Source organism: Dermacentor silvarum, chromosome 10 (assembly GCF_013339745.2).
Source record: "Dermacentor silvarum isolate Dsil-2018 chromosome 10, BIME_Dsil_1.4, whole genome shotgun sequence".
Taxonomy (NCBI): Eukaryota; Metazoa; Arthropoda; class Arachnida; order Ixodida; family Ixodidae; genus Dermacentor; species Dermacentor silvarum.
In genome coordinates, this window is record NC_051163.1 from 581,882 (window position 1) to 719,851 (window position 137,970).

Consider the following 137,970-nt stretch of genomic DNA (forward strand, 5'->3'; position numbering starts at 1 on the left):
TAGGAGTGATGGCTGTCGCCGTCATCCTCTTTACCTTATGCTAAAGTGACTGTCCACTTTTCTGCAATACGGCAGGTCTGCTTTCGTGTGAATTCTGAGGCGCAGAATTTTCACTCTGTTCATCATTTCGAGCACCCATATCGAGCGCCCCCGCGGTTATCCTCAACATCATACCTGCTCCTCCGTAAGTCCCTCCAGTATGTAGTCGTGGTGCGGTTCGTAGTGGCCTCCGGGTCCGTAGGAGTTGTACTGCCCGCCGCGAACAACGTGCGGGAAAAACGAAAGAAAGGCGAGATTGAGAACATGAAGCGAGCGAGGCAGAGCGTACAGCTTGCGAAGTTCGAAGGGATATATACAGCCGGAACAGCATACAGGACCCCGCGTCGGATACAGAAGAGTGTATATAGAAGTAGGAAAGATCGAGGAAGCCGTAAAATATGGACGCAGAATGCAATCTGTGAGAATAAAATTTGGCATAGGACAAGGCAAGATATATGCACTGAAACATAAGCAGGGTAATATCAACAGCAATTTTGATGACATAGTAAAAGCAGCGGAAGAATTCCATACTGACCTGTGCAGTTCCCAGAGCAGCCAAGCTACTTTCATTCGAAGTAGTTATGAACACTGTATAGAGGCTCCTTCTATAACTAGCGATGAAGTTAGAAGGGCCTTGCAAGACATGACCCGGGAAAAAGCTGATGAAAAGATGGAATAACCGTCGATTTAATAAAAGACAGAGGAGATATCATGCTTCAAAAGCTGGCGACCCTTTATGCCAAATGATGATGATGTGTGGTGTTTTATGGCGCAAGGGCCAGGTATGGCCAAAGAGCGCCATGACAAATGGTAATGTTATCGATGAATTGTAGATGGCGTGGACAATAAGTTCCTCAAAGTAGATCTGACATGGCTGTAGAAGGGCCTAAAAACTGTCGCTGTAAATGGCGTAAAACATGTAAGTGGTAAAATAATGACACTACCTAGTTAGTGATGTGGACTATGGCAAATGGGTTTCGTTAAAAACGTATGATGTAACACATATAACAGTAATAGTAGGGCTTGATGGGAGCCCTTGAATACAAGGGCCGTTAATCACTTGCTAAAATTACCTGGCCAAATGATTTTCAGGGTGTTTACTTCATTTAAGAATTCTAAAACTATTTTCAGGTTAAAAAGCGGTTCATGGCTAAGAAAATATGATGGGTGAAGAGGTATGTTTTCACGATATGCAGAAGGGAAATACCTTTTCCTCTCTGCTTCTATAGCAGGGCACTGAATAAGAACATGGACAACTGTCAGAATATTGCCGCACTTACTACAAATCGGAGGATCATTCCCAGTCAAGAGGTAAGAGTGAGTACTGTAAGTGTGTCCTATTCTTAATCGACAAACAAGCACTTCTTTATATCGTGCCGTTTTCCCAGTTATCCAGTTCCCTAGTTTTGGTTTTATCATGTGTAACTTATTTAGTACCTGGGTATCCGACTCTCCTTGCCAATGCTTCCTCAGCTTACGGCGTAGAAAATACTTTAGGTCTGTGACAGGGATGGGGATATTTGGGTCTATATCGCTAAAGGTTACTGACGTAGCATTTTTGTCAGCAGCTTCATTGCCTTTTATACCTTTGTGGCCAGGTACCCAGCATACGACAATCATTTGGTTGCACATATATGCGGAACACAATAAGCTGTAGAGTTCATTAAAAACGGGGTTCTTGTGTTTCCGTAGATTGCTTAGGGCTTTGACCACACTTAATGAGTCTGTGAAGACAATAGCCCTAGCGACGTTTGTGAGCCTTATGTGTTGAACAGCCGAGAGTATAGCATATGCTTCCGATGTAAAGATGGATGTGTGTGGATTTAGTGCCCCAGATGTAGAAAATGAGTCTCCGAGAGCTGCGTAAGAAACGCCAGCAGTGGACTTCGAAGCATCTGTGTAGTATTCTGTGCAGGAGTACTTGTCCTGGAGTTCAAGAAAATGGGAATGTATATGTGCCTCCGGTGCTTGTTTGGATATTTCTACGAAAGAGATGTCACACTGAATAGTGTGCCATTCCCAAGGCGGTGGAAGCAAGGTAGGGCCATTAGTACATCCCCTAGAAGTGGGACCTCTGTTTTTTCTGACAGTGCTTCTAACCGGAGAGACAGAGGAGGCCGGTTGGCTGGGCGGTTACGGAACAGCCTGACAGTGGACATGTCGCGAATGGTAGAATGACATGGATGTTGGATGTCTGATGTAACTTTCAGGGCGTAGGAGAGACTTAAATATGTCCTTTAGAGATCCAGAGACCACTCATTGGACTCAACATACAGGCTTTCAACAGGACTAGTCCTGAAGGCACATGTAGCAATACGGATACCCAAGTGGTGCACAGAATCTAGCATCTTCAAAGCACTAGGCGTAGCAGAGTTATAGACTACAGCTGCGTAGTCAAGGCGCGACCGTACGAGACTTTTGTACAAGTTTAAGAGGCACCTCCTGTCACTTCCCCAAGATGTACGGGACAAGATCTTCAGTAGATTCATTGTCTTCAGGCACTTCGCTTTCAGATACTTCAAGTGGGGGATAAATGTTAATTTAGAGTCTAAAATGAGGCCTAAAAATTTATGTTCATGGCTCACAGGTAGCTGTTGTCGATTAAGATAAATAGTGGGGTCCGGTAATATACCTCGCTTGTTCGAGAAGAGAACACATGTGCTTTTTCGTGGGTTTAGTTTAAATCCATTCTCGTCAGCCCACTTAGATAATTTGTTTAGCCCAAGCTGTACATGTCGCTCGCAGATAGAAATGCTACATGATTTGAAACCTATTTGTACGTCATCCACATATACAGAATAAAACATTGTACGTGGTAGGACAGTTTGGAGCGAGTTCATTTTGACAACAAATAGTGTACAGCTCAGCACACCACCTTGTGGTACACCAGCTTCCTGTGTGAATTGTCGAGACATGACGTTACCAACTCTGACGCGAAACGTGCGATCAGAGAGGTAGCTCTGAATCACATTTAATAAGTTGCCTCGGATTCCCATTCCAGCCAGGTCACGGAGAATTCCAAAACGCCAAGTTGTGTCGTATGCCTTTTCCAAGTCTAAAAATACTGATAAGAAAAACTGTTTGTGTATAAAGGCATCACGGATATTTGTCTCGATGCGGACAAGGTGATCTGTTGTGGATCTACCTTCCCTGAAACCGCACTGTAGGGGATCGAGTATTTTGTTGCTTTCAAGAAAATGGATGAGGCGCCGGTTAATGATTTTCTCAAAGAGTTTGCATATACAACTTGTCAGGGCTATAGGCCTATAGCTACTGGCTGAGGAAGGGTCCTTGCCTTCTTTGAGAATAGGAATGACGATTGCTTCTTTCCATGCGGACGCAATGTAACCGGCAGAGAACGCGGAATTAAAGAGTGATAGTAGTGTTTTGTGGGTTTCGGGGTTTAGGTGTTTGATCATCTCGTACAAGACTCTATCACTTCCTGGAGCCGACTTGTTGCAACCATTTAGTGCAGCCTGAAATTCCGCCATATTAAATGGACGATTGTAGGGTTCATTTCTATTACCTTTACGATCCAGAGGCAGTCGCTCCGCTTGTTTCTGATATCTCAGAAATGTATCTGAGTAGTGGGACGAACTTGAAATCTTTTCAAAATGTGCGCCTAGAGAATCAGCTTGGTCAATGAGTGTGTCTCCTTGTGTATTTACTAATGGTAGAGGATGGGTTTCGTGGCCTTTTATTTTATTTACCCTGTTCCAGGCTTTTCTTTCATCTGTATATGAAATAATGCTGCAGATGAATCTCTGCCAGCTTTCCCTTTTAGCACGGCGGCGCGTTCTTCTACCTTCCGACTTTATTTTCTTGAAGTTGATTAAGTTCTCGAAAGTTGGAGAGTCGCGAAGGTGGCTCCAAGCCTTATTTTGATTTTTGCGAGCTTCCTTACACTCCTCATTCCACCAGGGAATACGTCGTTTAAAAGGCGATCCGTTCGTTTGAGGGATACAGAGTGACGCAGCATCAGTTATAATTGCCGTCAAATACGACACTGCATCATCGATAGGAAATGTACAGATGTCATCCCAGGCCACATATGTCAGCTCTCTATATCGTTTCCAGTCGGCACCTTCGACTTTCCAACGGGGCAGATGTGGAGCACACTCATCGGCTTTTGTTAATTTTAGGATGATTGGGAAATGGTCACTCCCGTATGAATTTTCGATGACGTTCCACTCTAGGTATGGCACAAGTGTACTTGATGCGATACTTAAATCTATAGATGAGTATGTTTTGTGTGCTACACTGTAGTATGTTGGCTCTTTTTTATTGAGCAAGCATGCATCCGTGGAGAAAAGAAAATTTTCAATTAAGCGCCCTCTTGCATCACAACGAGAGTCTCCCCAGAGGTGGTTATGTGCATTTAAATCGCCTACTATGATGTAAGGTTCAGGAAGTTCTGTTATAAAGCTTTGGAATTCTGTTTTGGAGAGTTGGTAGCTAGGAGGGATGTATAGAGAACTAATTGTTACTAGTTTATGAAACAGCACAGCTCTGATTGCAACTGCCTCAAGGGTAGTTTGCAGCTTCAGATGCTGGCAGGCGACACCTTTATCTACTAGTATGGCCACACCACCCGAAGATGCGAGGCCATCGTTGCGATCTTTGCGATAGATCGCATATTGTCGGAGAAAGTTAGTGTGTGAAGATTTAAGGTGTGTTTCTTGGACACACAGCACCCTTGGATTGTACTTATTTAGGAGTTCCTTAATGTCATCAAGATTGTGTAATAGACCTCTGACATTCCAGTGTAGTATCTGTGTATCCATTTTATATTTGTCTTGTGCTGTGTGTCTAAGAGTGATAGATTAGGCTAGCTCACGAGGCCTTTCCTGGCCCCGTGATGGGGGTTTTCCCTTTTTTCCCGGCACGCTCCACGGAGCTGCGCCGTTCCTTTGGCGTCTGAGACGCCGGAATAGTGCTACTTGCATCCATCGCCTCTTCAGAGGTGTTGGATGACGCCCGCGCTGCGGGGACACTCGGGGTTTTTTCGGGCCTGTCTGCATGAGCAGTGGCCCTGGGACCGGCAGGCCCGGAGGCCTGGTGGCCCTTCGTGGCAAGGGGCGGAGCAGTACTGGCTGCTCCTGCCAGGGGGGCTGATGGAGGAACCACAGTCACACTCCGTGTGACACGGCCTGCCGCCGAAGGATGTGGCGCTGCCCCCTGGCGCGTCACATCACTGTAGGACGGATTCGATTGATTATGTGCAGAGAAACGCTTGCGCGCTTCCGGGAAGGAAATGTTTAGTTTGACCTTGAGTTGAATTATTTCTTTTTCTTTTTTCCATGACGGGCACGATCGCGAATATGCGGGGTGGTCTCCGTCACAGTTTGCACAGTGGGTTGCGGAAGTACAGATGTCTGAGGTGTGTTCTTTTGATGCACATTTTGCACAAGTAGAGTGCCCTCGGCAGCTCTGAGATCCATGCCCAAAACGCTGACACTTGAAGCATCGACGCGGATTGGGAATGTACGGTCGTACGCGGAGTTTACAATATCCGGTCTCTATTGAATCAGGGAGGTCACTTGTTCCAAATGTAATTATTACATGCTTTGTGGGAATTTCCTTGTCGTCGCGCCTTAACTTAATTCGTTGCACCTTTACCACGTTCTGGTCTTGCCATCCATCCAACAGCTCGCTTTCACTTAGTTCGAGGAGGTCGTCATCGAAAATGACACCGCGCACAGTGTTCATTGATCTGTGGGGGCCCACAGAGACGGGGATATCACCAAACGCAATAAGTTTTGTCAGCTTGTTGTATTGGAGCTTGTCACGAACTTCCAGAAGAAGGTCGCCGCTTCCCATTTTTGTCACTTTGTAACCCGTGCCGATTGCCTCTGTCAGACTTTTTGCAACAACAAATGGTGATATCGTACGGACTTTCTTAGTTTCATGTTGACTGTGTATCACGTGGTACTTGGGAAAGGTTTCTTTAGGTTTCAAAAAGAAGTTGAAGCTTTCGTCGGTGCGCCCCCTCTTCAGGGAGCGATCATGTAGTGGGGGGAAACTGGAAGCCATATATAGCAGTACTGTATTCGGTAGGTATGCCCGCCGCCCACCTCGGAGCCCAACCTGGGGACGTTACAGGAATAGAAATATTCCACCCTGCGCACGCCAGCGGTACATTCCCACTATAACCTAATATATATATACCCAAGACTGGATATATTACACAAGGTTAACCCTTGCCACCTGGAAAATGGGAAGTTAAAGGAAGTGAATAGAAGACAGTAAAGATGGAAAGTGAGAAAGAAAGACAAAAGATTGGAGAGGGGGACAGGAAAAGGCGACTACCGATTTCCTCCAGGTGGGTCAGTCTGGAGGTGCCGTCTATGTGAAGCAGAGGCCGAAGAGGTGTGTTGCCTCCGCCGGGGGGCCTTAGAGGTCCGAACACCCGGCATCGGCTCAACCCCAGGATCCCCCTTTCCCCAGACACGGCTAAGCCGCGCAAGGTACACGCGGGAGGGTCCAACCCCCATGTGCTCGGGTCCGTGGTGTCGCCACACACCAAACGCCTGCTTACACAGACGCCCCTGCGGGGCTTTATGCGAAATGTCTCACGACTTCAAGTGTACCAGAGAACTGGAAGAATGCCAACATTATACTAATCCATAGGAAGGGAGACGTTAGAGAACTGAAAAATTATAGGCCCATTAGCTTGCTTTCAGTAATGTATAAAATATTCACCAAGATAATGTTCAATAGAATCAGGGCAACACTTGACTGCAATCAACGAAGAGAACAACTTGGCTTCAGGAAGTGATATTCTACAATGGATAACATCCAGGTCATCGACTAGGTAATCGAGAAATATGCGGAGTACAATAAACCTCTCTTTATGGCTTTCATAGATTATGAAAATGCGTTTGATTCAGTAGAGATACCAGGAGTCATAGAGGCATTCTTTAAGAAGTACTGGAGGCATACGTGAATATCTTGACAAATATCTACAAAGATTCCACAGGTACTTTGGTTCTCCAAAAGACAAGTAGAAAGTTACCTATCAAGAAACGGGTCAGGCAAGGAGACACAATCTCTCCAATGCTATTCACTGCATGCTTAGAAGTATTCAAGCTCTTAGACTGGGAAGGCTTAGGAGTGAGGATCAACGGCGAATATCTCAGTAACCTTCGGTTTGCAGATGACATTCAGCAACAATGGGGACAAATTACAACAATTTGATTGAGGACCTTAACCGAGAAAGTTTAAGAGTGGGGGTGAAGTTTAATATGCAGAAGGTAACGGTAATGTTCAATAGCCTGGCAAGGGAACAAGAATTCAAGATCGCCAGTCAGCCTCTAGAGTCTGTAAAGGAGTAAGTTTATCTAAGTAAATTACTCACACGGGACCCTGATCCTGTGAAAGAAATTTACAGAAGAATAAAATTGGGTTGGAGTGCGTACGGCAGGCATCGCCAAATCCTGACTGGGAGCTCACCACTGTCGTTGAAAAGTAAAGTGTACAATCATTGCATTCTACCGGTGCTAACATATGGGGCAGAAACTTGGAGGTTAACAAAGAAGCTCGAGAACACGTTAAGGACCACACAAAGAGCGATGGAACGAAAAATGTTAGGCCTAACGGTAAGAGACAGGAAGAGAGTGGTGTGGATCAAAAAACAAGCGGGGATAGCCGATATTCTAATTGACATTAGGAGAAAGAAATTGAGCTGGGCAGGCAATGTAATGTTTAGGACGGATAACCGGCGGACCATTAGAGTTACAGAATGGATACCAAGAAAAGGGAAGCGCAGTCGAGGATGGCAGCAAACAAGGTGGCGTGATGAACTTAAGAAATTCGCAGGTGCAAGTTGCGATCAACTACCACAAGAAAAGGGTAATTGGAGATCGCAGGGAGAGGCCTTCGTCCGGCAGTGGACATAAATATAGGCTGATGATGATGATGATGATGATGATATAGAATTACTGAGCGCAGATAGAGAGATGCCAGAGAAATGTACCAGATATACTGCATATAAGTGAACATAAATATAGGCTGATGATGATGATGATGTTGACTGCTAATGTTTTTGAACACTAAGATTTTATTGATAAGCGGGTGCCACGCTAGGCTGATGAGTGCAGTTGTTGCGCTCTCTGCATGTCATATTTGTCTCTATATTCCTACCTGTTACCTTGAATAAATCAGTTGATAGTTACCGCCCATGTCGTCGTTTTGTGCTTTTCTTTCTCTGACTTAGTCTTTTTAAGCGGTCAGCACGACACGCAGGAAACACCAGCTTGGCCAAACTCACGTTCTTCTGTACCAGATACAGTTAAGCGTTTTTAAAGTCTTGGTTAGATAAACTGCGATAAACCAGACCTTAAGGATTTGCGAAGGGTTTCGAGAAATTCCTTACGCAGCTTCACTGCCTTTGATGTACCTGTGGCTCAGATTCGCACATACATGCAGAAGTGTTTGTTTTTCTTTTTAGGAGCGAAGCTCCTTAGGATGTCACGATGTCCGTTGTCGCCGTCGTCGTCGTAGCTCCCCGTCGCGCACGCAGCGCGCATACCGAGCGCGCACAAGTGTTGCGCTGCGCCGGCGCCGCTCCGAAACCCCTTTCCGAGCAAGCGCACGACGTCATGCGCAGAACCGTTCGCAGAGCGCACGCAGCGCGCATACCGACCGCGCGCAGGTGTTACAGCACTATGGGGGAGCGCGAACGTAAGCGCCAACATCGTGACTCTGATCCTACAATTCGAGAACGAGACGCGGCAGCCCAACGGCAACGCCGCTAAGCTAACCCCGAGTTACGAGCACGAGAAGCAGCAGCACGCCGGCAACGGCAGCAAGACCCCGAAGCGAAAGCTCGAGCAGCAGCCGTAATCGTCCAAGGAGCTTCGCTCCATCATCAGCATTCACTTCGTGGATCGGCTGCCAATTTTTTTTTTGTAATGAATGCTCACCTGTAGGATCTCGGAGTCGCCACCCTCGTAGTCTGTGGACAGTCCGGTGAGCATGGCCACCCGTTCGTTGACCCTTTCTAGCAGCGGGTCGGTGTCTGGTCTCAACCACGCCACCTGACTGATGCGGCCGTGGGACACCATTTGCTCGACCGCCTCGCGGACTGTGGCGCGGGAGAGCTGCGCAGGAAGAAACCCGATTTCACAGCGCTGTGAAAGTCCGCCACGGTTTTCGCTTGGTGGTGAAGGCCCGGAGTGAGGTGGCGTGATCGGTATCGATTGTGAGTGCAATGAAAACGGGCGTGTCGAAGCCCCCGAATTTGCCTTCAAACGTAAGTCATCCTCGTCTACCGTTTCGCAGGCGTCCTCGAAACTCAAAACAACGTCGTCCTCAATGCCGTCAAATGCGTTGGTTATGCAGCATTCTTTAAAGCTAGTCTGGAGATGATCCAGACTAGCGCAGATTATCCAGGCTATTCAGATTCCAGACTATCCAGACTATACACATTATACAGAGTAGTTTAGAGATTATTCAGTCAGTCTAGATAATCTTTGGACGGACGTAATGGTGTTCGCTACGAAGGAACCTTATCAGCTCCGTATAGTACTGTGCGCTTTTTTACGAATATAGATTAAGAGCTGAATTTCGCTAACATAAACGCGGTAATATCTTACTTCCTTTCTTTAGTGTACTTTGCAGATATCCCTTCTTGCACAGTGTATAATTATTATTAAATGGTAGTACATTAAACTTCGAATGCTAGTAATATCTTGTGTACATGTCTAAGGTGCCAATTCTCCAATTAGGTCAACGTCTATGACAAATACTGGTCAGTAAATTTAACACGCGTGACATCCCTCCCAGTGTTTTGTTGACAAGAAAGATCCCGCGGGCATTTCTTAGTCAAATCTACAAACTTCACGGCAGCGACAGACCGCAAATTTGCAAGCTCTGGTCCACTTGGAGAGCCCGACATTCAAACATATCGGTGAAACATACAGGTGTATATGACCGGGGTTTGCTTTACAAGCAATGTTATTGAACAGCTCTGACACAGTGATGTATCAAATGCGCAAAGAGTCTTACACAACTGTCTTGTCAATAAAAAAAAGTCGAAATAGCTCATGCACGCGCAGTATATGGCTCTCAAGTGCAGTGCAACTCTATAGCGTTGACCTTAGTGGCCATAAAATTTTCTTAAAGTTTCTTAAAGGGGTTAACAGCGTCTATAGAAGAGCCTGGCATCAGGCGTCCCAGTTTGCAGGTGGTTTTTAAGGGCGTGCTCATTATTTCCTGCCACGCAAGAGAGCGGATTTTTAATATGCAGAAGAAAGAAAATCCTGGAAATTGGTGCCTAAATATTCACTATGAATTATGCAGCAGTTACGCATGAGTACATGTGCTGCTCGCTTCCGCCAGTTTGAGAATGACAGTCTACGAACCCGTCGATTTGGTTTCAGAGCTTAATTAAATAATGCGCTTGAGGAGCACGGCTGACAGCCGTACCAAGGAATGTTAATTTCCGAGATTTATAGAAGCAAGCAGCGAGTGGGATTACTTATGCCGTCTGGCATCACTGATGTATCAGCAAGATCGCCTATAGTGCGCTTTCTAATAATTTCTTTCCGTCCGTAGTGGGGAAGTAATAGCCTTCGCAAGTCAACTCCAGAACGTACTCTTTCTTTGGGGAACACTGCGCAAAATAACATAGGGACTGGTGATAATGGCAGGTTTGAGTTACACATTGGCGACACAATCATGGTCAACTGGTGAACTATGATACAGACGATGGACACGAAACGTTTGCAGTAGTATAGAAATGTTCTCGTCTGCTTTACCGACAAAACGCTGTGCATGGCACTGCAGTGACAAAGTGTCTTTCAGTAATGAGATGAACAGACGGTTAATTAAATTATGGGGTCTTAAGTGCCAAAACCACGACCCGATTATGAGGCACGCCGTAGAGGGGGATTCCGGAATAATTTGGGCGACCTGAGGCTCTTTGACGTGCACCTAAATCTAAGTACAAGGGTGTTTTCGCATTCCGCCCCTATTGGAAGGCGGCCGCCGTGGCCGGGATTTCGTCCCGCGACTTCTTGCTCAGTAGCCATACACCTTAGCCACTTAGCAATCGCCATGGTTGCTAAGTGTCCTGATCGTGTCACTAAGCGTCCTGATCGTGTCACTAAGCGTCCTGAAACTAAGCGTCCTGATCGTGTCATGGCACGATCAGGACGCTTAGATGGAAAAACTTTTCCTCCACTGGTCTTTGTTGAGAAAACGAAAGAGTTCGTCACAAGCGGGCGTAATGCTAACTCCGCGGAATATCAGAAACTGACTCACCATGGGCTCTCCTAGGTTGCGGATTGCTCTTATCTCCTCAGGCCAGATGACGTCGTAGAACTGGACAATGTAGGGGTCTAGGCTCATGACCTCCATTTTGACCGGACCGATTCGGAAGTATGGGTGCGGAACGCTCAGGTAACAGCGCAGGTCCTTCTCTTCGGTAGCATTCTGTGCACAGGGTCGGAGTGACGTATATACAATACATAATAAGTATAAGCTCCGTTGCCCGCATTCATGGAACGCCTGCTGTTGCCTATGACTGGGCTCTAGCTGTGTGCAATGTATGCTGTGGAGGTTTGTTTATTCCGGTTCAATAGCATACCACTACACACCTTTCTAAAAGTTACACATGATAATCATTGCACGAGATTACACATGATAATCAACAGAAAGTATACTGAAAGCTACGAATAGTAATCAGAAAGGCAACAAAATTTTAGTAAGAAATTTTGTAAGGGCGAGATGAACGGTGCCAAGTGTAATCTTATAATATGCATTTGCTACACAAAACACCGGGCAGCGCCCGTCCTGTGTGGTCCTCATGCTCTCCGTCTTTCGCGCATTTTAGAGCACAGCTCTTAGGCGCCCGTTTTTGCGGCGAGCGTCGGCGTTGTCCCTCATAACCGAGCGAACGAACACAGCGAAGGATGAAAGAGAACGCGGAGAGCAGCGGGAGGTGAAAGACGGCGATAGCGAAGAGAGCGGGAAGAGTAAAGTGGGGGAGGAGGGTGTGGCGAAAGCGTGAAAAGAAAAGTGTAGTGCCGCGCAAGACGGGCTTTGCGGCGACGATGGCTACGAGATGGCGCCATAGTAGCGCATCGTCGTCTGTTCGCCGATTGCATGCAGCGAGCGCGTCCAACGATACCATATATGGAAACAAAGCTCTGCATGAGCAGAGGTCTGTCTGCGGCGGCTGCTTTGAATCGCGCCCACGTGTCACCCTCGCGCTGCCTCTGGCGATCTCCCGATTGGCGGGGCAGTCGTGCCACACTTCGCTCTGTTTGAAACGTGCCGCTAGAGACAGACTGTCCGCTCCAGTTTGCCAATATATCGCGAAATGAAAACCCGTATAGAGTTTTCCTCAAATTTCTGATTGGAAGCTGTCGTAATCGTTGGTGATTTTTTTAACTACAAATACCACACTATGGTGGCCGGCGCTGGTGCACCACGTCATGAACGTGCTGGGCCAGGAGGCATATGAGCCTATGAGGAGGCCTGGATCTGGGGCCTTAGTTCATTTGGGTATAATAAATGTTATTATCCCTCTCTCTGTGTGTGTATAATGAATGGCGTCTAACGCGATTACTCTGTTCGCAAAAGCTAATAGTTATTGAGAAGAGAGTGATCGCGTTAGACTTATCACAGTTATCAGCTTAGGTAAGTTCTACCATAGTTGGCTGTAGTAAATTGGCAAGAAAATTTTGTTTGGCTTTCGTGGTTTGTCACTCAGGTACGATCCTTACTGGGAAACGTATTTACAAAACTTCATGGCGTATTCGCTAAAAAAAGTTAGTAAAAGCCGAAACAATATAAAAAGGCTCACAGAAGAAATGGAGACTTGAATAACGTACTGAAGAATTCTTGGCTGGACAAGGCCACTTGTATATATCAGGACAGCAATTTATTGGAACCTTGGCTACGAGGCTAAGGCTTCCTTTGTTCAGCCGCCGCTGATCACGAGTAAAAGTTGGTCGCATTAATTGCTTATTTGTTTTTCAGCTAGTAACTTTACCTAGCAAAGCTAACACAGGAAAATAGAGCGAACTGAGAGAGTTAGACAGACAAAAGTCTTGTTTTCCTTGTCAGCAACAATAAGTTTCAGTGGTTTAGCAGGAGTGCTCAGAGTTGCTCAAGAGGTGCTCTCAAGAGGGCGCGTGTACCAGTGTGTGTACGTATACGGTTGCCGTATAGGCTCATCTGCATGGTTCAGTCGAGGCCGACACAAGGTCCTTGCACTTTTGGTGCACCGAGAAGTGCTACTGTGACCCGCCGTGGTGGTTCAGTCAGCTAAGGCGTTGCGCTGCTCAGCACGAGGTCGCGGGATCGAATCCCGGTCGCGGCGGCCGCATTTCTATGAAGGCGAAATGCAACAATGTCCGCGTGCTTGCGTTGTAGTGCACGTTAAAGAACCCCAGGTGGTCAAAATTAATGCAGACCACTCCACCACGGCGTGCCTCATAATCAGACCTGGTTTTGGCACGTAAAACCTGAGAAAGAAGAAGTGCTACTGTGCGCACACTGGGGAGTGCCTATAATCTGTCCCCCAACATTAGTTATGCCGTACGAATCACCAGGCGCTGAAACAGACTGCAGCACGAAGAACAGACTTTGTATTCGCATATACTACATTATTTAAACGGTGCATTCGAGCAATCGTAAGAGGCTGTTGTTGACATCGTAGCTTTGAAAGCATAGAATATGTCTAGGACTATATGCCATTGCAGCTGCCGTTAAAACATTACAGCCAACGGAGCAGCTTATGATATAAACGTTTCCTACCTTTGTACAAGTCGTACGAAATTTTGGTTAAAGAATGTACTCAAATAACCTGAGCAACTGGCATCAGTAGCTCCTTTCTCTGCGTTTTTACATCTTGTCATTCGCGTGATCATAACGCGCTGTCGCTTGCTTAGGTGTGCTTTATTCCGAAGTCATCCGTTTCAGCCTTTCTTATTCGCTGTCGCGAATTGTTTCATTTGGTTTTACTTCGCGAATAGATGATACAGCTCCGGCCGGAGTAAGTTCAGAGGGGCAATGCCACGGTGCTGATCATTATGACAGAAAGACGCAGCAAGCGCGAATACCAAGGAAACCTCGAAAAAAAAAAAAAAAACACTCACGCAGCAAGAAAGTTTCTAAGCGGCTCACCCGGATTTTTTCTCCGCGGCAGAGGCCGTTGAACGTCTCCTGGAAACCTTCGGCGAAGGGCATTGCAAGGGTGGGCACCTTCGGGTTGACTTCAGCGTGAGGTTCTTCATTGCACCAAAGCATATACCCGCGAGAACAGAAGCAACACAAACGGCCTAAGTTCAAAAAACAACCAGACAAGTTATTGGAGCCATGCAACACTTATGTTAGCCTTTCCTTTCCGGGATTTACCGCGGTTCGTTTTTTTTTTCGTTCACATTGCCACTTAGTAAATCGCTGCTTCTTACATTGCTCCGCGCTCTATTGTAGTTAATCTGTTGGACACCAGAATTATTTTTCGTAGTTTCGTATTGCATGCAGGTGACATAAGTTAGTCAGGGCCCTTTTGTTGTACAGTTTTGATGGTTTTATAGCGGGCAACCAAAGTTTTTGAAGATTAGCCTCATTGTTTCTCGCTTTATAATACTGCTTCGAGGAAAACAAACATACTGCGCAAGATTCAAACAAGGACGATGTGAGGGACAAGGACTAGCGCTAACTTTTAACTAGCTTTATTCTTTGTCGTTCGTCATTATATAACCGTGTTTGCACATGCGCAAAAGCATGTAGTCACAGTAACACAACCGCCGATTATAGGAAGCCACGCAAAAAAACAAAACAAAAAACACTTCTCACTATCCATTAAAGATATGGATGTGTCACTAACGCAAGTTTTCCCTCTCAGAGGCACGTAGAAGGCTTCCATAAACATCCGGGCTGTTGTATCTCGGCTTTTACCCAAGATCTTGATTTTTCTGAAATTCGGAACGCACATGCAAGCTTGACAATGCGCAGGCAAAAGCGCATTTCCTGTATTGATAGTTGAAAGCTCATGTTCCCTTGCCAGTTCATTAACACAGCGTCCAGTTTGCCCTACATACGCAGTTCCACAAGGTAGCCGTATCTCGTATACCACGCCTACCACGCACTTCACGTACTCCCCCCCCCCCCCCCCCCCCCTCCGTCCCCTCCCCCGCCCAGAGCGTGTTGATATCCGTAACCTCCAGGTTCTTTCTTCTTTATATATACCGAAGAGATCCTGGGACAGAGTCCGGCCAGCTTGCGCGGGGTGGAAAAAACGATCGGCTCATTCTGCCTGCTTGCTACCTTTTTCAGGTGGGCTAACCTCCCTGTCTTTCTGTCTATTCCTCCTTCCTTCCTTGTGTGATACGCGATGCAGATATGGCAGCACTTCTGGACGCTTCCTACTTAGCTGCCCAGTGCATGCTCGGGACGTATCTGTTTTTGTTCCACGCAGAAGAACTTCTGCTATTGCCGGTACGACCGCGCAAGGGAAAACGGCATTATCCAATCGCCATACCTGCTCATTAAAGCTATATTGCATTGCATGTGGGCGTGATTTTCTGTGAGCAGAACCTAGGCAAAGCTTTGCCATGCCCCTCTTAACTAACTTGGGCTGCGCAGAGTCATATGGCAACAGTGCCTTACGTGCCCTGCGACTATATGCTCAACATACGGGTTCTCTTAAAACCAGGCATAAATCTAAAAACTGCATTGAGTCATCGGAAGGTAACTCATGGGTCAAAGACAAGCCCTTCCCACATTGCCGAAAAGCGTCCAGGATCGAATCAACTGACTTGTCTAGGGCCACATGGAACTTCTTCAAAACAAATAAAAATAATACAGAATATACGGCTGTCGTCTTTATTGTGTTCGAAACCGCATGTTATCTTTCTAAAGTACAGCATACGACCTATAGTGTTATTAGTGTAACCTTATTATGTGATAACTTCTATCACTGTACCTCCCTGCCCCTTCCTCTACGTAGCATCGAGACGTGAGGGCCTATAAATTTGAATAACAAATATTTCTACGCTTGATGCGCCGTATTCACTGCTGTGAATGTATGAATGAGTGGATGTGGGAATGACTGACACTATGAATAGAATGGATGTAGTACAAACGCCCTCTTTGAAGTAGGGCGGCACCGAACTTGTTGTTGTCATTCTATTGCGTATATTTTCTTTCTTTTTAAACCGGACTAAATGAAGAATACCATTTATGGTTGATAGCGTTTCCTTCCTGCGTTTGCACCTCCAGTGATCCTAGGCGGTGACGACCTGCTGCTTGAACAGTACCGTCCCTCCACAAGTGCGCACTGACGTCAGCAGTGATGCGCATTGCGCTTGCTTCGCCCGAGCCGGTGCATCGACCAGTGAAACTGCCAGTGATGCCACCACTGAAGACACGCTCGAAACCACAATCAGTGAATCGACGAGTATTGAGTATGTCAACTGATGTACACTGTTCAGTCAGTCAAACGCGGCACTTGGAGCGCATGTCTGCGGGTGCTTTTCCAGCAGTCGATGGGCTCTGGGTACAGCGAGCTCATGAATTATGGTATGCGATAAAATAGAGAGCATTTTGGGTGCAATGTGACTGTATTTGGCCCCACAGAAATTGCCCAGCGTTCATCGGTGGTTCAAAACCGCCGGCCGCCACGCGGCCCGGGTATCGCGCTTGAATCTCTGATCAATGTACATATTGTGACATGCTGATCAAGGAGACGTTTACGATTACTCCGATGAAGACGACGCTCTTAACTTCGCGAGCTAGGTAACACGAACAACAACCACCATCTTGTCAGCCGCTACAGTTATTGCAAATATTCTGTAAATGTATTTCTTACGTCTTTTTTCGCCGTAATGTATTTGGTGGATGGTTGCGGGCTCAAGAACAGGCAAGCGACACTCAGGCACAGCCACGTGACCCAGGAACCTTTTCCGGCATCGACAACACTGATAATGAAGATTGGCTTCAATTGTATAAGCCGGTGAGCGCAAGCAACCACTGCGACTAGACCATCATGCTAGCTAACTCATATTTCATCTCACAGGAATGGCACGTTTCTGGTTCGAGACCCACGAGGAGGAACTTAACTCGTGGGTCTTACCGTGGGTTGCGGCTCGAGGACCTACCTTTTACCCGTAAAGATGTCTTTAATTGTACGTACTCTAACAATGCAATATTGTAAAATTGTACATAATTATCATATCTAACAATTAAACAGCATATAAACACTCCATCTTCCCGACCTGTGGTGTATGTTTCGCTTCAGCAAATTACCACGATTCGTGAGTGCCATTATATATACTATACAAAACAGCAATGCTTCGCATTGCGTAGCGCTGGCTGCCATTTTTTTTACCGAGCACAATGTTATCGAGTTTCGCCGTTGCTTTGTCTGAAAAACGTCATGGAGGCCGGACCTTAGGTATGGACGAAGGTCGTTAACACAGTTATGAATGCAGGGTTCAGTCGTTCGCGACTTTCGGTGTACGCGTTTTAAGCTGGGTCCGTGCAGGCATTCTTTCGAAAATAGGCACTACCAAGCGCATATACATCTTTTACCTCTATGTAATGCAGGGGGGATGGATGGAAGAGGGGGGGGGGGGGGTGCGGTATGGAGGAGGTCAGAACACCTTCGGAAGAGCGTCGGCAATAACATTGAAAACTGAGGAGTTCCCACAGTATGGTACGTGTTAGCTGGCACCTTTACTAATAAAAAGTAAATTTCTTCCGCTTCTCTTAATGAGTAGGCCCGTTGCCTTATTCACAACCTCTGCGCTAGGACAGACTTTGGTGTTAGACATGGAGATCTGTCTGTTCTTCACTTCTTTTTTTTTTTGTTCTGTTTTGTTAATATGGAATGCAGGTAGAGAGACACATCAGCTACTCTATCCCGCTCTCTCTTCTACAGCTAAATATATATAATGAAAACTCTTCTATTCATATAAAGTTGCTACAGGGCGGATACATTAATTACAATATGGTGCGCAAATTTATTCCATTCAGTTGTTGACTGAAGGCCGTTCTGAAGACTAAACCGGAAAGCGAAGACAAATGCGGATCTGCATCAGTGAGAAGTGTTGCAAGGCTCCGCTTTCCGACAATAAAATGATGACGTAACAGTGCCACTTACCCGTGCTGTTGCGCTCTTCTTCCTGCTGCCGCTGCTGTTCCTCCAGCTAGACGAGACTGAATATATCAGACTCACGGCAGGATTTAAATAATTGCGCTATGCGCTGTTGTGTGCGTCAACGAAAGCGAATTATACCCTAAAATGTTTGCACGCGGCTTTCAAATCAGTTCATACCTACATGGCGCACATTTTTCTTGTGACTCTCGATGAATTTTCTACAAGAGTAGAGCATAAATTTCGTATACTTGTATGGAGAACGCAAGAACTATTCAGACTGCATACAGACCCCTTTAGTGGAGATACCTCGTGTCGTACTTCGTGCTCGAAAGTAAGTGTCTCTCTGGTGAGTGATCAAAATAAACTTTAGGTCGAAATCGCAGGTGTTGCCGCTTCCGTGACGACGACGTATGCTGTCTACTGAGTTGCAAAGAAGGAACCCGCCGGGATTAAGATACATCGACTAGCTTTTCAATTCGTGCATGACCACACGCAAACCTTTGTTTCTTATAGCGCGTTACCTGACCAGATGAAGTTCGTCTCACTGTTGGCTTGCTCACTTACGATCAGAGGCGAAAGCGATAAGAAAAAAATGCTAATCATGGCCGAGAAAATATGGCTAGTTGTTCACAGAATACAATGAGAGGTTCAGATTTTGCGTACGCAAACGGGGTTTGGTACCGAAAGGAATTTTCGCGTACGCAAAGCACCCCGACCGGCTTGCGTCCTTTTAGACTCCTTCGGTGCTATTTTGTATACCTGCGTGCGTTCTTTCTTAAGCCCGGTGCACTGTAAAATAATTTACACAATTAAAAGTGAAAAGGGTATAAATTATTTTACAGTGGGGTTGGCGTCCCTTAACTTTGCGTACGCAATATCGAATATGTAGCGACAATGGAAGAAGCACTAAAAATATCTAGGCCATAAAACAATTACTTAAAGTTGTAATTAATCGCGCACAAACAGCTTTTATTGCTTCGGTTTTACATGAAGTGTTTCTTTCTATTTATATTACATCCAGAATAAGGCGTGTTGCCTTGACTTCGAACTAGGGATCTATTTTTAGTTACGGAGGTCATGGACGGTTAGTTGCGTCAAGAGCGATCTAAATGAACGCAGCTAATGCTGGATGACACGCTAGCTATGACAGAGCTGTGAAACATATTTGCCAGAGCAGACTAACAATGTAAAGATACTTGAAACACATGCCACGAACACTTAGCTACAAATCCAAGCGGCTACACATAGTAAAAAACATGCCAAGCTACTTTTTTTAATCAACCACGCATGTCACGATCGTCTAAGATAATAAGCTTATTATTATTATTTTTTTTGCAAGATGCCTACGTCGTTCGCAGTCCTAAACGAATGCATACGCGCAATACGGCCGCAGGAGCGAACAAGTAAAGGTAACAATGCATCCAGGCATAAGGTTCATAGCACTGGCTATATAATGCGTGTTAAGGATCAGTTGCACAGTAACAGAATCCGTTGGAAGAAGATAAAATAAGAAACAATGCTAATTCTCTGGCCGCATGGTTATTACATCAGTACTCCAAGGATAAAAAAAGGTCACAGTTGTCGCCCTAAGGGCGAAGCAAGAATGCGATAGCAACACAGCAATGTAATACGAAGTAAGGTGAGCGGCTTTGGTAGCAACAACACGCAGACTGTTGTCGACGCCATCGGCGTTTTGCCCGCGTTAGCTCAAAATGCGTGCGGCGTTGGTGACTGTTGCTGGAGCCTCTGATATAAATAGGCACTTGGTGCGCAGCTAAACGTCGCCTCCCTTCCCTCCCCCTCCCCCACGGCCTCTCGCGCGTCTGAAGAAGGCGCGTTTGCTCTACATATATGGTGATTGTAAAGGAGAAAAGAGACGCCTACTTCTGCAGCCCTTAAGCGAGCATGGCGCAGAACGCGCGTTTGTTCTCCGCCGTGCGTTCACCTCCCCGTGAAAGACGCGCCCCTCGCACCCTTTCACTCGCACATACAGCGTTCGGCGCGCGGCGACGTTGGCGCTGAGCCGTGCTCCCTCAAGGGCTGCAGAAGATAGCGTCAACCTTTCCCTTTCCCTCAAGAACCACTTATCATCGGCGACGATTTCATCTCCAAATGACGTCATACGGAACCTCACGGCGACGGCGACGGCGACGGCGACTGCGACGGCGACGGCGACGCCGACGGCAGAAATCTGCTTTTGAGTGTCCATATAATTGCTATCGCAATAAAAAGCGTCCACAACCCTGCAGAAACGGTGTCGGAGGCTAGAAATGCGTTTCAAATCATCGATTTCTTTACCCATTCTACACTTTCTTATACATTTAATCTTGTAGCACATAGATTGCGCTAAGTAGAACATATTTTTAAGAATGTTCCACACACTAAATAAATGTTTGGGTGTAATTAATGTCGTTGAACATAGGCTCTTCGTCTATCTTCTTGCTACTGCTAATGTGTATCACTTTTAACATTGCTCCCATAATTTTCCCTAAGTGAAACATATTTGCAAAAATGTTGAATTAGTGAAAATAATGCGGAACGATATTGGGAGTGTCTTGCTGGGAGCAATTTCCTTCGCGAGAAACGAATGAACGCTTTAACTCCGACCGCAGAACAGTGTGATGTAAAACGGCTTTCTTTTAAAGAAAAAGTTTTTCTTGGTGAGTCAGCCTTTGTCTTCTGTATCGGGTATATGCTTCTAGCTTCTTTCATGGGCCTATCCCAGAGATAGTGCAGTCTAAAAATGTGCGGCGATCCCAATAGATCTGGTACCAGTAGTCCTGGTGGTAGAGGTGCGGAACGTTCTCGCATTTTTTTCTCTCGTGACAGCTAGTGCATTGAGACGCTGTCGTTGAGAAACTGCGGGCCTCTCAGAATGAATTGATACGGTTCATGCACCCCATCCTTAACCCAAACTAGCTAACGAAGACTTTGTCCTTTATCGACTTCAACGGGAGGTTGAATCGCATTCCAATTTTCTTTTTGTGTGTGCATGTTTATCTCTATATTTAACATTATTTTTTTGCCACAGGTTCCTTCACGAGATAATGGCGTTATGTTCCTTGCGAATGCGGGCACAGCCAGAGTCACGTATTGAATGGGGCCTACCTGCAGGAGACTGCTGTCGAGGTAACCGTGCACCATCTCTGGCGTGACGGACGGTTGCTTCTCGAGGCTCAGCCTCGTGAGTGCCTCTTCGAACCACTTGATGGCGGGCTCGAAGTCATACTGGTTGTACAGCAGCTGGCCGAAGTACAGACAGTCTCGCGCTGTGCATCGGGGGTAAAAAAAAAGGGTAAGGCAACGCTTTGGCAAACAGAACCTATGTGTACGGAGTATAAGCACGTTTATTGCGTCAACTTGCATTTATACTACGCACTCATCTTATTTGGTGCTTCGTACCGGCCCTTCTCCCTTCTAAAGTTAGTGTAAGAAAGCGCAATCTTGATACACTCGCTGGAGAAGTATAATCTGGTCACGTAAAAAAATAATAAAAGAGATGATGCGGTGTTTGAAGATAATCGGTCTGATAAAGCGATAAAATGTTAAGTGACGCATCCACTGGTTCCATTTCCTGTCGTTAATTCCCTTAGTTTTCATCTCTTGCGTATAATTATTCAACATAGCATAGCTAACCAGGCTTAGTCCTTGATAAGCTCTTTATATTTGCTAAGCATGTCCTCTCTCCGGTGAGAATGAAAAGAAATCTAAATGTGCTGTCAAGACCATGCAAAATTGGATGCGCACAAATGTTGCAAAGAATATGCTCCATAGTAGAACTCTGTTAGTTCTGAGACGTCTGCATTTAGAAGTTCTGTAACTCAACGAGCACATTTCTTAACTGAGAAATGCTTACCCTGTACTGAAGAGCAAAAATTCGGAGACGCTTAAGCTTCGACTTTAAGAGTAGAACGCAATAGCATTCAAAGATTCCCGACTGCTTCTTACGCTTCATGGCAACTGCAGCTCATGTAGCCGTAATGTTTACCGGGAAACGCTGGCGGCGAACGCTATGCACGAAGGCGGCCGTTCTGGCTCTTTTTTAATTTTTCCCCGCCGGCCCGCCAGCCGTTCGGCCCGCCGCTGCCGCGGATGCCGTGATACCGCGCTATGATTGGTAGAAAGCATGGGCGCGTGCCGCTTTGTGATTGGTAGAAACGCGGCAGGCGCCATGCTTGGATTGCTAGCAAGTTTCGCTCACGCTCAACGGCGTTGGCACGGTGCTCATTGCGGAACGGGGCGCTTAAAGCTATCGCTTTATAATGAGAATATATAATTTCATCCACCTCAACCGGAACCCAGCAACTGGTCAGCGAAACCAAAAGACTATCGTTTATGGCACGCGTACCTGTCAACTGCGCCTTCGCCTTGTGGCCCTTGATTACTCCCTTGGCCATGTCGGTGATGTTGAGACGGTACGTCTTCTGGATGACAGTGAGCGCCTCGCCGGCGTCCACCAGGTCGCTCGGACGCGGGAACGTGTCGTTCGACTCCACCATCAGCTTCTCGATCTCTGCCATTTTAGAGGGACGAAACTCGATGAGTTAAGCGCACAAACTCTGACACTTGTTGCAGCACGGCGAAGCGGACATGCTTTGGGAAGATTGCAGAGAAGGGCGAATAACACGTCGCACCAGTAACCCCTTGAGTCATTAGTTAAGCTCGACTGTCGATAATTGTGTCGAAGTTTTGTGATATTACTCTGAGGCACTCACACTCAATTCAAAAAAGTTAAGGTAATAGGAAGATGCTTCGTGCATATTCTACTGAGGTTTAATGATTAAGAAGAATTAAGTACCGTCCTATTGTACAGCCAGACATGCTGTGTTTCTTTATAGGAAGAATTCAATCACTGGTGTAAAACACCTGCACAGGTTGGCGCAATAATGAGTGCAGGTGTTGCAATTAAGAAAGGGGAAAGTATATACTTTCGCCATTTCTGACGGAACGCGGAACGCTGAACAACTCGTCATCCATAGTTGTGCCGTCAGCACAGTGGTCGTGTGTAGCACTAATTAAAGCATTGAAATATAGCGGACCCACATCACTACACAGAGGGTTGAATTTGCACGAATCCTAATATCCGTTGTTTTGTTCTGGCCACCACTAGAAAAATGTCAAAAAAAATTCGTGTACACGTGTGTCTACACCGCGACTCAATGGGGCTAATGTTGGGCACTTCAGTACCACAAGAATACAGACGTATAATTCGTTGTCCTTTATGCAGCTTGCTGTCAGCAGGCTCCTTATCGGTGGGTATGCGCGCACCGGGCTCTTGCCGGATACAATCTGCGTAACTCATACCAAAACACCAGTTTTTACGTGCCAGATGATTCCAGCACTTTCTGTGCTGGGACAAGTGGCCACGTGGTTCGGCGACCAACGCGCCCTGCTGGACACATAACTAAAGTCCCATATAAGAAAAGTACCGCCATCCTTGATCAACGCCGCTTCTCTCTCTCCTGTATCTCCGATTGGATGATGATAGCGCGCGCTTTGAATTTTTTATGTTTTTTTTTCCCCGCCTTACAGCTACGTTGAATGTACCTCTGCGCAGCCGCAGTCTCCGGCGGTGGCGGCGGCGCGCGCCCGGCCTGAAAGTTTCAACGTGGACTTTCTAGGGCCGCCACCGTCGACTTGCTTTCGCAAGCAAAAAATAAAGAAAAAGGAAGCGGTTTAGGAGAGGAGACGACGGAGGAAAGAGTAGATGGCGGTACTTTTCTTATATAGGGACTTTAGACATAACCGGCATCGAGCGCCACCTATTCTACCGGCTATATATGGTGTTCCTTCGCTTCCCGGAGCCATTGGGCATGAAAGTACCACAACAATGCAGACGGCTAATCCGCTGTCCTTCTTCATGCAGGTGACGAGGCGACAGGTACATTCGAGGGTAGTGACCGGACGCGTCGAACGTTTCACGAACAACCTATGTGCAGTAGAGACTATGTCAGACTACATTTGGCTTAGTTCTTCAAGGTATGTACTCTAGCACCTACCCTCGTCTGAGACCTCGGAACACCAGTGAAAATGCCCTGTTCCTGACTTGCTCCGACTCGTGGCGCACTGAGACCATACAGGGGAACAATCATAGATGTGCCATTTAGATGCCATCGGTATTACTGACATACAGGATGATCACGACGCCAACATGCATCCAGCGCTAATAAACTTCCGGAGCGCAGTGCACAAGAGCACAGGACGCTACATAGTACCGCTGATGATCAGGACATCAGTTCTCACGTCATACACGAACCGGATTGTATCTGAAGGTAGGCCAAAGCGTCAGCTTCAGCGGTTTGAGCATCAGCCAGAACTTCTACGGGAATACGATGCCGTCATCTGCGAGTATTTTAAGGAAGGCCATACGGAGAGAGTAGTGCCTTCTGGATGGCTCGGACAGACTGTTTAATACTTACCTCATCACGTGACGCCATGACTTCGTGACGCCATGGCTACCAATGTGCGCGTGGTCTTCGATGCCTCACCTCATGAATGCGGTGAACCGTATTTGAACGACATGCTCGATAAAGGCGTCAAGCTTTGTCCGGAACAACTGCAGCTGCTCTTGCAGTTTAGGTGCAACAAATTTGTTCTCACCGCTGACATCTGGAAGGCATTCCTCCTGATATACATCCGCTCGGAAGATAGAGACGCTCTTCGTTTTCTGTGGATCGACCGACTACCGACATGTGAGCATCCCGTACCGACAATCGTCGAGTGGCGCATGACGGGTTCCTTTCGGCGCATCTTCTAGCCCGTTATTGCTGTCAGCAACCCTGCAGTACCACCTCGAAAAATGGAAGACGAACACCCAGACATTGCAGCTCGCCTACAATGGTCATTCTATACGTGGACGACTTTGTCATCGGCGCGTCTTCCGAAGAGGAGGCTCTGAAGATTTACCGGGAAGCGAATGCCATTATTACCGACGCAGGGATGGAACTCAGAAAATGGTGCACAAACTCCCGCTTACTCTGCACTCAGTTCTGAATGACGGCCTTTTACTTGAGAATGTTAGTGCGAAGGGCTCCAAGTTCAAGGTACTTGGTCTGCTTTGGGACCACTCATCGGATGAGATCATCTTTACCACGCAAGCCGTCCTCTCGTGTCATTCAACTCAGTCATCAACGAAGCTGACCATTTTACAAGCCTTCGCCACGCTATTCAACCCATTGGGCTTCGTTGCTCCATTTCATGTGAGAGCTCGACACCTATTTCAACGGCTATGGCGGCAGCGCATCCAGTGGGACGAGCCTCTCCCACCGGACGTTGAGGATTTCTGGCAGAACTGGGTATCGGAACTGCCTGTGCTGTCTACCGTTGCATTCAACGTTGCATCTCACCGGCATCGCTAAACCAATGAGGCATGGCAATACATTTCTTCACTTACACCAGCCATCATGCATACGGAGTCGCAGTGTTTGTACGTCAACAACTAGCCGAAGAAGGTTTTATCGTCCGGCTCCTTATTAGCAAGTCTCGCCTCGCACCACTAAAGACGATTTCTCTACCGCGTTTAGAGCTGCTTGATTGTCCTTTGGCGGTGAGATTATGGCATTACATCTAGAAAATGCCTGGGGTTTCATCATGTTTCCTTCCTTCTGGACTGATTCAACGCTAGCGTTGCATTGGATCTGGCGACGCCAGCCACTTGTAGACCTTCGTAAGTAACCATATTCGCGAGATTCCGACTTTGACCCAAGGTTACACTTGGCGCCATTGCGTGAGCGCAGACAACCCGGCAGACCTTTTGACGCGCGTAGTATCAGCAGCGCTCCTAACACGAGAGACAAAGTGGTGGATCAGGCCTCTGTGGTTGTCCGAACCAGACAGTAACTGGCCTTTGAGCACTTGCGCTACGCTTACGGTGCAGGACCTGAACAGCGAACTTGCGCCCGTGTGCCCAGCCGCAGTGTCACCGCAAGCCGCACATAAACCGACACCACTGCTGGACCTCGAAAACTACAGCTCACTCTCCAGAGTTCTCCGAGTAACCGCCTGAATATTGAGGTTGTTTGCAACGCTTCCAGGAACCAGCCATCTTTCTCTGAACCGCTGACGTCAGGGGAAATAAAGCACGCGGAGCAGTTCTGGTTCAAGTTGGTTCCAAAAATGGCCTTCCCAGCCGAGGTCACCACACTTCAGGCTGGCCAGCCGTTTCATTAGGTTCCAGCGTTCTGACCCTACGACTGGATATAGGCCAGGACGGGTTGCTAAGAGTTGGAGGACGTTACAGGAACTGGATGGGCTAGAGGATTGAAACACCCAATCATATTACCAAGTGACCACTTGTATACGCGGCTCTTGGTATCTGCCGAATTAATCCGTCTTCTACATGCCGGATATTTTTTGCTTAACGCCTAATTGCATAATTAGTCTTAAGTATTTATTCAACTTCTCAATCATAATAATTAGATGAAAAGTTTCAATGAGAAAATTGTAGAGCACATGAAGGCTCCTGATACAGTTTTTGTTGCTCAATACGAGCTGCATAAAAGTGTTTTTCCGAGCGGGAAAGAAGCCCGTGAATACACGCAAAATTGCCGCGCGACTGACCGATCGAGGTACTTTGCGTGTATTCGAGGGCTTCTTCACGCCGGAAAAACACTTCTTGTGTTTATTCGTTTTATCCTTATATCGTACTGCCAGCCTGAATACCAGGCCAGAGCAGGAGTGGGCAGTACAAATACTGGTGCAAAGAGTAGTACAAAGGTACAAAAATAGGGGGTATACAATACAAAATATGTATAAAAAAAATAAAAGTATGGGAAAATTGAGAAAAAAGATGTATCTCAATAATTAGGTAGGATATCGCAAGTAGAAGTAACCGAAATTGTAAAAGCAGAAGCAGAAACAATAGCATGGTAGAAAGCACCACGGCACGTATAAAAACAACGGCAAGTAGAAAACACTTCATCACAAAGGAGCGCTAAAAGCACAAAGAACAAAAGTACAAGCACAAAGAGCGTATCACGGGAAGTACATGTGCATGTCTGCATTATTTATGTTTATCTACACTATCGATTATATAGCAGATACTCTGGGAAACAGTTTAGTTCATAGCTTCGCTAGTGAGTGCACGAATGAAGATGTGGTTTTTGCGAGCGTGAAAGAAACCCACGAAAACACGCAAAATTGCCGCGCGACTGGCCGCTCGAGGCCCGTAGCGTGTATTCGCGGGCTTCTTTGACGCTCGGAAAAACTTTTAGCACGTATTGAGAAACAGAAAGCTGTATCGGGAGTTTTCATGTTGATGTACAATTTACTCATTGACACTTTATATATAATTTTAATATTTGAGAAGTTGATAAATTAATTAAGACTAATTATGTAATTAGACCGAATGCAAAAATTATCTATCGCCAAGCGATGGCAAACAGCATTACCTTGCTTCTGCCCAGCTACGAGGCATTTGCATATTTTTAAAACTTGGTGCATGATAGTTGGGTGAACCTATATAGTTTTGCTTCCTCAGTTTCCAATTTTGTCACAATAAGTGTGACTCGTCGCCCACTACCGTAAAAGGTTTCATGTAAAGCTAGTATAGTCACCCCTGTAAAGAAATACAATAAACTGAATACTCACCCATCCAGTCGGGCTCCTGAAGTGGTGCACTATCTTGTTCCAGTCAACCGACAGCCGCTTAATGATGTTGTACGCCTCGATGGGGCTGGCCCTGCGCGGTGCCGTACTCATGCTCAGCTGAAGAGTGCGTCAGCTGCCGGTCTTGGTACGCCTTGGTCTCGTAGTAGTCGTTCAGAAAGCTGGAGTCGATAGAGACTAATATTACGCTGATATCTATAGATTCAAGAAACCCGCTTTTATGAAAATTTCAATTTACAGGGGCCCTGAATCAACCCTCGGGCTTGGTGAAATAACATAGTCTGGGGGTATCCTCCGCTGCGGTGAACACCTCAGCCAAGTTGTGCAGTCGTACGCGGTGCGAGGAGCTCGCAAACACAGCGCGAAGTCACCTTTCTCTCAAACGCTCATTTCAACAAAAGCCGTGATCCTGACTCCTTTCTGTGTGCTTTATTTCGTAATAAAGCACATTCCAATACGCGGCTGCTATTTGTCGCTGCGGTAGGCCACACCGCGGCCACCGCGGGGTGCCGCCACGAGTCCACTGGATAAGCGCACTGCGGCTCGCTAAGGACAACCGCGTTTGGGTTACGTTTAGCGCGTCGTCGGCACCAAAATCGGAAGTCGTGGCGTCTACGTTAACATCCGAAATTAAATTTGAACTGCTGGACACGGTGACATTTCGAAGGCGGGGCGTTGCGGCCACGGCGCTCCTCGCCGTAGCCTTCGCAGTGAAGGGTATTCAAAGAGGAACGGGTTCAAAACACAGGCCGTGTTTGATTGCCAATAACTCCGCTTCTGCTGAACGCACTGAAGTACTTTTTGCGGCAAAGTATTTCTGAAATGGCCTATTTTAACTTCAAGTGTCGGTCTCCATTTTGATAAAAGTGGTTCAGGGCCCCTTTAACGTCAGCCCTGCTTAACAAATTGTGGATGGGAAACAGGGGTTGAAGAAATTGATCAGGGGAAGGGCACTGTGTCAATATGCCTCGAAATTATGGTAAAAGCATTACCACGGCAGTTTCAGACGGGCCGTTCTCCGTTTACGAAACTGCCCGTTGCAAGGTCTCAGCATCAGCAAACAGTTGAGCTGCAGGAGGAGAATGCTTTATGAAGAGAAAGGGAGGAGGTCGACCCAGAGAGCGTGTCTCTGGCCTACCACTCTTTTTATCAGCGCCGCCGGGTATGTCACCTGAGATCCCTCTGACATCGCCCGACTCTAGCGGAGAACGCGTAAGACTCCGCCGCCGCTCCCGTTTTAGAGCTCAGCTCTTAGACACCCATTGATGCGTTTAGCGTCGGCGTTGTCCCTCGGTGTAACCGAGAGAACGAGCCCAGCGAAGAATAAAAGAGAGAACGCGCGGCGCAGCGGGCGATGAAAAACGGCTATAGCCAAGACAGCGCGAGGAGGAAAACAGAGGAGGAGGGTATGGAGAATGCGGGAGAAGGTGTACTGCCGCGCAAGATGGGCGACGACCGCTACGAGATGGCGCCAGGGTAGCGCGCCGTCGTCTGTTCCCCGATGGCATGCGGGGAGCGCGTCCAGCGATACCATATATGGAAACAAAGCGCTGAATGAGTGGAGGTCTGTCTGCGGCGGCTACTGTCAATTGCGCCCACGAGTTATCCAGGCGCGGCATGTCGCGACCTCCCGATTAGCGAGGCAGCGCGCGACACTTCGCTCCGTTTGCAAAGTTCCGCGTGAGACAGACTGCCGCGCCAGCCAATATATCCCGAAATGAAAACACGCATACAGCTGCGCTCAAATTTCGCATTGGGAGTGTTGTAATCGTCGATGAATATTTTCCTGTACAAATATCGGCACACTCTCGCAACCCATTCGCTTTCTTTCATATTCCTTAGTCGTTCTTCTGAAACTTCCGGAATAGCTGCGTCACCTATTGACGAAGTTGGGGGATAGACGTGACGGCATATGGCCTCTGAGATCAGGACATCTCGGAGGCTATGGTCGACAGTTTGTACTGCTTGTACTGATTTCACCGCGTAGAAATAAAACGCGCTCCCACCTTTCATTGCGCTGCCTCTCGCACTTTTCGAACGCAAACGCAAAGAATGACGAATACATGGAATCACTTAGCTGCACTCTGTATGCGAAATTTAAAGCGTGCTCGTAAAGCGTCCAGCACGTAAACTACGCTATCAAGGTATACTAAAACTCGCTTTCTGCAAGTTAGTCTGCGGAACGTTAGCGCCATTTCTCTTAAACCCGCTATTACGCTAACGTTAAACTAAAGCTGTCTTGTCCGTCCCGTGAAGTGCCCCTGTAGTTGTATAAGTAAAGCTAGTTGACCGCGCACCGGACGCGCATCTTTCAGGTCAAGTGAAAAATAGTATAAACACCCTCGTAGCGCCAGAGCACAGAAGACAGTAGCGCCACAGCAAACAGCCTAGCGCTATATTCGAAATACGCTGAGCTGAGATTTGCGATGGCGCTTAGGAAACGCCCTTACCGTCATAAGGGTCGTTCCGAAGCTTGAGCTATGGACGAACATGGGTTCTGGAGGAGCACAAGAGATTCCAAGTCGCGCTGTGGACAAGGCAGCAGTCAGTATGTAACGGTCAGACAAGCGTGTCTTGGCGTCTGGAAGGTAGTTTCATTTTCTTCGCAGCCCTGAAGCGACTGACGTCGGCGACATTGCTGCTGTAAGTGAAACAATCACAGTGTCTTCTGGCCAGTGCAGGGTTCCTATGAGATACACTGAATTCTTACTGGATCTAAATTTACCCCTACAAAGAGCAGGCGCGGATCCAGGGGGGATGTCCGGATGTCCTGACCTCCCCCCCCCCCTCCTCCTCAGATTTCTGCATCACCCCTCGCTGACAGGGTGATGGCCCTGTCGCAAAAATGTGGCTACCAGCATTCTTCAAAAGTATATTCACAAGTACCTATGGTAGCAGCCATGCAGAAGTAAAGCTAGCTCGCTCAAAGCTTAATCTGTTTTCTGTAGGGGTGTGGTGTCGCGAATTTGCCGTAGTTATTTTTCTCATGAATACCTTGGACCTCCTGGCGCCGGCCGTGCCGTCCCGTCGGCGGCGGCGAGCGAACGAGGGGACGTCCCTTTTGTCAAGCAGACCCATGTCCGCGCAAGCGCCTTCGTGCCTGATTAACTTAGATCCCCCTCGAGGTGTCATCGGTTTCCTCTTACCGTTAACTGGCCTACCATTAGGTTACCTACCGTTACAGGGGTGTGGCGTAGCACGCTCACGCCTGAGAAAGAAAGCTAACAAGCGGAGAGGCGTCGACAACAGCAATATGAATGCAGACAACGTGAACACAGACAGCGAAAGCGGGACAGTGAAAAAGCGGAGAACTTGTGCGTCGCAGGTACCATGAGTCCGAGGAAGAACGTCACCGTCTGCCGTCCCTCACGCCGGAGAAATGTCAGATGAGAAATGATGATGAGGATGATGATGTAATGACATCTTTTCTGAAACGGGGCGGTGACAAATGGTCACCTACCTAGCCTGCTTGATTTAATCAGCTATGCTCTACAGGTTTTACATCGAAGCTGTATATGCCTAGGCAAAACGTCTGTCCGTGCCCAGGAGGGCGTTCCACAGGAACCAGTGCGCACGCGCGAAAAAAAAAAAAAACGAGTCGGAAAGGAGTTAGGAGCAAGAGGAGAGGGACTGTTTGGGACTTCACCTCGGAGTAACACGTGTGGGGACGTACAGAGTGGTCCGCTGTTAAAGGGTACACCCGAGTGCGTGGCGTCTGCTCGGCGCCACCACCGGCTGGCGGCTGCAACGATTGTCGCGCAGGCGCAGTGAGCTCTGTGGGCGGGGCTCTTTCGGCGTCTGCTACCGTCGGTTGTCGCGTTCGGATCGTCGCGAAGCAAGCAGCTCGCGTAATTCATATTTAATAGCAGCCACTTTCCTTTCAGCTGGAAGAAAGCGACTGGATAGATTTGTACTCAGATAAATGCCCTAAATGTCAGCAGCATTGACACTGCCGCCTTTTGCTCGCCTTCTCGTTCATAATGATTTGCCCGCTTAAAATTTTACTGTGCGCGTCGATTCCAGTAATTCAACGATAGCTCGAGTGCTAGCTCTTTATGAAGTAATATGTTCTTTAAAGGCGTCTGTCGATTCTTTGTTCAGCCTACGCACTGCAGCGTCTCGAATATGCATTAGTACAAATGAGATGGGCACTACACACGGAGCAATATTCTTTAATATAGCTGTACCACAAGGAGACGTCCCTAAAACAAAATTATTATGTCGGTCGAGTTGAACGGCCAAAATATTATTTTACCTCGCCTAATTTTCTTTCAGCTTTGCAACGTCTCGCTGCCAGTGTGTGACCGTACAGTCCCCGGCCAAATTAAAAAGGCGTGATCGGCTTGTTTCTCTACTATCTGACGCGTGGTTGCGCACGGTTGCAGACGACGAAAGAGCACCGCCCATAGCCCTCACGGCGCCTGCGCGAAGCTCGTTGCAGCCGTCGGCCAGCGGAGCTCCGAACAGCCGTCATGCGCTGGTGTTCCCTTCAACAGTGGGGCGCTCTGAATACATCCTCGCAGCGACGGCGTGGAGAGCACACGCGCTAAGTGTCAGTGAGCAAGAGTTTTGAAAGGGAAAGTCTGATTCTCGCAGCGTGGGGTGACGTAGCGCAGCCTGCGGGGAATGCGCACGCGCCATGTGTGAGGGAGCAAGGGGAGAAGGAATGTCTGGCCGGCAATAAGTGGATAGCAAAATGATGATGTCGTCAGCTAGCGACTTCCGGTTCGCGAGTCAGCGCTTCTGTTGCTTCGTTCTACCTTGTCAGCAGTTTCTACAGTGAGATTTCCCGCTGTTCGCAAAGAAAACACGCTTCAGCAACGTGATTATGGTTGGCTGCTCGGAATTAGAGTGCGCGAACTCTTCCGTGAAAGGAAAAAAAAGTGTTTGTTTTCCATGGAATGAAGCGCACAAGCGTAAATGGGCAGTTGCCGTCAAACGAGCGACCGTGAACGGCAAGCTGTGGGTACCGAACGTAGGAGCCAGAATATGTGACGATCATTTCGCCACAGGCAAGTGTGTTGGCGAATAACTTCGTCTACTAACGTTCTAGTACAAATACCCCCTTTTTAACAATCAGTTAAATACACACAGGTGCACCCAGCAAGGATCCTCAGCACATTGATTATGTGCCGTCTTTATTCCGGTACAACGAAAAGGCAACTGAGGCTGCACGAACGAGAGAGGAGAGGTAACGTCAAAATAATTCGTGCACTTTTCAGATACTTAGTCAGTGCTTTCTCTCTGCAGTTATACACGACATGCGTCTCTTGAAAAAAAAAAAAAAAGTTGTCGCAGTTTCACCTGAAAGGCGAAGCATCAGTTGCGATAGCAAATTGGTAGAGAGCTATACGGAGTAATGATATTAGCTTTATCAGCTGTATAAACTTGGACATGCAGCAGCACCGGCAACACGCGGAACTGTTGTCGACGCCGTCGGCGTTTTGCCCGCGTTCGCTCAAAATGCGTGCGGCGTTGGTGACTGTTGCCGGAGCCTTGATATAAATAGGCACTTGGTGCCGCAGCTAAACGTCGCCTCCCTTCCCTCCCCCTCCCCCCCCTCCCCCACGGCCTCTCGCGCATCGGAAGAAGGCGCGTTTGCTCTACATATATGGTGATTGTAAAGGAGGAAAGAGACGCCTGCTTCTGCAGCCCTTAAGGGAGCACGGCGCAGAACGCGCGTTTGTTCTCCGCCGTGCGTTCACTCCCCGTGAAAGCGCGCGCCCCTCGCGCCCTTTCACTCGCACATACAGCGTTCGGCGCGCGGCGACGATTTCATCTCCATTGACGTCATACGGAACCTCACGGCGACGGCGACGGCGACGGCAGAAATCTGCTTTTGAGTGTCCATATAATTGCTATCGCAATAAAAAAACGGGAGACTCCGAAGGCACAGTAGCCGACGACATGGCGCGCGCTGGGCACCGCTGCAGACAAAACAGCGGACGAAGCGATCGACTGTACCGTTTGTTATGGGAAGCGTTACCGGTGGCGTCTCAGCATTGACAGCCAAAAGAACGCGCAATGGTGAGTGACGACGACCGATCGGTGGTCGTAGAGATAAGTGCGAAACTGTCGAGGGACCAGAAGACAACTGAACGTTAATCGTCAGTAAACAACTAATGATTTGACTAAGCTTTCGTGAGCTTGCGGGTTCGCATGTGTGCGACGAAGAATTTCGTAACGCCGGGTTTGCGCTGAGTAAGCACAGCGCTATGCACACAGATCACTCGCACCCGTGTGAATTTCGGTAGGTGCCGAACGATCTAAATGAATCAAGTTAAAGAGGCTATGTGCGGTATAAGAAACGGCAGAAGCGCTTACACGCAAGCAACGTGGCACGCTAGAGACCTGGCCCGTAGGCACAAGAAACTCTTACGATAGAATTGTTTGTAAGAGCAAAATCCAGCCAATCCTGTTGCTGGAAATATTATTTGCGAAGGCTGTCAGCCAATGGAAAAGAGTGGTTGCGATCGAAAAGCTTTGCTAGGTCAGCACCAGTAGCGAAAAGGCGGGGCTCAGAAGCCTAGCCAAAGGCGCGATGATGGAAACAAAGTTTTTGATAAAGCGTCCGAAACACGAGCTTCCGAGTTCGTTTCCAAGGTTAAACGAAAACCTGCCCTCATCAAAATACTGAGACTTGTTAGCTTGGTTTGTGCTACCATCTAATAGGGAACACGTCTATTCGAGAATTAACCAGCCGAGCTAGCGTAAAAAAAAACACAGAGCAGCCTTCGCCCCGAACAACCCGCAGTGTCCATATCATAGATCACAGATCACTATCGATTGGGAGGGGGGGGGGATAAAGTATCCAGAGGCACAGATAACATTACACAGAAGGCAATCAGTTGCATGGAGACTACTACAGACAGAGATGTACCCCAACCCAGTACTATATAGTCACTACTATTCAGAACTACACAGTGACAGATGTAAACACTGCATAACAAGGGCAGATCTCAAACACATACTGTGGGCCTGCCCTGCAGTCATCACGACAGACAAAGCCAGAAAAATACCTACAACGAATACCATCCTGGACAATCAATAAAGTTATTCTCTCTCTCTTTAATTAATGTTCGGCTTCAAGAAAGTAAGTACGAAGCCTCGAAAAGCATTCGACGAAAACAGCCAAATAAGGCACGAATACGCCTAACTAAACGAGCGCTCACACTAAGGTACGCTAGCAATCTTTCACCTGTGCATGTATCCCAGCTTGGTTTCCATGCTGTGCAAGAAGTCACCGAGCTTCTCGACGAGCCTGCGCTCCAGGGACATCAGGTCTTTCATGTGCGCCACCGACGAGAAGACGTTGCCTGCGCTGGCCGCATCGGGGTTGAGCAGGGAGGCGAGCCAGAGCGTCGCACAAGTCGCGAGCAGTAGCCGAGCGCATCGCTGATGCCGAAGGACTGGTCAGCTACGAAGCACCGACCAGGAGGAAATGCCTAGGTGAGAAAAAAGCGGTAATTCTGCAACAACAAGGAGTATTTTTAGCTTCTCGAGACCGAATTGCCGAGCGACGAGTACCTTTATATTGTCCGTTGTTATTGCAAAGCGATCCCTTAGGAATCTCAAAAGCAAAACCCCATTGTTTGAAGAAATGCTAGAAGTGAGTGCACAAAGAGAATCTCGATGAATATGGATAAAGTGAACGTCTCGAAAGCTGACTCTTGTAAAATTTATGCGTATCCCAAGCGCTATATGGGAATCAGATGAAGCGAAGCTTGTTTTGTTGCTGGCGAGGAACGCTGGTCTTGTCGATGATGAAATGAAGGCGGTGGAGTGATGGCGTGACCACGACGGCATGTTTTTCTTGGAGCTCGCATCTGCGATTACGTCCACTTCATTAACTGCCACCTCGAGCTGCCAGGGCTCGCTATATCCGGTACCGGCCCTGTGTGCCAGACAACATGCTAGCACACGCAAAGGGAAGGAAGAGAGAAAGAAAGCTCCGACAAAAGCTTGTCCACAAAAGATGACTCCTGACGATGTAAAGAAGAATAGACATTGTTATCGGTTACAAAAATGTGGAAATAAAAAAGCACGATGATGTAAAACCAGGTGTCAAGACAGCTTACCTGCTGTATGAGAAACACAGTAAACATACAACTGGTATAAAAAAAATCAGGCAGTGCAGTATTGCGACTAGAATTTGTCACACTTCTTGAGAGACGTTAAACTGACCCCGCGTTCACAGCTCCAAAAATGGGACTGCAAGCACAGACAACACAAATGCCATCAAAGCCTGCAGCCAAATACAAAATCAAAGGAAGAGGCCATCACTGTAAACATCTAGGCCAAAATGCAACACACGAAGCAATATACCGTAGTTAAGAAAAAAGGCATTGAAGCCATCTGTAGAGAGCATGCTTCATGCTCTCTATAGTGCCCGGTGCCCGTCATGGTGCCCCCCCCCCCTCCCGGTTGGCGTATGCTCGGGCGTTGGCGTCGGCAAGCTGGTTCCCTGTCACAGTCTCATGGCCTAGTGCCCACGTAATGAAGCACCTCGAGAAGGTGATTTTTCGTCTTGAGTATGCGGATGGCCACAGTGGATATGCGTCCACTGCTGTACCTTCTGCACGCTTCTTGCGAGTCCGTAAGTATTTCTGTCGTTGCCTCTTCGCACTGATGGGTGATGGCAAGTGCGATTGCCGCTTCCTTAGTCTCGAGGATGTTGTTGCGTTTGATCGAAGCGCAATTGATTTCCCTAAGCTGGTTATCAACCTCGCTGACTACCACCCCGGAGTGTTCTTTCTATGTGGTCGCATCGACGTATAACACCTCTTTCCCCCCATGAAATATCTTCGTGTGCTTCCGATCTTGCCTTTCTTCTGACCTTGTGTATTTAGGATGCATGTTTTTCGGTATCGGGCGACCAGACGACAGAACTTCAGGTATACCAATCATCTGTCCTCTATGGCGTGATGTATGCCTTGCCAGTCTGAACGTGCCGCAAATGGGATGTCGCAATTGGAACGGGACCATCGTATTGCCCTCCGAGTCATGCTTGGCTTACCTCGTGAGGCGCAATCTGTTCCACTACTCACAGAAGCGCACCAGTTGCCCCTGAGCTTACAAGCAGACCATAGAGCGCTACACCATATTGAGCGTTTGCACCGAGCATCAGACGGCCAAGCACTGATTAATCGGCTGATTCAGCGCCCTTCTCTCGGATGGGGAAAATGGCGACATTGTTTCTGGACATTACTCGCAGTTCCGGAGACACTACTTCATTCACAACTCCGAAGAAGCGCCACAAATGTTCCTTCCCCATTTATCTGTCAATTCCCGAAATGCACAAAAAGTATAGTCAGCCTGTTTCGGCGCTACTTCAATTGGCCCAGTCCCACCTATTTGAAAAATTTGGAGTTATATTAAAGTATTCACGGACGCATCTGTACACAGCGACGCCCAAGGCACTTCTGCAGCTTTCTTGCCCTTCGACGGGCATCAGACGGTCATTTAAAATACTACACCCATCGCGCTATCTTCCACCATGACTTCAAACCAACTCGGCGCGAATATCTGCCTTGATATTATTGGTATTCGCGAGTAAGCACGCGCTGCCCACATTTAAGCTAATGTAAAGTACAAATAAGCTGGCGTATACATTGAGGCCTTAGCGCTCGCAAAAACACCCTGAATAACCTGCCGCGTACTATAGCGCATGCGAAATTTGGGATACGATTAATACTGCTGTCACACGACCAAAAAAATTCGACCCGGATCGGGCTTGATCGCGATCAAAAGTGCGCCGTGCGACACCTTATAACACAGTTTTGACGAAACAGCACGAGACGAATAAGACATTGGCAAGCTAGCACATGTAGCACACCTACCGCTTGCAACAGCTAAAGTTCGAGAAATGCGACAGGCAGAAAGTACTCACCCGGCCACACATTCACAGTGCGCCCCGGCAATGTCGCCACGGCTTTCGTGAACCATGCGGTAACCACGTAGATGCCCGACTTCATGGATGGCGTGCACGTAGCTCGTATGATGCCAAGTGCAGGGTCTGCGGTATTTACGTTAAGTTTTAAGTTCTTAACATACCCTTCTTCTTTCAAAGCCCATCCGCGGTGTGCCTGACGAACGGACGAAGTGTTGGCGTGCAGATAACGCCACGCATTGTCGCTCGTTATCCGGCACTCCGAGAAGTCGGTTGTCCATCCCGTTTGCAAAAACGGCAAGGGAATGGAGTCCTCTTCAATCATAATTAACGAATGTCACGTGCGACCACCAAAGAACGTCGACAAAACTGACAGAAGCTGCGCTAACACAATGTCGCTACCCGATGCCGCCGTACGGAAGAAAGGCTGGAGCCCGGATGTTTTCCAACCAAGCGGCGAGGCGCAAGCTTCCTGTTTTTCGCGCTAGGTGGCGCTATGACTTCTGCAAATGGTCAATTTCAGCACATTCTATGGCTGTAGAAAATTTGTATTTCTACATGTTAGCTATCGCGATCTCCAGTTACCCCTGTCTTGCGCTCGCTGATTCCAACTTGCGCCTGCAAATTTCGTAACTTCATCACTCCACCTAGTCTTCTGCGCTTCCCTTCTCTTGGTACCCATTCTGTAATTCTAGTGGTCCACCGGTTATCCATCCTACGCATCGCATGGCCTGCCTAGCTGCATTTTTTTTTCTCTTAATGCCATTAGAATGTCGGCTATCTCCGTTTGCTCCCTGATCCCCACCGCCCTCTTCCGGTCTCCTAACGTTAAGCCTGAAATTTTCCTTCCAATGCTCTTTGCGCGGTCCTCAACTTGCTCTCAGACTTCTTTGTTGGTGATTGGAATTCGCAGGGATAGGCCTTCGTCCTGCAGTGGACATAAAAAATAGGCTGATGATGATGATGTTAACTATCGCCGTTGAACCAAGCAGGAGCCTGGCGTCAATAACTGGTGACTAAATGAAAAACGTATGTCACAGTTTCGCCCGAAAGGCGAAGCAATTGCGATAGCAGAGAGAGAGAGAAAGGTAAAGGAACGACAGGGAGGTTAACCAGAGTTATCTCCGGTTGGCTACCCTGTTACCGGGGGAGGGGTAAAAGGATGCGAAAGGAGAGAGAAAAAGTAAGTAAAATAGAATTAAAAGAAGTCGCAAAAAAAAAAAAGAAATCCACATGCACCAAAACATAACTGTTTCTGTGGGCACTGTCACGCAGTCTGATAGCGTGACATTGCAAATTAGTAGACAGCGATACGGACTAAGGATAGTGGTTTTATCAGCTGTATAAACTTGGACATGCAGCAGCACCAGCAACGCGCAGAACTGTTGTCGACGCCGTCGGCGGTTTTGCCCGCGTTCGCACCGACGCGCGCGGCGTCGGAGGTTTTCGACGAGAGAAGGGGGCGCTCGTCGAGCAGCGTCGGAAATCTTACCCACCTTCTCACCTCACCTCGCAACGTTTCTATATAAATACGCATTTGGTGCCGCAGCTAAACGTCGCCTCCCCTCCCCCCCTCCCGTCCTGCCACGGCCTTTCGCGCGATAGAAGAAGTCGCGTTTGCTCTCTATATATGGTGGTTGTAAAGGCGGAAAGAGATTCTTAATTCTGAAGCCCTTTAGGGAGCACGGCGCAGAACGCGCGTTTGCTCTCTGACGTGCGTTCGCTCCCCGTGAAAGCGCGCGTCCCTCGCACCCTTTCACTCGCACATACAGCGTCCGGAGAGCGGCGACGATTCATCGCCGTTGACGTCATACGGAACCTCACGGCGACGGCGACGCCGATGGCAGAAATCCGCTTTGGAGCGTCCATATTGTTACGGAAGGATAGGAGGAAAGAAGAAGAAGATCGAGAGACACTGGCTGCTGCGTGTTGTTGCTGGCCAGCCATCTTGACCACGCTAACCCTACTTGTGTATATATTGTAAATACATCCAGTCTATACTCCCAACATCCCCGTAACATATTGGTGGAGGTGCGGGGTATAGGCTGGATGTAATTACATATATACAAGTTCACGTTGCCCTGACGCTACCCCTCTTTCAGTTCCTCTCGTTCAAGCCATCGTTCGCCAGGAACTTGAAAGCATTGGTTTACGTTCTGTCTGTGCTGTCGCTAACCCCAGAGCCAATGAACGCCCTTCCACTCTGTTTGATTCACCGCGGCGCTTTCTCCGCGTTATCGCAACCCGACTGAGTGGAGAACTGCGGACGACCAGCCGATATATTTCACCTGTCCCGTATTGGTCATGTCGCCGATACTGTCGCAACTCGTGGCCCTCAGCACCTTGCACGCCCACCAACCTGAACCGTTTTGATAGAAATTCCCGCCGTGTTTCGCCCTCCGCCGAGTCTAACAGTGCCGACAACTCTGCCGGGAACACGTGGTACGGTCGCTCACCATCGCCTCGCGGACACCACTCTCGTTCCCAAACACGTCGCCCATCTTCCCGTTCGCCGCAGCCAGTCGGCTTTCGTCCCCTGTGGCTTTCGACCGCGTTCCTTCGGAAAACTAAGAACTGCAGCCCTCGGAGGTGGTGCTGCATTGACAACTACTGCAGCAAATCCTCGCCATCGAATCGTACGACGACATCTTTGATTTCGGCGACCGCCCTTTCGGCCAAACATCTGTTGTTCACCACCGTATCAACAATGGAGACATGAATCCGATCCGTCGGCGTCCCTGTCGTGTATCACATGCTGAACGTAGAATAATCCAATCAGAAGTGGACAAAATGCTCCCAAAAGGGTCATCGAACCATCAGCCACTCCTTGGGCTTCGCCAGTCGTCCTTGTGAAGAAAAAGGACAGTACCTGGTGTTTTTGCGTCGACTATCGCCATCTAAACAAGATCACGCCAAGGACGTCTACCCATTACCCGCATCGATGACGCCTTGGACTGCTTGCACGGAGCTACATACTTCTCGTCCATTGATCTTAGATCTGGCTACTGGCAGATTTCTGTGATGAAATGGACCGCGAGAAGACTGCCTTCATACACCTGATGGTTTATATCAGTTCAAAGTAATGCCCTTTGGCCTATGCAATGCTCCTGCGACATTTGAACGAATGATGGACTCTCCTCTGCGAGGCTACAAATGGATCACCTGTCTTTGCTATCTTGACGACGTTATTGTTTTTTCTCCCACGTTCAGCAGCCCCTTACGCGACTCGCTGCAATTCTTGCGGTCTTCCGAAAAGCCGGCCTTCAGCTGAACTCCACGAAACGTCAATTTGGGCGCCGTCAGATTACCGTGTTGGGTCATCTCGTTAACGCAACCGGTGTACAACCAGATCCGGATAAAGTTCGCGCCGTTCGCAGTTTTGCTGTGCCTCGTTCTGCTTCTGACATGCGCTGCTTCGTCGGCCTGTGTTCTTACTTTCGACGTTTCGTCAAAATTTCGCCGACGTTGCTCGCCCTTTGACAGATCTTCAAAAGAAGAACACGCCTTTCTCATGGGGCCCGGAGCAGGCTCACGCGTTCGCCGCTCTCATCGGCTTTCTGACCAGCCCTCCCATACTTGCCCCTTTGATCCATCTACACCGACCGAAGTCCCCACTGACGCCAGCGGCCACGGCATCGGTGCTGTTCTCGCCCAGCAGCAGAATGGTACCAAGTGCGTGATAGCTTACGCCAGCCGCCTGCTGTCACCTTCTGAAAGGAATTACTCCCATCACCGTAGCGTGAGTGTTTGGCTTTAGTGTGGGCTGTCGCCAAGTTCCGGCCATATTTGTACGGCCGCACGTTTTCGGTCATTACAGACCACCATGCCCTCTGCTGGCTGTCTTCCCTCCGGGACCCGACAGGACGGTTTGGTCGCTGGGCTTTGCGGCTCCAGGAATTTTCTTTTAATGTCATCTACAAGTCTGGACGTCTGCACAAGGACGCTGACTGCTCTCTCGTCATCCCGTGGATCCTCCTGATCCTGTTGCACATGATCCGGAGACCTGCGTGTTGGCTTTCACACTGACATGGGCGACATGCGTGCTGAACAATATCGCGACGAGTCCTTGCAGGCCATCATCGCCGGAGTGCAATCTGGCAGCACCGACGACCCGTACCGCATGTTCGTGCTGCATGACGGCGTCCTCTACCGCCGCAATATCAACCCTGAGGGCCCTGAGTTTTCCTTGTCCTTCCTCGTCATCTACAATCCGTCGTTCTCGAACAACTTCACGATGCACCAACGGCGGGACACCTTGGAGTTTTGCGCACATACGACCGCGTACGACGCCGGTTCTTCTGGCCGGGACTCTACCGCTCTGTGCGTCGTTATGTCGCAACTTGCGAATTGTGTCAGCGCCGAAAAAAACCTCCCTGCCACCTGTCGGCCGACTCCATCCATTGAAGTTCGCTCTGAACCTTTCTATCGCGTAGGCCTTGACCTGCTTGGCCCTTTCCGACGATGATTAGAGGGATAAGTGGATCGCCGTCGCTACCGATAACGCGACACGCTACGCGATAACCAAGGCGTTGCCGACTAGTTGCGCAACTGACGTCGCATATTTTCTCCTCCATGACGTCATCCTCCACCACGGTGCACCTCGACAGTTACTTACCGACCGCGGCCGCTCGTTCTGTCTCGAGTTGTTGACGACCTCCTCCGCTCTTGGGCCACAGAGCATAAGCTGTCCACCGCCAACCCCCACAAACGAACGGTCTTACGGAACGTCTCAATCGAACACTCAGAGATGATGTCGATGTAACGTCTCCAATGATCACCGCGACTGGGACGCCACGCTGGCCTACGTCACATTCGCGTATAACTTGGCCAGACATGACACCGCAGGATATTCCCCCTTTTATCTTTTGTATGGTCGCGACCCTACATTGCCTTTTGACACCATCCTACCTTCTGTGCCACGTGTTACAACCGAGTATGCTCGTGAAGTCATCGATCGCGCTCACATGGCGCGTCAAGTCGCCCGATCTCGTCTGTTGCCTCTCAGGATATACAAAAAAGTTGTCGCAGTTTCACCTGAAAGGCGAAGCATCAATTGCGATAGCAAATTTGTAGAGAGCTATACGGAGTAATGATAGTAGCTTTATCATCTGTATAAACTTGGACATGCAGCAGCACCGGTAACACGCAGAACTGTTGTCGACGCCGTCGGCGTTTTGCCCAGGTTCGCACAAAATGCGTGCGGCGTTGGTGACTGTTGCCGGAGCCTCTGATATAATAGGTACTTGGTGCCGCAGCTAAACCTCACGGCGACGGCGACGGCGAGGCTGACGGCAGAAATCCGGTTGAAGTGTCCATATAATTGCTATCGCAATAATAACACCCCTATAACATCACTCGGAGGAACGGAAGCCGATTTCGAATGCCATGCCTTTGTGTAATGTAGGAGTCGGAAATACGTCATAGTTGCGATGCGTCCTTTAATTTTCCTATGTGGATCTCGGCGGTCAGTCTGGTTAGTTCCCGCTGATGTTTTCTGGTATGTGCGGCTTTTATCGTGCGAGTGAAAGAATCGGGAGCGCAGTTCAACGGGGATGTCCTTGCTGCGCCATTGCGTAGCAAACCCTGCGGCTTAGGACTTATACGCAGTGGTTTCGAACTGTTTCGGTGAAGACTTCACAACGGTAGCGCCTAACTTTCTGACGTAGCAAATTCAAGACAAGTGGCTATCGCAGTCGGTGGGATGGGATGAGATGAAGGCAATATTAAATTTTATTTTGGGCAAAAATGTGCGTTGAGAACATGATTTCTTCTATGTAAAACCATATTGCACACTCCCTTGGCAACCACAATGCTGAACTGAAATAGTTTAACGACCGTATCAGCCCCCGTTCAGCTGAAATGTACCTACGCAAGAGTATACACCGGGCGCGGACTGCATTTGGGGTAGATACGGTGTAATTTCGTTTGCGAGGCAACTAGAGGCCTCAATCAGAGCAGTTTGTTGAAGTGACGGATTCCACACTCATTCCAGGACCCATCGTTAAGGAAAAATTTGTCTGCGACACCATAGGTGTTTAAGTTCTATTTTGCACCTTTAAGTTCTATTTTTTTCTTCGTTGAACAAGTTGGCTAACGTTCTGGCACAGTCTTTACAACGGCGCAGTTATGCGGAAGCGCAGCGTAAACGTCAAGCGTCGGTGAACCTCCAATAGAGTCAGGCTCGCTCAAACACTGCAGCTGAAGCTCAATGTTTATCAGACAGTTATGAACTCATTGCGCAAATTTATTACTTATGGCACATTCGACCGGTCCTTTTCGAGCACTCCTGCAAAGCTACAAAAGTCGTTAGCAATGTACCTAAGCTTTGTCGTACGCTGGCGATGGTAGGCACGTTTCTGTGGGGTTAACAAAGCCCGAATAATGCGACTTGGAAACTTTGTCATGCAGCTGCTTTGTCAATTCGCACGACAATATGACATGTGCGCGGCAGATGGCGGCAGTGACGTCAGACGGGGGACTCATTTTTGTAGTCAGAGAAGAGCAGCGTCAATTCATTCGTTCCTTTTTTTCTCGGTCTAGCATGTGCGCCTGGTGATATTTATTGAAGGCGCAGTGCGCAGAAACTGTTCTGTCGAGAACAGTGTGCTTGAATTTATAAAGCTTTTTAGAAAAGGAAGCATAGCTACACCTATGAAGAAGGAGCTGCGGACGAACGTTTACGAAAACTGCAACATTGGGCGCGAACCTACCAGATATTGTTGGATTTTTGCTCCGTGATTGTAGACAGACGTGCGAAGGGTGTTACGTGGAAATGCTGAACGCTTGTGTCGAAAACAAGTTTATTTGTCATGTCGAGACCTCCAAGTCGAAAGAAATAAAGGCGTAGCAGCAGTAGATAATTAAACTACTATTCTTGGCTATAGTTTGCTGATCTACCATGATGTGCTTGTGATATCCGGCGCTGGGAATAGCCGGCACATATAGGACCTACAGTAAGGTCCACTCTTCCAGGAAACGCCTAATTTGTATCCTGTCCTTGATTGTAGCTTACTTTGATATGAAATGTCTGGATAATTATTTTTTTACCAAGTGATTTGTACTCTTACGAAAGACATCACGCAACGAACTGGAAGAAATGTTCAAGATATGCTAGTTCGAGTACTAGTTTTATGCTTTCTTCGAAAGTGTACCATACATTACGCCTCACATATGAAGTGCAGTGTTGCCCCGTGTGCATGTTCGATAGTTCAATCTGTTTCTGATCAGACGAATCTGATAAGGCCAACTCTCATTTCCCTATTCAAATGCATGTCAAAGGCAGAAAAGCTTTCCTTAGACAAAAGCTGAACCGAGTTGAATAAATGTTTTTGAATTCAAGAAAGAATGCTGCATTCCACCGGCTGTAAGAATCAAAATTTCGATTCAGGGATTACAATTTTGCACGACGCATTCCGAAACCTGTAACTTGATAAAAAATAAAGGCGAAAGAACGTAGTTAGCAAATTATAACGCAGTACCAATCACTTATCGCAGTGCACAAAACTGCGTCTGTTACAGCGTCGAACTGGAAAAATTCATACGTGAGTTTGCAGCTCACCTGAAACTGTTGTCTACGTGTGCTTTTTGAAAACTCCTACTCAGAAAGCATGCAGTCGTCTATCGTGGAGTGATGCATAACCTATTAATCTTGTACGCTTTGGAGGTCTCAATATATGCAGTTTACAAAATCGTGTTATCTTTTTTTTTATTACCGAGTTACAGAGTCGAAAACATTAAGCTTAAAATTTTTTTGAAGCTTTGCGACTCTCAAGACTTTTTCTTACAAATTGATTGCCTCTGTCAAAAAAGTACTTCCGACAGCAGGTACATTTTAAGACTTTTATTAAATTCGAGATATGGTTCGAGTACTAGTTCCATGCTTTCTTCGAAGAGAGAGAGAGAGAAATAGAAGAGAGGAAAGGCAGTGAGGTTAACAAGACGCACGTCCGGTTTGCTACCCTGCACTGGGGAAAGGGGGTATAGGGATGAACAGAGAGAGAAAGGAAATAGAGACAGCACAGTTTCGCGCACATCTGAAGCTTCGCACGAAGTCTACAGACGGTCGCCAAGACCTGTCGACTTGAGGTAGTGCAACAAGGCTTTCGTGGCTTTCTGTGCCATCGACGCATACGGCCATGGTCCAAGGATCTTCACTTCAGAAAATGGTCGAGAATCCAGCCGGTTCAATGCTGTCCGGATAGCTTCACGCTCGACGTCGAACTGGGGACAGAAACATAAGACATGTTCAATTGTTTCTCTGGTTCCACAAGAGTCACACATGGGCGTATCCCCCATTCCAATGCGGAACGAGTAGGCCTTTGTAAATGCCACCCCGAGCCAGAGGCGGCCCAATACTGTCGCCTCCGAGCGGGAAATGTTTGATGGCATTTGAAGCTTCAAGGATGGGTCAATTTTATGGAGATGGCACTTCGGATTAAGAAAAAGACCAATATTTGTGTGTCATAGCTTTAGCCACGAAAGAAGTTTTCGTGCAGCGTCGGTCCTGGATAAGGGGATTAGGACTGGTCGGCCTTCTAGAGGAGCAGACCGGGCGGCTTCGTCGGCGAGGTCATTACCAGCAATGCTGGTATGTCCCGGTAGCCACTGAAATATAATTCATGCCCTCTAGCGATAGCTTTATGGTGGTCTTCTCTTGTCTCATATACAAGCTGCTCATGAGTCCTGTGATAAATGGCAAAATGCAGACTCTGAAGTGCTGCCTTAGAATCACAAAATATGACCCATTTCTGAGGTGTCTCTTGCAGGAGGTATTGTACAGCAGCACGCAGGGCAGCAAGCTCTGCCGCCGTTGATGTTGTGACGTCTGACAGTTTGAACTTGAGTGTGGTTTTCGTAGCCGGAATGACAACGGCACCTGAATAACTGGTAGATGAGACGGAACCATCGGTATAGATGTGTATTCGGTCCCAGTAGGTCTCATTCATTAATAGCAGCGTCATCTGTTGCAGAGATATTCTTGGGTGATTGGCCTTCTTCTTTACGCCCGGAATACTTAGGCGCACCTGAGGATGTTGCAGGCGCCACAAGGGAAATGAAGGCCTTGCTGCTGGGGTGTATCCTGACGGAAGGCAATCTTGATTGGTGACGATAACTTCAGAAAACATGGAACGAGGTCTCTGCGAAGGCAAAACGCCATGTGATGATCGGGGACGCGGGAAAGATGACGGATATGCGCCCTGAGACAATCCACTGCAACGTATGTTTGGATCGGATGATCTTTGGCGAGGACGATTGTTGCAGGTGTTGACGCACCGCGAGGAAGTCCTAAGCAAGTGCGCAATGCTTGGCCCTGTAAGCTATCCAACGAGCGAACATTTGACTTGCACGTATTGGACAACACTGGAAGGCTGTAGCGTAGGTATCCTAGAAATAGAGCTCTGTACAACTGAAGCATGGAGCGTGCAGATGTGCCCCATGTTTTCCCGCACATGAATCTCAGTACCTAGGCAATCGACGACAGTTTTTTCTTCAGGTACGTGCAATGATGGCTCCAGGAAAGATTGCGGTCGATTATTACACCTAAAAATCGATGGGTCTGTCCGTAGGCAATAGTGTGTCCATTAATAGAAACTGGGTATGGCGTCATAAGTTTTCGAGTGAATGCCACCAATGCACATTTCTCGGTTGATACAGTCAAGCCTTGTGCTTGAAGATATGCTGATGTCAAGGTTGCTGCCCGTTGCAAACGCGCACGCACCTGAGGCCGAGTAACTGCAGAAGTCCAAAGGCAGATGTCATCTGCGTATATCGAGAGGCAGATTGTCTTAGGTAAAATGTTAGCTAGTCCAATGAGTGTCACATTGAACAACGTCGGACTCAATACTCCTCCCTGAGGCACGCCGCAGTACGTGTAATGTTCAGCTGTGGGGCCGTCTTCTGTTTGCACAAAAAACGACCGGCGAGTTATGTAGTCGGATAACCAACGAAGCATGCGGCCGTCGATTCCAATAGTCTCCAGGGAGGTGACGATGGCTTCATGTGCAACGTTGTCATACGCGCCTTTCACGTCGAGGAAAGAGCACAACTGATATGCGCTTACGGCTTTTCTCCTGCTGCACTAATGTCGTGAGGTCAATGACGCTGTCCATTGAAGAACGACCCCAACGAAAGCCTGCCATGGAAGCGGGATAGATATTGTAACCCTCGAGATACCATTCTAGACGTGCAAGGACCATCCTTTCCATAACCTTGCCGATGCAGCTGGCAAGAGCAATAGGGCGATATGCCGCCAGGTCCAACGGAGATTTTCCAGGCTTTAGTAATGGTACCAGCCGACTTAACTTCCATTGCCGGGGAACTGTACCTCTATGCCATGAGTTGTTAAAGCTGTTCAGAAGCGCTCTTCTTGCCTCTTGTCCAAGGTGTCCCAGGGCAGAATAGGTGACGCCGTCAGGGCCTGGAGAGGATGATCGTTTAGAGACTGCCAGGGCAGCCTCGAGTTCTTCCATGGTAAATGACACGTCCATTTCCGGTACCTTAGCCGCTGGGAGGTCACTTACATCAACGTTGATGTTGACAGGCTCACCAGTGACTCTGGCACAGAATTCCTCCGCCACAACAAGCTCTGTTTGGCCAAGATGGAGGGCCAAAGCTGCAAATGGGTGTCGTTGTTGTGGGGATGAACGAAGACCACGTACTGTCCTCCAGATATGTGAAAGCGGCTTGCGAGGGTCCAGTGACTCGCAGAATGTCTTCCATCGTTCTCTCTCTAGTTTGTCTATGCGACGCTGAATTTTCTTCTGAATGCGACGTGCGTCTCTCAGATCATAAATTGATTTAGTGCATCTGTATCGTCGTTCTGCACGCTGTCGAATCGCACGAAGTCTTTCAAGTTCAGTGTCGAAATCCGTTCGGCTTGATGACAATGATGATGAATACTTGGAAACTTTAAGTGCTTCTGCGATGGTGTCGGCGATGTCGCCGGCGAAATCTCCCCCACATGCTTCTTCCATAAGCGACGTAAACATAATCCAGTCAGTGCTCTTCAAGATACCCCGAGAGTAAGACCGAGTGAGTCCATTAATCGTTAGATAGGTGGGAATGTGATCACTCCCATGAGTCTCGATGTCGCAAAACCATTTAACATGTGATGTGAAGTTCTGTGACACCAAAGTCAAGTCCAGGCAGCTGCTATACGTAGGACCCCGCAGATACGTTGGGCTACCATCGTTCATGATGCAGAGGTCATAATCAGAGGCAAACGACGCAACATTCCTTCCCGTGGAGTTTATCTTGGTGCTTCCCCAAAGCAAGTGGTGCGCATTGAAGTCCCCAGTGATGACCCAGGGGCCATCAGTTTCTTTTAATATGTATTTCAGTCTTTCAGGGTCAAACCGCCTTGATGGGGTGGTGTAACAACCAATAAGAGTAAAGGCCATTTTGTTCTTTTTGATGCGGAGGCATACGTATTGGTTGTAGTCATGAGGCTGAACGGCATGCGAAACATAGTTAAAGTCCGTGCGGATGTAAATGATAGCGTTGCTCCGTTCCTCGCACGTGGAAGAAGCAAACACTTCGCAACCAGATAGTCTGTAGGGCTTTGATACGTTCGGTTCACAAATAACAAGTATAGGGAACCGATTCTTCAAGACAAACTGGAGCAAATCCGAGATGCGGGACTTCAAGCCTCTGGCATTCCATTGAAAAATTGTCGCACTTCTAACTTCAGTGCGAAAAGAAAGTACTGGGTGAGCCATGGTGCTTATAGGAGGCTTGCAAGTACTGGATTCAGTGCATCCAGTATTTGCTATTCGCTTTCAGCTGTTGGTGTCTGCAGCTTTTTCAGTAGCATGCGAATCGTATTCATTAGTGATCGCACCATTATAACCACTTGCCGATCCTGTTCAGTCAATTCACCGGCAGGAGATGCCCAGGATGGTCGACTTCCATCGGCGTGCAGCGATTCTGCTGGTGGTTGCCGCTTCGGCAACGCAGGCCAGGCTTCGGTGTCCGTATTCTTCCCGGTGCCCTTGTCCTTTGTAGGCCTTTCTGATGTCAATGGCCTGGGTGGCAGTGGAGGAGGTGACTGTGGGCATGGCATACGCATCACCGACGCAGAAGCTTTTCTTGAAGAACGTCGGCGACGGGAGCGTCGCTTCCTGATTTTAGCGGCGGCTTCTCGATGAGAGGAATGATCTCTTGCCATCTCTTTTAAGATAGCCATTTCCTTCTTAATCTTGGGGCAGTCTTTCGATGAGGCCTCGTGAGATCCGTGGCAGTTTGGACATTTCATGACAGTGGCGGCACATTTATCCGCGGCATGTGGTTCAGCGCAGCGGGGGCACACTGTCTCGTTCTCACAGACGCTGCTCACGTGTCCGATCTTCATGCATTTGCGGCACTGTAGAGGCTTCGGAATAAAAGGCCGGACAGGATGCCGAAAGTGGCCTACCTTAACGTGAGACCGGAGGCAGTTGCCCTTGAAAACAATCTTCACGCAACGTGAGTTGCCCAGGCGGTAGACATCAACAATAACGTCCCGATCACTCGCTGCTTTAACCAGAACCGGCAAGTCATTGTTGAGGATGGCCAAGTCTACATCATATCATACATCACCAGTGATGACATCAGAGCCCAGTGGTATGTGAGAGCGCACCTGCATGCCATCAAGATCTGTTACCTTGCGTAGGGTGCTAAGAGCACCCGCATGCAGAATATCAACCGCCAGTACATTTTTGCGGGTGTTCACTCTAATGTCCGTGATTTCATTTGGCACCACGGTCTCCAGCAGCATCGAGACAGATTGCCTGTTAAGCCGCTTCATGTTACTGTTGGGTATCACAGGCATAAACAGAAGGGTGTTGGCGTCGGAGTTCCGCATGGGTTCAACAGTTTGCGTACTGGAGGACGAAGAGGACCTGGTGTTCCTTCTCTTCGCCTTGCGGCTCCGCACAAGTTCGAAGCCTTCGTCGTCGGAAGGGTCCTCGCTGCTGAGCGAGTAGATATGGGTGCCTTCGCTGTCGCTGTCAGTGTGGAGCCCGATCCGCTTCCTAGAGGCGGCCGTCGCTGACGCCGCCGGATCCGGCAGACGCCCTGGGCGGTCCACGTCCATCGCCACCGAACGCCTGATCGATACACTGGAGATTTCACAAAGATAGCCAGAGGTGATGATGATGATGATGATGATGATATCCTCAGCACATGGCTCTTACCCACTCCGGGGGATTGGCCAAGAATTGGGCACCTGAACTTTTAGATACGGTTTTTGAAACTACTGTTACAGTGCAATTTAGTAATCAGAACAGACAGAATAATTTTCCTATACTGCACTTTTTATAATATAAATGTCGTGCTATATCTCTAGTTGTAAAAGTATGTATTTAAAATTTTATTCGTTTAGTTGATTGAATGAAACTACAAACGGCATCAAACACGTCCCTGTGACTAAAGCCGAATACCGAGGCACCGAAAGAGAGTGCTATTTCTGATGTTAAATTTACCCTAATTTAGCGAGCGGAATTTCAAGAAGTCTTTTTCTTTGTAATTTATACCGGCGACATATTAAAAAGTAGTGTTCTATGGTTTCTATTTCTATACAGAATGGACACAGCGGTGATATCGCCAGACCAGCCCTGTGTAAATATAGGTTTAATGGCGGGACGCGGCAGCGTAATTTTGTGATTATTACTTCTGATTGTCTTGATGGATACCAATGTATTTTCCACGGAAATTTTAGGTGTTGAAATTCAGTCCATGATTTTATTGTTTCAATTATATCTCTACGAATTGAAAAATTCCGATAACCGAGAGGTATAAAAACAACACTCCGCCAAGAGACACTTCGTCGTCTTCATCCACTTCGTCGTCGTCTTCGTCGTCTCCATCACTTTCTTCGAAAGTGGACCATGTTCTTATGTACGTCGAAGAGCTTTGGAGGAAAAGCTCGTTGGCGGGCTGGTTGCATGGTTGTGATTCAAGATTACCAATCCAGCTCGCCTGGATGAGGACAGAGAAATAAAATGACAGCGCTGTGTACGTGTTATTTTCCTTCTCTGTCCTCGCAAAGTGGTGCTGCAATTTAGAGCTCAGCTCTGAGGCGCCCGTTCCTGGGATGAGCTTCGCAATCCCACGGCGCAACCGCGCGAACGCGCTCGTGTCACTGCTCGCACATTCGTCGTCGTCTTCTTCCACAGCTGGCTCATTGGCGTCCCTCGCCGTAAGCGCGCAAACGCGCTCGTGCCACTGGCCACGCGTTCGTCGTCTTCTTCTACAGTTGGTTAGTTGGCGTTCGTCGCCACAACCGCGCGAGTGCGCTCGTGCACTCGTCACGCGTTCGTTGTCGTCTTCTTCGACAGCTGGTTCGTTGGCGTCCCTCACCGTAAAGCCCCAACCAGACGTACGCGTTGGAAAGCGTCCGCATACGCCGCGCTCACTCGGCATCTCTATAAATCCAGAAATGGATTTATTGCCTCTATAAATCCAGAAATGAAAACACGTATGTAGAGCTGCGCTCAAATTTCGCATAAGCGAGTATCGTACTCATCAGACATTTGTAATCGGAGGTCAAACTCCCTTAAAGTTTCGAGCGCTGCTTTCTGAAGACTGTTTTGGGGTCTAAGCGCCGTGGCGTTTTGGGGTCTAAGCGCCAGCGCCGTTAGTGAGCTGCTGCACGATGACGCCATACATGATGACCGATCCGAGCGTGTTCATGTAGAACCGGTCGTCCAGATCGAACAAATTGAGCACGGTAAGCGCGAACGCCTCGCCCAACGAGGCGCAGCGCCGTGGTATTTTGACTGCGCCGCACACGGGGCAGCGCCGCGAGTTAATGCGGTTGCTATATCCAGAGCCCAGCGTTGTCGCCATCCTTCGGGCCTCGGCGTGCACCACGCTCAGCCGGTTCGAGAGCAGCACGTACACCGAGAGCAGGTAGGGGTTGCGGGGAGGCGGGTGCCGTATGACCACAAAGCTTTTCGGTGAAGCTGCGCGACAGGAAACAGCTGGGACGAAGGACGTTAGAAGGCGCAGCGCTCGCTAGGTGTTTCCACAATAATACACGTGAGGCAGCTGAGCAGAAATACGCTCAGTGCTGTGTTCCCATTCTGGCCAGCATCGCAGACAAGCTACGTAGCCACCTAAGCAGAGAGCTTTGAAACTGTTTAATGGAATGCGTCTGGAACCGCCTGGAAGACGATGAGAAGGCTGAATGGATGGATGAATGCTATGAGCGTCCCCATTGAAAGGGGGTGGTGGGTTGCGGGACCACGTTGCGTGGCCACGTTACGGGTGTCCCGCGGTCTTCAGGGTCATCCATTGCTCACTCTAGTCGGCTGTGTCTGGGTGGTGTCAGGAAAGGCTCACATGGTTTTAAGCGAAACGCGTCTTGGTCACAGTTGCTGGGATGTAGTGTCTTTTGAGGTATTGAGGGACTTTCTCTAGCCGTGTGCTTTTAAGCTGAAGCACACGGGCAAAGAATTCACACCTTGTTGAGAATGTCAACCAACAGAGCTCCTGTGTCCTGCGTACAAAGATTTACTTTGTGTCCTTTGAAATGTGTCGTCCGGGACAACTGTGGGATCGAAGAACTATGCTGAACCAAGTGGCCCAATAAAATCTAATACCCGTACCCGCGAACGATTATGCGCTAGCACTCAGTGTCATGAAGAGTAACTGTAAACAATATGCGATGAAAGTGTAGAATCCTTTGTCACTAGTTGGACATTGTGCGCATGCCTCACTTTCATTGATACCTTTTTCTTGTCGATCGGTGTATCGGCGCCAGACATACACTTCACGCTATTGCCGAACATCTATGCTTGTTAATTATAAAATAAAACATGCAAATTGGAACATTAAGGCGTGTAGGAGAATCGACGTACAATCGATAACTACATGATTGAGCTTACCAAGCTTCAACAATACTTTTTCGCAGGATGTGCAGAATGTGTACGCCCGATAATTAGAAATACCTCGTAGAGCAAAACCCTCATCGACTGGTTGTACAATTGCTCACTTGAACTAATGATCTGCATGGTTTCAAGTGGGCGACCTACATGCTCTTGACGACCCTACTTTGTTCGTTTTCATTTGGTATTTGCCTCACCACGGCCATGAATCTGAGATTTGAGCCTTTGAGCATCGTGCCATTGATCAACTTTTCAGTCGATACATACTTGAAGTGTTGCGGGTTCAGGACTCTAAATTTAATGCCCGGTCACTTTACGAAGTTTATCGGCGCACAGAAGGTACTCCCGCTCATCGCTTTAACAAACGCGTAGGGGTGATCGAAGCCACTGAGTAAGCTTGGAGGTAAACTGTTTGTTTTTGACGAGTAGCTGATAAAGCCTGACATGGGAGCTCTGTCATCGGCTTTCATCATTCGCTCGCACAAACATTTTCTTCGTTTTCTTTGTTTTTCTTGTTACCGTAATCCGCTCATGTTGCGCAGCTTACTAGCACTGGTATATTTGCGCTATATGCATCTTGTAACAAGCTATAAGGTGCCACAAGGCCTGTACACAAGTGGTTGAGGGCAACGCACACCATTAGAGTTCATTGACCGTACGAGACCGTCTTTTTATAGCAGAGACAGAACTTATTGTAACATTCGTCACAGTTCTGTTTTCTTTTATTAGACTTACTTCACCATTACCTTTCTTGAAGCACGCCTTCTCTTTTTCTATTACAGCTACTCACCTTTTAATCAGCAGTGAAGAATGACGCGACGTTTTGAAGCATTTCTTTCACCTTTGCATCCATACTGCTGTAGATTCGGCCATAGTAAACAACGCTGTGTCGGCACCAAGCTTGAATTTCCATTTTAGGGAGTAAAAGAAGTGTGTACAGAGACTTTCAAAGTTGAGCGTACGTGGTTACTGTATTTGCAAAGAAGCTTTTATCGCGTCACAATAAAAGTCGTGCAGATTACAGAACCAGCCATATCAACGGTCGGTGGAGAGAGCCAACATCCTCAAGGTGGTCTGCTTTAGTCTGCAGGGACCATCCATTGACTTTTACACATACTCAAAGTCGTGTGCTTTACTTTGGCATGTACCATACCTTGACCTTCCTTCGAACACCCTCAAGGTGGCGTGCATTCCTTTACATAAACAATCCTTTGATTTTCTTTTCACTTTATTTTTTTAACAATAGACACTAACAGGGACGACCCGTCGTTCCCAATGAAAAAAAAAAAAAATCGCGAAGACAAAGATACAAGAAGAAGGAACAAATAAGCAGCAGGAACAAGAAATAAAGTAACACAGGTAACAACTATCACAGCTTCGCAGAATCTAGTGTCCGTCTCCGTTTTGTCGCCGGGCATGGTCGTCGGAACATCTGGCCGTTGGCTCGAATCCATAGGTTGGCGACTGTAATAGCAAAAAGTGCAGCAGAGTACGTCAGCTAACCACGATAAGCGGAACGAAATAATTAAGGGTAGTAAACTTTTCTTCTGTCCGAAACGTATGGTGGAGGATGTGCTGCCATTAACCAGTTACGAGTGATCGTATTACAGCGCGGTACCTAATTAACGAGACATGTAAGGGTATCCTAGGGGCTCAATCTTTTTAATGTTTGTACAACTGAAACACTCCTACTTTATTTGATGAAAGTGTGGCTGACAGGGCACATTATGTTGGTTTCTATGGATTAAAAATAGTATGCGTGCCTTCATGCTATATTTAGCTGCCATAGGTAGCCAAATAATAAACGAGGGTTCCCTTTTTGGGCAATGCAGTACATTTGACGTACTTTCACAATCACTTATGGTTTCCGCTAGCAAAAAAGTTTCCATATTTTGCGTTCGCCTTTGAATTCTCCCGTTGAGATTTCATTTGTTGAAGATAAAGAACGCCTCTGGTTCTGAAAGCCCATAGGTACAGTTGGCCTCAAAAATTTGGGGACCGCAGGACGTGAGAAAACGTTGAATTTCGGAGCATTTAGCGAGTGTAGCCAGTAAAACAGTACAACACTGTGTTTCTTGCATATACTATTACAAGCTGGAAATACGAATAATACTCTGTGTACATGCCCAGACTGCGGAAATTTCCATCTTTTTTTTTTTTTTTTAGATTCTGTGGTCCGTAAGTGTTTCACAAATAACTATAACAATAACTTATAACAATATAACAATAACTGCGGTCACCACGACTATACAGAGAAAATATGCATTGCACCATGCATAGGCGTACCGTGCTTTGTGCCGTGTAGCACGGAGCATGCGCCGTGCAAGGTGCGCACGTCGTAGCTGCCGTCATCGCGCATGTTATACCAGAAGGCAGCCGAGCCCTGCAAAAAGAGACGTGCGTACATAAGTGGTGATTTCAATTTTTTTGTCTTGTTTCATTACAACCTGATTCAACAAGATTGACTTCGTAAATATGCACAGCAAGGCACAGTATTATGTTAGAAAAGGTGGCCGTGGCTCGTACGTTTTACGCTAACAGCAAATAGTGACCTCGCAGTACTGCGACCTGCCACTGTAGCTCAGTGGCTATGACGTCGCGCTGATGAGCGCGAGGTCACGGGTTCGGTCCCCGCAACGCAGGCCACATTTCGAGAATGGCGAAATGCAAGAATGCTCGCGTACGGCGCTTTGGGCACACATCAAAGAACCGCTATTGGTCAAATATAACCCGAAACCCCACACTGCGGCGTCCCTTAGAACACACTTTTGCAATTTCTGGACCTTAAATTACACACTTCACTCTAATTTTGACGTGAAATGACTATAAAATTTTGAAGAGGAGGTCTCTTGCTAAATTAGACCGCATTTACGCCTACTAAATGTAACATAAATTAGACATGCAAGCTCGCTAATACGTGAGTAAATGTAACTTGCGCACTTGGTTGCGTCATTTCGGTGCTCTCTTTCCCATACGGCATTCTGCAGCGCGCACAAGACGTTTCCTGTTCTCCGCTGTGAATAACGTTCCTGATGCAGCCTACGAGACCTTCCGAAGGCGTAATTATTCTTTGGCGAGTACTCTTGCCCCGTCACGTGAAACGTGTAATGCCTTGTATCTGCAAACTAATGCATTGTTTGTGAAGTTCAGACATGTAGTCGTTATACTAGTGTAAATGTACACGATCAGTAATTTTATAAGCGATAAGGGCCAATTGAAAAAATTTAAAGAGAATACCCAGAGAGATACATAGGACTCCATAGAAAATGCACGGGGAAGCTTATAGTAGGGCTGGGCCAACTTGAAATTTGGCGGTAGAAGCAGTTTAGTACACAACATAGAGGTGACTCGGAATGTAGATCAAAGGTATGAGCACCTTTTATTTTTCTTGAGTGGTGACGGCGGTCATCCCAAAGACACACGCACACACACTTTTGTTTTGATCGGCGGTCTTGGTCGGCGGCATACATTCGCGTGGAGGACTACCGCCACCTCGGGGAGCCGGAGGAAACTAAACACGCGTGACGGGACTGCCACCCGGTGGAAAGGAGATACACGCGACGAGGCCACCACGCCGGAAAAGCAGAGGGAAATTAAGCCCGCAAGGGCTTGGGACTACTATAAAGAGAGGGCGGTGCGAGCATATACATGGCCGACGCGGGTTGCAGCTAGGGTGGCAAATATTTGAGAAACTCCTATTATCTACTTGAGCGTCTATTGATTTTGAAAACGGTGCCTATTGATGACTAATCTACTGAAAATGAACATCCAAGTGATGAGACGTATAAGCTTTTGCATAGAATGAAGCAATGTTGCATCAAATTCGGGAGCTGAGTTTTTGGACACGCAGATATGTTGACAGACACGAAAAATGCATAGAACCCTAGCCATAGACATCTTCACTGTAATTTGGGGGTGGACCAACATAAATGCGGGGGTGAGCAAACCTGAAATTTGGGGGTCGGGTGGGCAAACTGAAATTGGGAGTTGGGCTAACTTAAAATTTGGGTGCGAGCCAATTTGACATTTAGATGTAGGCAAACTTATATTTGGGATGACCCAACTTGAAATTTGGGACGGGCAGACAGAAATTTTGGGGAGGGCAAACTTAAAGTTTGCATGTGGGCCAACATAAATTTAGGAGTGGGTCCAAATGAAATGTGGAGGCGAGCCAACTTCAATTTTGGAGTGGAAGAACTTAAAATTTGGTTTTCCACAACTAAAATGTGGGGTTGGGCCAACTTGAAATTTGAAGGTGGACCTACTTGAACTTAAGGGTGGGCCAACTTTAGATTTGGGAATGGGCAGACTGAAATTTGAGGGTGGGCCAGCTTGAAATTTGGAGGTGGGGCCAACCTAAATTTGGGGTGGACCAACTTGAAATTTGCATGGTGGCCAACTTAACTTTAGGGGTGGGTCAACCTAAAGTTTGGGGGTTGAGGTTGATTGAACGAAAATGTGGGGTGTGGGCCAACTTAGATTTGGGGGTGGACCAATTTGATTTCGAGGTGGGTCAACTTGAAATTCGGGGTTGGCACAACTGCAATGTGGGGTTGGGCCAATTTGAAATTTCGGGGTGAACCTAGTTGAATTTGTGGTATGCCAACTTGAGATTTCGGGTAGCCCAATGTCTAACTGAACGCTGCTGAGCGTCCTTCGAGTTATGAACTCCTCGCAGCCAAGCGAGCACATTGAGATGCTTGACGCATTTTCATTAGACCTTACCGAGGCATGGTTGGAACGTAGGGGAGATCTTGCGTGGACAAGAAACGCGTGTATAACACAGGCACGCGAGAGCAACAGCGAGCGTGACATGGCCCCGCGGCGACGCACTCAGCCCTCACGCAACACCTCACGCGCTACTGAGGCAGCTGGCGTACCCTTTCGCCCGCTCTGCTTCGTCGAGGTGCGCTCGTGTCCGATTATCTGGCTCAATGGGTACGATCACTTTGAAGGGGCCGGGTACGGCAAGAAAATTTGAAAATTGTCTGCTAAAGCCTAAGCATCTGTTGCCACCATGGGTAAACGTACATAAGCTAGGAAAAGCAAGTGAGCAAAAGTAAGCAACAGCGAAGTCACAGCCGAGCCAAACAATGCTTATGCATTAGGAGACAATTCTCAGAATTTCTGTAGCCTTTTTCTGAGTACTGTTACAGTTCTAGTACACTCTAGTACTGTGAAATAATCAGGCAATACAACATCCGCGAAGGAAGCGCAGTCTCGTGGAGTATAAAGACACTTAGAAACACCCTACATCCGTGTCTCTGTTATTATTCACGGCCGATGGTAATATGACAAGTAATAGCTTTCGCCACAGACGCCAAGAAAAAAACTGCTGGCTCTCCTGTAATCGAGAGTAGATGTAAGCATGAAATGGCTACCGGCATAGCAGATTGCTGCCGCGACTCAGGCCTGAAAGCTTACTGAGCCGAAATGAATCTGTTTTGAACTGAACCTCGTTGCAAGAGTTGTCTCGGCCAAACAGCCATCCGCGCCGCACCGGACGCTGCCGGCCATCTCTCGAAGGCGCCGGTGCAAAACCCGCACCGCGGAACTCATGGACTGCTGGCGTTGAAAAGAGCACAGGAAACCCTGTCTCAGTAGAGAGTTTTAGAATAGGGGCCCCAAAAGTTTGGGGCCCCGAAGAGCTTTGCGGGTGTTAGCGTTGGGGCATGCAGGAGTGAAGAGTTTTAGAATAGGGCTTTGAGTTGCGAATAGCGTCTTGCGCTTGCAGCGCCACTACGGTGTCAAAGAAAAATTATTATAAATATTAAAATAAACTATAACATTTCATGATAAGAGTAATTTTGGCTTTCGTGGTCTTGCGTTTAATTACAATTGAGAGGTTATTCGATTAGCAGCAAGCGATTTGTTGCGCTTAATTTTGAGTAACCAGCTTCACGTGCCTTCACCAGCCAAGATAATCCACGTTAGGCCTACGAGCCAAGAAATCGACATTCGAATTCGGAATCAGCAGCGTCTAATGAATCAATCTTCATTACAAACGTTAGTTGAGAGAAAGCGATAACCACAGTCACTTCTCCTAGCTTACGAACTTCACGCGTTACCACGAATCGAGCCATTTGGCACTCGCTTCGAGCCGTCGCTTCGATGGGTGCCGCCATGTTTGTTGACACGAAGCTTTTGGGGCAGCTTTTGGGGCTCCCGCTAAATCAGTGAAATAGCGTGCCCAACGCAAAACCCAAACGCAGTCTGCGTCTCGCGCATGCGCAGTGGTGTCGACGCTATTTCTTTGGGGCCCCCAAACGTTTGGGGCCCCTATTCTAAAAATCTCTAGTATCAAAAGATGACAACGCATGATGCGGCGCACTGTATCTGCCCTTTGAAAGTTGTTATTGGAAATTACAACTAAAAGTTGAGCGTACAAGAAGTTACAGCTTGAGTGATATTCTGAACAAACATTAGGAAGAAATCGGAAGCAATAATTTTTTTTTTGTAATTTGTTTGGGCAGTAACTAGCGTATGTAATGCGGTATAAAGGTTTGGGGGACAGAGACCACATTTTCTGAACTTTTGACTGGTTGCCCGGATGATCTCGTTTTGTTCTCGCAGCGATGTTCTCGTTTCAGTGCCCGGATGAAGGTCACTTCACTCGCTGCTGCTGCAGCGATTTCTCCCACTTGCGTTCTGACAGCGAGTGTCCGCGGTCATCGAGTGTGATGTGTTCATGTTTGCCTTTGCGCGCTGACACCATCCTTAATAATTTAGTTAGCAAGCGAATGCTTACAAGGGGACGTTCTGCTGCGGCGGCTACTGCGGCCGCGCGAGCCCTGTCTTGAATACGATCTGCGATGCGGACAGTGTAGGCGTCTACGTGCACCGAAGACTGATAGCGTCGTGTGTGAGATAGCACCCATACGCTTGCAAGTCATCCGCGTTCACGAAATTAAACTTCACTGCAGCTTTATCTTTTTTTTATTGTTTCGGTTTGATTTGCAGCATGGAATGAAGGAGACTTGCCAGACATGCTTATATACGATGTCACAGCTCACGTTAGACGAGCTGTTCAACGAAAAGAAAAAAAGATAAAAGACACTGCGCTATATACTATTTTAAGACATACGGTGTTCAATCGTCCAATCTTAGACGACAGAGCACCGCAGGTCTTATAATCGTATCTTGCATCGTGTTTTTTTTTTTTACGTTGAACAGCTTGACTAACGTTAGGTATTGAGCCAGTGGCCGCCTCTATATTCTTTGAAAAAGCACAACGATGGGGTTCCACCACGCCTTCGCGCTTCCGTCCTTGTGTGTTTAGTGTATCACTACTTTCCAGCAAGCAAGCGCACTGTATAGGTACGTGAACCAACTCTTTTCGAATTTTCAGCTTTTTCGTTCTTTGCAATACGGGTGTTTCTTTTCTTGCAGCAGAACTTTACAAAAGGCATTCGCAAACATCACTTCGGTTTACATCATGAGGAGCCTTATGTTCTACGCGGTTCCAAGCAATTCTTCCAAGCTATTCTTCTGTGTATAGGTACGTAGCACATTTCTTTTGCGTCCGGTCTGCGCCATGCAATTGCACATTCATGGAATTCTGTTACCTTAAAATGTAACGCTTTGCCAAAAGAAGAAATACGCGCTAGATGCGGCGATTATTTCAAGCTCAAAATAGTTTTGAAAATGTGATAGGAAGAAAATGCAAGTAGCGTTATGAAAAAAAAACTCTGTGCTTTCACAGTACGCAAATGTAAAAGAAAAAGAATACCACAGAGTTTGTGCAGCTGACTACGATCTTTGCTATAACATATTATAGTTGATGGTAAATGTAATGCTACATCACGCCTTTCTCTGAAGAGCATTTCTCAGCTCTGCTGTTTTCTATTCAGTTAGGAGACCTTTGACAAATTTCCAGATAAACGAATGTTCTCTTCTATGAGTCCGGGTGTGTTGCAAACATTTTCTTACGACCTTTTTGCCACGTAAAATAGACTGATCAATCGACTCTTACCATTCGAGGAGAGACGCCGGCCTTGGCGTAGGGGAACACAGTCGAACCTCCCAAACTCACGTCTGAAAGCTGTTACGGTGAAAAACAAAAAAGGGCGATTTGTTACGGCAGCACAGTTATAACGTTATACACAGTTATAACGACCATCAAAAGGCGAGGACCGCCGTCGAGAAAGAGTAGAAAGAGAAGCGACAATCGAAAAAAAATTAAGTATTGTTTACTACTTCTGGTAGATACGGTCCATCAAATGGAACATTACAACAGTCATTAAGGAAGTGATTACCAATAGTAGGACGAGGAATGTCGCTGCAGCCAACCTTTCGACAAGGGGACTTGTCCTAATCAAGGGAGCAACTGTTTTCTTTACCAGCGTTTTTATGTACGCGTAGTTCACTCTCCCCACCCTCACTGCTCTCCCCCGCCGTTCCTCTCCCCCCTTCCCCCCAAAAAAGGGTAGCGAATGACCGAGCTAAGACTGTGCGTTGGCTAGAAGCCCCTCTTTTTATCTTCGCGTTTTGAGAAATCAGGTATTCGCTTTTAGGGATGAACAGGGTCAAGCGGTTAAAAACACCAAAGTACCATTTTCATCATTAGTACTTCGGTGCTCTTCATAAGTTGTATTTCACGGCTCGTTAGGTCTTATCTAGCTATTGAAAGCTACGTTAAAAAGAAACATGGAAGGGCGTCATTACAGTCCGCACTGCCACAAAGGTGAAATTTTTAATGTGGTGTAAGACTGGAACATTCTTTTTAACTACGAATGCTAAACTCGACGAAAGCAGACAGCAAAACCGCTAAATACGAAATAATTCTACATTTCACAAGCACTGAAATGTATTTCAGATAACAGAGTTTGAGTTTGTAAACTTCTTACCGTAAACTTCTTAGCGATAAACTTCTACCATTACGCATTACTTGGTTACAGGAGCCGCGTTCGGCAGCCGCATATCCGCTAGCGACATCTTGTGACACTTTGTCCAACTACAATGCATTTAAATCACGTTTGTCTTTGGTGATTGTTCTCGTCGAAGCAAACCCATAAAAGGACGGAGCTTTAACGACTATGAAAATATAACCAATGTCTTACACCGTTAGTTCAGTAGAATACGGTAGGTCATTGCACTATTCGGTTTGTGTGCGCCTTGGTAATAAATTCTGCGTCCAGAGATGTCGCCACCATTGTGGCCGCTATCGGGTTACCGAAGCCACCATTGTGGCTTCGGTAACCCGATATTGCGCGAACGGTGATACGTTTACGGGGAAACTAAATTCTCTATTATATAGTTTGGCTCGGAAACATGCCGCAGTTAAGTAAATGTGTTTGACTGCCGTTGTCTAGGCGAGATCTTTGAAAGCCGTAAATTCTCAGCCGCAATGCTGTCTTTTTTTCATACTGTAAGGAAAAGCAAGCAAGAAAGAAAAATACTCTGCCGAGACTGCGAGAAAGTGAACCGAGCGGCACTCTTTTTGCGCCACGATTCACGCATGTCAAGCAGTGCGAGGCTGGTTGCCGTAAACTCACGTAAAACATGAAGGTGGCGACGCGGTCTCCAGACTTCTTATCCTCTTCGTCTACTTCTTCTTGCTGCGTGAACCGGGTGGAAAGAACAGAAGATTTGAGACCAAAAAGAACAACAGAACAGAAGAAAAAAAACATGAACCATTCCACTCTGTGAGGGTGGATGACCAGCGAAGTAGTTTCACACAAGACACAGACGTGACAAATAAATTTGAACAAAGGTACGAACACATTTATTGCCCTCATCGGTGCTCCCCGTGACGAAACAGAACATGACGTGATCAAGTTCGTAGGCAAAGAGCTACGCGCCTACGAAGAGCAACGGCAGGAACGGCAACGAGAATGTCAGCGGTGGCGGCGGGCGGGAATCACCACCCATGACGATCGTGCCCAAAACGCTAAGCGCATGCCGCAAGCCAGACAAGAAGACGAACGTCGCGGGGCAGAGAACGCATCACTAAGACGCAGGTACATTCGCGTGGACGACTATCGCTGTGTCGAGGAGCCTGAGGAAACTGTACACGCGCGACGGGACCGCCACTCGGCGGAAAGTAGGCACGCGCGACGGGACCGTTACCCCGGGAGAGCGGAAGGAAACTACCCTTACAAAAATGAGTTTAGACTGTCTGTAGAATGTCTACAGACTTCTTCTAGACAACTTTGCCTTTCTATAGATTTGTTCTTTTGTTGATAAATAATCTATAGACTGTCTATAGACAAAAGTTGATAGGATTTTTATTTCTTTTTGTCTACTCACGTTCTATAGACAGTCTATAGAAAGAAGTCAATAAGGTGTTTGTTTCTTCTTGTCTACTTGCTCTCTATAGACTATCTATAGAAAGAAGTCGATACAGACTCTATTCTTGTTCATTCATTGTCTATAGGCTGTCTATAGACAAAAGTTGATAGGATTTTTATTTCTTTTTGTCTACTCACATTCTATAGACAGTCTATAGAAAGAAGTCAATAAGGTGTTTGTTTCTTCTTGTCTACTTGCTCTCTATAGACTATCTATAGAAAGAAGTCGATACAGACTCTATTTATTCTTGTTCATTCATTGTCTATAGACTGTCTATAGATAAAAGTTAATAAGATTTTTATTACTTTTTGTCTACTCCCATTCTATAGTCGGTCTACAGAAAAAGGTCGATAAGATGTCTGTTTATTTTTGTCTACTTCCTCTCTATAGACTATCTATAGCAAAAAGTCGATACAGTTTCTATTTATTCTTGCCCATTCATTGTCTATAGACTGTCTATAGACAAAAGTTAATAACATTTTTATTTCTTTTTGTCTACTCCCATTCCATAGTCGGTCTACAGAAAAAAGTCGATAAGATGTTTGCTTATTTTTGTCTACTTCCTCTCTATAGACAACCTATAGAAAAAAATTCGATACGGTCTCTATTTATTCTTGTCCATTCATTGTCTATAGACTGCCTATACACAAAAGTTAATAAGATTTTTATTTCTTTTTGTCTACTGCCATTATATAGTCGGTCTACAGAAAGAAGTCGATAAGTTGTTTGTTTCTTATTGTGATCTTCCACCCTATAGACTACGTAGAGACCAAAGTCGATAGCGTGTCTATTTATTGTTGTTCATCCTGTGTCTAAGGACTGTCTATAGGCGACAGTCGATAAGGTGTTGATTATTTTGTATACGCCCGGTTTATAGATTTTCTATAGGCGAAAGTTGATAAGGTGTCTACTTTTTTTATCTATTCCCCGTCTATAAATTTAGTCTTGACAAAAGTCGTTAAATTGTATTTTTTGTCTATATTAGCGGTCTATACGCCGTTTATATGCAAATTTTTTTCTGTTTGCTATTTCTGTAGCCGATTGCCAGTTTATAGAATGTCTACAGAGAAAACCAATAAAGGTCACCATGGCATCTCTGTCATTGAATTACGCAGTCCTTAATTGTTATTTTACCAGATGATTAGGTGTTTAAGAGTGTGCTAGCTCGCCAAGTTTCATCCAGTATTGCACTGGTTGTTAACATGTAACCTCTGGGCCCGGCACCTATAGTTAGTCGGGAATGCATCCCCAACGATAATTTTTCCTTGCGAACCACACGGAGGCGGCATATATACTTCTATGTGATTGAAATTATTTTTAATAGCTTCCTATATCCCCCCCCCCCCCCACCCCCGGTGAAGTCTATAGGGTGGGATATCACCAAAGATCATGTTAACTCGAGCGAACAGACCGTATACCGATTGCGGTATGCTGTGAGATGAACTAAAGGACAGCCGATATTGTAAAAGTGTTATTGCTTCAGGTTTACTTGCCGTCTATGGACAAGAGTCGTTAAACTCGGCCCAACCCGTGTACGCTGTAACCAAGCGGAGTTACAGGCGGATAATACGGAGCTACGTTTGATATAAGCCACTGGGATTGAATATACTGCTGACATTTCTTTAAAGCCTTCTTGTAGAGTTTATTATAGACATGGTGTATATACTTCCGCATTTGTTCACCACATTATATGACCTCCGCAGTCTCAAGACAGTCCCAAGACAGTCTTTACAGTTGTTTTTCATAGCATTACTTTTGCGGCAGTAAAATAAAGAAAGCAAAATGCCGATCCAATCATGTAAATCGAGTTTATGAATGCCAGTTTTAGCGAGAAGCGGATTACAAACAGGCATCATGCTAACAGCACAGAGACTTGTAATGTGTACAGCTGACAACGCAGAATTTGCTAGTGTGCGATGAACCGATGTTGTGTATGTGGTGTGCGCCTTATGTGTCGTCTGATTCTCAGATACTCTTTAGGTTCTCCCCATATCTAGGCTGCATCACTAACATCGGGTGGTTTTTCGCAGACTGATATCCCGCGCTATAAATTAATTAAAGCTTCTCGTTCACTTACAATGTGCGCTGATACTCTGAGCCCACCCAGTCCTTTCCAGGCGCTATATGCATGTGCGGCCGAGCATATGCGTACGTCATTAGTGTATTGATTGCTTTGACATATCACCGGAACAGACTGCACTAACATGTGCGCAGCTAGGTATCCCATTTGGCGGTACGTTGAAAGCTATGCTAGAAATGCACTACATTACTCATCGTCGCTGGCCATAATGCTAGCGCCTGACGTGCGTGCTAACGGTTTTTACAAACACTGCGTTCATCCAAGTGTGCACTCCTGCTCCATGCGATAGCCCACAGCGTTTGTAATACAGCGCGCCAAGGCATTTCCTTTTTCCATGGAAAGAACTGAAAAATGGAAGTTAAAGCAACCGGTTTCGCGTGCATGGAACGCAGAGAGAGAGAGAGCGACAATAAAAAAAAAAAAAAAAAGAAGAGAAACGGGCAAAGGCGCTCAGATTTCTCGGAGCACGTACGCCGTCGCCGGCCGCAGCGCCTGCGCATGCGCAGCGGCAGCAACGGCAGCGCGCCATCTCTCCGCGTCGATTTGAATTCTCAACGGCTGCGCCAGGCAACTGAGGCAAGTCAACGCTTGTTGCTGCTGGTGAGCTGCCTGAACCTTGGTGTCTGTGTATTCGTCTCGACTTTGTGGCATCAGACGTCAACTACACTGAACGGTAAGTTTTAGCGAAGATGTTTTCCGTCACTAGCTCATGACTAGGTGAGCGTATTTCGTAGCGCGAACCGGCTGCATGTAATGTAGGCGACTCGGGCGTAGTGTCGGTTTGAGTTTGCTTTGTAAACGCGCTCGGGTTCTCGATTCTACTATAGGGAATGTTTAACGGCAAGCGATCGCTGGCGCTTGTTCATTTCACCGTCATTTTTAATGTCCGTGAAAAAGGAAATACACCATGTTTAACGTGGATACTGAGCAGAAATAAGAGCGGATTGTGTGTACTGTGGGCAGGTCTCGTTTTGTGGCGCTCGATCGGCGGCCATAAACGCTGCGCTGCCTGTCTAATAAAACTCATCTAAAGCGCTTTATGTATATACCTCGAAATTGTGCTAGAGTGACGAATTGTCTAAAAGAGACGTACCATCACGATGGAAAGAAACGCGAACAGCGGAGCGCGTGGCCGAAGCATAACTGAAGGCATAGTGCGCGCCGTCCAGTCATCACCATGGACATGCGCGCATGTCCGGTTTGATTGCTCTGTGCGATGATGCACCCCCTATACTGCGATATTTTTGTTTCTGTTAGTACAGTTTGCGCTCTCATCATTACTGCGACGTCACCTTTTGTCGTTTTCAAATAAAAGAGAAGTAAAATAGAAAGAAAATATCGCAATATAGGGGGTGCATCATCGCACAGCGCAATCAAACCGGACATACGCGTCTGTGAATGGTGATGACTGGACGGCGCGCACTATACATTCAGTTATGCTTCGGCCACGCGCTCCGCTGTTCGCGTTTCTTTCCATCGCGATAGTACAGTTGAATAAATGCTAGCGTACTCAGATGAAAGGCCGTGTTTGCGGGTCATGCATCAGCAGCGTGTGCTGCCGTTTTCGTAAGTCAAAAGTCGGAGTACTTATGGGGCTCCTGGCAACCAGTATAAATATACATATATAACCGCAAAAGCTTTCAGAGCACGAAACTCGCGATAAGCTCAGTCAATCGCAGCTTCGCAACTTAACCGAAAGAATTGGAGAACAATAAATTAGTGGCTCGGGGAAGCACGCTTTACACGTTTGAAACTGAAGCCATTGGGTTTGAGGAGAGTTTGAAGATTTTCTGTGCTGTGCTCGTGTTGCCATGAATTACGAACTTCGCCAAGCCCTTGTCAGCTTTATTAAACAAGTGATTCAACTCAGCTGAATCTAATAGTGCATTTCAAGTGACTGACGTGTCATTCTTTATAATTACAATTATGCAAGCATTAAACCACAATATTTTTATTGCCCCTAAACAGCGGGTGTCATAGACTGCCAGGGAATTTTCATGAAAACAGCCAGGGAAAGCTTGGAAAAACATCAGGGAAATTGAAAATGACAACATAGGTATGCTGTCTTGTTATTTCCATACAATGTTTCCAGAGAATCGCTGTCTTAAACATATTTTTGAAGCATTTCAACTCCCCCCAAAAATTACAAATTAGTATCATTTTCTGAAAAAGAAATGAAAGTGAAGCATGCTGACATGGGACATTTCTTACTCAATCTTTTTGCATTGCCTAAGTGTCCTGAACCTCGAAACTCTGGAAAAATATACTTATGTTATAGAGCGCCTTCAATTATTTACTGTGATAGCATTCATTGTAATGACAGTTCAATTTTGTTTCCCAGGAGGTACATATGTGTCGTGCCACAACACAGAAAGTGCTCACGGGGTATTTCTGGTGCACATGTGGTATACCTAACTTGCAACCGTGTCAGCATGCCCAAAAGATATGATTATCTATAGGAAACTAAGTGACCATATCAACACAATCAATCCATCTGCCTTCTATTGAAGTTATGGCCAATGATGTATCAGTTAAGAGTATAAGAAAGACATTTAAATGTGTATTAAGGAAAATAAATGACAATCTTTGTCATGATACGTTCAATACTCCAGTCACTCATTTGAGCATATTATTCCGCACGGGTATATTTAATTACCAGCCAAAAATGTAAACAGTCCAACTGTGTAGCCCAGTTTCAGCAATTAATATAGAGATCATTTGGGTTAATTAAGTACATTAATGTGTCATATGGGCTTGTCATAAAATGTAACATACTGTTGCTGGCGCCAGCAGCAATTGTAACAGTTTAATTGTTCATCATACGGTAGAGTGAAACATTATGCGATGGTACTGTTTTGTATTGACAAGCAGCCATTAGGCATAGTTAAACCATAATAAGGATTGTCTTAAGTGGTTTGAGCGAATATATTAAGCTGCTTTATGAACGTACAAAGAATACACATTTGTTATTTTTGCCTCACATTGTTGTATCTACATATTTGCAGCATGCACCTGCAGCACCTTCGGAACGGCTGACACGAAGGTCAAGGCCAGCCTGGCAACCGTGCTTGCCAAGGGGAAGCAGCTTTAAATATGTAAATATTCTCTTTTGATGATAGCATAAGACATGCATTTTAATAAATTAATGTATTATATCGTTCAATAAAAACATTTAATTCAATATCGGTGCACTTGTTTTCTTTTTTGCACTACATGAGTCTGCACTAGTGGAATTGCTTGAAATATTTCTTTCTGCTACATATGAGAGTACAGCTGGTTCAGGATCATTATTAATCTATTAACATGAATGCATAAATGCAGATGGTAAGCAACAGGTGCACATGCATAATATACGTTCAAAATTTTGTTGCCACCATATGTAAACAAAAATTTTAACTACCTTGTAGATAGATTTCATTCAAGCGAATGCATTGCATGCGACTAAACTTTCTTCAATGTGCAATTACACAAATGCTCATGCAGCTTTACATAATGATTCACGGCTGCATACATTTTAGATTTTTGACTGCTTCCATCTGCATGCATGCTTTTCTATGTACAGTTCCCTATGTATGTTCCCATTAGCATACTGGACACAATAAATTTTTATAGACATTTCCAATAATCTGCTTATTAGCAAACCCCAGCAGCGAGTGTTTATGGAATAACATTGCCTGCCGAAACATAGTTAGAAAAATGTGGTGTATTATCTAGTATATATGGTGTCCCAGTAATTTTAGCCAAGCTGGTCAACGAAAATGAAAGGTTAAAAACAACACGGTGCAAGATATATGATCATAAAAAGACCTGAAGGTCAGACCTCTGAATTCACGGCCGAATGCACGCCATAGGTCTTAAAATCGAATCTTATTGCACCGTCTTTTCTTAATATTATTTTTCATTGAACAGCTTCAGTAAATTTAAGTTAGCTGGGACACCCTGTAAAATTGTAAGGCTGAAGTCTATGGATTAGCTATAGACTGATCTACAGGAACTCTCTGTAGGTAGACTACCACATTCTACAAAAAGTGTAAGGCCATAAGTCCATAGACTGTCTATAGACTGGTCTATAGTAATAGTCTATAGATAGTCTATAGACGTTTGTAGATATTTTATAGACACGTGTACAAAAGTAGAACTAAATGAGCCTATAGACTTTTGTCTATAGACATTCTGCAGACATTTGTTTACAAAAGTGAATTTTCATTGATCTATAGACCGTCTATAGTCAGTCTATAGACTCAGACATTTTGTAGACTGGTCTAAAAAAAGTGTATGGCCATAAGTCCATAGACTGTCTATAGACTGGGCTATAGGAATAGTCTATAGATAGTCTATAGACATCTGTCTATAGTCATTTTATAGACTTATTTCTACAAAAGCAGAACTATATAAGCCTATAGACTTTTGTCTATAGACATTCTACAGACATTTGTCTACAAAAGTGAAAATTCATTGATCTATAGACAGTCTATAGTCAGTCTATAGACTCAGACATTTTGTAGACTAGTCTACAATTAGTGTATGACCATAAGTCCATAGACGGTCTGTAGACTAGTCTAAAGAAATGTCTACAAAAAGTCTGTTGACTTCATAGACAGATGTCTATACACTTTATATAGACTTTCTACAAAAATTTTTGTAAGGGTAGGCACGCAAGCGCTTGGAAAGACGACAAAAAGAGGACGGCGTGAGCGTAGATCTGAGTTTTAGTTGACGCACGTGAAAAATCCACGGAACCCTAGCTATAATGAGCTTCGCTGTAAAAAAATCCACACAGAATCTTCTCTGAGAGTTGTGTAAGTATGCCTATGCATTGCGCCACTTGCTCATCTCCACTCTGCCCGGTGTCATTATTAATGATCTGAAACTTGATCGGACCGGCATGGACGGGAGAACTGCGGTGACGCGAACTGCTACGGATAGCGCGGTGCAAGGTGAATTGATGACGCAAGCAAATACTGCAGGTAGCGGCGCCAGGTGCGCTGGTGACGTTCCGATCATTATAAGCCGTTGTCGCTCTTTAGCGCCTATTCATCCCCGTCTAACCATTATGAATCCTGACCAACCGTACTCCCGCGGCGGCTGTGTATGGCGCGGCAGCGCGGGCCCTATATCTTAAAAATGATCTGCGTTGGGGACAGAGTGCTGCGAGTTCTGACAGCTTCGTGTGCATTGTGTTCTCGCCGCTTAGTTCGCGTTGAAGCGAGACGCGCGGGCCCTATCTTGAAAGCGATCGTCTTACGTGACGGACGGACTGACTGACGGACGGACGAACGGACGAACGGGTTTTCGCATTGGGTAGGCGTAGAAATCATTTCGCATTTCAAAGGCACACATAAAAGCGCGTTAGCTTCATGCAGACGCAGTTTGGAATACAGAAGTGAAAAACGAAGAACTCACTCCACAGAGCGCGCATTCACGTTTGGCGTCAATGACGCAGAAAAGCAATGGCCATAAGAAACATTAACAATGACGGGGCCGCCGCTTTCACTCGGTGCACTCGCGTCTCAGTTCGTTCTCTCGTCTTCCCAGTATTATTCTTTTATTTCTTCTTACTTTCTTGCAAGGAGATGGTGCTGCGGCATCTCAACTGCGCTGAGCATGTGACGTTCTCGAGGGGCAGCTCAAAGTAAAAAGAAAGCAAAAATAGAAAAGAAGATAATATATCTGTATTAGTCTTGAAAAAATGAAATTCCCCCTTTGCGCATTCCACGAGATATGGAAAGCAATAGGTGGCATAGCTTAAGAGGTCAACCGCAATGAAATTTCAATTTGGCGATATAGTGTACATACATATAGACATTATACTATGATGGCACAACGGGAGGCGTCGTCGTAAACTCATGAAAACAACAGTCTTGAGAGTGGTATTCTATGTGTAGTTTTGGAACTTTCACACACACACACGTATATATATATATATATATATATATATATATATATAATCGAATGAACCGTAGTGGGTCTCACGCATATTAACGGAGGGAAAAGCGGTGACGCGTGCGAAAGAACAACTTTTTTATCCCTTGTGTTTTGGTCGTGCCATGACCGAAACTACTCGTGTATATATGAACGAGAAGAAAGAAACTGCGCGGCTTAATTTTTATTACTCATATCATAGGACGCCACAAAACAATGACACGATCGAAGGACAGCATAGGAGAAATTCACTGTAGTTCTTCAAGAAGGTAAAGAAATTAAAAATAAATGAAAATGAAAGTGTATTAAAAATTAACTGGCTGCAGGTGGGATACGAAAACCACCTTTGTTGGGTTCCTATTATTCGACCATATATAAGGCCTGCAAGCGCACAGGCGGACGTTTTTTTTTTTTTTTTTTCAGCCGTGTGGTTTCACGTCATTTCCGGCGAGCAGTAACGGTGGCCTTTCTTTTTTTTCTTGAGTTCTCGGTATCAAAAACGTCGAATAATGCGAAGCTAATGCAAACGTATCCACTTGTATCGCAGAAGCCAAATTTTGCATGGAGGTTGCTCTGCGCCTAATGCCATGGACGGAGCTTTTATACCCGGTACAAAGTTTCGCTGCAATTGCGCGAACTTTAAATGAGGTCGTAGAGGTTGTAGATTTAAAGGAGTTGTAAAGTCTGTATGATTGAATTAACGTGTTTTCCAGATGAAAACTGGTTAAAACTTAAGCGACATTCGGTGTATACGAACTCGCATCTGCATTGTGCCGAAACAAGCACTCGTATTAAAAGCTGTTTACATTGACTCGCCGAGTTTCTGTGGCTGTTAGGAAATTTAGAAGTGTCTTTGCCGCGAGCAACGCATAGAAGGGGTGTCGAAAACTTGAATGTTTCAACCAGTTGTGCTCAAAAAAACAAACTAGGAATTGCGCAATGACGAAGAAATTGCCTGTAATATAGTGGAACCGCAGAGAGTACATTGAACTAAACTTAACTAAGCGAACTGCACTGGAAATGACATGCACTTCATCCGCAGTGATGATGCTTATCGCTATAATTCTTGCTTCGCCCAGTCTAGGGCGGTTTATCGTTCTCAGATCTGGATTCCACCTGCCGTTATCGTTGTAACGGTGCTATGGCGCGAAGTGATTAAGCTAGTGCGCTTGTCAACTTTCAAAAAAGTAAAGAAAGGAACGCTCTCATTTTGAAGCGGCATCCACGTTCTGATCGGTCTTGCTTCCTTTTACTTGCACCTTGAGCACAGATTCCAATCGGTACGCCGTCACGAACGCAATCGTGACAGCCTGATATGTCTCCATTACGGCAAAGTTGATCGCTCTGTAAGAATAGCGAAACTGACCTGTTTAAGTTTTTGAAACGGCTGTTTTTCTTTCTCTCTCTCTCTCTTTCCTTAAGTCTGCCGACATTGTGGAGAAATGATCCTGCTTGACAGGGCCAGTCTCTGTGCCACTCTCTGCTTGGATAAATAATTCGGACACCGGTCCGCAATAAACCACTGGCCGACCTTTCTTTCTTTTTCTTTCTTTCTTTCTTTCTTTCTTTCTAAATTACGGTCACTCGCACTCGGCGATTTATTGATTGATACCACGTTCTGTCCGCAAAGCCACTGAAAAGCTCCATGATTATTCACACGTATTTCTTGCGAGTGTGGAACTTGGATTTCGATTTCCGGGACCGCAGGTGTACTCGCAGACCTGTTAGAAAAGCCGGTCTTGTTTCTGATTAGTCGGCTGTTGGCGACGCCGTTTTAATGAGGAAGCATTCTTTGGCGAATACCTCAGTAAAATCTATCGGTCCCGTGATGGCTTAAAGCTGTAAATAAATGCATGATTGGTCAAGTTAACACGTGCAATGGTTTTAATAGTGTAATAGTAGATTATTGGTAGTGTTATAAAAAAAGTACTTCTGACCGGGATTCGAACCATGGACCGTAGCGTACGTTATAATTGTTTGCCGAGTACCCCTGCACAATCGGTCTGTCCCGTGACACCTTATCTCTGGAAAATAAATGAATAATTGATCAAGTTAATAAATGTAATAGTTTTAAAAGTGTAGTAGTAGATGATTGGTAGCATAAGAAAAAATACTTCTGACCGAGATTTGAACCATGGACCGCAGCGTGGTAGGCAGATGTCTGTGTGAGCCACATTACATTCATGAGAGTGAAAGTTGCTTTGGCCTGAGTTTACATCTCACCCGGTTCAAGTAAAAATGACATTAAAGACTTTCTTCCATTTCCTTAGTTTCCTTAAGTCCTACAGTAATGCGTAAGCATTCTTTGGCGAGTATCTCAGCACAATCTGTCCGTCTCGTGACGCGTTATATCTGCAAAATAAATGCATAATTGGTCAAATTAACACATGTAATCGTTATTATATTGTAATAGTAAATGATTGATAGCGATGGGTAGACATGCATAAGCTAGCAAAATAGGTAAGCAAAAACGAAGTAGCAGCCGAGCCAAAAAATCCTTACGGATTAGTAGAGAACTGTCAAAATGTCTGTTGCACTTTTTTAGATAAGCGTTACACACACATACCTGCGTGCGTGTGTGTGTTGTTTTGCTGAGGTAAAAACACCAGTATAGAACAATAATTTTTTCTACTCTGTTGATCTCTTTCAGAGGAACAATATTTGAATAAGTAGTTCTGAGGGCTGGACAATTGGGGCTCTAAGGCTGAGTGAAAAATAAGGGCAGAGAAAGACAGAAATAAGAAAGCGCGTTTATAAATGAGAGAACGACAGTGTCCTCTACATGGAAACAATTCCGCGAGTTCACCACCGTATTCTGCACTGTTGCGTTAGGCCACCCCACAACATTTTAGCACATTGTCATTTTTGGATGAAGATGTACTTCCGGTGATATAACGACAGGCTCATGCAAGCGTTTCAAAACGTAAGCTGCAAGGTAAGACTATAGAATTCCATTATTGAGTATATCGCAGCTGGTACTTTTACCCATACCTGTATGAAGCCACATTTTTAAGGGTCCATTCTTCTCCGAGTTTAGCATTCTTGTTTTAGTTTATTGAGCTAGACAAAGTTTTCTAGTGTTTACAAAACAGATTGGACCTATATCCCAAGGCCAGTTGTGAATCCAATGAACAATAACGATCAGGCTAATTATGGCACTAACTATGCAACGTGGTTAGAGCAACGCGACTATATATATATGACAACTAAATGACCTGAGAGGAATAAATATATTTTTCTGTCTAGTATAGTTGCACTTCAATATACATGTGCCACTACTGAAAAAGCAGTAAAATGAAATTGAATTGTGCAGCAGGAAGAAAGAGAAGAGCGCAGGTGGGCTGGAGAAAAATAGCTTCTATATTTAGCCATGCTATTTCTCTAATACGTCCGCGTCCGGGTACAAGAGACGTGCTAATTGACTGCACATCACTTAATTTCACGCTATCTGGATTTAAAATAATCATGAATTTTATTGCACGAGATTGCAAATCGTGGCAGCGGATGTCGAAATCTCTAGAGAAGTGTTTTTCTCTGTCTCCATTTGCAAAGAATTCCTGTCGTTTTCTGGTTTCGCGTATCCACTCCTCATTTTCTTTTCTTCCTCTTTTTTCTTTTTTTTACTATATCGCAGTAAATACATCGTGGCTGTACTCCATATGCGCTAGCTTTCCGTAACTGATCGCATCGAGCACGTACAACTGCGCAACATTTCCGACCTGCTTTTCCGTGATTCTTTCGAGCAGGTAGTCGTGGGGTGCCTTGTAGCACCCTCCAGAATATTCTATTGCAGTAATTTGCATAGGGAACGACGGCCTCGTTTATCTTATCTTAGATCTGGCAGGTGTCGTATAAGTGTTGCCTATAACGCGCCTGGGGTTCCCAGCGAATTGAAATCACCGATTTAGTGCGGTTCCTGACCCCTATAATCTACTCTACAATCTTCTCTCTTATGCAGCTTGCCTTTAACTTTATATACTAAAGAACCCTGGAAGCATTGCGTCGTTGTCTTTGTCAAAATAGCTTGAACCGACGATCAGTGTGCTGTTCGTGACAAGCGAGAACCCATCCGCTGCCTGTAGTGAACCATTGAAACAGGCAGCCGTGATTTGAGTCGTGGATCCTTCTTAGTCTCTTCCCTATAGGCGATGCGGGTAAAGCGGAATGTTTCGCTAAGGTTCCGAAAAATTTTAGAATGCCGCCCAATACTTTCATATATTCTGTGCTTTACAAGCAGGGAATTAGGAAAATTGCAAATGGTAGTTTGTAGTAATTGGCAAGTTGCTCATTGCAATAATCAAAATTAAAAACATCCGAGCACACCTAAGCACTTCTTATAAGTTGTTAATGCGAAAGCATTAATGTGCAATTGAACGCCGCTGAGCGGTGCTTCGAGTTATGAACTCATCGCGGCAAGCGAGCGCGTTGAGAGGCTTGGCGCGTTTTGATTTGGCCTTAGTGACGCGCAATTAGAACGAAGGCGAGGGCTTGCGCTGACAAGGAACGTGCGGATAACACAGGCTTCTGAGACCGAGAGCGAGGGTGACGTGGCGTCGCGGAGATGCCCTCTCCCTTCACGAAACACCAGGACGATTACATATACAAAGTACTGAACAGTGTATACACGGCAGGATTTCACAGAAATGCCGCGTCCGCATGGCCTCACTAACATGTCACCATTTAGACCAATAGAAACACACAGTTACACGTAAACCAATTGTCACAATATATGTAATGTTATGCTGAATGTATGTAAGTACATGAAGGCTATATACGATGGTGATGTGATCATGTGACAGAGGCACTTTAGTTATAATTACGTAGCGATTCTAGGAGACGTGCAATTGAAACATTTTCATGCATACGAGAGCACGTAAACACGGAAATCACGGGCAGGTACATACTAGGTACATTCAATTAATCATTTTGATGGCCTGGCTACAAGAACGAGGCTGATCGAAAATCAAGGCTTATGTGTCAATCAGCCATCGACAGGAAACGGCTTGAATACTGTCGACGGAGCGCCTCTTCCCCAAAGAAGAACAACTCCTCTGACAGAGACTGTAGTAGCTCAGATTAGAGCCTCTCCAGAAGTTGAAACAGAGCGCCGTGACAGTGTCCCGCGGCAACTGCCTCTCCCTGGTTACGCCAGAGGCAAAAGGCCCCCGCAGCGATTAAAACTTGCGCGAAGCGGCCACTTCAGCAGCGACCCGATGTGATAAAGCGGTTAACTGCAAGGCTACGGAAACCAGCATGCACATCCCTCCAAAATTTCCTACAGCAACGACGCAATGCGGCAGCACGTGCTTGTTGGATTCTTGAATTGGTCAATTGGGACACAGCGAATATGGTGCCATGCCCAACCGCTCTAGTCTGTCACGCGCTGGGAACGCTTGCCACCCTAGATGCCACATGAAGTCGCGTAGATGACCTGGCAGAAAGGAAGCCGTTATCGCAGCCCACGACACATTATTTGGAGACGCGCGCGGCGTGTTGGAGCAACAAGAGTAAGCAGTATGGCTGCCATTGTAACCCCGACATGGTTTTTGTGGACGTTTACATCAGGACGGACCTCTTGTACGTGGCGATAAAATGCCACTGTCGCAGAGTACAACGCTGGTGCATTCATTACTTGTGGCCCGATATTTAGGCGTACGTGCGGCAACAGGTAGCGAATCTTTGTGCCCAGGAAATAGCAGGCGAGTTCCCGTCCGGGACACTGATCACGCTCCAACAGGCGGAGCAGAAATCGCAGAGCGAGCAGATGGCACCGAACAGAGACGGATGGGAACGCGAGCCCATCAGGAGAGCGCGGTTGCACAAGCGTCGCGCAACAGTCTACTTCTGTGCTGCCCGACCAGATGAAGGAACCAAGACGGAACTGCAACGACCTAGTAACTGGTAATGACGACTATACAACGTGACAAATGTGCCAAATACGGCCGCAAAATATAGACTGAGCTGCTTGACGTCTTTCTAATAGGGGTAAATCATACCCTTGAGAATCCTCAATATTTGGTCTTACATTTTCAAAAATTCAAAACCACTCAGATGCTGATATGCCAATGTAGATGTAATCAATGCCTAAAATACGAAAAGAATCGCTCTTTTGGAGAAGGAAAATGGGACTTAACCGTGTCTGTGGGGAATCGATGAACCAGTAAGTGCATTTTTAAAAACTAAGTGCGGAACCTGTAGTATTTCCGCACTCAGTGAAAATTCGAAGCCCACGGGATGAGCTGTCTTCGTTCCCGAGATACAATGTGATGTCACCGGCGAAGGCTGTCGCCTTTACAACACCGCTACCAGGCAGTGGGAGGCTGCCCACGAAAGGGTCTCTCAGTACCGAGCGCAGAAATGGCTCAAGGTTGAGCATAAAGAGTACTGCGGACGAAAACCACGAGTAACGGGAAATGATGCGCTTTTACGTCATTCAAGCAACAATGTACTTCTAGTATTTCAATAGGCATACCTAAGAAGCTTAACAAAATTTGATGAAAAGCCGAACGCTGTCAGTACGCTAAATATGTCGCTATCTTCAAGGCGATCGAATGCCCTCTCTTGGTCTAGTGAAACCAAGAGACCATGCGCTGATCTTGTCAGCGTATACGTCGTTCTTTCACGCGTAACGGACGAGAGACTATGTAAATCTTTGCCAGGGATCGAGCATGCCTGATGGCGTCCTATTAAGGAAGACATCGGGCTTCCCAAGCGTATTGTGGCAACAGCTGTAAAGGAATTGTAGTCAACGTTGAGAAGAGTGATTGGCCTCCATTCCTCTGGACAATCTGATGATGGATCGTGCTTGGGTATAAGCACAATGCGCCCATCGCGAAAACTAACCGGGAAATCAAAGTTCTCAAAGCATGTGGCAAATAAGAGAAGGGAAAGTGGCACCAATAGCTGCCCAAAAGGTTCAGGGAAAACGTCCGGCCCTGGGGCCGAGCCACGCTTCAATGGAAAATAATACAGCCTTCACTTCATTAGCTTATGGCCATGCACACAGACGGTCAACCACCTCAGGTATAAATTTCAGATAATTTCCGCCAGAATGTTGCAGGAACTTGCTGCACACCGCGTCGAATGTTTCAAAAGATGCCGCCCGAGTCCAAGGACTTCGAGCCGAAACCTGAGGCCACTAAAAGCAAAGTGGCGGCTCTTTAAATGAAGTTTATTTATTCTTCTTGAGAAGACTCGTAGATTAACCAGCCTGGGCACATAGAAAGCCTGCAATTCTTAACACTACTATCGTTTCCTATATATGCCTCTCGATGGTGATTTTTAAGTTACTCTATGACCGCACAGTATCTAGACCCATACATTTTGCGGATTTATGAAACCGGCTCACCAGCCGCATGCACGGTTTATAGATAGTGCGCTTTTTCTGGCGTAGAGCATCGCTATCGCCTGACCGAGAACTTTCCTGAGTTCTTAAAGTTCGAAAAATTCTTCAAATCGTAAAACTCTGAGAGATTTCGGAGTTTACGATATACAAGCAGCTGGGCATTAGGCGTTGAAGGCCATGCAAAGCATTCCAGTGTAATGTACGGCAAAAAAAACCTGAAATTCTTTGAACGACGCCGGGCATACGGCCTCGGGTATGCCCTCTGGGCTTAGACGGCCAAAGTATGCCTCCCTTAATGTATCATGTCTACAATCATATATTTGATTATTGTTGGTCACCCACTGCGGTAGTCCAGTGGCTACGGCGTCTCGTTGATAAGCTCGAGGTCGCGGGTTGGATTCCTGCCGCGGCGGCCGCGTTTCGCTGGAAGCGAAATGCAAGAACGCTCGTGTACTCAGATTTAGGTGCACGTTAAGAACGCCAGTGGGTCAAAATGAATTCCGAGGTCCCACTACGCCCTGCGCCATAGTGAAATCGCGCTTCTGGCATGTTAGACCCTATAATTATATTTAAAAATATGGCTTATGTCATGTTCTCAGTCAGAAACATCCTAATTGTTTCCCTACTGGTAGGGAAGCGATTAGGGTGGTTAAAAAAACCGAGTGTGTTAAACGAACAACATAAAGAATGTTATTGCGTAACGTTGCCGTGCTACCATTACAGTTGCTGCAGCCACTTCGTCTGAACTGCGCACGCGCGGTAAGCCCTACGCTTGCGCACCAGACAATGCACAGGTACATTTGGTGGCAGGCGGTATCGGTAACGATACAAAATGCTTAAATTTTTCTTTTTTATTCTGCGATACGGCAGTTGTTTTCGTGTTAATGCTTAAGCGTAACTTTCACTGTAACTTTCATCATTTTGAGCACGCATATCGAACGCCTCCGTGGTGATGCCCAACATACCTGCTCCTCCGTGAGTCCCTCCAGTAGATAGTCATGGTGCGGTTCGTAGTGGCCTCCGGGTCCGTAGGAGTTGTACTGTTCGTCGCGAAGAGCGTGCGCAAAGAAAACAAAAGAAATGCAAGGTTGAGAACGCGAGGCGAGCGAAGCAGAACGCACAGATTGCGAAGTTTGAAAGGATATACAGGGTGCTTCAGCGAGCACTTTGAAAAATTGGCTCTGGCAGATAGCACAATTCTATTTCATGAGCTGGCCTACTCGAAGAGGCGGGCATTACTTGCAAGAAAAACTTGAGATGAATAATTGTATAATTAACAAAAATTTCCTAATTTAGTTTTTAGCTAATTAGCTTATAGTCCGTAACCAAGGGCGTAGCTAGAGGGGGGGGGGGTGCTGATGGGGCTTCAGCCCCTCCCGAGATTTTTTTGTGCTTGCATGCACCGCCAACCATAACAACCACCGACGCCGCAAATCATTCTGAATTTTGTGTACAATGTATTTTTCACGCTGGAAAAGACATTTCGGCACGAACATTGCGAACTCGGGCTGGATTTCGTGGCAGCGCCCTTGCACCTGAAGTCACGTAACGCAAGGAGCCCCATCCGAGCACAAACTTTCGAGGGCTTTTCGATAGCGAGCGGGCGTGTTGCGGCATCTCGCAGCGGCTGCGGAATCTACGGAGCGCATGGATTTCAATTCCGAAACTTTATGGGCATAAAGTTCTCAAACTTTGACGCGAAAGGTGCACTGGGATTTCCAAGGGTGTGCTTTAGACTTTCAATTCTGGAACTTTATGGGTTTAATGTTCTTATAAACTCGGGCCAACATGCGCGCACTGGTGCCCTCGTGTCCAAGCCGTTCCAGAAATGGAAGCACGCGCTCGCAATCTTCCACACACTCGAAAATACTCAGTATCACCGTGAATGTCAGCTGGCAGCTGATAATTTTCTCCAAACATTTTCAGGAAACGCGCCCAATGTGATCGATCAGCTGGACCAGGGCAGGCAAAGTAAAATAAGAGAAAACAGAAGAAAGTTAACGGCTTATTTTGAGGCAGTTCTTTTTTTGCGGGCGACATGGTTTGACTCTCCGTAGCCATGGGCACCCTGCACAGTTCAGGCGCTACGACGTTCACATTTTTCACCCCAGCGTCGCCGACAGCGACCGCTAGAGAAGTGATGAAAATCATACGCCATTCCATACAACAGCGGTCGCTTTTCGTCACTCGTTTTGAGTGTTATGCCCTGCGCATGCGCACTTTCGACGTCTTCACTACTCGGACAGTCTTGCCTCGGGATAACCAATCAGAAGTGTCACGGCCAATGTACACAGCGTCTCTCCAGCTTTGCTTCGCCCACTCACTAGGTTGTATGTTCTAGTACTGATGTTTACTCTGCAAAGGTTTAGCGCAGGGTGCCTTTAGGGACAGTGGCCCTATGGATTTAAGCAAAGCCTCCGAATAAAGATACTGTTATTGTCAGAGCGCTTCTTTGCATGCGAGCTGATTGTCGAGATACATATCTGAAGAACCATTTGGAAAGGTGCCCCAGTAATGCCTCGTATTTAGGACCAGATGTACAAAAAAATTATAGAAACTTGTGGTGAAATTGTCAAAGAAAATCTAGATGCAAAAGTAAACGCTGGAGGCTGCTTCTCCATACTTGCTGACGAAGCGACAGATATTGCTGGAATCGAACAGCTTATACTGTTTGTGCAAGGTACCTAAACAAGGATGCCAACGACATCGCATTGGAGTGTCTTTAGGTTTTAGCACCGGAATAGATGCCCTCTCTCATTGCGACTGCAGGTTTTATGTAAATGTGTACAAACTGCTGCAGATTCTAGTCATCCTTCCATTGGCCACTGCCAGCTAGCGCAAAAAGAATATTTTTTAACATGATATTACTAAAAAAAATCACAGCATATCCACGGGGTGAATGATGATGAGTGGGGCGAAGCTCCGGGGGATCATTCGGGTAAACCACAGCTACGGACGAGAGATAAAGAAAGCGCGCGTCGGGAACGAACGCCCTTGTGCAATGCAGCGCCCCTAGCTACGGACGAGAAAGAAAAACGCCGGAAGCGTTCTCCGGAAGCCGGAAGCTGGCTTCTGGAACCGGAAGCGGAAACGGAAGTGGAAACGGAAGTGGAACCGGAAGCGGAACCGGAATGGGAAACGGACGCGGAAGTCGGCTTCCAGTTATACTATACATATGCATACATATACGGACACACAACGCCATCTATTGAGCAATTCATAATCTAGAGGTGGCTACATACTACTACTACTACTACAGAGGAGGGAACGACCCACACCCTAAGGAGCTTCGCCCCTAAAGACTACTTGCTCTCTACAATGTCTGAGGAACGCATGGTTAGGCTGGCGCGTCTATACGCCCACAGAGTCGTTGGCATCAACGTGTCCGAAGTCATTGACCAGGGCAAATATTACAGAGCTAAGCTTCACGGCCGAGTGAAGTTTTAGGGGCGAAGCTCCTTATAGCGGCACCCGTTCGTCCCCGTCGTCGTCGTCCTAGTAGTAGTGTGTAACCAGTCTGAGAAAAATGAGAAGAAAAAAAATTCCGAAGTTGTGTCCGTAGCGCGGAATCGAACCAGGGACCCCTCGCTTCCGAGCGCGCGGCGTTATCCCACTACGCCACGAAGCGGACATGGACACATGCACCACGATGGCAATAAATACCCAACATTAACGAAAGGCCGCGTTTCTAGCGCGTTTCTAACGCGTTTGTGCTAGCGCGTTACGGCCCGTGTAAGAAGCTGGTGTAAGACGCTGTGGCCTCTCCGCCTTACCTTCAACGCGTTTCAAACGCGCTGCCCAAAGCGGTGGCAAGTCAAGTTCAAGTCGAGGAGCGTTTATGAATACGGGGGGTATACTCTCTCGGCAGTCATGTGATGGCGTCGGCAAACGCGGTGCACGTTCCGGCATGTGTAAATGGCTGCGTAAGACGCTGTGGCCGCTCCCCCTTACTAGAGAGTACTGCACCTTTCTAACGCGTTTGTGCTAGCGTCCCCTTAAGCGGGAGATCCGATGATTCCCTCCGGAGCTTCGCCCACTCATCATCATTCACCCCGTGGATATGCTGTGATTTTTTTCCTTTAGACAGCGAAGCAGCAAAAATAAATGCAAGTAAAAAGCTCTGTTCCTTCCGGTCCATAAACGCGTGGTTATGAAAACGTATGACTGTTCGTTAGCGTTTAAAACCGCAGAAAATTTCGCCGTTTATTCTAACAGTTAGCATCATGATCAAAATTATCATGCGAATACGAAAATTACGACGACATCAATAACCAATTTTCAACCTTGCTTAATCAAAGCCCGGCCCACGCGGCGTTTCCCAACAAACGTACTCGGATACACAAAGAAAACCTTCCAAAATTTTTGAAAGTGTTCGCTGAAACACCCTGTATACGGCCGGTACAGCATGCAGGAACACACGTCGGATATAGTGCAGTGTATATAGAAGTACTAAGCCCAGATATAGAGATAAGAGGCCCGGAAAAAATACCTGACATGGCGAAATGTTTTCAAAGCCTTGTGTAGATAAGCCGCGACAAACGAAACGCTTAGGACTTCCGAATGGTGTGAGAACTTTCTTATTCAGTCTCGCTGCCTTTGATGTATACAAGTTGCTCGGATTCACACACACGTGGGAAAGTGATTTTTTTTTCAATGAATGCTCACCTGTATTATCTCGGAGTCTCCGCGATCGTAGTCTGTGGACAGTCCGGTGAGCATGGCCACCCGTTCGTTGACCTTTTTCAGCAGCGGGTCGGTCTCTGGGTTCACCCACGCCACCTGACTGATGCGGCCGTGGGACACCGTGTTCTGGGTCGTCTCGCGGACTGTAGCACGGGCCAGCTGCGCAGGAAAAAACCCGATTTCACAGCTCTGTGAGAATCCGTAAGGATTTTCGGGCGGTCGTGAAGGTACAGAGGCAACGCCGTACTCAGGCGCCGTTGTCCAGGCAACGCCGCCTGAGTGGGAGTCCCGAAGCGGCCGTGTAACCAGGGGCACTCTACCCAGGTGCTTGCTGAATTCAGCCATATTGTCGAATTTTCAATTTGCTCAGCTATGGTTGTGCCAAAGGCCTGCTACGGCTTCTCCGATTGGCTCAAGATGCCGCCACTATAGAATTTGACAATATGGCGAAAGTTGACGATAACTAGAATGGTAACCCCGGGGTGTCATTCACGATACGTCGTAAGAACCGCCAACAAATAGACGCTCAGTTCTTCCGAGGAGGGTGAGAATTCGTACATCTATGCTGTTCTGGATGTAAAAGTTGATCTTACTGGCATAAATCTGCGAAGGATCACCTAATTTCTGACACATTGCTTCCCTCTATTCAAAGGATTAAAATAAGATTGGGTGCTTGCTATAGAACATAGTATAGCGGCTTCTTATGATACAGCAATGTTTGCAGTTGAGATGAGCAGTTTTAGAAAAGCTGCGAAGGAACCTGGTGCAACTGACGTTGCTGAAACTAATGAGTTCCACATTGGAGTGATCTATTGGTCAGGTCAGTCACAGTAGGTGCTCTCGTCTCGCCTATGTTTGCTTCAAGGGTAGAGTATAGGCTTAATAAGTAATGATTACGTGAAGTGAAGGGCTTCCGTACTATATATGACAATTCTCCTGTGACAAGTTTCTGTCCTAATTTTTTTTAAGTATGAAGAATAGGTGCGGTGCCCTCGAGCGTATTTCTAAGTGCCATCTCATACTTACCTGTTGTGATATTAACGCAGCACTATCGCAGCTGATGCTGACACCTTACGAATACGTCTTTACAATGTTGACCGGCGTACATTACTTATGGCTTCTCTGGTGATCGCCCTTTCACATACAAACCACTGTTAAAGTTACCGCTCGGCGCAAGGCGCGCCCGCATTTATCAGAACATTCTCGCTTGCTGTCGCCGATTCCATGTTGTCGCTGAATCTCGCGTCATCAGGTTGCATGCGCGACGCGAATATTGTTGCACATTAGAATCTACGCCGAGTCATGTATCAAAAAGCCGTCGTATCTGGATCAGATTTTGACGATCCGCGCATGCACCCGTCACTATCGTTCTGCCCGAGTGCAACTTGTTTTTGTGGGCACAAGTTCTCCCTGTACCTAAATAGTTTCGTGACTCTCATCTGTGCCGTGGTCTCGTTCTTCACCTTCATGACAACGTGACGATATCACCACCAGCCTATCTTATGTCCGCTATGCAACGACCATAGAGTATCCTACAAAATCTACCAGAGTCGACTGCGGCGCTGGTGTTTAGAGGAGCTGCTAAGATAGCAATATCCGGACGATGAGCACTGCATGGATTTGCTTAAACTTCGCCCTTTTGGCGTCAAATGGATTTGTGATTTTGAAGATTAATAATTTACAACAAAGTATTCAATCTTCATTATGAGATTATGAGTTTATTCTTCATTGTGAGAATAGGCTACACGCGGTAGCGCTTTAAGTACCGTATTGACTCGAGTCTAGCTCGATCTATGATATTGGGCTCGCGAAAAAATAAGGATGAGGATGCATGCTGCACTTCTGCACATGTGCGCGCGCGCGTGTGCATACTCCGCTTTTGGTCTTGGTGCTTGTCGTCTAACGTCGGCCACAGCTTCGCTGTACGTCCACGTTCACAGGGCGGACTGGAGGCGGATTTGTTTTTTAAAGCTAGTCTTGAGATTGGCCAGGCTATCCAGGTCCAAATGATACAGACTAGTTTGGAGATTATCCAGTCAGTCTAGATGATCTCAAGACTGTCATTAGAGCGTTTACTACGAAGGAACCTCGTTAGCTCCGTACTATTGCAAGCCGTGCTACGAATATAGATTAATAGCTCAATGTAGGTAACATTCCAAAAAAAAAGAAACAAGAAGAAAGAGTTTGACCTATGTTCGTGTAAATACGGCAATATCCTATTGCCTTTCTCGGGTGTAATTTGTTGATATCCCATCTTGCACAGCGTGCAAATAATATTAATTGGTAGTGCATCCAACTTCGAATGCTAGTAGTATGTTGTCTACATATATAAGGCGCTGAGCCTCTAATTAGTCAACTTCTATGACAAATACGGGTCAGTAACTTTAAAACGCATGAGATCTCTCTCCCTGTGCTTTCTTGACAAGAAAGATCCCGCTGGCATTTGCCCGTATATTATTACCAACAAATCTACAAACTTCGCAGCAGCGACAGACTGCAAATATACAAGCTGTGGTCCACTTGGAGAGTCCTATATTCAAATATGTCGGTGAAACATAGCTGCTTTTCAAAGAATGTAATTGAACAGCTCTAACACAGTGATGTATTAAGTGCGCAGAATCTTACACAGTCCCATCGGCCACATGGCGTTATCGAAAAGGCACTCTATGGAAAAGGAATAAACTAAGTGAAAAGGGCTCATGCATGCGCAATGGCTCTGAAATACAGTGCAAACCTATAGCGTTGACCTCAACGGCCATAAAAATTGTGGACTACGTAGCGTTTTCTCTTATTCTCAGTGATTACCAGTCACTGGCAGTTTTTCAAAGGGGTTAACAGTGTCTGTAGAAGCACCTGCCATCAGGTGTCCCAGTTGGCCGGCGGTTTTTACGGGCGTGCTTATTACTTCGTGCCACACATCAAGATGTGCGCGCGCGTTTGTGTTTGTGAAGCGCGTGCCTGTGTGCGTGCGTGCGTAGGCAAGCGTTGCTCAAAGATGGCGGCGATACCAATTTACCGGACCGTTATTGCGGACGCGTTCTGAGAAGACTGGACGCCGGTAATCGACGTGCCATCGCTGTCGATGACGACGCGTGAAGCTGGCGCGGCGGACGGCGGCCTTCGGAATAACGCGACGCCGAGGACGTGGCGGTTCGCTATTGCGCGATCTATTTGGACGTCGGTCACGCCGATGTGGAGGGCGCCTTTGCAAACACAAAGGTGGGCATCCATTAACCTTCGGGCGCCTATCATTTTAATTTAACCGGGTACAATGGACGCGTGAACGAGACGCTATAACGCCTTCAAGGACGGGATCACACGATTTGTCCGCGGCGTCCGCCCTCACCGCACAGACGCAGAGGGGAGGGAGGGGGGGGGGGGCGTTACGATGGAAAGTAAGAAGACCTCAGTAGGACTACTTAAAGAAGGGGGCTTTGTCGTGTCAGTTATATCGCAATTGTGCCGAAACGGCATCTGTTCTCGTTTACAGATAATTGCGTTGCGGTGAATGTGCTTTCATTGTAGATGAAGTCGTGGCGTTGAACGATGAAGGAAAGCCGAGCCGCCATTCTTGGGAAGATTTATTCATCTTCCAGCGCCGGTGATCATGGTGTTACCATCCGGACGCGAGTTTATGTAACTCAGAGCGATTAAAATGTATGAAAGTGCGACTGCGATGAGATCATATGTGTCAGACAGAATTGAAGGGATTATGAAAAAAGGATGAAGCAACTTTCTGCATCGTCGTCCTGCGTCGTTTTGCGGCGTCCAATTCTTATGCAACAGACCGGAAACAGTGAGCGGATTTTTCACACGCAGAAGAAATCCGCGAAATTGTTGCCGAAATATTCGCTCACGAACCGTTCCACAGTTATTGTTGCGCACATGTGCTATTTGCTTGTGCCAGTTTGAGAATGACAGTATACGAACCCGTCTCTTTTGTTTCGGAGTTTCACTGAATAATGCGCTTGAAGAGGACGGTTGGAAGCCATCTCCAGGAATCTTAATTCCCAAGAATTATAGAATCAAGCAGCCAATGGGACTACTTATGCGAGCTCGCAACCCTGATGTACCAGCAAGGTGACCTAGTAGGCTTTCTACTCAGTTCTTTCAATGCTACTAGTGACGAAGTAACTGCCTCGGCAAAGCAACTTCGGAACGTATTTTTTTTTCTTTAGAATTCGGGAACAGTGCGCAAAATAATGTACTTGTGGACCTGTGAGATTTGACAGGTTAGGTTACACATTGCCGACACAAACATGGGCAGCTAGCGAACTTTGATACATACAGTGACCACGAAGCGTTTGCAGTGGTATAAAAATTTTCTCGTCTGCTTTACCGACAAAACGCATTTCATTACACTGGAATGACAAAGTTTCTTTCAGTAATGCGGTGAACAGACGGAAAGAAGCCTAGTGGCAAAGCTTTGCCTCCGCTGCTCTTTATTGAGAAAAAGAAAAAGTTCGTCACAAGCGGGCGTGATACTAACTCTGCGGAATATCCGAAACTGACTCACTATTGGGTCTCCAATGCTGCGGATGGCTCGTATCTCCTTGGGCCAGATGACGTCGTAGAACTGGACGATGTAAGGGTCTAAGCTCATGACCTCCATTTTGACCGGGCCGATTCGGAAGTACGGGTGCGGAACGCTCAGGTAACAGCGCAGGTCCTTCTCTTCGGTAGCATTCTGTGCACAAGGTGGTGGTGACGTACATAAAATACATAATTAGAATACATAAGTATACACTTTGCTTCTCTGTTGCGAGCATTAATGAAACACAATAGGCATTTATTTATGACTGGGGTGTAGCTGTAGGTAATGTATTCTGTGGAGTTTTGTTTATTGTGGTTCAATAGCATACGACTACACACATTTCTAAAAGTTAGAGATAACAATTATTTGCATCTAAATAGAAAGTCTACTGAAGGCGAAGATATGTAATCAGACAGGCAACAAAGTTTCTTTAACGGCTTTTGTAAGAGCAATATGAGCGCTTCCCCGTAAAATCTTACACTATGCATCTACCACACAAAACACAGGACAGCACTCGCCCTGCGTGGTCCTATGCCCGTCATCTGTTGCATTTTTTAACTACAATGAGCTGACTGTGGTAGCCGCCGCGGGTGCAGCACGTCAAGAACGTGCTGGACCTGGAGTCATGAGGCTACAAAGTAGCCCGAACTGGGGTCTTAGTTCCTTTGGGACTCACAAATGTTTTCTCTCTCTCTCACTGCAATCAACGGAGTACTCCCTACCTCGAGCACTCTGTTCTGAATAACTATATTCGGCTGTTCCATAGTTGGCTGCAGTAAATTGGCAAGAACATTTTGTGTTGCTTTGTTCACTGTCGCGGTGTGTCATTTCGGTACGAGCGTTACTGGTAAACTTTTTTAATAAATTTCAGGATGTATTCGCTAAAGAACAGAATAGTTTCGGTTTTAGTATTCGCTAGTAAAACCGAAACAAGATAAAAGGCTCACGGGAGCCATGGACACTTGAATAACGTATAGGAGGACTCTGTTTCAATTGAAGAACAGTGGCCGATTGATGAAAACCTCGGCATACAACCTGCCACGGCCGCTAGATATGAAAAAGTTTTTATCCAGCGGCCGTGAAGCAGCGGCTGGACAAGATCAGTTGAATTCGTCAGGGTAGCAATTTATTTCAACATTGGCCACCGGGCAAAGGCTTCATTAGTTCAGCCGCCGATGATTATCAGTAAAGGTTAGTCGCATGAATTGATTATTGCTTGAGCTAGTAACTTTACCTAGTGAAGCTGACAAAGGAAAATAGAGCAAATAGAGAAAGTTGGACAACCAAGGCTTTTTAATGTTAGGAACACCAACCTTTAGAGCTGAGCAGGAGTGCTCAGAGTTGGTCGAGAGGTGCTCTCAAGAGAGGGTGCGCGTATGCCGGTGTGTGTGCGTACACAGTTGCGCTACAGGCTTATCTGCATGGTTGAACAGAGGTGGGACCAAGCTCCTCGCAACATTGGTACACTGTAGAGTGCTACTGTTCACACACTGGGGACCACCTATAATCTGTCCTCCGCCCTTTGTTATACGGTAACCACCACCAGGCGATAAAACAGATGGCATCACGATGCACAAACTTTTTATTCGCATATATTACAGTATTTAAACGGTGCATTTCAGCAATTGTAACAGACTGTTGATGACATCGCAGCTTTGAAAGCATGGAAGCTGCCTAGAACTATTACATACCATTGCAGTTGCTGTTAAAAACGTTACAGACAACTGGAGCAGCTCATGAGACAAACCTTTACTACCTTTGTACAGGTCGTACCAAACTTTGGTTAAGAATGTACTGCAATATTCTCAGAAACTGCCATCCCTAGCTCTTTTCTGTGCGTTTCTACTCCTTATCATTTGCGTGGCCATAACGCGATGTCGCTTACTAAAGCGTGCTTTATTCCGATGACCTATTTTCCAGCCTTTCGTATTGGCTGGCACGAATTGTTTAGGTCGGTTTTACTTGGCGAATTCATTTCAATGGGGCAATGACACAGCGTTGATCACAGTGACAAAAGACGGTGTAAGCGCGAATGCCAAGGAAACCAGGAAAAAATCCGCACGCAACAAGTAAGTTTCAAAGCAGCTCACCCGGATTTTGTCTCCACGGCAGAGGTTGTTGTACGTTTCCAGGTATCCTTCGGCGTAGGGCATTGCAAGGCTGGGTATCTTCGGACTGACTTCAGCGTAAGGTTCTTCATTGCACCAATGCATAAGTACGGTAACAGAAGCAACACGAACGGCATAAGTTCAAATCACAACCAGACAATTTATTGGGACCATGTAACACTTATGTTTCCCTTTTCTTTTCGAAATTTACCGTGGTTTCTTTTTTAATGCATAAGCATTCTTTGGTGAGTTTCCCAGCCCCGTCATGTGGAAAGTGCAATGCCTTGTATCTGTACAAAAATATGTAATTTGCCAAGTTAAGACATTTAATCGTTATAATAGTGTAAATGTAGAGATTGTTAGTTTTATGAGCGAAAGGGGACAAATTAAACAAAAAAATATTATCGCGAAGAATACCCACAGGCATACATCGGGATATATGATGATGATGTCCAGGGCTAGTTCGCCATGCTGCTAATTATGCTTTCCACACAGAGATGCGAAGTACAGCTGCACGTTATCACGGTTTCACATAGGGCTGCATAGAAAATGCATGGTAAGGCTTACACTATTGGTGGGCCAACTGAAATTTGGAGGTGGATTACCTTATATTTGGGGGTGAGCCAACTGAAATTTGAGGGTTCGCCAACTTAAAATTTAGGGTTGGGCCAAGTTTATTTGGGAGTGAGGCAACTATAATTTGCTCGTGGGCCAACTTGAAATTTGGGAGTTTGCCAACATGAAATTTGGGAGTGGGCCAACTTGAAATTTGACTGTGGGATAACTTGAAATTTGGGTGGTTGCCAACATAAGTTTGGGGGCGGGCCAGCTTGAAATTAGGGACGGCCCAATTTAAATTTGGGAGTGGGCGAACTTGAAATTTAGGACTGGTCCAACATAAGTTTGAGGTGGGCCAAATGAAATTTGGGGGTATGCTTACGTACACTTAGATAACTCCAGTGGAGATTTTGCATTATTTTTTTCTTCAATTTTGTGCTTCAATGCCTAAAGCGACGTTTCGTTGAGAGACTAACTGGAACGCCAATGGATTTCTCCCCAAAATTTGGGAATTAATATCTCGAAACTGGTGTCATTCCGAGAATTCGTTCCAAGTGAATCCGCCTTGCGAACTCCATGGCTACAATTTGCAAATTGCAATACGGGCCCTCAGGTAATTAGTTAAAAGCTTAATTAGCTATTTTTTGTTGATTAGTCGGTCATGAATTTCAATTTCTTGTGCAAGTAATGTCCGCCTCTTCGAGTAGACCAGCTCATGAACTAGAATTGTGCTATCTGCCACAGGCAACCTTTAAGAATTTTTGAAAGTGTTCGCTAAAACACCCTGTATATGTTTTGCCTCCCTGTAATGCAAGCAGGGGACTGATTGGTATGGAGGAGGTCAGAACATCTTCAGAAGACCACCGGCAAAAAACATTAAAAGCTGAGGAGTTCCCATAGTCGGGTAGTTAGCTTGCGTTAGCTAGCACAGTTAATATTAAAAAGTAAGTTCCTTCCGCTTCCGTGAATAAGTATGCCGAGTTCCCTTATTTACAAACTTTGGACTAGTGGATTTTATAAAAACCAACCTTATTTTTATCAATGGGTTTTTGTTCCGTTTTAATATAAATTGAATTCAGGTAGGTATATAAGTCAGCTACTCTATATTTCTTCTGTAGCAACATATATATTGAAGATGATAATAACACAGATTACGTTCATATGGTGGAGAGATCAACAACAAAATATAATCCCATTCATTTCCTGATCGAACGTCGTTCTGACGACTGAACCGGAAAGCGCAGACAAATACAGATCTGCATCAGTGAGAAGTGTTGCAAGGCCCCTTTTCAATCAATAAAACTATGACGTAATAGTGCCACTTACCCGTGCTGTAGCGCTGTTCTTCATGCAGCCGCTGCTGTTCCTCCAGCTAGACAAGACTGAACATATCAGACTCATGGCAGGGTTAAAATAATTGCGCTGCGCGTAGTTTTATGCGTCAACGAATGAGAAATATTTACTGAAACATTTCAATGCGGCCTTTACATCATTTTGTACCCACATCGGGCGCCTTTTTCATGTAATTCTCAATAAATTATTGTACAAGAATACAGAGTACATTTCGTATACTTGTGCAGAAAACATAAGAAATGATTAGACTGCATACAGACCACTTTATTGGAGATGATGCCTCGTGTTGGGCTTAATGGTAAAAAAAACAAAAAACACTCTGTGGTGAGTGACCAAGACAAACTTTAGTCGTCGTCGCTGGCGCTGCTACTTCAAGTGATGACGACGTACTATCTACTGAGCTGGAAACAAGGAACCCATCGGGATTGCGATCCGTCAACTTTTGAATTTGTGCATCACCGCAACCCCTCTAATTTCTTATAAGGAATTACCAGGCCTCACGAAAGCTCGTCGAAGTCTTGGTTAGTTCACTCAGAGTAAAAGGGGAAAGCGATAAAAAAACTGGTAATCTATGCCGAGAGAAATGTGCCTAGTTATTTACACAATAGATTAGAAGTGGTAAAAATAGTTCAGGTCTTATATAATTAATTAAACTCACAACTCATCCCGCTCAAACAGCCTTACTGCTTCGAATTTACATGAAATGTCTCTTTATATTTCACATTACACCCATGAGATCAAGAACTTCGAAAGTAAGCTTTGTTGCAGTGTCTTCAATCTAGGGATCTCTTTCAGAGTTGCAGATGTCATGAACGGTTTAGAGTGATCTAAATGAACGCAGCTAATGCTAGTAGAGAGGCTAGCTATATGACAGAGCTGAGAAACATATTTGCCAGAGCCGTTTAACAAGCTAAAGAGAGTTCAAACGCATGCCACGGACGCTTAGTTACAACTGTCATTATCTAGACAAGCGGTTACAGAAGGTAGAAAACCTTATTAAGCAAGTCTAATTTTCAGGCGCGCATGTGCCACATCGTCCACGATAATCGGCTTATTTTTTTTTTGTTTTTTTTCGAGCTGCCTACGGTTCTAAATAAACGTTGTGTATGTTTCAGTCCCAAATAAATGCATATGCGCACTGACATCACAGGAGCGATCAAGCAACCACACAAAAAATGACTGCAGGAATAAGATTCACAGCACTTGCTCAGTTGTGGTGAGAATTGGTTGCGCAGTGGCAAGAAGCTGTCGCGACAAGATTAGCGAGAAAGGAAGTCACTTCGCCGATGGTTAGCACATCAGAACTCTAAGTTAAGCAAAAATGTTAACAACCGTGACGAAAACGGTGTTGGTGCAAAATGTGCTTGATTTTGACCAAAATATTAACCCATTTCACGCTTTCTTGCACGTTAAAGCTAAGTTGCCCAAAGTGGAACATATTTATAAAAAGTTTTACACTTACTATTTACAATCACTGTGGAACGAACACACCATGAGCATCGGCTGTTCCTCCTGTCCAACTTCTCGCCACTGTTAGTGTATATCACTCTTGATGTATTTCCACATAAGTGTAACATGTTAATCCCATTCTGCACAGATTGCACCAACTAAGTAAAACATATATGCAAACAAATGTAGCACTCAGTGGAACTTTGTGGGATACTAAGAGCGCATTTGCTGGGAACAATTTTCTTCGTGATCCAATGGCTGATTTAGCTCCAAAATCATAACAGTCTGTTAGAAAACGGCGTTCTTTCTTTCTTCCTTTCTTTCTTTCCTTCTTTTTTGTGTGTATCCGAAAATGTCTGACTCCAGCAAAACGCTTCAGAACTTGCTGTTAAACTGTCCAACTGTCCTCGATTGTTGCTGTGTGCTGCTGAGCATGTTTCAACAACTTCATCTTGCTTGAACTGCGTTTTATGATATCTTGCTTCCAAAAGTTCGTGTTTCAACTCGATGTGAGGATCACAAAGCTGTACTAGAATTCCTGTCAACCACGGAACTGGACTCAAGTCTGTAACGCTGGTACTCTGCGTTTGACTGTCTGATGTGTCGTTTATTCCTCTCTGTTTTCATCCTTTATCTCCTTCATCGCTTTCTCCCATTTTTTCTCTCCTCTTCAACCAGGTGGGTGTGGTGTCCCTCTCAGGAGACAATTGCTATCCCGTTTTTCTTCGTATTTCTGACGTTTGTAAATCATAATAACGATTATAATTTTCAGCTTTTGCCGCAGGTCCCTTTAGGAGATCCCGACATCGTGTTTCTTGCTAATGCGAGCACAGTCACAGTCACCTGTTGATCTAGTGGGGCCTACCTGTTCGAGACTGCTGGCGAGGTAAGCGTGCACCGTCTTTGGCGTGATGGACGGCTGCTTCTCGAGGCTCAGCCTCGTGAGTGCCTCTTCGAACCATTTGGTGGCATGCTCGAAGTCAGACTTGCTGTACAGCAGTTGGCCGAAGTACAGACAGTCTCGCGCTGCATATCGGAGGTAAAAAGAGGAAGGCAAAGTTGATTTTTTTTCTTTCTTGTTACCTTTCTTTTGTTCAGCGCCAGTTTATTGTCTTTTTTTAGTATATGCTTAGAGACCCTAACCTCTCCTGAGGATTTGTATACTTACCCTGCATTGCAGAGGCCAGTTTATGCAATGCGACAACTGCAATACTGCTAAACATCCTACGTTATTTTTGGTTTAACAGCAGTCACAATGTCTCCCAAATAAGAAAATTCTTATGTACTGTTTGTTTATGGGCGCCGCCATATTCTGTAGGCAGTGGCGCCATCTTTGGGCAGTGGGCAAGGTGTCTTGGACGAGCGCTCCGTGTTGTATGTCAGGTATACGCTCGGCGGCAATTTATGGCGATTGTTTTCGCGTCGCCCCGTCTGGTTCTAATGATGTGGAGTCTCCTGCCTTGGAAATGGTTCTGTGGGACGTACTGAAGTGATTTAAACCAGAATGGCTAGAGTTTCAGCGGCGTTAAGGTGCACGGAACACCAAGCGCTACATGTGCGCGCATGTTTGAGCTTGCAGTCCGTCTCTGAGATCAGTTGTGTACTCCTGAAAATTGATTTCACTAATGTGACCTCACTGCAGAATTTTCTGTGTAGTTCGAAGTTGTGGTTTAGCAGCAATGAGTAGTTATGAAACATCTGGCGATCCGAACAGTGTGGGGCCAGTTCTGCTACAAAATAAGTTGTGCTGTTTACATTGAAAAGCGTTCAAAATGTTATCTTAATATACATTGTGCGACTACCTCGCTTGTTGCAGTTGGATGAGGTTTCCGCCCACTAATAAAATTTTCGGTTAGTAAGAGCTTCATACCGTACAGTGTGAATCGCACTTGTCGAGTGGTCGATCGACCGTCTGCGAACGGTGCTATTGTGCGAAGCCGGGCTAGATGCTGCATTATAGGTTTATAGATATAGAATATAGCGCAAGGCCCAAGCTTTCGTCATGACCATGCGAGGTCTTATTGCGCCCGTTAGCCAGTACTTTTTTGCGATTTTTTTCGTACCGTTCTCCATGCGATGTAGTCACTCGTCTTTTGGTAATTGTATCCTCACAAACAGCCGTCAGGTTTTTTTTATGCGATCCCCTTTGGATATTACTGCATTGTAGGGCTAAAATGCATTGCCGAAGCACAAAGCTTACATGAATCATGGTTTACCAACCGCAGTGATCACTGTGTTGAGCAACGCCATCGGCCTGATACAGGTGGCTAGCGTAGACATGACATAGCATTGCTATTTCAACATGCTATAGTGATTGTAGAATTATCATTGTTATTGTGAGACCTGAACTGCATGAGAACAATGCCAGTGGCTGACGCAAATATTGTATAACATTTGGCGCTTAGGTGTTTCAGGGTTGCATCGCCTTGGCCGTACACGATCATGCACTCTTATGTTTTACTTTCCTCGCCAAGCGTCGAGATAGTGAAAATAATTTTCCAGTTCCCACCGGCAATTCGCATGCACCGCTGCTCTTCGTCAAGTAAAAGTAACACCGATACAACCAAGAGACTTCACAACACGCACACACACACACACCACGGCTGCTGATGCTCGTCGCATGTTTGCGCAGCCAAGAGACATTTCCTCATGCTGTAGTTAAAGCTGCCCTGAAAGGTAGTGGTTCGTTGACGACCTTATACGAACTGACATCGCGTCAATTTCTCCGAGAGCGGGCTAAAGCATCTGCAAATTGTTCCGCAACACGCGATGGCAACACATTGAAGCAGCGCCGGCGCCGGCTTGCACAAGCCAGAGAGGAGGAAAGACTCTCTGCGCGCCCTTCCCTCCCCGCCGGATGAAAAGTTCTATCACACGGGGCGTATTCTGCGACAATCACTTTCGGCGCTGCTATCGCCGTCAGGAGCGCGTTCATTGGCTGGTTGAGCAAAATCGGATGAGCTGATTGGCTGACTAAGTGCTACGTCACGCGAAGGCGACAGGATCGCCGAGGCGATCGTCGCATAATACGTACGTCCACAGAGTGCGATGTTGAGACATTCGCTAGCCGACCATAGGCTGATGATGCAAAGATTTACGCAGCGACGCTGCGGTTTATGATGCCAATAACTCGGAGTGAGGGCCTGCGATATGGGGATGAAAAATTGAACGTATGCTGACTTGGTTACGTCGTCTCTCCTTCTCTGATCTTTTTTACCCATTTTCTGGTGACTTGTAGCGGCACATCCAACCGGGCTCAATCCTCGAAAACCCCTGTACGTTTACTTTGTCCATCCAGAATGAAAGAAAAGTGAAACGTCAACACAAATGGAAACGAGATATACAAAAATTGCAGAAAACCTGCTTCTGTATCGTAGTATTCTCTTAGTTGGGAGACGTTTGAATCACAGAGTTCAGTAACTCAACGAGGAAATCTTTTTTTACAAATATAAGTGATGCAATGCTAAAAATTAAAACGCGAGAAAATAGTCTCTTTCACTCGATGCCATGGGAACGTTAAATTTATTTATGAGGTATGTGCGAAAGAATAGATCGATGGCCAGGTTATGGCATGTGTACCGGTCAGCTGCGCCGTCGCCTTGTGGCCCATGATGACTCCCTTGGCCATGTCGGTGAGGTTGAGCCGGTAAGTCTTCTGGATGCGGATGAGCGCCTCGCCGGCGTCCAACAGGTCGCTCTGGCGCGGGAACGTGCTGTTCGACTCCACCATCAGCCTCTCGATCTCTGCCATTTGAGAGGGACGAAACACGAGAAATCAAGCACACCAGCTCTGGTTACTTGTTGCAGTACGGTAAAGCAGGCACGCTTCAGGATATTGCGGGAAAGAACGAGTAACATAACCACACCAACTCTGATGTAAACACGTATGCGGTTTAACATATACTCCCGCCGCGAACTAGCTCTGGACATCAACGTCCACCGCGGTATAGTTCGGTGGTTGGGGTGTTTCTGTCGCTGAGCACAAAGTCGGGGGTTCGAATCCCCGCCGCGGCGGCCGCATTTTGACGGCAGCGGAATGCAAGGAAAAAAAGCTCGTGTGCTTGGATTTAGGCAGTCGCTAAAGAACACCAGGGAGTTCTAAATTAATCCGGAGCTCTTGAATATAAGGTGCCTTAAATAGCCCGAGAGTGTCCCTACGAGACGTTACACCCAGCGAATGAGGCATTCTGTAATCGTCATTTTTTTTTTCAACAGACCGAAACTTACGCTTTCGCCACCGTGAAGTGCGCACAAGGTCACTTCAATCAATTTTTACGCGTCTGTACGCGCTATGTGGCCTCAGGGGGGGGGGGGGGGGGCAGAATCTGAAATCTGGCACAAATTTACATGCCAGCTACTTAGAGCTGCACCATTTAGTTGAACCTCACAGAAGCGCTTACACTGCTCTCCGCGCAACGAAGGCGCCTCTTCGCCTTTCTCGCTGGCCTCGACCAGACACTTTTGATGCGAAAGCATCAAATGGACCATTGAGCGGAAAATCCGGCGTCTGCAGCAGCAAAGCGGCACTTAAATTCTCATTGCCTGAGACGTCACGTCACGAGTGCGCCTCGATGGAGCAGAGCGGGCGAATCGAAACCCCTGCTAGAGTGCTGGCGTATCAGGTGTTGCGTAAGGGGAGAGGGCATTGCCGCGACGCCACGTCACCAGTGCTCCTCGACGGAGCAGATACGGCGACGCGACGCCGCGGGGCGAGACGGGTTGTCTCGTCGCGTGACGCGTGCGTGCGGGTGCCGCTGTCTCGCACTCGGAAGCCGGCACGGTGGCATGCGGCGTTCTTGATTTCTTCGTAATATCGTCGAAATTATTCCTGTCTACAGTCAACATGATGACGTAGAAACTGTACAAAAAAATAACCTCTAATAATTTAATCACGAAACTCGATAACATATCCCGCAGCAAAACTCCAAAACATTACTCTGTTGAACTATTGAGCTATTGAATTTATTTTCCAACACGCATGTTTACATACGTGTTTGAGGCGTGTGGTCGTAAAAGCCGCTAAAAAGCAGCTTGACAAAGCTCCCATGTCCTTTTTGAAGTTGGCAGTGCAGGGCAGAAAACACAGAGTACACGGATTTGACAACAGATAATTATAGCGTCGTCAGAAAAAAGCAATAAAAAGCAGTAGAGTAGGGTAGCAAAAGTGATAATACAGCAAGGCATTTATTATTAGTACACTTTTAGCTTTCTTAAAACGGCACTCTCTGAAGCAATATTATATTGCATCAGGAAGAAAAATAAAAAGTTCTTACTTGCTTTTAAAAGAAAAAGGGGGTGGTTACATTTTGTTGCGTGATTTTAAACTTGTTTATTATATATGGTAACGTGTAACTAAGTATTTGAAATCCATAACTTGTGCACGGGTGTGGAATGTGCCAGTGTTCATGGCATCATGTTGGATAATTTGCAGGATTTTGATGACTCCCAGCACAAAACTTGAAGGACCGCTCAGCGGCGTTCAGTTGGACATTAGTGCTTTCGCATTCGCAACTCATAAGAAGCACTTAGGTGTCCTCGAATTTTTTAGTTACTTGTTACCACATCCGTCCGACTCCGCGGAAGTAAGGGAGGCCGAGTCGTTAGCGAAGCTCAGAAATTTGAAACGTAGCATGACCACCATGATGTCAGGGCGAAAGCAGTGTATGGAGTACGACACTAGAACTGGGATTGTATTCAAATAGAAAATGTTATACAATACAAGCCCTCGATCAAGCCAACGACTTTGCACGGCCGCGATCGAGGCAGCTCGCGCCATGATTTCGTGCTCGGGAAACAAAGACGACCGCGGCTGTTCGCAAAACGAGAGCTGCGCTGTTTCCCGATGATGTTCGCACACAGTGTGACTGCGTTATCTTGTTATGAAAAAAAAAGATAATAGATAGCATTTATAAAAGCTCAAAATGAACTTCAAACATCGGCTTTCGGCTGGGGATAGCCACGCAATGTATGGCCGTTGTATACAGTGCCAATTTGCAAGGAAGAATTAAGGCATTGGAACTCGATAATTTATCCACAAACATATCCAACGCTTATCTTGCTGAATCATCATTATAATCATCAATATTCTTCCTCCTCTCCTTCTTCTTCTTAATATTATTATGCTCTATTATCATTATTATTATTTATGTCAACTGCAGGGATAAGGGATCTCTCAGCGACCTCCAACCTTGTCTTGCGCCTGCAATCTGTACCTGTGCATTTTCCTATTTGCATCACACCACCTGCCCAACCCCATTTTTACTGCTTTGTGGCAATTAATAACAGCCTGCCTCCGTTCGCTATCCCATCCAGACCGCTGTTCTCCCTCCCTCTCTTATGACTATTTTAACCTTGCTTGCTGGCCATATGATTTTTTTTTTTTTGCTTGAATCGGGAGGGCATGGATGGACAGAACGTTGAGACAAAGCGTTGAGCTGCGGACAGCCTTAAGCTTGCGCTACAGATGACCTAGCTTAAAGGAGGGGAAAAATGTGAGTGACTAGACAAGTTTACCGAAATAAGTTCTTTTTTCTTTTTCAACTCCTACCTGAGGCGTCCTTGCAGGTCTGCTGACCTAAGTTGCCGCTTTTCGTTAACGGAAGCAAAGGCATACACTATAGGATGGTCTAAATGACAGCCGCCTTTTGGCAATACCCTGCGCTTTAGCACGCCTTGGGTTCTTGTTGGGTCATCAAATGCTACGCGATTGCTGCGGCCAATGACACTTCTTTGGAGCATTCCTGCAGTCTGTCTTAGGCCTTCGATCATCGGATCAAGGCGCGTACTTATTCGTATTTGTTATTTTTTTCCTAGAGAGGCAAAAGAGTGGGGGTTTTGAAAATCACGTTACCGAAGCAGGTATGCCCCTCCTCAATCGTCCGCCCTACATCTACCGAATTACGCGCTTGTTACTCATTAGCGAAAATAGAGATATACACTCCAGCACCGCTTAATAGTCGGCCGCATCGTTTCGACAATGCTGCATACGCAAGTCTCGGACGGGTGTATAGTGCTTCATGGAGCATCAATATCCACAGAGTAGCCCATCGAGTGAATTGACGACGCCCGTGGCTCACGCTCACTGTTGGTGATGAGGTAGAGAACACAATCGCAAAACGTGTCTCGCGCCATCAAAAGGTCGTAAAAGACTTGAGGGGGCACGTCCACTTGTCTGCCGCACGGTTGCGGTGGCGGTGGACAGTTGCGTTCACCTGTTTTCCCGGCCTAGTGCTTGTACGTTATTTTTTCTTTTTCGTTGAAAATCTGCCGCCCGCATGAAGCCAAGGCCTTTTACCCCAATACTCTAAAGGCGCCCCGCTTGTCGCAAAAAATAAAGTTTTTTTGCTCGTGGTAGCTTTTTAATACGTTTAACTTGTGCTATGCAGCATCACCTTGGAGACGTTGCATAACAGGAAACGATGCGTGCTGTTTATATGCTTTAGTTGGTGATTTTTTAAGAAGCTTGCTACAGGCACGATTTGCCTTTCTCACACTAACCCTTCTCCATGAAATACCAAAACTAGAGTTTTTAAATAATAATTCCTCCATCGGAAGTAATTTCGTGTTTTGCATGGTCTTTCTGCATTTTCTTTCTTTCCTGCATTTTATTTTCTTTTTCGTTTGGCAATGAGCAATGTTGCTATGTTGTTATGCTTCGTTCGTACTCTCTTGTCCTTACTTTTTTATTATCTTTGGCTCGTGCTTTATGCTCGCGTTTTGTTTATCTACTGTGAAACACGCATCACCATTGCTTGCTATAGGCGAGACCTTCGAGACTCTTTAGTTTGCACTTCCTTAGCTTTTCAATTTTATCACAGTGAGCATGACTCGTCTCGCCCACTCCCGCCGAAGGCTTTATTTACGTAAAGCTGGTACAGTGACCCCTGTAAATAAATACAACAAATGGAATACTCACCCATCCAGTCGGGCTCCCTGAAGTGATGCACTATCTCGTTCCAGTCCACTGACAGGCGCTTTATGGTGTTGTACGCGTCGATGGGGCTGGCCGTCCGGGTGTCGTACTCGTGCTCGTCCGCAGAGTGCGTCAGCTGCCGGTCTTTGGACGCCGTCGTCTCGTAGTAGTCGTTCAGAAAGCTGCAGTCGATAGAGGATAGTGTGGTACGCTCATGTCTGCAGATTCAACGAACGCGATGTTACGAAACTTTCGATTTAACGAAGTTCCGTTCGAAATCCACCGTCAAATACTCATAGAGCCCAATGGGATGAACACCTCGATTCACCGATGCGAACTCAACGCCAGCAATATTTAACAAAGTTTCTGGATGGGAAACAATGGTTAAATAAATCGATCAGGGGAGACGGGTTGTGTTCAAAATGCCTCGAAATGTATCCACATAGTGCTGCGGTAAAAGCATTATCATGGCAGTTTCAGACGGGGCCGTTCTCCTTTTACGAAACTATTCGTTGCAGGGTCTGAGCAGTAGCACCCAGTTGAGCTGGAGGAGTAGGAGAAGGTTTTATGAAGAGAGAGGGGGAAAGGTCGACCGAGTGAACTTGTCTCTGGTCTACCACTCTTTATCGGAGCAAGAGGGAGAGGCAGGGAAAGGAAGCAGTAGATGGCAGGTGACTATGCTTTAATACAATAAGTCATATACGTGAACTATAGACGCACTGCGCGCAGGAGTATCCACACGAAACGTGCACCTACTCTGCGCGCTTCAGTCCGGTTGTGCTCAACATTGCAAGCTCAACGTTGGCTCTACCAGATGGCGCCAGCTGCTCCGTCTAAGTAGGGAGCCTATGTCTAAGCAGAGTTGAAACCTGCTTTGGTTACGGTGGTTTTTTGTTTATGATAACTGATTACGCGTGCTGCTGACTGAGCCCACGCAGGCAAACTTTACGCTTATTTTGGTCTATTTACCGAAGCTCTCAATTTAACAAAATAATTCTGGGTCCCATCGATTTCTTTAAATCAAGCTTCAGTTGTAGTCGCGACTTGCTGCCTTAATTTGAAGAAAATAAAGGAAGAAAGGGAATTTCTGTCTACAAGCAAAGCGTGATGGGAAGAGGACCTAAAGAACAGGTAGGAAGGACAGGACAAAAGAATCAGAAGAGGTAGAATAAGGGCTGTTTGCAAATATATACAGGTACGCGTTAGCAAATCCTGATTGGGAGCTTACCAGTGTCGTTGAAAAGAAAAGTTTACAATCGTTGCATTCTAAAGGTGCTAACATGTGAGGTAGAAAGTTAACATAGATCGAGAACAAGTTAAGAACCGCGAGAAGAGTGATGGAACGAAAAATGTGAGGCCTAACGTTAAGAGACAGGAAGACAGCTGTGTGGATAAGAGAGAAAACGGGGATACCCAATATTCTAGTTGCTATTAAGAGAAAGCAGTTGAGCTGGATAGGCCATGTAATGCGTAGGGCAGATAGCCTGTGGAACAATAGAAGCGCAGTAGCGGATGGTAGAAAATTAGGTGGGGTGATGAAATTATGAAAATTGCAGGCGTAAGATGGAATAAGCTAGCGCAACACAGGGTTAATTTTAGATCGCTTGAAGAGGCCTACGTCACGCAGTGGTGATAAACATAGGCTGATCATTATGATATAGTTTCTCCCGGTAACATCTTTGTGGGAAGTGCGGGGGCAGCTCGCTACAATACCGGGAACTGGATCGTGGCAGCGGACGGCACGTTGCTACCCCCACAACCAACGACCAAGCTACCCAGCGTGTACAAGGCCCGTCACCGGTCATTCTCTTGGATCCTCGTAGTCCCGGCACAGGCAGCGGCGCAAGCTCAGTGGACATCGATAAATGGCTGCCTATGTATGAGCGCGTCAGCAAAAACAAGTGGGACCCGACGACAACGCGTATGAGTGTCAATTTCTATTTGGGGCAGACTGCGCGACTCTGGTTCGATACGCTTGATGAAAAGTTAGGAATCTGGGATGTCTGCATGAAGCACTTACGCAATCTATTTGGGAAACCTATCGGACGACAACTAGCGCGGTCAAGAAAGAACTCGCAATTCGCACCCAGAGGTCAACAGAGCTGTCATCCTCATCATCAGCCTATGTTTATGCCCACTGCAGGACGAAGGCCTGCGCAGGGGCGGATCCAGGTTTTTTCTGAGGGGGGGGTCAGCTTCTGTCGATGATGATGATGATGATGATGATGATGATGATGATGATGATGATAGTAGCCTTTATCATTTACCGAAATTCACCGTTTCTGCTCACGATAAACCCGCGTTTTATACGGCTAGAGCAGCACCTGTAACCTACAAGGCTTGAGAGGGCAAATCACTTTTTTTTTTCTTCTTTTTTTGTATTTATTGCCAAGAAGTTCGCGCTGTTTTTATTCCCCGGCCGCCACTGTCATCATGAAAACGAGTGTTACCTCGCGCCATCTAGCCCGCCGTGGTGGCTCAGTCAGTTCAGGCATTGCGCTGCTGAGCACGAGATCGCGCGATCGCATCCTGGCCGCGGCGGCCGCATTTCTATGTAGGCGAAATGCAAAAACGCCCGTGTGCTTGCGTTGTAGTGCGCGTTAAAGAACCCCAGGTGGTCAAAATTAATCCGGGGCCCTCCACTACGGCGTGTCTCATAATCAGAACTGGTTTTGGCACGTAAAACCCCAGAAAGAGGAAGAAGACCTGTAGCGAAGCCAGGTACGGTTTCTCCGTGCTTATAGGAAAAGGACGTTACCCAATACAGCCATGTGCTTGGCGGCTGTGCCTGATCATGCAGGTTGTTCAAAACTAAGCTTTATGGTTTTCTTAAAATTAGGCACTGGGAGGCACGCGAAGATCACCTGTGCAAATAAGTTATGTGGCCAGGGGGGCACAAAGTGAGATGATAATTATCGCTGTGAGCAGCCCAATTAACTAAAATTGAACAATTATTTTTGTCGACTGCAGTAAGTGGGTATGTTTGTATTGTGAGACGTTGACCAATGCGATGCCTTTATTTCCGAGCAGTCGCCCGAGTCAGAGACGAAGCACCGCACGAGACAAAAGATGATGATGAGTCGTATGTACAGATGACGACGACGATTTGCACAAATAGCGCTCACACAATATGATGAGTCGTTTGTGGAGATGACGACGACGATATGCGCAAAATGCGCTCACACTAACTTCCCCCCTTCAGGAAAGCGGTCAGCAAGACCGCAAACTAGAAAGGGTAGGTACGGCGAATGTAGGGTTTCAGGCGAGATACGTGAACGATTTCCGTAGTGCGGCGGCGGCGGTCAGTAGCTGAGCTGACAGGAGTGACGCTGTAGTTAACGGCCGAAGTTCGTTGCAAAACGGTGTAGGGGCCGAGATATCTGTGGAGAAATTTTTCACAGAGCCCCGGTGCGCGAACAGGTCTCCACAAAAGAACTTCGTCGCCTGGGCGGAACGAAGCAACGCGACGCGTCGCATCATAGCGAATTTTCCTTTTGTCCTGAATGGTATAGCGGTGTTGGCGCGGGCAAGTTCACGGCACCGGGAGAGGCGAGCGGCAAATTCCTCAGGAAGAGACGCGGATGGAGCAGCAGGTGCTGAAAGGAGTGTAGTGTCCAAGACGAAAGACGGCGCACGACCGTACACCAGGAAGAAGGGACTGTAATTGGTTGTACGTTGGACGGCAGTATTATACGCAAACGTCACAAAAGGTAGGATGGTGTTCCAGTTGGCGTGATCGGGTCGAACATACATTGACATCATGTCAGACAAAGTTCGATGAAAACGCTCCGTAAGACCATTTGTTTGCGGATGGTACGATGATGTGGTCTTATGGATGGTGTCCGAGGCCTGAAGGACTTCACGGAGGACATGCGATAGGAACGTCTTGCCACGGTCACTCAGGAGGACACGAGGTGCGCCGTGGCGCAAAACGATTCCGTGCACGAAAAACTCGGCGACTTCGGAGGCAGTACCAGAGCGAAGAGCCGCTGTCTCAGCGTAGCGCGTTAGATGATCCACTGCGGTAACGATCCAGCGGTGACCAACGGGCGTGAGTGGGAGGGGTCTATACAAGTCTATGCCCACAATTTCGAAGGGGGTGTACGGGCATGGTAGAGGCTGCAGAGGACCGGCTGGAAGGGATGTCGAGCGTTTTCTGTGTTGGCATGATGCGCAGGAGCCAACGTATTTGTCGACTGTGGTGGAAAGGCCCGGCCAGAAACAACGCGTTTTGATGCGGTCGTAGGTCTTATGAAAGCCCAAGTGGCCAGCCGTCGCGTCGTCGCGAAATGCTTCCAATACTTGGAGTCGAAGTGAGCGAGGTATTACTGGCACCCACCGGTTACCGGAAGGATGGTAGATTGATCGAAATAACGCTCCACCTTGAAGCTTAAAACGCGAAAGTTGTCGTCTTAAGCGACTGTTGGGGGGTCGTGCCAAGCCAGTAAGTCGGTCGATCAGCGTACGGCAGTATGGGTCAGTACGTTGGAGTGAGACGAGGTCAGTAGACGGGAGAAAGTCAACTGAGGCAACTGACTGTCCCGGGCTACTGGGCGTGCGCTGAGACGTGTGGCTAGATGGTGACGTGCATACCGAAGGTAAAGCATGGGCGTTTGGGGACAGCGGGCAGCGCGACAAAGCGTCGGCATCTTGATGTTGTTTGCCGGACTTATACGTGACAGTGAAGTCATATTCCTGTAAGCGCAGTACCCAACGGCCGAGGCGTCCAGACAAGTTTTTCAGGGACGACAAATAACAGAGAGCATGATGGTCGGTCACAACTGTGAAATGGCGGCCGTAGAGATAGGGACGAAATTTTTGTATTGACCACACGATGGCGAGGCATTCCTGTTCTGTAATCGTGTAGTTGCGCTCAGCAGGAGAAAGAGCACGACTTGCATAAGCCACGACTTGCTCTTCGGACTTCTGATTCCGCTGCAGCAGGACAGCGCCAATTCCATGCCCACTGGCATCAGTGTGTAGAATAGTCGGGGCCGTTGCATCGAAATGACGGAGCACGGGCCCTGACGTGAGAACTCGTTTGAGGGTCTGGAAGGCGGCTTCACAGTCGTTCGACCACACAAAGGACGCGCTCGAAGTCAGAAGTTTGTGTAGAGGAGCGGCGATAGTGGCGAAGTCACGGACAAAGCGGCGGAAGTAGGACGCCAGTCCTAGAAAGCTGCGGAGTTCTTTAAGAGCGGTTGGTGGCGGAAATTGCAGTACTGCAGCGATTTTATCGGGATCAGGCTGGATGCCATGCTTACTGACGACGTGGCCCAATACTTTAATGCTTCGGCTTGCAAAGCGACACTTTTTAGTATTGAGTTGGAGACCAGCTTTTGCTAGACACGCGAGAACTTGGTCTAGACGTTGTAGGTGCTGCGAGAAACTCGACGAAAAGATGACAATGTCGTCCAAGTAACAAAGGCAGGTCTTCCATTTTAAGCCACGGAGTACTGTATCTATCATACGTTCAAACGTAGCTGGTGCATTGCACAATCCAAAAGGCATCACGTTAAATTCAAAAAGGCCATCAGGTGTAGCAAACGCAGTCTTTTCTTTATCTGGCTCATGCATGGGAATCTGCCAATATCCGGAGCGCAAGTCGAGGCTCGAGAAATACTCGGCACCTTGTAAGGTATCCAAAGCATCGTCAATACGAGGCATTGGATAAACATCCTTACGGGTAATTTTGTTGAGCGCCCTATAATCGATGCAAAAGCGCACAGAACCATCCTTTTTTTTTTAACAAGCACAACAGGAGAAGACCAAGGGCTTGCTGAAGGCCTTATAATGTTGCGTGTCAGCATGTCGTTCACTTGTTCTTCTATAACTTTTCGCTCCGAAGGTGACACACGGTACGGGCGACGGCGAATGATGCGAGAGCCGTCTGTTTCAATTCGATGAGTAGTTACAGTGGTCTGACCCAGGCCTCGCGAAGAAACGTCAAAACAAGCTTCATGCTTCATTAAAATGGTGAGGAGTGCATTGGTCTGGGCCGGATTGAGATCTGCACTCAAGGTGGCCTTAATAGCACCAGTGTGGCCTTCTGCGGGCGTACAATACGCGGAAGATGTGGCAGGCGAAACACTGACGACACATACCGGCGCAGCCGTACTACTCTCCGTGGCGGTCGTCGCGCCCGGTTTGTTTCTACTGCGGTATTCGCGGCCACATTTCTCGCTACTGCCGTCGGCGTCAGCAGGATGAACGACGGGGCTATGCTACCTTTGAGCGAGACAGCGCACCTAGGTTGGATTACTACGTTCCCGGGCGTCACCCAGGTGACAGGCGCGGCTACGCCAACTTTGAGCGAGACAGGACACCTGGACCAGATTCCTCCGTTCCCGGACCGTACACAACCTCCTCTGGTCGCTCTCCTTCACCTACCCAGCACCTCCACCACTTGTGAGACGTTGACCGATGCGATGCCTTTATTTCCGAGCAGTCGCCCGAGTCAGAGACGAAGCACCGCACGAGACAAAAGATGATGATGTGTCGTATGTACAGATGACGACGACGATATGCACAAATAGCGCTCACACAAGATGATGAGTCGTTTGTACAGATGACGACGACGATATGCGCAAAATGCGCTCACAGTATTGAAAACCTAGAGGCTGTCGTGTTTCTACACAGTATCAGTCGGAAGAATTATTCTAGCGTGTTCGTGCTCCGAGATATCCGACTCCAAATTTCAATTGCACTGCGCAGAGTTATCGACTCGACGCGAGAGTGGTTTATGCTTTGCGTTGCTGTGGAAGGGAGGCATTTTGGACATTTTTAGGGCATTGACATCTTGATGGGTGAAGTGTTGTCATGAGATTTGTGCATGACAACACCAAAGTTAAAGCGGCAGTATGAAATATTCGTTAGCATAGCTAAAAAGGTTTCTGCTGTTGATGGTGCAGTTGTTGCTTTTGATTTCAATAAAGCTTACAATACTTGTAAATCAGCAGTCACTTTATTTGCGTAGCCCAAACAAGGACCATGCCCGGTCGTCTAGTCACCATTACGCACGCGCACTGGCCTCCGGCTTCTCCGCTCGCGCCATTATCTCGGCATGGCAGCTGCCGCCATCTTTACAGGCTGCGCGGTCGCGTGTTACGACAGCGGTTACGGGTTCTTCGATTTTTTTTTTTCGCCAGCCGTGAGGGGAAGGGGGGCAGTTATTATCTTTGCCAATGCCTCCGCCGCGTTGTCAGACTAAACGCTGCACCCAACAGCCGCGTCACATCAGGGAGGAGCTTTGCGCTGATCCTCACTCTCTTGCATGCGTAATCATGCGAACGACAATTAAAATTTGGAGTTGGATATATCGGAGCATAGACATGCTAGACGAATTCTTCCAAGTGAAACTGTGCAGAAACACGACTGCCTCTAACTTTTGAATACAAACATACACACTTACTGCAGTCAATAAAAAGTTAATTATTCAATTTTAGTTAATTCGGTTGCTGACAGCGATAATTATCTCACTTTGTGTCCCCCTGGCCACACAACTTATTTGCGCAGGTGGTCTTCACGTGCCTCCCAGTGCCTAATTTTAAGAAAACCATAAAGCTTAATTTTGAACACCCGGTATATCAGCCTGTATTGTTTCTTAAAATAAAATTTGGGATGGTCTGTCGCAGGTTCGTTATAAATGCGTAAGCACGGGTCCGGCTTTGGAGTTCTGTTGGGACACCTTGATTTCCTTAAGAAGATTCTTTGTGTTCGGCTGAGACACCTTCGTTTCAACGCGGCAACCACTACGCTAGTTGTTTACGATATGCGAATCACCGCGTGTGAAGACTCACGACGCCACCTACAAGAAGAACGATGTAGCGTAGTAGCCGTGAGCGCGAGCCAGCGTCTTCATGTTTTGTTTCCCACGCGACGTCATCCTTTTACACAAGGCGCGCATCTGCTCCCATTTCTCTAACCACGCGACGACATCCTAGGCCCGCGCGCTGGCGTTGGCCGCTGACGTCACGCTCCCCCATTTCGCAGCCCATGCTCGAGGCTTCGCCCCGCTCCGCGAGAACGCCCACTCAGATAAACGGATCCGGTGGGCTTGAGCCTCCTATGCTTAATGTACGACAATAAAACTGCGAAGTTACAATGAAAAACTTGTAGCGTACGAACGGTACTGTGCTCGTACTGGATATTGTCAACGTGTAACTGTGATCACAATGAGTGCTACAGTTAAAAAAAAAGTTGTCTATGCGTAGTTCTTAGTTAGGCTGTTAGTTGTTATATATATATATGAACACTTCAGCGAGAGATCTCTTTCATTAAGCAGGTTGGTCGCGGAACCGATGACAGCAAATGAGGCAACCGATGACACCCCAATGGGGAACTAAGTTGATCAGGCGCGAAGGCGCTCGCGCGGACATCGGCGTGCTTGGCAAAAGGGACGTCCCCTCGTTCATTCGACGCCACCGACGGGACGAGTAAGGCACGGCCGGCGCCAGGAGGTCCAAGGTGTTCATGAGAAACAATAACTACGGCAACTTCGCGACACCACACCCCTACGCAATATAACTAAGCTTGTGAGCGAGCTAGCTTTACTTCTACATGGCTGCTACCACTGGTATTCGCGAAAAATACTTTTGAAAAATGCTGGTGGCCATATTTTTTTTGCGACAGGGCCGTCCCCGTGTCAGCAGGGGGGGGGGGGGGGGGGGGGGGGGCGATGCAGAAATCTGAGGGGGGGGGGTCAGGACATCCGGACATCCCCCCTGGATCCGCGCCTGGGCCTGCGATCTCCAGTTATCCCTGTCTTGCGCTTTCTGATTCCAAGTTGGACCTGCGAATTTCCTAACTTCATCAACCCACCTAGTTTTCTGCTGTCGACGACGGCGCTTCCCTTCTCTTGGTAGCCATTCTGGAACTCTGATGGTCCACCCGTTATCCATCCTACGCATTACATGGCCGGCAGAGCTCCATTTTTTTTCCGCTTAATGTCAATTAGAATATCGGCTATCCCCGCTTTCTCTCTGATCCACACCGCTATCTTCCTGTCTCTTAAAGTTAGGTCTAACATTTTTCGTTCCATCGCTCTTTGTGCGGTCTTTAACTTGTTCTCGACCTTCTTTGTTAACCTCCAAGTTCCTGCTCCATATTTTAGAACTGGTAGAATGCAATGATTGTACACTTTTCTTTCAACGACAGTGGTGAGCTCCCAGTCAGGATTTGGGAATGCCCGCTGTATGCATTCCAACCCCAATTTTATTCTACTGTAAATTTCCTTCTCGTGATCAGGGTCCGTAGATCTCTTATATTCAGGCTCTGCCCCACAAAGTCGACAAGGACATTCCTGAAGCGGACAAATTCAGACACGTACAGAAAGGCATAGCCGGTGACGCCGTCAATCTGTTACGGTGCAAAACTTGTTCTATACAGTGGAGTCAGTAATTACTGAATGTCGTCCTTTTCATCCGGCAAAAAGTCTATCAGCTGGAGCCCCAGCCAGCGCGCGCACTCTCGGAGGTAATGAACCGCAGCGATAGACTACGCGGATGCCGTAAAGATGGAACCAGAGATTCCAGCGGGCAGTACGGCGGGACGCCTCTCAGCGTTTACAGCTAAAGGAACGCGCAATGGTCAGTGACAACGACGAATCGGTGGTCGTAGATATAAGTGGGAAATCTGTCGAGGAACCAGACGAATGCTGAACGCTAATTTTCAGTGAATAACTAATGATTTGACTAAGCTTTCGTGAGCTTGCGACGCGCATGTGTGCGACGATGTATTTCGCGAATTCGGGATTGCGCTGAGTCAGCACAGCACTTCGCACACAAACCACTCGCACCCGTGTGAATTTCGGTAGGTGTCGAAGAATCTAAGTGAAGAAAGTTAAGTGGCGATGTGAGGTAGAAAAATCCATGGGGCGCACTAATGAACTTCCGTACACAACTATCAGGCGCAAAGGAATTGTACATCCATTGTACATTTGAAACGGATTTCAAAAAAGAAAAAAGCACTACTGCCTTAAGAGAGCCCGTGAAACGCAAGGACCTGGAGGCGTGTGGTGTGCATAAATTGGCCATTATGGATGCCTTTCTTACTGTTTTCGTTTTTATTGGTTATTACAGTTAGCACGAGTTAAGTCGTAGGCTCGGTTTGAGCGGTGAATTAAATTTTATGCGTAAGTGTCAAATGACCCATTGAGCGAAATGGAGCTCCACTTAACGTGAAACCTGGGGAGGTGCGAGGCATGCAGTGATGCACCGCTAATGCGGTCATACGGCCTTAAGCAATGGCTCAGAACCCCGTAAACGCGGCCTCCCCATTACGATGACAGAGCAGAGGAGAAGTGAAATTCTACGCTGGAATGATGAGCGGTAACGCAGCCCGCTGTGGAAGAGGACGACGACAAACGCGGGAGCGCTCGGCACGCGGGACGCGCGACGACGACGACAGGAGACGCCGACAGCCCGAGCGCATAAGGTGCTTCGCACTTAAAAAACGGCAGAAGCGTTTACATACAAGCAACGTGTCACGCACTAGAGACCGGGGCCCGTGTTCACAAAAAACTCGTGCGCTAGGATTGTTCGTAAGAACAAAATCCAGCCAATCTTCTTGCGGGACATATTAGTAGCGAAAGCTGCCAGCGAATGGCAAAAAGCGGTTGCGATCGAAAATTCGGCACGAGTTACGAAAGGGCGAGGCTCTGCCGCCGAGTCAAAGGCGCGATGATGGAGGCAAAGTTTTATTGCGATAGCAATTATATGGACACTCAAAAGCAGATTTCTGCCGTCGGCGTCGCCGTCGCCGTCGGCGTCGCCGTCGCCGTCGCCGTCGCCGTCGCCGTGAGGTTCCGTATGACGTCATTTGGAGATGAAATCGTCGCCGCGCGCCGAACGCTGTATGTGCGAGTGAAAGGGCGCGAGGGGCGCGTCTTTCACGGGGAGTGAACGCACGGCGGAGAACAAACGCGCGTTCTGCGCCGTGCTCGCTTAAGGGCTGCAGAATTAGGCGTCTCGTTTCTCCTTTACAATCACCATATATGTAGAGCAAACGCGCCTTCTTCAGACGCGCGAGAGGCCGTGGGGGAGGGGGAAGGAAGGGACGCGACGTTTAGCTGCGGCACCAAGTGCCTATTTATATGAGAGGCTCCAGCAACAGTCACCAACGCCGCACGCATTTAGAGCTAACGCGGGCAAAACGCCGATGGCGTCGACAACAGTTCTGCGTGTTGTTGCTACCAAAGCCGCTCACCTTACTTCGTATGAGATTGCTGTGTTGCTATCGCATTCATTGCTTCGCCCTTAGGGCGAAACTGTGACATTTTTTGATAAAGCGTCCGAAATACAATCTTCCGAGTTCGTTTCCAAGTTTAAGCAATTTCGCGCCCTCGTTAAAATAGTTAGACTGGTCAGCTTGGTTTGTGCTACCATTTGACAGAGAACAGATCTATTTCTTTCGAAGTAATCTTCCGTTTCAAGAAATTAAGTATAAGGCTTGGAAAAGCGTTCGACGAAAACAGCCAAATAAGGCACGAATACCCCTAACTAAACGAGCGCGCACAGCGAGGTATGTACGATGGCGATCTCTCACCTGCGCAGGTAGCCCAGCTTGGTTTCCATGCGGTGTAGGAAGTCGCCGACCTTGTAGACGAGCCTGCGCTCCAGGGACATCAGGTCGTTCATGTGCGCCACCGACGAGAAGACGTTCGCTGCGCTGGCCGCATCGGGGTTGAGCAGGGAGGCGAGCCAGAGCGTCGCAAAAGTCGCGAGCAGTAGCCGGGAGCGCATCGCTAATGCCGAAGGACTGGTCAGCTACGAAGCACCGACCGGGAGGAAATGCCTGGGTGAAAAAAACGCGGTCGTTCTGTCACAAAATGGACGTATTTTTAGCCTCTCGAGACCGAAATGCCCAGGCGACGGAGTACCGCTTTATTGTCCGTTGTTATTGCTCCGGCAGTCCCTTAAGAATCTCAAAAAGCAAAAGTCCATTGTTTGAACAAATGCTACGAGTAAGTGCGCAGAAGAGAATCTCTGTGCATGTGGATAAAGTGACTATTTCTCAAGTCGACATGTTAAATTTATGTGTCTCCCAAGCGCTATATGGGAATCGGTTGAAGCGAAGCTTGTTTTAAATGCGTAAGCATTTCTATGCCTACCCATCGAGAAAACCCGTCCGTCCGTCTGTCCATCTGCCACGTAAGACAAATCGCTATAAAGAAATTAATATATAAAACAGAATAAATTTGAAAGGGAAAACGTTGGCGGTGGTCAATGAACAGGGCAAAGGAGTGATAAGGGCTTATAACAGTCGGAACAATTTTGATAATTTTAAGCACCGATAAGGGTTTGGTAAGAGTCTTATCAAGTCCGATGTGCTTGATAAGGGCCGATAAGGGTTGATATTGGTCGGATCATGCCAGATACGGTTGATAAGGACAGATGTAATGTAATGTCCCCTCATGTAATCTCCCTCACGGGACCCTTGAGGTATAATAAATAATAAGGGTTATTTAGGACCAGATCGATTGCGATAAGGCTGATACTGAGTGATAAGTGTTCATAAGACTCGGATCGATTCCGATAAGATTGATATTCGATTAGGATTGAGAAGGGTCGGATCCAGTTCGATAAGGCTAATAACGAAAGATAAGGGTGCATAATGGTTTATACTAGTCGGATATAGTTTCATACCATTGATAATGACACCGGGCTGCGTGGAAATTGGCAACTTACGCATGCTTAGACAACTACCAGAGGAGTTCCTGTGTGAATTTTTGTTGCTGGCGACGAACGCTGCTCTTATCGATGATGAAAGGAAGGCGATGGAATGATGGCGTGACGACGACGACATGTTTGTCTTGGAGCTCGCGTCCATCTGCAATTACGTATACTTCATTAACTGCCGCCTCGAGCTGCAAGGGCTTGCGTTATCTCCGGTAGCGGCCCAGTGTGCAAGACAACATGCTAGCACACGCAAAGGGAAGGAAGAGAGAAAGAAAGCTTCACTTAAAAGAAGATTCCGGCAGAGCCCACTTCACGATGACTGTTGAGGTCAGTGCGATTAGCATGCGAGGAATAAGCAACTCGCCATATTCTTGAAGGGACATTTCAGGCACCTTTATTTGGAGCCTCATGAGGTGATTTTTAGGTTATCCTTGCTTCGGGTATATGCGAGACACACTTTCTCCGGGATCGACTCACTTTGCTGTGACACTCGCTCGCCCAGGCCGGTCATGACCGTGACAGCATGAATGACGATGAAATGAGGAAGAAGAAATGACGTCAATCGGTCAATGGAACGCCGAAACCCGTATGAAGACGGCGGTTTGAGGAGATGCAGAGGGGTGACTACAACTGTGTGACAATGATATGGCATGACGAAGCAGGAAGGATGACGAGGGAACGACATGACGGCACTATGCCGACGGTATATGGCAACGAATGCATGACGATGACTATATAACGCGGAGGCAATGACGACCATGGCATGACAACGGTACCATGATCACGACAGAATGGCGACAATGTTATTACCATGAAATAGAAGGAGGAATATGGCATGTCAACGGCGGCATGATCACGATTGAACGACGAAAGCATCACTGCGGTGTGATGACGAGAGAGAGAGAGATTGTAATGGTTTTATGTGAGATTTCTGCGGGGAGAGCTTGGGGCGACTGTGCTGAGGGAACCATGTTCGAAACCAACCGTTGGCGATGTCCTTTAAGGAGAGCCATGCGGTAGCGGTAATGTAGGAGCGTGCTGAATTTGGTTAGTAGGCTCAGAATACTAGCGACGCTAAAAATAACTTCCGCAGAGACACTTAAGACTGCTTACATGTGGGAATGCGATAGCATTATACCGTTTGTCATGCTCACCTCTGTACGCACTGTGCCATCTAGCGGAACCGTCACAAAGTCCGCGTATGGCTCCCAAGATGCAGCAAGTTAGTGGACAGCTATACGAAGTAAGGATAGTAGTTTTATCGGCCGATTAAACTTCTAAACAATCGCTCACTAACTAAATTAGCAATCATGGTGTCACGCGCGCACTAGAAAACATGAACACACCTCACTCGATGACCGCTCACACTCGCTGTCAAAACGCTGGAATGAGAAAGCGCGGCGGGAGCTGCGAGCGAATTGATCTTCGTGCTGCTTCTCGCTTTAACGCTAACGAAGCGACGAGTACAAAGCGCACACGAAGCTATTAGCCCTCAGTGCACCTCGACTCTGAAATCTTCGCAGATCGCTTTCAAGATACGGCTACGCCATTCGCAGCCGCCGCCAAAGTAGACCCCCCCCCCCCCCCCCCCCCCCCCGTTGCCTAGCGTGAGACAGAATACAGCACGCTTCCACCCCGCTTTCCGCCCATGCGTACGCGATATTGAGCCACCATCGTCGGCTCACCCTCGCACGCTTTCACCCGCACATACAGCATACGGTGCGCGGCGACGCAGTTATCGCCCTTGGACGTTATACGGAACAACACGGCGACGGTAGAAATGCGCCTGCAGTGTCCATATAATTGATACCGCAATAGAAGCCTGAATCAGATTGATAGGACCGGATCTCTTACTGGAACAGGAAACGGTACGAGGCACACATAGAAGCTTTAAGGAAGAGAAAAAAAGTATAAGAAGATGTAGACGAAATGGTAGCTGAAAAGCCTGTACATAGTACACCTCATTACCTCAATCAGGCTCGGTGACGCCCGTTTCAAACGCGATGCCAATAAATGATCGTCGTCTTCTAGACGCGTTCCATTATTTTGGCTCGAAGACGTCTCCTTAGCTGTCGACGTAAACTGTCTTCGAAGCTGGCAAGAATGGGAACACGCTTTTCGTACACGAGTGTCTTCGCATTCCAAGCCCGTTGGATTGAGCGCACCGTAATGTGCGACCTCGTACTCGGCAATGGAGCGCGACAGCTACTGAGCCACCACAACGGATGGGCGCACGTTCTTCTACGTTCCGTGTTTCTTGCTTCAACAGCGACCAGAGGACAACGAATGCCGAGTGCGGTGGTCACGGGAACGGCAATGAGCTATAAGGCCCGCAGTATCTTCCCAATCAAATTGCGCGACCGTTCTTGCATTCTGGACTGTACCGTGTGTATAGCCCAGAATGCGACAACGTTCGTGCAATCTTTTCCTTTCCTTCCGCGCTTCCGCGACGACGCTGGTATATTGGCGCGTCTCGTCGTGAAGAGGAAAAGGGATCGCGACCACTCGCAAAGCCATTCAGCGCGAGGTGCGACACGCGGACCGTTGTCTGTGAAAGCTGTGTGTCTAACCGTCGATGTGACCCGCACGCGAAACAGGTTCCCACAGTCGCGTCGCATTTCTGTCGTGTTATGCGGAAGCCGTGGGGAGCGTCGGGCGGATTGGAATCCCTCTGTGTGTGTGCGCTACCTTGTGTGCTCTCTGTGGTAACGCGTGGTGCAGGAAGGCGCGACCGAAACAAGACGACAATGTGCTGACTTTGGGAAACGAGCGGTGGCGATGTGTGTATCGTTCCCATTTCGCTTGGACGTGGTGGGTTTCGCCCAGAGTTTCACGGGATTCACGTGCCGACGCAGGAGTGACAGTAGTGGTCATTAAGCGAAGGTTTCTTTGTGAACCTACTGGAATTTCTTGACCTTGTGAGCTGGTTAGGTGTTGCTGCTGCTGGCGTATTGCCGAAGAGCTCGCACGCAGGACAGCATTACAATATTGTCACGTTCTAGGAGAACAGACGACCTGAAGCGTTGAGGCGTTGAGCGTCGAGTCTCTGACCGCCAGCTGAACAAACGCAAAAGCTCAGGCACCCGCGCGTGGATCGGAGTAACTTCGTGTACCTCTTCGCTGGCGCCCGTCAAAGCAGGTGCCGGCGCATGGCGCGCGGACTAGCGCGCGTCTTCGGCTTTCTAATTATGTCCCACATGTTGCAAGGTGTGGCATTATTCTCTCTCCTCGGAAGAGCATCGACTCGATGCTAAAAGAAGCACACACACTACAGGGCGAACGTAGAAGTACACGCGTGGAAGACACATGCACACACGAACGCTGGCTGACGCGCAGTCATAAAACGCAGGGCAATGTCACTGAGGCAATGATTGTCCACGACAAAAATAAATAAAACAAAAGGAATGGCATGGTCCACAAACTATGGTGGTTATGGAGTGCGGTATGGTTTCAGCTGCACAACGTGCACAATCTCGGGTAGTGTCTTTCGACGTCGTGTTGGTTGGCTGCCGTCAGGAAGAACCTCGTAGTTGACGTCACTCACGCGCCGCAGCACTTTATAAGGTCCGAAGTACCGGCTGAGAAGTTTCTCCGATAGGCCTTTGCAGCGGACAGGAGTCCAGACCAGAACCCGATCTCCTGGTTGGTACTCAACTTGGCGATGGCGGAGGTTGTAGTGGCATGTGTCGATGCACTGCTGTTTCTTGATGTTCGTGCGAGCCAGTTGGAGTGCTTCCTCGGCTCGCTGCACGAAGAGCTCGGCGTCTTGGTCAAGACCATCAAAGGTGTCGCATGGAAGCATTGCTTCAAGCATGGTCTGAACTTCACGACCGTAAACAAGGTAGAATGGCGTGAAGCGGGTGGTCTCTTGCGTCGCGGTGTTGTACGCAAACGTTACGTAGGCAAGTACTTCATCCCACGTTTTGTGCTGAACGTCTACGTACATAGAGAGCATGTCAGTCATAGTTTTGTTGAGCCTTTCGGTCAGGCCTTTTGTCTGCGGGTGATAGGCAGTCGTCTTTCGATGCGTCGTGTAACTTAATAGGAAAACGTCTTCAATGAGCCGTGCCGTAAATGCCTTTCCTCGGTCGGTAATGACGCACGATGGGGCGCCATGACGCAGTACAATGTTGTTCACAAAAAATTGCGCAAGCTCGGAAGCAGTGCCTCGAGGCAGAGCCTTTGCTTCAGCATAGCGCGTCAAATAATCTGTGGCGATGATTATAAGCTTGTTTCCCGAAGATGACCGAGGAAACGGGCCCAAGAGATCCATGCCGACTTGGTCAAAAGGTCTTCGAGGTGGGTCAATGGGTTGCAGTAATCCCGCAGGCTTCACAGCTGGCGACTTTCGGCGCTGGCACTCACGACAGGCTTGGACATACCGTTTAACGCAAGTGGCGAGTTTCGGCCAATAGTACGATTTGCGCACTCTAGCAAGGGTTCTGGTGTAGCCTAGGTGGCCAGACGGAGGTTCATCGTGGCAGGCGAACAGAATTTCGGCACGAAGCTCTGCTGGCACGACCAAAAGGTAGGTTTTGTGGCTGGCAGCGGAGTTCTTCTTGTAAAGTACGCCCTGTCGTAAACAAAATGACGACAGTCCGCGAGCTAATTGACGGGGCAGAGTGGCGTTGCGGCCTTCTAGATGTTCGATAATAGGCCGCAATTCCTCATCTGCGCGCTGCAGTTGGGACAAATCTGTCACACTTACAGCCCCAAGGAAAGCGCTGTCGTCCTCAATGTCGTTATCAGGAAATTCGACAGGCGCGCGCGACAACGTGTCGGCGTCTTCGTGCGTGCGCCCGGACTTGTATGCGATGGTCACATCGTATTCCTGCAGGCGTAGGCTCCACCGTGCCAGTCGTCCAGAAGGATCCCTCAAGTTTGCTAGCCAGCACAACGAGTGGTGATCTGTCACGACCTTGAATGGGCGGCCTTAAAGGTAAGGACGAAACTTTGCAAGAGCCCATATGACCGCAAGGCACTCTTTCTCCGTAGTGGTGTAGTTGGACTCCGGGCGCGATAGAGTGCGACTTGCGAAAGCGATAACTCTTTCAACGCCCTCCTGCCGTTGTACGAGTACCGCACCCAAGCCAATGTTACTGGCGTCGGTATGAATTTCAGTCTCGGCCTGTTCGTCAAAGTGTCCAAGAACGGGCGGTGAAGCTAAGCGGTGTCGGAGCTCGGTGAAAGCGGCTTCTTGGTGAGCGCCCCAAGTGAACGGCATATCGTTTCTTGTGAGACGGGTAAGCGGTTCAGCAATCTTCGAAAAATTACTGATAAAGCGCCGATAGTACGCACACAGACCCAGGAAGCGCCGGACACTTTTCTTATCGGTAGGGGTTGGAAAAGCGGCCACAGCAGCAGTTTTGTCGGGATCAGGACGGACGCCTTTCGCGCTGACGACATGACCGAGAAACTTCAGCTCTTGGTAGCCGAAGTGACATTTCTGAGGCTTTAGTGTAAGGTTAGCCGATCGGATTGCCTCGAGTACCTGACGGAGTCGGATAAGATGCTCAGAAAAACTGGCTGAAAAAACGACGACATCATCTAGATACACGAGGCAGCTTTGCCACTTCAGGTCGGCTAGCACAGTGTCCATCATCCGTTGGAAAGTTGCTGGAGCAGAGCAAAGACCGAACGGAAGCACCCGGAACTCGTAAAGACCGTCCGGAGTGAAAAAGGCAGTTTTTTCACGGTCCCGCTCGTCGACCTCAATCTGCCAATAGCCGCTTTTTAAATCAAGAGATGAAAAGTAATTCGCTCGTCGTAGCCGGTCCAGAGAATCATCGATGCGCGGCAATGGGTAAACGTCTTTTTTTGTGACGTTGTTGAGCTTTCGGTAATCAACACAAAAGCGAAGCGTGCCATCCTTCTTCTTAACGAGTACGACCGGTGAAGACCACGGACTGCTTGAAGGCTGGATGACGCCATCGTCAATCATTTCCTTTACTTGTGCTTTGATTGCCTCGCGTTCTTTTTGCGAGACACGATACGGCTGCTGGTGGATAGGACGCGCATCGTCGTAGGTGATTATTCGGTGTTGCGCGATTGGCGTTTGACTAACTTTAGAGGAAGACGCAAAGCATGCCTTGAATTCCGATAATAGTTGTCGCAGTGCCTTCTTTTTCTCCTGCAGCAGCTCGTTATTGATGTCAATGCCTGCGAGCGAGGCTTCATCGGCGTCGGTTTCTTCAGAAGCGAAGCACTCAATCACGTCCTCCAAGGCTTCAGCGTAGGCGATGGCAGTGCCGCGAAAAAGGTGTCGATGCTCATTAGTAAAATTTGTGAGAAATATTTCAGCCCGGCCATCTCGAAGGTCAATGATGCCTCGTGCCGCGCAAATTCCGAGGTTTAGCAAAAGGGACATGTTGCCTTCTGCTAGGACTTGACCGTTGCGCGCCCCTTCAGATATCACCTGAACCATAACGCTGGAACGAGGCGGTATAGTTACGCTGTCGTCGGAAACGCGAAGTCCGGCTCTGTGGCGGCAGGCATCATCTTGTGCCGTAGCGTTCCTCGCAGAGAAAGTGATGTAACGCTTCCTGACGTCGATGATGGCACCATATTCCCGGAGAAAATCCATTCCAAGAATTAAATCACGGGAACATTCACGCAGGACAATGCAGCTAGCGAGAAACGTGCAATTTCGGATTCGTATCCTAACAGTGCTCACGCCAAGCGGTGCGATAACGTGGCCGCCAGCTGTACGAACTTGTGTCCCAGTCCAAGGCATAATAACTTTCTTGAGAAGGCTCGCCAATTTTCCGCTAATAATGGAGTAATCGGCGCCGGTGTCGACTAGCGCACTGACATTTCTCCCGTCGACGAGCACAGGTATGTTCATCGCGAACTTGTCTGCAGGCTGAGGTACAGGCGTCGTTAAATCGCCGTCAGGTCGCGGTCGCGTCGCTTGGAGGTCCAAATCTCTGGGTACAGGCGTCGTCGAATCTCCGTCGGGTCGAGGTCGCGTCGCTGGGAGGTCTTCAGCACGTCGCGGGTCAGCGGCCTCGCCTCGGAAGGGCGCTGACGTCAGTTTTCCAGGCGAGGGCTCGGAGACCGTCCCTGCGTCATCCTCGACGTACCTTCGCGACTTGGATAGGATCGCCGCAGTGATGGCGATCGCGACTGGCGTCTTGGTGACTGAGGCGCGCGCTGCTGGGCGATGAACGCTTCAATTTCGGGCGGCCTCTGTCCGAACCGGGGTCGAGGTGAATTGGCAGCGTAACCCTGCAGTCCAAGTTGGCGGTAGTGGCACTCGCGGTATACGTGACCCGCCTCACCACAATGATAACAAAGCGGTCGTCGGTCGGGCGTGCGCCAAATGTCCGATTTACGTGTGACAGGGCGGTTGTCGGGCGTTGAGGCGTTGAGCGTCGAGTCTCTGACCGCCAGCTGAACAAACGCAAAAGCTCAGGCACCCGCGCGTGGATCGGAGTAACTTCGTCTACCTCTTCGCTGGCGCCCGTCAAAGCAGGTGCCGGCGCATGGCGCGCGGACTAACGCGCGTCTTCGGCTTTCTAATTATGTCCCACATGTTGCAAGGTGTGGCAATATTTACTACACTTATAGAAATGCAAGTTCCAGGCCTTTTTTTTTTAACACGAAAGTGTTTTATGCCGGGGTCCACCAAGACTTCACTGACGTATTTCCGTCACGGAAATACGTCATACGGAAATACGGAATGACGTTCTTACAATGTACACGAACATAATACAAAGAAAGAAACCAGAAGAAAAAGTTCCACAAACATGCAAAATTTGGAAATCGAACCCACGACCTCTCGGTCCGCGACGATAGATCGCCGAGCGTTTAACCCATTGCGCCACAAACGCATTTGCAGAGAGCTACACAGACGCGCCTTATATATCTAACACTCCTCCGTGTACCCGCGCTCTTGCTCGGGGCGGTGCCGCCGCCTACGAGCAGAAAAGAGAAGTACTGCATTATGACACTAACGCGCACCGACAGTGAACGCTTCGGTGGTCTCAGCACTACGACGCCTCGATGCCAGCATTCGAAGGGACGCTGGCATCAAGAAGCACTACCAACGCCACCTAGGTGGCGTTCACCGTACTCAGCACAGCGGAGCGTGGCCTCCGCAATTAGCTCTGAAAATGTTTCTGAAGTTGATCGCGGAGGCTGCAATTACGACGCGCTGTACGCGCTGATTTGACTCGGTGACGATTCAGTTACGTGCTTTGTCTTGCGCGTTGTATTAGTGTGTCAGTTACGTGCTTCGTCTTTCGCGTTGTGCTAGCATGTGCAGCGTAGTGCAGCTTCCATATGCACGACGGTTGCTCATGGTCATCGACGTTGGTAGTCGTGATGGAGGAGACGTGCCACCAGGCGTCAGCGTGGGTGCATCAACGCCTAAGGGCGCTTTAGCCACAAAACACCAATAGACATTATATATCAATGTGCAATAAACATTACACTACTTCTGTGAAGACACGTTTCACTTTCGTGTTCTATACCGATTCCTATATAAGAGGGATCAACCACATTTTTTACTGGAATACTCAGTGATAAAACAAATGGTACCTGGATATCTTATTCCAACAACTATACGTTTTCAGGAGCACATTTCCTTTAACAAAGCAAACTTTTCTATCCTTGCAACCTCTGTGTGCCTACATTCCTAACCATGAGGCCATAATCGCACGTATGCTTGTATCATGCCGCCGCCAACTACCACTTTGAGATAATAGCCGCGCGTTGATAGTGATTATCACTTCCATATTATGGGACAAACCCAAAACGGGGGATTGGCCAAGAAGTGGGCGGTACCTTGCAATGTCTTCTCCGGAAGCTGGCCCTGTTTACTCGGCTAGACAGCGGACGACATGCATGCCAACTCCATGAAGCTAAGCTAGAAAATATTCGCTTTAGAATCTCTGCCTGCACCATTGTAGATACAATGACAAATCGGTCATAAAAGCAGCCGTCGACACCAAAGGGGACGGAAGAACATGTGTGCGGACAATGAAGCCGGGCTGAAAGACATCGTTCGCATAGCTGTTGGAGCAGCTCGCACTTGCCTGCAGTTTCTAAACATTAAAAAAAAAAAATCAATGTCTGAACTGCGATTCCAACGGCAGCGAATGCATCAAGCCCTGATTCGCCGCGAATCATTCGAAATACTTTCTCCGCTGTGTTTTCACTCTTAGAAATTGCGCAGCTCCTTCAAGGGGGGCATGCGACTGCGTTGTGATGAGCAACGCAATCGTTGGTCGGTTTCGATTGAGACGTCGCCAGACAGTTTGAAGCCATTGTCCGCAAAAACACATCGAGTTCTGCGTCGACTGCCTCGCGGGAATCAATTGGAGGCGATTGCAGTTAAGCGGCGCGATGACAAAGACAACGGAAGCACGGAGAACACAAAGGACTACAGGTCAGCGAAAGAAAGAGCTGACAGCACAGTCGGTGCGCCGCTTGCGTTTTCTGGGGCAGTCGCTTACTTCGTTCTCGCCAGCCGCGCCGGTGAGCTCGCTTTTTATCGTACGCAATCTGCGGTCGCACCGTCAGCAAGCAAATCACCACTCGCGGCGGGGGATCAACTATGGCGTACTGGTGTTGAGAACGACGTCTGTCGCTGGATTCAACTGTTGAACAATCAATCAAGCAATCAATAACTTACTTAACGTGCCCGAAACAACCGCAAGGTATCCACGCTAGCGCACGCATGCAGTAAATGCAGTCAAAGCTCGATATAACGAACCTCGACTTGACGAAATTCGCGTTGTAACGAACTATTTTTATTTTCTGATCTGAGTTCCGTTGAAATAACGAAACCTCGAATTACCCAAATTCGAGATATAACGAAGTTTTCCGCTTCAAGTACAACTTGGCTATATCGTTCGAGGCAAAAAAGAAGAACGAAAAACATTTACAAGAGAGTGGACAAAAAGGACAAAAAGAGCGAGGGGATAAACACAAAGAGAAAACAACTAGACGCACTACGAGAAAACAGAAAACAAACACCTTGAAAATAAAAGTACAGTTAGGAGAACGATACTTTACATACAACAAAACGCAGGGCAAATTCAGCAGAAATGGGAGGAAAATATTTCGTAGAATTCATCTTATGATGAATGCGAATGCGAGCATTAGAGAAATTTAATGGATTATTTGTGTCATTGTAGAGTTGCACGTGCCCAGTGGTTTATATCTAGTTACCTAATATGTCGTTAGAGAGGTTCATTGAAGAGCAGCACAAGCCGGGTGGGACATACGCAGTGACTCACGACGGCGCCAAAAGGTTAATGGAAGAGCGCTACATACTCAACGCCGCATATCCGATGCCGCATCCCCAGAGACCCAAGTCGGAGTTAAAAGAGTTCTTAGGTAGGGAGTGCCATATACTCAGTGACTCAAGTTGGTCTGGCGGTTGGTTTTGAAATTTTTTCCGTTAGCACAGCAGGCCGATACGCTACCCACTTTATTGTGGACTACCCCTGTACCTATAGGTTGGCGGGAAGACAGTCCGCCCCAGAAAAGTGCATGAAGCAGCCAAAGAATGCTAATTGCATTGAAAAGACTTGAACAATGGGAGAGATCAACTATGATACAACAATGCAAAGCTCGGAACAAGACAATAGGGAGTTTTCGTATAGCGGAGAACGCTTACGTTAGCGTTAGCATGCGACGCAACGCTACCGCAAAGGAAGGCTGCACTGCGCGGTACAAGGTAGTGTTTTAGAATAGCGGAACGGAGCAAAACGCTAACGCTAACGCAAATACACTTGGGCGCCATGTCGAGGCGGATACAGCAAACGTGAGCAAACACGAGCAAACCCTCTCGGTAAGCATACTCCGCCGCTAATCGAGAACGTATATCGAAAACAACGCCCTATTGTCACCTGTACGCCGCTGTTGAAGCATCATCACACAAATCTAAAGCAAACACGAGCATTAGTGGGGAACGAATGAGCCGAACAGTGTAGGCCGACGACTCGATAGATCCAAAGTGGACGGCTCTCGCTTCAACAGGCGCCGCCATCTTGCCTATAGGTACGGAATCCCTTGCGTGCGTTAGCGTTGAACGCTATATTCCGGAAATAGCGTACGTACGTAAGAGTTCTGGCTACGCTTACGCTCTTCGCATGCACAGCTTGCAGCACACAACGCCAATTCTAACACTAAATCCTTGCGTTTGCTGTTTTCCGCTATACTAGAACTCCCTACTAACAGTGACTTATGAACAACAAGAAAATAAGTGCTCTAAAGACTTTCTATTTTCTGGGCAGTTGAATGTTGGTTATCGCCGCTAGGAACATGAAAATGTGTACAGGGTATTTCATGTACTTGGGCCAAACTTTAAAAATAAGAAAAATGCCACGTAGCTGGCCAGAACCAAGGTAATGTTGTTTGCCATCGCTTGGAGATGCACAGAATATTTTAGTCCTATTTAATTAATCAACTTCTCAAATATTATAATTACATTAAAAGTGTAAATGAGAAAGCTGTAGAGCAACATGAAAAATTACCGATACAGCTTTATGTTGCTCAATACGTGCTACATAAAAGTGTTTTTTCTGAGCGTGAAAGAAGCCCGCGAATACACGCAAAGTGCCTCGAGCGGCCATTCGCGCGGCAATTTTGCATGTATTCGTGGGCTTCTTTCACGCTCGGAAAAACACTTTTATGTAGCACATATCGAGCAACAGACAGCTGTATTGGGAGTTTTTGACGTTTTCCCAGAAAACTGGGTGGGGTGATGAAGTAAGGAAATTTGCAGGCGCAAGTGTGAATGAACTAGCGCGAGAGAGAGGTAATTGGAGATCGCAGGGACAAGACGTGCTGCAGTGGACATAAATATAGGCTTATGATGATTATGTTGATGATGATGATGGTGATGATGTAATTAGCTGGAATGTGAAAAATAATCTGTGCATCTCCAAGCGACGGCAAATAACATTACCTTGGTTCTGTATAGCTACGTGGCATTTTCATATTTTTAATGTTTGGCCAAAGTTACGTGAAACACCCTGTATGCTGCCGGTTGATTTAACGCGGAATTCGGAACACGATACAACTGAGGAGTTTGAGGCGCGTAGCGCGAAGGAACTTTTAAAAGAAACAGAAAGTCAGCCAGGACTAAGTCGGCAACCAAGTAATGGCAGTGGCGACAATCTAACAGTACTAGAAGAAGATGCAGTGCTGGTGTCCACGCGGGCCACGTTAACTTTTTTTTTTTTTTGCGGTTAAGATCGACTGCATTGTATCGTCAAGGAGCGAACAACTGAACGTGGCAATATTTATTTATTTATTTATTTATTTATTTATTTATTTATTTATTTATTTATTTATTTATTTATTTATTTATTTCGATAGCTATTACATGGACACTCCAGGCGCATTTCTGCCGTTGTCGTCGCCGTAGCCGTGGTGTTCCGTATAAAGTACAAGGGCGATAGCATCGTCGCCTAGCGCCGTATGCAATATGTGCGAGTGAAAGCGTGCGAGGCTGACCCGACCGTGGCGGCTCAATCTCGCGCGCGCGATGGAGGAAAGCGGAGAGGTACCGCGCCATCTCCCGTCGCGCGCATGCAGGGCACGGAGGGAGAGGAGGGAAGGGAGGGGGGAAGAAGTGTTGCTCTGGCGGCTTCGGTTTCAGAGCGAAATTAAAGAAATGAAAATGGAAGTTTCACCTTCATTTTCCTTTATAAGAAACATTATCTTACGACAAAATTAAGGAACATAACGTTTTTAAAGAATACTTTATCAGTATAAACTGAATTTCTATTTCTCTTTAGTGTCCTTTTAATCTCAATATCGTTGTGGTTTTGGCACATATAACCCCATAATTTCATTAAATTTTTCTCAAAACAGGGATCCGGGCCCCACGATGGGCGCCAGAATGTGGGTCCAGCTTGCTGTTTCCCTTCCGAAGCACCGAGGCGGGGCAGAAAAAAATGTGATATAAGAATGTTTACGTACACACAACGAGTGTTTTACAGCCAGCCACTTAACACCCCAATTGCGCGCGCACATCGTAGTTATGATGTCGTCGCACACGACTCCAGGCACAACTCCGATAGCGGTGACGGGCCGAGTGCGCAGGGTGTCCACGAGGTGGAATTCTACAACTTATAGGCCGCAGGAATCGCAACTCTCGCAGATCATGTTAGTGATCCGCTACGACCACATATATTAGCACAGAGACGTGCTGTATCTCAGACAAATACTGGGAGACATAGATGGCAGCATACGCCGGTGGTGGCGACATTTCCCCACGCGTGGCTTAAACAAAGGAATGCATGCAAATTTTATTCTTTATATTATAATGAACTTCAGTATTTTATTAATTGCTGGTATGAACGTGTCTATAGTGGCAGATATATTCGACTGGAAAATTATTTTTGTCGCTTTATTTGGAATTGTCGCGCTACACATCAACGTTTTTCTTTCTTTCTCTTTTTTTAATTGCGGTTTGTCTCCTGGTAATCGGGTATATGTCTATGCTAGTAGGCCATCGCTATGGTTATATCTCTCAATTTATGAGGTCGGAATGCAGAGGCTGCCATGCGGTATTGGTCAAATAATAAATTAAAAAGTCACAGGCCTGCGCGGCACATGCTGCACAGTCACAGCGTAATCTGGTGGAGCGGCTCTACAGTATCTCCAATTTGGGCACCACGCACAACAGGGTCTTCGCGGCAGTCTGTTGGCCTCGTTTTGACGAGAACGATCTGAACTGTCCGCCCGGCGTCGACGGCCAGCTGCGGCTTGTAATGCTCTCTGCACAGCAGTCTGCTGAGCCCGATCAAGCCATACAAATGCAACTCAGATGTCGGGCACGCTGCGTTTGCAGACATCTTGACTAAATGGCGCCACCATACTGGCGTAGACTGGGGATTGCGTTTTTTTTTTATTGCGCGCCTCGTCTGAATGACATCTCGTCGTCCTCGCCTGCGCTGGATGCGTTTGCAGGCACCTTAACTAGATGGCGCCACCATACTGGTGGAGACTCGGATCGTCTGCGCCTGTTTTAAAGGGTTTTTCCGCGCCCGATAGCAAGTGCTTGCGTGGCTCAGTGGGTGAAGTGGTGCTGTCGTATAGGATGTTGAATGAGCGTTTTTCACAGCAGTATCTGTCCACCGTTACAAAGAAAAAATTGTACAGAGATCTTGTGGATGCGATGCTCCCTGTACCTTTGTACCGTTCGCCACACCGTGGAGGCCCCGGACAGGAAGTTCTAAAGACAGTGAAGAAAGTGCCAGTACGGCCATCAAATAAGTCCTTCTTCTTCCAATTACATACAAACACAATTCCCGTTAAGACCTGGCTTCATAGCAAGGGTATTTTCATCCCCTGGAACACCAACTGCTTTTTATGTAAAAAAAACAGAAACAATAGAACATGTTTTCCCAGATTGCTGGGACCCCATCTTTCACTGGGACTTTTTGCAGAGAACGCTATAGAAACAGTTACCCCTGGACCCGTATGGAATTCGCTTTTTGCCAGTAGATACTTCAGATTAGGTACCGTATGATCCCATTATGGTCCTGGGCCTCCACGCTATGTGGAAAACTCACACGCAATTTCAAAATGCAGACATCGTTGTGATACCGGTGCGAGAACACTTCATTGAGAGTGTAGTTTACGTGAGAGACGCGTACAAATCACAGCCTGATCCGCCACAATGAATGTCTGTACTGCATGAACTGGTGTCGCTGAAAAGATTTTAGTGCTGTGTTGGCCAAAGTGTGGCTGGCACGTTTATCCTTTGTAACCCTTGATTTTGTACGTCGAAGACGGCAATAAAGAAAAAAATTGCGTGGCTCAGTGGTAGAGTATCTGGCTCCCACGCAGCGGCGGGGGTTCGATCCTGGCGAGAACTGGGTACTTTTTCGCATTTACAGTGGTAGCGCTTACGTTCGCCGGACGCCGTCGGCGGCGGCGGCAGCGGCGGCGGACACCATCGCGAACCGAAACGGCTATTGGAATGAGCCCATAACAGCTTACGCTGTAATAACGGGGGCGAAGACACAAAGTTCGTGTGAGGGTCAATCACAGAAACCGATGAACCAGGTCACTGGTAGCTTTCACAAAATTATAATAATAAGATATGTGTATATGCTTCCCGAAAACGTTTGACGCGCTATTTGACAAATATTACCGTAGTGCATTGCTCCGGTCTTCTCTGCGAAAGTACAGGGCCGCGTTCTTTTTGTAGTGGGTTCAAAATTTTTTTTGCTGTTCTCAATAGAAAGATTTAGCACACGGCCCCATGTCCAGTTATGTTATATGGCATTAGGAGTGGACTTTCAATCACATGGGGTAATCAGATAATAGGCGTAAAGCTTCACATGCTTGATATACTGGTAAATGATTATAACTTGCAAGTGGCAAATTATAACTACCTATATATATATATATATATATAACTGTAACTACCTGCCCAGGAGAAATTGTGAAGGTAGTTTTCCCGCGATAATATGACAGAGCAATTACTGTTGTTGGAGAAATGATTGTAAAGTTGGAGTGTTAACTAGCGCTTGCGTGTTTCCAGCAAGCTTCCTTTTTGTACGAATGGCTGCAGATTGCGACAGCAGCGCTATGCATTGCATACATATGGCAAGAAATGAATGAATGAATGAATGAATGAATCTGGGAACCAGTATCCAGTTGCAATACTGTCACCCTGTAATGCGTGAAAGCCCACTACAAAGAGTGCAGACGCCCTCTACTTAACAGAGGTAGTAGTAAATCAGTATAAAGCTCGTTGCTCATGACGCGCACATTGGTCTATGTAGTAAAGCCTGTACTGCATTTGCATCCAGACTGAGACTTGCGAATATTACTGACCAGTGGCTCTTTATCGCTATATCGCGATACGTAGACCGGGCACCTTTTGATCTCGCGTTATCACCCTGCTTTTGCGGTAGGGGACGCAGGAAAACAAAAACAGAGAACAGAGGGAAAATAGAGTGTCTGTCTCTCGTCTTCAAACCGTGCCACTCCTCAGTTATTTTCCTTCGCAGTCGTGAGCAACGGTGCTCTATTACGAGCCCCACAAAAAACGCCCACACGCATAAATCTACGACAGCCAACCGCGTGACGTGCACATCCCCCTTCCGCAGAATCTGCAGCTCGCTTACGTGGTATACTCAACCATACACACACACACGCGCGCACACAAAAAGAAAGAACACTGCCGTAGATATGAACAACACGCGTGTATGAACCATGCTCAATTACACAGCAGCCGTGGGCGAGGGCTCTCCAACGCGCCCCCCGTAATAAGCGCCGAGCGAACGCCCGCCCGAACGAGGTAAGCACACTGCAGCGTACTGGATAAAAAAGAGATAAAAAGATACTACGAGGAAGAGGACGAAAAGGAGGGGGAGGGTGGCAGGAACAACCGCTAAGGTTCATCTTTCTGCTCATCTCACCGAAGTGACCGACGTGTCAGACCGTGCACAGAAGGCCACGATCGGCCCACTTACGGGCCACCCCTACTGAGGAACGGGAGCAGACGAAGACAAAAATCGACTACGATAATATGTAGAAGACGACGAAGAAGTAAAAAAGTAGCTGCTCTGCGTATCCCAGCGACGGTCTGTCACGTTTTCAAGAGGGGGGGGGCTGCAGCTCGTGTAGGATGGGGCGGTCGCCAATCGCACGGGGAGCAGTTCCGACACCATTACGCCAATCAGGCTCGGCCATCTCTTGGTCGGGCTGTGCAGTGCGTACTATACGATCGTTCCCGAATGATCGCTTGTTTCATTGCCCACCGCTCTGCGCTTTGTTGTTGCTGCTAAGCCGTTTAGCCGCGTCTTGTTCGGCTGCGTGTAACGACGTGATTGGGGGTCACCTTAGCCGCGTGCTTTGAGCGTCGTAGGCCGTTGCTTCGGAATGGCGTAGTTGTTTGGTTTCGGCCATGGCGTCGGGTGAGCATTGGGCTTGGTCGAAACGAGTCGGACGGCCGTCTCAGCGGAAGGGTTGAGCTGGCGCGGAGACGCTGCCCGGTGCAGTTGCCGAGAGACAATAGGCGATGGATAGACAAGCCATACATCCCGTCTGTCTGCGTTGCTGTTGCGTTCGCGAGAGAGAAGCGACTGGATCACTTCCGCATCTGCTGTTGACCTACGCAGTGGCCATGGCAGCGACAAAGCCCGCGTGCCTGCACCGGATGGGCTGACTGTATCTTGCGATCTCATGGGCACATTTTTAAAGCATTTTTTTTTTTTGCGTGTGCGGCGTTTTTGCAATTTCTAATGAGCGCGTTCAGGAGGTAAAGGAAATACATGGAATTCTGTGTATAGTGGAGGATTGGCGTATGTTTTCTATAAACGGTGAAATCGAAAGCCCTACCTTCTTTTCGATTTTTACTACCACACTATGAGCAACACGAGAACAAGGTGAGAGCAGGAGTCAACGTTTCGACAAGTCCCCTTGTCGAAACGTTGGCTGTCTGCCGTCACGTTGTCCTCGTGTTGCTTATCGTCTTGAATTTTCATTTCCCGCATTCCCTGTGTTTTCCCTGGATTACTACTACACTGTGTAGTCCATGACCTCATAATGACGTCACGGATTTGGCGATTGCATTCGCCTATTTGGCAGCTATTGCGTTGAAACTACCGCGAGTACGAGCAAATTCATTTCAAATTACAAAAAAAAAGTCATGGTTTTTATGGGCTTGTGCTTAGGTCCAGTTAATTTCTTTACTATGAACTACTTTGGATACCAGAAAAACCAAACACAGCTTAACAAGTTTTATAACCCTTACTGAGTCACAACATTTCAAATATAAAAATATCCAAAGTTGGAATCTGTGACGCAATCATGACGCACCGGCGTTGGAGCCTACGCACGAAATTCAATACATGTAACTTTGACTTAAATTTTCTGATTTAGTAATCTACCTACTACCGCAAAATTAACGAAAATGAAGTTTAAAACACATGCTCTAGCACTCTAAACTAATTTAATATTTCTCTTTAGTGTCCCATTAGCGGAATGAAAGAGAAAATTTTGGGGGTGGGGTAACACGTTGGATAGCCTCACAGGGCACCCCAAAACACCAGGAGTGTCCAAATTCCTACATGCCTGCATGAAACAGTGCATGTGATTTCGAATACCGGTGCTACGCAATGTGACACAACCGATTATCACCTCAAAAAGGTAGTTGACGCACACATGATAGAAGTACACGTGTGATTGTAGCATAATGCTTAATGCATCTTGCTGCTGTGCTTGGAAAGCGAAGTCCAATCCGACCATAGTGAACGTAATTACAATACACGTAAAATTACCACGCGACTGGCCACTACGGGAACTTTGCGTGTATTCGCGGGCTTCTTTCACGCTCGGAAAAGCACTTTTATGTCGCACGTATTGAGCAAAAAAAAAAAAAAAAAAAAAAAAAAAAAAAAAAAAAGCTGCATCGGGAGTTTCTCATGTTGCGGTGCAATTTTCTCATTGACACGTTTCATCTAAATATATGATTTGAGACTATGTAATTAGGCGGAATGCAAAAAATAATCTCAGCAACTCCAAGTAACTGCACACAACATTACCTTCCTTGGTTCCTTCCATCTACGTGGCATTTGCGTATTTTTAAAACTTTGTGCATGATAGTTGGGACACCCTGCATATATATATATATGTATATATATATATATATATATATATATATATATATATATGCAGGGTGTCCCAACTATACACACACACACACACACACACATATATATATATATATATATATATATATATATTGTGTGTGTGTGTGTGTGTGTGTGCTGGCTAATGGCATCATTTATGTATTAAAGCGCGTAGCTTTCTAGAAGCTAGCGTTCGTCAATTCGCTTACAATGGTCATCATCGATGGTGTCTTTACATTTTTTCCCTCAACATTCAGTGTTCAGCGGGAAATTTGCCATTTGGAACAAACACACCTGTATTCAGGATCACCTTCTATGAGCCGCGCTCCAAAATGTACCCTTGGAACTACGCCACATACTCGGCTATACGGGGTAGACTAGGCCCATGGACTTAATGCACATAATGTATGCAGTGCGCGGTTTCAGGTATTGTTGCATCCTGGTGCTATTGTGTCATCGTCTTGTGTCGCAAAATTGTGATGGTGATTTAGCGAAATAATCTTTTTCTAAGGGACTTCTTGCTGGGTAGATTGGTGGGAATTGGCAATATATATAATTTTTTAACGGCCCGAAAACAGACACCACACATAAAACACGACGAACGCAAGCGCTCATGTGCGTCATGTTATTCGTATCACGTTTATTTTCGCGCCGTGTAAGATAAAGTATAATAATCGTTTTCCAAGCAGTGAGTGCACGTCGCACAGCCACGTAGTTACGTTTAACAAGTGGCCCGATGATGTTTGGATCACGACATTCGAGGCGAAGTATTCTATACCATCTACTTGTCTCTCGCGCGATGTCTGTTACTCTGTGCGTACTAGATGAGATTACCAGAGCCATTACTAAAACATGTCAGCAACACCACTTCAGCTACCAGGAAGACATTCTCGGGGCAACAGACAGTTATACAAATCAGGCAAAGAGGTCAAGCGAAGCGCGATCTGTGTTTGTACACACCGTGGCGTAGCGACCGTAACGACCGTCCATCCCACACTACATCGCTTACCCAAGCAGTGATGGCGTTTCTATTGCACTCATGTACGAAGCTCACTGCAATCAATGCACACCGATCCGAGTGTCTTCTTTCTTCTGACACGAGCGCCGGCTCCTTTGAAGTGCAATCAGACATAAGCATCGCGTGGAATCTTAGACATTACCGGCCGGCCAATCTTGAGCTTCCGTGTTCATAGTGTACTCACTGCACGCGACGTCGCACTATATTATTACTGGAAGCTGGATTACACGACCTTCTTTCTTTATTTACCGTGTGCAGACAGCAAGTAGTTTCGCCTTAACCTTACTGTAGACGAAAATCTAGCGTCTACATGCACCATGTCAACGGCGGCTAAATCAGCGGAAGAAAGATAAGATAGAAATATTAGAGTAAACTTTGTTCCTCTGGCTTCGGAACATCCTCGTGGCTTCTTACGTTACCGACATTGAAGATGAATTATCATGGGAATTATGTTGAATAACAATTATTAGCATTGAGCTATAACTGAGTTTTCTCGACTGTCTCCAGAACATTGCGGGGGAAAATACAGTGGACATCGAAAGTAATTTACCAAGGTTTATGGTCCGATTCTCTCAATATATAGCGAGTAGCATATCGTCAGGTGCCGAAATTGATCAATTTATTTTAAATAATCCCCACCCAAGCACTCCGTACAGATGGTTAACCAGTGAAGCTGAAACGTATGGTCCCGGTGTTTATCACAGGGTTAGTCCTGACGGTCCATTCAAGTCTTCCTCGATTATTGTTTACGTCTTTGTGTTTCTTAATGAGGTTACACACACGTTAGGTTGCGACGGAGAGAACGACGTCACGGACGGTATGAACGCAGTCCGGCGTTGTCGCATTGCCACTTGCGATTCTTCAAAATGAAATCGCTCCAAATTAAATGTCTTTCACGTAGGACAATGAATGGCTCATACCCCCTTAAGAAAAAGCCCATGCCCCCGTGAACGCGGCCTCCTCATTACGACGACCGAAGAAAAGTGAAATTCTACGCTGGAATGATGAGCGGCAACGGAGCCAGCTGTGGAAGAAGACGACGACGCTCGAGCCATTGCTGATGATGACAGCTATTGCGCTCAACGGACGGACAGATTTTGGTTTCGCCTAGCCATATACAGTTTTGCTGTAGAACAAATAAATAGAGAGAGAGAGAGAAGAACTTTATTTCAGGCAGATTGCTGGGCTGGGTTCCCACCTAGGAGCCAGCGGAGAGACCGTGTCTCCCGGCAGCTTCCTCGGCCTGCTGGATAGCCCACAGTTGCTGGTCCAGGCCTGAACTGAGCAGCGCAGTGCCCCAACGCGCCCGAAGGCCCTCATTGGAGGCCGCGACCCCAGTATTGCTGATTAATGCTGGACATGCCCATAGGATGTGATCTAGTGTGGCTCTGGTGTTACAATACTGGCATAAATTGGTTGTATATAATTCGGGGTATATATGGTTCAGCATGACAGGGTTCGTGTATGTTCGTGTTTGTAGCTGCTGCCATTGAACGGACTGGGCCCGATTGAGCTTGGGGTGAGGCGGTGGATACTCACGCCTTTGCATTCGATAATGTTGAGTAATGTCACAGAATTTAGTGAGCCGATCGTCCCATTCCCACACCACCGCGGAGGTGTCCGTTCGGGTGGCTGCTTCTTCAAACGCGGCTCGGAACGTGAGACCTCGAACCACGTTGTGGGCCACCTCGTTTGGACTGAACTCCGGTTGATCTAGAGGTGTGTGGCCTGGGATCCAGAGGATTTGTACGCATTTGTCTGCCTCATAAGTTTTGCCTGTATTAAGGGTAGTATGATTAAATTCAGAGCCGAAAACTTTTTCTGCCTGACGGAATGTTTTGAGGCAAACACACAACATTTTGATATTATGTGAAGTGCTGTCCTCTGAAGTTGTCGATGAATGCTTATGGCCGGCGGGACCCGCAGTATTAGTGGTTGGAAGTGTTGACTTGAGTTGACTGACTTGACTTCACCGACTTCACTGACTTGACAGACGCGCCTGCTATACTCTTATGGTGTGGCCAGAGACTTTTATTTTTATTCATTTATGCCCCACAATAACAAATGACTTGACAGATGGACGGACGGACGGACGGATGCATCGAATGACCGACGGCCGGCGGACATTTATTGGCCGGGAGTCTGAAACAACACTACAGGAGCACGGTCCATGCTCTCTCGACGAAGATTTACTGGCGTATAGAAAAATCACGCGCTGTCCGTAATTCCCACGGTGACAAACTATAGCAGCGCCATGTATTCCTGTAGCAAACGCAGTACGAAAATCTACGCGACCGCTACAGCGCTCAATGTGCGGGCTTCCAGCAGCGCGCGGCGTCGTTCCTGGGCGTTATGCAACGGCTGACCTCTAACGACGTGATCCGGCTCATTATCAACGGGAAACGAATTCGTGCTTGACCCCGAGCAGCGCTCGCGCGCGTGCGCGCAGGACGTGACGACCCCTACTGTTCCTGTCTCGTATTGCGGCGCTTTTTTTTTCCTTTTTGATTTACTATCCGATGTTCGCTCTTTCATATTCATTCACTCGACCTGCCCTGCCGCTAGCGGCTTCCTACAGCGATTTCTGCTTTGTTTTTCTCCTCGGATTCCGCCGCCTCAGACATGTCCTCACAGAAAAAGAAAAGAAAGAAAAGATAATGCGGGCTAAAGAAACTTTATCTGAGCGCTACTTGAAGTTCATTCACTGTTCCTTGTGCTATGTACGGCACATACTATAAAGGGGCCAAAAGGAACACCGGCTAGGAAGAAAGACACAGACTGTCTCGAAAAAGTGTTTCGTAAGCTTGTGTCTTCCTTTACAGTCACTGTTCGTGTTGTCTCCGTTTGCGTTTGCCGTACATATGACAAGGAAGATGAACGTTCACCAACTAGCCCAATTCGTCGCTTTGTTTAACACTACTGCAAGCATGAACGGTTTTGCTTACATACTTGGCGCCATTCTTTTGTTGCAGAATATTAGCGGAGGTGGAAGCTGGAAATGTGTGACTTTAACTAAATTATTGTTTGGGTCTGGAGATTTGATAATTAGCTGTTGTGATTGCGGAATCGCAACTGGTCAGTGTTCAAAGCATGCCTAATTAAGTTAAATTATGGGACTGTAGCACCGGTTTCAAGATTTTGCCTCCAAATTGTGCGATAAAATGCATTGGTGTTACGTAGTTTTATGCAGCAGTTCGCAAAAAGGACCTATTGTGCGTCTATAGCCAGTGCTACGCCAAAGTATTCGTCTCCAACTCTACCCGTCAAATATCTTGAAACCGGAACTAATTTTAGTGGCCGTGCGTGCGGCTGTGACTGGCTTCGACTACGTAGTGGAAACATGTACACTGACGCAATGATTTGTGAAGGGTTCTTTACTATTAGAAAAGTTTGTTAGTTAATCAGTAATTGTAACAATTTACTGACGTCTGCCGCTGCCAACAATGTGTCGTCGAAAAAGTAAAAGAACAGCATTAATTACTTGCATTGCGACGTGTTAAACAAAATGGCTTTTTTGAAGCGGACAGCTTCTCTTGTGCAAAATCAGCAACTCTTGTGTAACTATACATATACATTCCTAGTAGTGAATAGGTGCCAATCTGTGGCCACTAGCGATAGCCGATCCCATTACCAAGTCATCGTTGGCATAAACAAACAAAAGGGAAAAAATACGTGATTGCGCAGCTGACGAAAGATACCACATGCCGTTTAGGTGGCAGCTATAAATCACTGCGGTATCCATGAAAAGGACCTATGGCTCGTTTCCGCTGTTACCGCAGCGAATGTTTAAAAGAAATGCACGAACCAGTTTAAAGGCATTTTGCGACAAGCACGTCCTACTAAATGCTTTGAAATTTGGCCCTGTTTATGTTTACTACTCGTCATGCTCGGCGATTAGCAATAGTTTTTTTTTTC

At 47.1% G+C, this 137,970-nt stretch overlaps 2 protein-coding genes across 2 annotated transcripts in view; both read right to left on the reverse strand.

Annotated features, from left to right (window-relative positions):
• The window catches only part of LOC119466560 (prolyl 4-hydroxylase subunit alpha-2-like), a 76,578-nt gene extending 36,428 nt beyond the window's left edge, over positions 1-40,150 (reverse strand). The window contains exons 1-11 of the mRNA XM_049657408.1: positions 40,106-40,150; positions 34,959-35,155; positions 27,833-27,921; positions 27,743-27,775; positions 22,503-22,667; positions 21,263-21,423; positions 18,158-18,203; positions 14,176-14,279; positions 11,305-11,475; positions 8,964-9,140; positions 175-249 (exon numbers count right to left, since the gene is read on the reverse strand). Coding sequence (XP_049513365.1) covers positions 175-249; positions 8,964-9,140; positions 11,305-11,475; positions 14,176-14,279; positions 18,158-18,203; positions 21,263-21,423; positions 22,503-22,667; positions 27,743-27,775; positions 27,833-27,921; positions 34,959-35,155; positions 40,106-40,150 — 1,263 coding nt within the window. The remainder of the gene's footprint in view (positions 1-174; positions 250-8,963; positions 9,141-11,304; positions 11,476-14,175; positions 14,280-18,157; positions 18,204-21,262; positions 21,424-22,502; positions 22,668-27,742; positions 27,776-27,832; positions 27,922-34,958; positions 35,156-40,105) is intronic.
• Positions 40,151-54,725: 14,575 nt separating this feature from the next.
• LOC119431274 (prolyl 4-hydroxylase subunit alpha-2-like) lies at positions 54,726-113,626 on the reverse strand. The gene is made up of 13 exons (XM_037698743.2): positions 113,294-113,626; positions 101,753-101,931; positions 97,417-97,581; positions 94,703-94,863; positions 92,362-92,407; positions 90,460-90,563; positions 88,352-88,522; positions 83,818-83,994; positions 80,118-80,192; positions 63,010-63,072; positions 61,488-61,556; positions 55,802-55,898; positions 54,726-54,979 (listed from the first exon to the last, which is right to left on the reverse strand). The coding sequence occupies exons 1-13, from the start codon at positions 113,488-113,490 to the stop codon at positions 54,885-54,887; spliced, it is 1,599 nt and encodes a 532-aa protein (XP_037554671.1). The 5' UTR covers positions 113,491-113,626; the 3' UTR covers positions 54,726-54,884.
• Positions 113,627-137,970: the final 24,344 nt, after the last annotated feature.

Coding starts and splice junctions, on each gene's coding strand:
- LOC119431274 (XM_037698743.2), bottom strand. CDS start 113,490: ATGCGCTCCCGGCTACTGCTCGCGACTTTTGCGACGCTCTGGCTCGCC. Junction 97,582..101,752: donor CAGGGAGCCCGACTGGATGG/GTGAGTATTCCA, acceptor CTCAAATGGCAG/AGATCGAGAGGCTGATGGTG. Junction 61,557..63,009: donor TCGCCACCTTCATGTTTTAC/GTGAGTTTACGG, acceptor TCACCGTAACAG/CTTTCAGACGTGAGTTTGGG.